This window comes from Oncorhynchus mykiss, chromosome 2 (assembly GCF_013265735.2).
Source record: "Oncorhynchus mykiss isolate Arlee chromosome 2, USDA_OmykA_1.1, whole genome shotgun sequence".
Lineage (NCBI taxonomy): Eukaryota > Metazoa > Chordata > Actinopteri > Salmoniformes > Salmonidae > Oncorhynchus > Oncorhynchus mykiss.
The window spans coordinates 45,057,462-45,174,568 of NC_048566.1; the positions used below are offsets into that span (position 1 = coordinate 45,057,462).

The window sequence follows — 117,107 nt, forward strand, 5'->3', positions numbered from 1 at the left end:
ACCAAGATTGGCAAATTCGACACTAATGTCTGCTCTTCACAGATGAAAGCAGGTTCACACTGAGCACATGTGACAGACGTGACAGAGTCTGGAGACGCCGTGGAGAACGTTCTGCTGCATGCAACATCCTCCAGCATGACCGGTTTGGCGGTGGGTCAGTCATAGTGTGGGGTGGCATTTCTTTGGGGGGCCGCACAGCCCTCCATGTGCTCGCCAGAGGTAGCCTGACTGCCATTAGGTACCGAGATGAGAACCTCAGACCCCTTGTGAGACCATATGCTGGTGCGGTTGGCCCTGGGTTCCTCCTAATGCAAGACAATGCTAGACCTCATGTGGCTGGAGTGTGTCAGCAGTTCCTGCAATAGGAAGGCATTGATGCTATGGACTGGCCCGCCTGTTCCCCAGACCTGAATCCAATTGAGCACATCTGGGACATCATGTCTCACTCCATCCACCAACGCCACGTTGCACCACAGACTGTCCAGGGGTTGGAGGATGCTTTAGTCCAGGTCTGGGAGGAGATCACTCAGGAGACCAACCGCCACCTCATCAGGAGCATGCCCAGGCCTTGTAGGGAGGTCATACAGGCACGTGGAGGCCACACACACACTACTGAGCCTCATTTTGACTTGTTTTAAGGACATTACATCACAAGTTGGATCAGCCTGTAGTGTGGTTTTCCACTTTAATTATGAGTGTGACTCCAAATCCAGACCTCCATGGGTTGATAAATTTGATTTCTGTTGATAATTTTTGTGTGATTTTGTTGTCAGCACATTCAACTATGTAAAGAAAAAAGTATTTCATAAGAATATTTCATTCATTCAGATCTAGGATGTGTTATTTTAGTGTTCCCTTAATTTTTTTGAGCAGTTTTCTTCCATTTCTTCCATTTTGAATTCAGGCTGTAACACAACAATGTGGAATAAGTCAAGAGGTATGAACACTTTCTGTATCTTTTATTAAAGATAAAAAAAAGTTCACAGAAGTAAAATGTCAAGGTAGACCTACCAATTAGTTCGTGTTTTTACTACTGTTTGATTTACTGAAAATCAGTAACAGAATTTCAGAAAAATCTGAAACAGAATTACTGCAATTGAATTGGCTACAATGGGAATTCATAGTAGTCACAAACCACAGTTGGGTCACCTGATGAGTTTGTCCATCTCATAACGGTTTTTCTTTATTTTATCTGTCATCTGGCAGTCAAAGCAAGTGTCTGCCTTTTTCACTTCTCTCTCTCTCTCTACAGTTAATGTCACCTCTCCCGGATCATATTGACAACTACACATGAGCTCCCTCTCTTTCCATTTACTGTAACCGGCATCCTACCCACTGAGCACTGACCAACACTGGACATCCATGGACATTGAAAAGTAGTTGAAATTTGGTCAGTTCGCCCTGAGCTTGATTTCAATGTCTGCAGATGTTGTTTATTGTTACCGTCCGGACTTGATTTGAACGTCCACTGATGTAGATTTTTGGTCGAGTTTGGACTGGCCTTGATTTGTTCCAAATATAGTCCGAACCAAATATGAAGCAATCATAGAAATCAATGTTTCACAAGTTTGGACATTACAGCACAGTACAATACAATACACTACAGTAAAACGAGTTAACTAGAGTATAGTTCCATACTGTACAGTGCAGTACAGCCCTATTCTGTACGTTATTCTGTACTGTACAGTAGAGTTGAATAGAGTAGAGTTCAGTACTGTACAGCAGAGCACACTAAAATTGAGAACAGTATAATGTACTGTAAGGCACTGTACTCTACTTTACTGAACTCTGATGTACTGTACTCTACTGAGCACTACTGTGCCGTACTTTGATGTCCAAACTTGTGAAACATAGACGTCTATGATTGATTCAGCAAAAGTGGTCTTGTTTGGGGGCAGAGCTCATTAAAATAATAGCCGCTATGTAGAATAATATCAACATATGCAAAGGAAGATATTACATATTTGTACCATTGTGCAACTATTCAGGCTATATCGCCATGAATACAATATTATTAATGTCTGTAATTATGCATCTGTATAGTACAGATCAGGGACCCATGACGAAATTTCGTTATTGCTGGGTGTATATCCAATTTAGTTATTGTAATTCCATAATCAAAATGTAAAAAATTAAAGTCAAGGTATAACGTGCTAGCTGACACGCCATTATTTCCGCAGACATCTTTGAATCTTGGACCAGATATTTAACAGTTTTTGGAAAACGTGGGCACATAAAAAATAGATTTTACTGAATTTGTGTTACTAAACAGTTTATGCAGTATTCAGCTAAATTATTAAAATGTAAAATGTCCCTGTGTGTGTGTGTGTGTGTGTGCATATTGACAGACCAAAGTGCTGATCGGGTCAAAATCAATGAAATGTCAATCAGAGCCATGGCATCCACACCTGTGTTTGTGTGAGCAATGCTCATGTGTGACTTTCGTGTGTGACCGCTGTGTGTGTGTCTTAGCAATGTGCATGTTCTGTGTGCAGTTGGGGGCAGGGCGTCATGACAACGCAGGCCTGGAAATGAGGCTAGTTGCCGTGGAAACCACATGCTGAGAGCTTTTCTACAGGATGAGTGAAGGAGCGAGAGAGAGAGAGACATAGACAGAGACAGTAAGATACAGTAGATGGCATTAAGGATTTATATAGCATTTCTTGAGCATTCAACACACTCTTTGTTGCCCTGAAACTCTTGCTAGAGGCTCTGTCCTCTTGTCAGTAGATATTTTCTATTGCTTTGCACGTATAACCAGAGTAGTCTTCACACATGGATGACTCCCTTACAAGCAACAAAGCATTACATAGTAGTCCTGTAGGGGTGTGCCGAGTACTCGGACAAAATGAGTATTGTAATAGATATGGAGAATTTTCTGAATACCGTTATGACACAAGTGTTTTTTGTAATTATCTGTAATCTGAAGAAAAAAAAAGTGTCTTTCAGCTGCCAGCTCACATCTTTATTTCACTCAAACAGTATGAAGCGCTGTGTGTTCTAAACAACTATTGGCTAGTTCTTCTGTCTGTAAAGAAATGGGCGGGGTATCGCTTGAGCCTGCTGCAAAGATTGGTTTAGAACAAGCCGCTCTCCCTCTGCTCTCATAGACAGACACACGCACTCACTGTTTCACTCACAGTCAATCATCTCAGGCCCTTCTCCAAACATTGTGTATGAATCAGAATCCGTGTCTAGTAATTTGCTGTGAATCTAGTTAATTCCTGTTGACTTTGCTGAGACCATTTTGTTGTTTTTGTCTGTCTACTTGCTGTTGTTTAGTTTGGTATAATTATTCCATTGCTGACTACGTCTGTCGTTATGTCATGATCTGAGCCCATGCTTGCTATTATTATTATTATTATTATTTATTCTCGCTCAGGAATGTTTACAAAGCGACAGATCATTTGAAAATAAAATGTAGATAGTTTATTTTGGTTGTACAAATGTTGTTGCGTAAGTATCGGGAGAGAAACGTTTTGCTCCTCTCAAAAGTGAAACAATCAAATTATCCTACTTTCATCTAAATCTGTGTCTGGAGTGAATGCAAGCAGTAGTAGCCAGCCATGCATTAGGCTGTTTTTTAGCCTATTTTGTTGTTAATCGAGTAAATTGTAAAGTAAATTGTGCATTTGCATCTTTCTGGGTCGTTTACCTTTGAACAATGTGTGAAGGAAAATAACGATGAGATGCACTCTGAGGGATAGCTTGAGGTATAGGCTTTACCGGAATATAAAGCGCACTTTCAGGCTTTCTGATCAAGAGGAAATCAGATCACAATGGTGCTTTAAAGAAAGACAATATATATATAGGTCAAATCATGACGTCAGTGATCTTCAGGTCAGAAAGTTGGAGCTCTAGAAAGGTGGCTGAGTTTCCGAATTGTAGGATGAGTTGGATGACCATTCAACTATTTTTCCAAGTCAGAGCTCGTTTTTTTCAGAGTTCACAGTTGTCTTGAACACACTGAAGGCGGAAGGAAGAGATTTCCAAGTTCCCAGATGTTTTAAACAAGGCATGAGTATCAAGTGTGATAAAACAAACTAATGTAGTCTCCTCTGCTGCAGCTGTAGCTGTAGGCAGCCCACTCACCATAGTGTTGGGTTGCCTAGCAACCAGAATAAACAAACACACAGTGCTCATGCCTCTGTCCCATACACACAGACTTGAAGTTCAGTAGTCTAGCTAATTTCAACATGAATAATGAAGAGTGAGAAAGTTACAGAAGAACACATATCATACCCCTAAAGCATGCTAACCTCTCACCATTACAATGACAGGTGAAGTTAGTATTTTGGGGGGGGGGGGGGGTATAATATTTGTGTGTCTGCACTTTAACCTCAGTAATATTATCATTTCAAATCCACGGTGCTGGAGTACAGAACCAAAGCAAACAACAACTTGTGAATGTCCAGATACTTTTGGAACTCACTGTAAATATCCACACACCAAGAATTACTTATGGTAGATTCTTTCAGCAGACAGAGTGTCAATTCAGGTCAGATTGTAGCATATTTTTACTCTTTACAAACCGGAGAACATGCAGAGTTGTTATAATTAGGTTCACCATTAGCTGTTGCAAAACGCAGCAGCTTCTCTTCCTTTGGTTCCACACAAAACACGAAACATGACATAACACAGAACATTAATAGACAAGAACAGCTCAAGGACAGAACTACATATTTTTGTTTTTTAAAGGCACACGTAGCCTACATATCAATACATATAGATAGTTATGCACTGTACAAATAATGCTGCAGCAAAAGGGAGAGCATTTGGAAGGGGAGAGTGTGTGTTGGTAGAAGATGGATAAATAGATGGATTATGGTACGAAAACAATTGTTAATTATCATTAAATTTACACTACTGCTATTGCATAAAATACATCTACTACTTGAAAATAAAAGTTGACTTCCAGAAAAACCTGGAGCCATAAAAACTAGTAGCAAAATACATTGATGTTTTTTGCGGGGTAATGGGCTCTCAGAACAATTCTATGCGGGTTAGTTCGGGTTGCGGAAAAAAATCTGTCCTGATGTCGGGTGTCTGGGTTCTTGGAATTGATATGGCCCGGAGCAGGGCAGGACTCTAACATAGAGCGCATCTGAAATGGCACCACATTCCCTATAAAATAACCACATGTAGTGCACTATACTGGTAACATGGTGACATTTCAGACACAGCCTGTTCGATATCAAACTAAGAGAACTGTCAAGTAGTACATCAAGCTTTAACCAACTTAGAAACAGCACTGCAAATACACCAAATATGTTGTCTTGGATCGGAGTCAATCAGCCAATAAGAGCCCACAGATGCTGGGTGCATCTCAATAGTCTCATCTCAAACATAGGTACATTTCAAAAATCTCACCTCAAACACAGGTTGGGTGCATCTCAATAGTCTCATACCTCACCTCAAAACACAGGTCAGGTGCATTTAGATTGTCTCACCGTACCCAACTTCATCTCAAACACAGGGCGGGTGTAGCTCAATAGACACATCTTTTAGTTATTTATTTTACTTCACATTTATTAAACCAGGTAGGCTAGTTGAGAACAAGTTCTCATTTGCAACTGCGACCTGGCCAAGAAAGCATAGCAGTTCGACACATACAACACAGAGTTACACATGGAATAAACAAAACATACAGTAGAAAAAATACATACATACAGTGAGTGCAAATGAGGTAACAAGGGAGTTAATGCAATAAATAGGCCATGGTGGTATTTGCAAAATAGCAATTAAACACTGTGCAGAAGATGCATGTGCAAGTAGAGATATTGGGGTGCAAAGAGCAAGATAAATAAATAAATAAATAAATAAATACAGTATGGGGATGAGGTAGCTGGATGGGCTGTTTACAGATGGGCTATGTACAGGTGCAGTGATCTGTGAGCCGCTCAGACAACTGGTGCTTAAAGCTAGTGAGGGAGATATGAGTGCTACGAGAGGGTGCTGCTATGGTGACCAGTGAGCTGAGATAACGCGGGGCTTGGTGACGAGTATGAAGCGAGGGCCAGCCAACGAGAGCATAGAGGTCGCAGTGGTGGGTAGTATATGGGGCTTTGGTGACAAAACGGATGGCACAGTGATAGACTGCATCCAATTTGTTGAGTAGAGTGCTGGAGGCTATTTTATAAATTACATTGCCGAAGTCGAGGATCAGTAGGATGGTCAGTTTTACAGGGCATGTTTGGCAGCATAAGTGAAGGATGCTTTTGTTGCGAAATAGGAAGCCAATTCTAGATTTAATTTTGGATTGGAGATGCTTCATGTGAGTCTGGAAGGAGAGTTTACAGTCTAACCAGACACCTAGGTATTTGTAGTTATCCACATATTCTAAGTCAGAGACGTCCAGAGTAGTGATGCTGGACGGGCGGGCAGGTGCGGGCAGTGATCGGTTGAAGAGCAGTTGGAGGCCACGGAAGGAGTGTTGTATGGCATTGAAGCTTGTCTGGAGTCCAAAGAAGGGCCAGAAGTATACAGAATGGTGTCGTCTGCGTAGAGGTGGATCAGATAATCACCAGCAGCAAGAGCGACATCATTGATGTAAACAGGTTGTTTGAAAGGGATAGGTTGGATGCCTAAAGGGATCTGGCCTCTACCTGCCGAGTTGTATAAAGGAGAGATTGAGGGAAAGCCCAAGGAGAGGAGGAATAATGAAATGCATTCCTAATGTTCAGCTATGGTCAGGGGTCAGGTAACAACCAAGCAACTTCTCTCTAAGGTGGGTTGAGGGGTGAGGGAGTGAATGACTGAGTGACTGTGTCTGCATGCGTGCGTGTTGACTCACAGGGCACGGTGCGGAGGTAGAGGTTGTCTCTAATAATTTGCTGGTGGTCGTGGTCCACGGAGCCCTTGGAGAAGCGCAGGTTGAGGTAGTGCCGAAGGTCCTTATCCACCACGCCTCCTACACTCAAAAACACCATAAACAAACAGACAGTTAAAATGCAGTCTAAAACACACACGCGGATGCAGGCCCTCAAGCAAGCAGACGCAGACACACACAGACACACAAAACATGGTACACATCACAGTAATTGTGTGAACTAGTACACTCAGAAAAAAATATTCCAAAGGGGTTATTTGGCTGTCCCCATAGGAGAACCCTTTTTGGTTCCAGGCAGAACCAATTAAGGTTTAAGGTAGAACCCTTTTGGTTCCATGTAGAACCCTCTAAGGAACCAAAAGGGTTATACTTGGAACCGTTTTTAAAAGGCGTATCCTATAGGGACAGCTGAAAAAAACATTTTAGGTTCTAGATAGCATCTTCTTTTCTAATAGTGTAATCACCTTGGGCTCAACATGCTCAGCAGGCTGTGGTGTGTGTGCGTGCGTGTGTACAAAGACAAGCGGGACAAGGACAGAGGCCTATCACGCCACATCTCACTAATGATATAGAGCACAGAGTCCGACAGAGTGTATTGAGTCTCTTTATTTGTCAGTGTATAGCTTAATCCCTACATCTCCACATGACAAACCCTAGTAAGACTTCATAGTGTACACCAGAGTTGCCATTCGTGTTAAATTAAGACCTAGACAACCAGGTGAGGGGAGTTCATAACTAATCAATGACCTTAAAACCTTGTGACTAGGGGGCATTATTTTCATTTTTGGAAAAATAACGTTCCCGTAGTAAACGGAATATTTTGTCAGGACAAGATGCTAGAATATGCATATAATTGACAGCTTAGGATAGAAAACACTCGAAAGTTTCCAAAACTGTAAAAATCTTGTCTGTTAGTATAACAGAACTGATATTGCAGGCGAAAGCCTGAGAAAAATCCAATCCGGAAGTGCCTCATGTTTTGAAAGCGCTGCGTTCCAATGCGCCTCTATTGAGCAGTGAATGGGCTATCAACCAGATTACTTTTTCTCCGTATTCCCCAAGGTGTCTACAGCATTGTGACGTAGTTTTACGCATTTATGTTGAAGAATACCCGTAAGAGGCTACATTGCGCAAGTGGTCACCCGATGCCCCCAGAGTGATTCTCGCGTAAAATAAAGAGGTAGCCATTATTCCAATCGGTCCTACTGAAAAACGAATTGTCCCGGTGGATATATTATCAAATAGATATTTGAAAAACACCTTGAGGGTTGATTATAAACAACGTTTGCCATGTTTTTGTCGATATTATGGAGCTAATTTGGAATATTTTTTGGCGTTTTCGTGACTGCAATTTCCGGGCGATTTCTCAGCCAAACGTGAAGAACAAACGGAGCTATTTCGCCTACAAAAATTATATTTTTGAAAAAAAGGAACATTGGCTATCTAACTGGGAGTCTCGTGAGTGAAAACATCCGAAGCTCATCAAAGGTAAAATATTTAATTTGATTGCTTTTCTGATTTCCGTGACCAAGTTACCTGCTGCTAGCTGGACAAAATGCTATGCTAGGCTTTCGATAAACTTACACAAATGCTTGTCTAGCGTCGGTTTTGAAAATCTGAGATGACAGGGTGATTAACAAAAGGCTAAGCTGTGTCTCAATATATTTCACTTGTGATTTTCATGAATAGGAATATTTTCTAGGAATATTTATGTCCGTTGCGTTATGTTAATTAGCGTCAGTCGATGATTACGCTCCCTCATGCGGGATGGGGAGTCACTAGATTAAGTGATCAATCAAGTCCAATGGAGGAGCGAAAACACTTGTTATGTGGAGACATTTTATTGGGAAAGGGGTGGTGTATGGTGTAAACCAGGGGTGTGAAACTCAATTTCTGGATGGCCATGTGTCTGCGAGTTTTCACTCCTCCCTTCTAGAACAACGAACACTCAGTGGCAAATAAGAACATGGACATTTCATAGATCCAACACACCATAGCACATCTTTTGGACTGAAATGTATAGCTACATCAGCTTTAACGATGGTTTGTTAAGCCTTCATTCACCATCTTCCACGTTCATGTCACCACAACCCCTCGCCTTTTGAGCTCCCGGGAGGCGCAGCGGTCTAAGGCACTGCATCTGTTCCGATAGTTGTACTTCTGTACAAAGTATTATGTTGTCCTTTGTTGTCAACTAGTGGGGAAGTTGGGTACTGTAGTTTTTAATTCGTTAACATCTGTTCAGAGCTAATTCCTATCAGAACAATCCGAGCAACAACAGACAGACTCGTTATGTGTTTCCATCTTGCTAGGCCTTGGTTAAAGATAAGTCTGTAAGTATTTTAAGTTTTTAGGACATACTTTTGCTAATTCAAATTGCGTTTCTAGAATATTGATGGTTTTTTTAAACATTTTTTTCCGATGATGCTAAACTAATTGCGCTAACTATCGCCCATTCACTTAACATTATGTGTTAGCATGCTAGCTAACATTTCGTGACGGAATTTAACTTCTTTCGGTTTTGGAAGTATATAACTATTTTAAGTGTTCAGATACCTCGGACAGAGGTAAAGTATAGTTATTAAGCTATACGAACACTTAGATTGTGTGTATATGTTTAGTGGCACCTTTCCTGTGATGTAAATTGTCATAATTTCTGCATGGTCATGTTGGCAAGCTCAGGATATTTTATTGTTGCTAGCTTGTGATAAAATGCTCTTCTTTATTTGTATCCATTTTCATAAATGTATATAGCTAATTTTCTAATACATTTTCTCCTTTTTGTATCTGTTACAGTTTTACAAACAAAATATCTTCTAAAGATTCTTAACGGCACCAGTGCCTCCCTGATTCTTTATTATATTCTTTATTTATTTATTAAGAGTGGAAGCTGTCTGCCAAACTTTGTAGCTTACACATTGTGAGGGCAGAACAGCATCTCAGTGCTAGAGGTGTCACTACAGACTCTCTGGTTCGAATCCAGGCTGTATCACAACCGGCCATGATTGGGGGTCCCATAGGGCGGCACACAATTGGCCCAGTTTTGGCCAGTGTAGGCCGTCATTGTAAATAATATTTTTTTCTTAATTAACTGACTTGCCTTGTTAAATAAAGGTTAAATAAAAAAATTACACAAACAAATCCTGAACCTTATCTGAAAAGAATCGCACTGGAATGCAATAGCATCTGTTTTACGGGCTTCTGACCAATTCTGTTATTTTTTGTACATAATGTTTCCACAATCTTTCCTATGACCAAAAATAGGTTCTGACCATAAAAAGGCAATTACTAACCTTAATTTGGATGAAGATGTCACGTATACTCCTTCTCCGGCTCTCAAGGTCACCAGGCTGCTCATTATTACACACACCTGTCACCATCGTTAGGCACACCAGCACCTCATCAGACTCACCTGGACTCCATCACCTGCCTGATGACCTTCCCTATATATGTCACTACCTTTGGTCTTTTCCCTAGGCGTTATTGTTTCTGTTCCAGTGTTCATGTATGCACACTACCCATGTTTCTTGTTTTGTTCATTTAGTTATTGAATACACTCCCTGAACTTGCGTCCCGACTCCCAGCATACACATTACAGAAGATTTGTAGTTCAATGAGTCGGCAGCGCAGGGCATACTGCCTCACCCTGGACCAGGCCCGAGACAGCAATATAGAGGCCGAAGTGCGGGCAGCCTGATGAAACTACTGTTGTGAGTAAATAAACCACTTCTACCCTCTATTCTATAGGCGAATGCACAGTCACTGGAGAACAATATGGACGAGCTCCTTTCGCAACTATCCTATCAACGGGACCTGAAGAACTAATCTTTTTCTTGGAAACGTGGCTGAACAAGGACATGGATAAAATTCTAGCTGTTTTTCCTATACATCAGCCGGAGAGAATGTCAGCGTCGGGTAAGCTCAAGGGGGGCGTTGTGTGTCCCTTTGTTAACAGCTGTTGCGCAGTCTATAATATTAAAGAAGTCTTGAGGTTCTGCTCACCTGAGTTAGAATACCTCATAAGGTGTAGAGTCTTCTATATTTTTCACACCACTAACCGGCACTATGGCCACACTCAATGAGTTGTCTACTGTAGGGCCATAAGAAAGCAAGAAAATGGTCATCCAAAGCCATGCTCCTAGAGCTGGTGATTTAACGCAGGAAAAATGTAATCCGTTTTACCTCATTTCTACCAGCATGCCACCTGTGCAACTTTAGGCGAATAAACTCTATATCACCTTAACTCCACACACAGAGACACATACCAATGTCACGGATTTCTTCCATCGAAGGAGAGGAGGACCAAAACGCAGCGTGGTTAGAGTTCATGCTTTTTAAGATGAGAAACTCAACATGAACACAAAAACAACAAACGTGGCAAAACCCGAAACAGACCGATCTGGTGCAGAGAACACAAAGACAGGAAACAATCACCCACAAAGTACCCACAGAATATGGCTGCCTAAATATGGTTCCCAATCAGAGACAACGATAGACAGCTGCCTCTAATTGAGAACCAATCTAGGCAACCATAGACATACAAAATACCTAGAAAGGAGACAGCCCCAATAAACATACAAGACAAAAACACATATCACTCATGTCACACCCTGACCTAACCAAAATAACGAGGAAAACAAAGAATACTAAGGTCAGGGTGTGACAACCAAGCTCTTCCTCCTCCTCCATTTGGTAAATCTGACGATAATTCTGATTCCTGCCGACGAGCAAAAACTCCTACAGGAAGTACCAATGACGCGCTCAATACGGAAGTGGTCCGATGAAGCGGATGCTAAGCTACAGGACTGTTTCGCTAGCACAGACTGGAATATGTAACCGGACTCATCCAGTCACCGGCTTCATTAATAAGTGCATTTGCTACATTGTCCACACAGTTCATCCACACGGAGCTAAAGGCTAGAGCGGCCGCTTTCAAGGAGCGGGACAATAACCCAGAAGCTCATAAAAAAATCCCACTACGCCCTCCAACAAACCATCAAACAGGCAAAGCATCAATACAGGACTATGATTTAAATCCTACTACTCTGCTGCTCATTAGGCTTGCTAACCGATAACAAATGGAAACCCAGCCGCGAGCTTCCCAGTGATGCAAGCATACCAGACAAGCTAAATATCTTCTATGCTCACTTCGAGGCAAACAACACTGAACCATGCGTGAGAGCACTAGCTGTTCCGAATTACTGTGTAATCATGCTCTCCTTAGCCGACGTGAGTAAGACCTTTAACCTCTAGCGACGAGCAATCCCGTATCCGGTAGCGTAATCATAGCCACCAAGCGCAATACCATAACGCAACGTTGAAAAGCATTCAAATAAAATAATTTACCTTTGAAGAACCGGATGATTTCAATGACGAGACTCTCAGTTAGATAGCAAATGTTCATTTTTTCCAAAAAGATTATTTGTGTTGGCGAAATAGCTCCGTTTTGTTCATCACGTTTGGCTAAGAAAAATACCGGAAAATGCAGTCACTACAACGCCAAACTTTTTTCCAAATTAGCTCCATATATATCGACAGAAACATGGCAAATGTTGTTTAGAATCAATCCTCAAGGTGTTTTTCACGTATCTATTCGATAATATATCAGTCGTGACAGTTGGTTTCTTATCAGAAGCGAACGGAAAAATACTGCAGCTGGAGATTACGCAATAATTGCAACGGAGGACACCAAGCGACCACCTGGTAGATGTAGTCTCTTATGGTCAATCTTCCAATGATATGCCTACAAATACGTCACAATGCTGTCGACACCTTGGGGAAGCGACAGAAAGCCTAAGCTCATTCGTGGCCCATTCACAGCCATATAAGGAGTCATTGGCATGAGGCGGTTTAAAAAAATGCGGTACTTCCTGATTTTTATCTGGGTTTCGCCTGTAACATCAGTTCTGTGGCACTCACAGACAATATCTTTGCAGTTTTGGAAACGTCAGTGTTTTCTTTCCAAAGCTGTCAATTATGTGCATAGTCGAGCATCTTTTCGTGACAAAATATCTTGGTTTAAAATGGGAACGTTTTTCATCCAATAATCAAAATAGCGCCCCCTATATCCAAGAAGTTAAAACAGGATCACATTCACAAGATGGATTACCTGGACCTGGGCCAGATGGATTACCTGGACACATACAAGCTGGCAAGAGTGTCTTCACTGACAATTTTCAACCTCTCCCTGACCCAGTCTGTAATACCCAATGGTGGAAAAAGTACCCAATTGTCATACTTGAATAAAAGTAAAGATACCTAAATAGAAAATGACTCAATTAAAAGTGAGTCACCCACTAAAATACTACTTGAGAAAAAGTCCAAATGTATTTGGATTTAAATATACTTAAGTATCAAAAGTGTAAATCATTTCACATTCATTATATTAAGCAAACCAAACAACACTATTTTCTTGTTTTTTTAATTTACGGATAGCCAGGGGCATACTCTAACACTCAGACACAAATTGCAAACAAAGCATTTGTGTTTGGTGTGTCTGCCAGATAAGATGCAGTAGGGATGACCAGGGATGTTCTCTTGACTTGTGTGAATTGGACCATTGTCCTATCCTGCTAAGCATTTGTAACAAGTACTTTTGGGTGTCAGGGAAATGAAGTAAAAAGTATATTATTTTCTTAAGGATAAGTATTGAAGTAAAAGTGGTCAACAATATAAATAGTAAAGTACAGATACCATAAAAACTACTTTAAAGTATTTTTACTTAAATAACGGCTTTACACCACTGGTAATACCTACAGTGGGGAGAACAAGTATTTGATAACCTGCAAAATCGGCAGTGTTTCTTACTTACAAAGCATGTAGAGGTCTGTAATTTTTATCACTTCAACTGTGAGAGACGGAATCTAAAACAAATATCCAGAAAATCACATTGTATGATTTTTAAGTAGATATCTACCTCAATTGCCTCGTACAGTCTGAGGTCCTGAGCGCTCTGGAGCAGGTTTTCATGGAGGATCTCTCTGTACTTTGCTCTGTTCATCTTTCCCTTGATCCTGACTAGCAACATCCCCACAGCATGATGCTGCCACCACCATGCTTCACTGTAGGGATGGCGCTAGGTTTCCTCCAGATGTGACGCTTGGCATTCAGGCCAAAGAGTTCAGTCTTGGTTTCATCAGCCCAGAGCATCTTGTTTCTCATGGTCTGAGTCCATTAGGTGCCTTTTGGCAAACTCCACGTGGGCTGTCCTGTACCGTTTACTGAGGAGTGACTTCCATCTGGCCACTCTAACATAAAGGCCTGATTCATGGACGCTGCAGAAATGGTTGTCCTTCTGGAAGGTTCTCTCATCTTCACAGAGGAACTCTGCAGCTCTTGCAGAGTGAACATCAGGTTCTTGGTCACCTCCCTGACCAAGGCCCTTCTCCCCCCAATTGCTCAACTCTAGGAAGAGTCTTGGTTATTCCACATTTCTTCCATTTAAGAATGATGTAGGCCACTGTGTTCTTGGGGACCTTCAATAATGCCAAATTTGTTGGTACCCTTCCTCAGATCTGTGCCTTTTTTAATTCATTTTAGAATTAGGCTCTAACCTAACAAAGGGGGTCTGAATACTTTCCAAATGCACTGTATATAGCCAAGTTGTTGTTAGTCATTGTGTATCTATTATTACTTGAATTATTATTACTTATCTATAATTTTCTTTCTGTCTGCACTTTTGGGAAGGTCCCATAAGTAAGCATTTCACTGTTAGTCCACACCTGTTGTTTACGAAGCATGTGACGAATAGCATTTTATTTGATTCGGATCTACAAATCAAATACCTATCACTTAACACACAGGATGGCCATACAGTGAGCTCTATGCTTACTGGGAATGATGACTACCTCACTTCCTCACAATGACTTCCTCACAAACAGAGACGACACTGAATCAGTATACAGTAGGACATTCATATCATCTTGTATGTTCAAGCTATTACGCTACACACACTGTATCCAATCCACTGGCACAGGCAATCATGCATACATGACAACAATTATGTTTACTGTCCATCAAGAGGAAATGCTTTTACAGTAGCACACACTACAGTAACACAAACACACACAAAACTGCCTCTAGACAGTGTCAACTGCACTGATCTAAAACAAAGAAACGCACACACAGCCCATAACCCTGTCGGTGACAACTGCACTGATTTGATCTGAAAACACAGAGCTCGTCAATAACACCTTATGTAAAAATGAATGACATCATTTTAACAAAGGTCTGAGGCACTGTGGTGAATCCCACCACAAAAGCAGACAGCTCTGCTGGTTAGAGCACAGCAGGAGAAGAAAGGGTGGAAAAGGAGGAGAGAGGAGGAGAGACAAACAAGTAGAAAATGCTAGCTGATGGGGAAAAGATTATCCTACTGTCGCAGTGTGAAAATAGCATCTGACACAATCAGTGCCGGAATCAATGCTAAACATCCCCCCCCCACCCCCCCACCCACCCACACACACACATGCATGGACACACGCAGATACGCACGCACACAAATGCTCACACACACACACACAGACACATACTGTGCAGGCACCTTATCTGCAGCTGGCCCAGTTGGTAAAAGAGGTGCGCCGTCCTCCACAGGTATACATCCAGAGAGCTCTTTCCTCCCAGCCGTCCTCTAGCCCCGTGCCCAGGCACAGTGCCTCCCTCCCTGGCTTGGCCAGCCTCTAAATCACTCTATCCCTGGTTCTCTACCAATGCTCCAACATACAGCCCCCGCTGCAGCTAATTTACATCCCAGGAACGGTGATGGAAACGGGGAAGGGAGAGAGAGGTGGAGAGATGGAGAGACGATGACCGTCGGGAGACGACAGCGGAAAAAAGGAATCTGCCAGTGGGTAGCCGGGCTCATCCAGATCTGGTTGCTGATTGGTTAGAGGGGTTCTACAGTCCTGTAGCACCCCCTGTTCACTGATGGCAGTTCTACACACATTCTCTTTAGCTGGTTGACCAACCAATGTTACTGACGGGAGATAAACACATCCTATTGCTGCAGGAAAATATGCCAATGAGCACACACACGCACACACACATGGTTGCATGTGCACATACACACACACACACACACACACACACACACACACACACACACACACACACACACACACACACAGATGCATACACATAAACACACAGCCCTAAGCACAGGCCAGGGCAAATATTTATAAGAAATCAGGAATATACAAACACACATACACACACAGTTACCAACGTGTATCTAAACTCTAGTTCATGTATAACATTACCTGTGTTACTAAATATACTGTAAGTTACACTCATACACACACAAACAAGCACACAAATTATTGTCCTGACAGTTTAGGTAATTATTTTCCAATTATAAGGTCAACAAAAATAACCCATACTCAACACTGTACTTGTGCATGTGACATTAAAACTTTAACACTGCACCAAATGCCCTAGTTTCAGATGCCAAATTATCCTTACACCTCTGAAGACTACCCACTGGGCACAGACATCAATTCAACTCCTACTCCACGTTGGTTCAATGTAATTTCATTGTCATGACATGGAAACAATGTTGATTCAACCCAGTGGGTAGGCACCTCCATGCCAGGACTTAAGTGGACTTAAGTGTTTTAATTCTGAACACTCAAAAGTCAGTGTCCTCTCTCTTTCTAAGGAAGTCATCAACACTCAAGGAAACTAAAGATCCTGACAGCCAACATGTTCAGCCTGAGCATGTGTGCCAAATTTCATCACTCTGAGTCAAACAGATCAAGAAATGTAAACATGTGCCTGTTATAGCGCCACCATGTGGTAGATCAAAATGCACTTAGATATGTTGAGTTTTGACAGTGTTTGGTACATGTGTACCAATTTTTGTCACAATACGAATGTCTTTTGATTTGTATGAATTTCTGCGATTTGTATGAATTGAATATTGTTTTTGGGACAATTCTAGAAAATATTGCGTTGAGGGAACTTGGTCCATACATGTCAAGTGTTTGTGCAGATCGGTCAATCGGTGCTAGAGGAGTAGTTCTTTAAGTGATTTGTACACAATTCTAAATGCAGAAAATCCATCATGGAGTACTTTATTGTTTCTCGAGGGAAATTTGTTCCTTGTGAGGAGAGGGACTAGGTCACACGGGTGCGTGATCTTAAAAAGTTTGCATTTTCAATCGCTTATTATAAACGCCACCATGTGGCCAATTGGCATGGTATTGCATTAGAGGATGTGGCCCTTGGCCCTTTACCATGTTGCTAAGATGCACAGTCCTGGGCCTTTGCTTTTCCCCTCCAAAATTTTTGAAAATACTGTATATACACACATAATAAGAACATACAGTATATACTATAAAATGTGGTAGACATGGTAGAGCACCTTATATAAGAAATTATAAATAGTAGCAGTAATTCTGTGTGTGTGTGTGTGTGTGTGTGTGTGTGTGTGTGTGCGCACCTGCATGTGTGGAAGTTGGTGCAAAAAGTCTCTTGAGAAGCAGGTGATTGCCTATGGACGTTCTAGTTAGGACTGCAGTGGACGTTTGCTCCAGTTTTAGTTCTGAAGGAGCGTTTTCTCCCCATAAGTGTGCTTTAACCCTTTTTTCTCTGGTGTGCTGATGCAATCATGTCCTCAAACTCAGGGGAATACCAGGGTGGGGAGGTTATTACAAATTCATTGAGGTCTTCTGGGTCCGTCTCCACATCAGACATCATATGTTCAGTTGCCCCATCAAATTGCTGCCTCTTCAGCAGAGAGCTCTTTTAAGCGACTGACCAAAGCCTGTGAAAATACAGGCGACAATGACTTATTCTGCCCAATAAACAAGTCTTGAACACTGGAATCTCAAAGTTTAAAAAACACACTAAAATCTGTGGAACAAGTCTCAACTATTTAAAACTCAGTACGCCATTTCAAATGTTTGGATTAGTTCACATTTATAACAAACCTGTCTTCTGGCAATGCCGCCTTCGCTTTTTCATGTCCGTCTTTGATGCTCTGTCTGGGGTGTCCGATTTCAGTACAATACCGCTGCGCTTGAGAAGATAGTCAGTCAGTGTGGTGTATTAGCGATTGTTATATGCATCAAAATCCTTGAGAAAATTATAAGAACTAGACTAGAACTATGTTAGTCAGTCTGTCTTTATGGGACTAACTCACCTTCAAAATCTGCCTCAATTTGCGCTCAACCTGACTGACCAGCAGTGGTGTAGTGCAGCCTATTATTGCTGAGACATAACAAAAAAATACATGAAATTTGGGTTATGCATAAAATTCGCACCACTATTTCATGTAACATATTTGAGAAGGCTGGCCCTTCATAGCACTGCCTTCAATAGCATGACAATACTTTTCAGTGGTAATCTCCTTCACATGACTGACAAAGCCTGTGAAATGGAGACAAAGGGTTATCCTGCCTAATAAACAGAAGGTATTCAACACTGAAATCTCAAGTTTATAAATCACAAAAATGAATTATACAGGGCTTGTCATTTCAGAACCGAGTACTGCCTTTACACATATATGGATTGGTTCACATTTATGAACTAACCTGTCTCTGGCATGCCATTTTAGGGTTTTTTTGTTTCCTCTGTTGCTCATTTTGAGGTATTTGATGCTTCTGTTCAATATATTTTTGCTGCCACATCTGAAAAGACAAAGTCACTGGTGTATTAGCAATGAAAGTTAACTAGTTGGTTTTATTAATAGAATCACAGAACTTAAACCATTCACATTTCTAACTATTGCCAGTCTATTGCTTGTTATGTGTTCACTCGTGAGTACCAATCACTTCAGGAATTAATAAAAATGCATCATTGTCATAGCAATATGTGAACAATTCTTGACAGAAGTAACAAGCATCAGAATCTTTGTGGGAATAACTCACCTTTTGTCTCTCTTACTCCAATCTCGATAACTTGATATTCAGCTCATCAACTGCCCGATATGAAAACCGAATAATTTGAATATTAGTAAAGCTAGCTAGCTAATACAAAAAATAACAGCAATTGGAGCTACTGCTAGCGTTGCTATCTAAGGTTAATGTTAGCCCTAGAATCTAGCTACTGTGACAAAGTGAAAATGTAGAGTTTCAATCAACCTTGCTCGCACTGTGCGTAATGTAGTGGTGAAACCATTCACTTCAGAAAAAGGTGTGATATTAATAAAGTTTCCTTATCATTATGAGTTGTCGAATGCATAAACATATTTGCTGCCATTGCAGTTTGGCAATAGGTTGGCAATACAAGAGGTCTTCAGACTTACCATTTTTATATTATTTTCCTTCTGTAATTGACTTAGTATCCCATGTCTAACTCTGTGTTGTTGTTTTTGTCGCACTGCTTTGCTTTATCTTGGCCAGGTCGCAGATGTAAATAAGAACTTGTTCTCAACTGGCCTACATGGTTAAATAAAGGTGAAATAAAAAAATGAATGAATGAACAACTAGTGCTTTTTGAGTTCTTCACCCCTATTTGGAAAGTTATGCCTGCTCTTCAGTCTGAGAAACATTCTGAGAGCAGGTTCATGTCTTCTTCCTCTGTACTTAAAAACTGTTTGAAACTCTACAACACAATATTGTCTTTGGAAAACTGGTTCATAAATCCAAAGTCAATAGCAAATGTAACTATATATATTATTTTTTTTATGTTCCCTTTAATGTATTTAAAGCCTTTTTCAGCAAGTGTTTGCTGGCTTAACTAGCCATGTTAATTACAAACTAACTAGCACCTTCAGTCAGTGCACTGTAATGTCACGCTAGCTATTGCTAGCAGGTCAACCCGGAAGCTTGTAAGGTATCCCGCTATGCCCTCCAACGAACCATCAAACAGGCAGAGCATCAATCCAGGACTGAATGGTACTACACTGGTTCTGACGCTCATCGGATGTGGCAGGGCTTGCAAACTATTACAGACTACAAAGGGAAGCACAGCCGAGAGCTGCCCAGTGACACGAGCCTACCAGAGGAGATAAATAACTTCTATGCTCGCTTCGAGGCAAGTAACACTGAAGTATGCATGAGAGCATCAGCTGTTCCGGATGACAGTATGATCACGCTCTCTGCAGCCGATGTGAGTTAGACCTACAAACAGGTCAACATTCACAAGGCCGCAGGGCCAGACGGATTAACAAGACGTGTACTCCGAGCATGCGCTGACCAACTACCAAGTGTCTTCACATACATTTTCAACCTCTCTCTGTCTGAGTCTGTAATACCAACATGTTTCAAGTAGACCACCATATTCCCAAAGCCAAAGAACACTAAGGTAACCTTCCTACATGACTACCAACCCATAGCTCTGACATATGTCGCCATAAAAGGCTTTGAAAGGCTGGTCACATCAACACCATCATCCCAGAAACCTGAAACCCTTTCAATGTGCATACCACACAGATCCACAGATGATGCAATCTCAATTGCACTTCACACTGGCCATTCAAACATGGACAAAAGGAACACCTATGTGAGAACTCTATTAATTGACTACAGCCCAATGTTCAACACCATAGTGTTGAAACTCATCAATAAGCTAAGGACCCTGGGACGGATTTCCAGACAGGCCGCCCCCAGGTGGTAAGGGTAGGTAACAACATATCCGCCACACTGATCCTCCACACAGGGGCCCCTCAGGGGGCTGAGCACGCACCCCTCCTGTACTCCCTGTTCACTCATGACTGCATGGCCAGGCATGACTCCAACACCATCATTAGGTTTGCTAATGACACAACAGTGGTAAGCCTGATCACCAACAACGATGAAACAGCCTATAGGGAGGAGATCAGAGACCTGACCATGTGGTGCAAGGACAACAACCTCTACCTCAACGTGATCAAGACAAAGGAGATGATTGTGGACTACAGATAAAGGAGGACCAAGCATGCCCCCATTCTCATCGACTGGGCTGTAGTGGAGCAGGTTGAGAGCTTCAAGTTCCTTGGCCTCCACATCACCAACAAACTAACATGGTCAAAGCACACCAAGACAGTCGTGAAGAAAGCACGACAAAACCTATTCCCCCTCATGAGACTGAAAAGATTTGGCATGGGTCCTCAGATCCTGAAAAGGTTTTACAGCTGCACCATTGAGAGCATCCTGACAGAAGTGTAACGAGGCAATAGTCATTCAAGACTTCTTTATTGAATGTTTTTCTTACTACTTTGAAAGTTGTATATAGAAAGGGTTGTACCTGTGCTCTGTATTCATGGATTGATGTCACTTCACATTGAGGACATGTATCATTACTGTTACTCCTATCTAAAATATATCCTGTGTCTTAACTAACCAGTGAACGTGTGGCTGTGACCGTCCTGTCTTTTACTGCAGATGAAAACCAAGTCAACCTGAAGTGTGGGTATTCATGTGCCTTTCTTCTGGGTGGGTATATGAAGTTGGTTACACTAGCTAAACTGCATTTATTTACAAAAATCCCACTTTATTACAGGTAAATGACATTAGTAACTAACTTTGAATGTAAAAATGTGCTGCTTTCTTTTGGTTGTTACAAATTAATATAGCTACATCACTCTAACCAGAAACAAAATATTGTGACCAAAACTAACTACAGATGGTGATGACCTAACATAAAACACCAAGGCCATATATCAAGAAAACTCTATCCATATTTGACCAAACCTGACAGCAATTAGTCACATTCTTACTATATTTAAGTCAGCAAAATCAGTTATTTAAATATCAATGAAAATTTGAAATTCAGTTGCTTGCTGGTTGTTTAACACAACCAGAGCAAAATAGAGTTGAAATCCATGAATGAAGAGATTGAGATAAAACTGTCCAGTTTGAGTGTTTGTTTCAGCTGGTAGCTGCAGCGAACTGAAAAGAGGAGTGATCCAGGGATTTAAGTGCTTTGGGGACCTTTAACCTTTGTGTGGGAGCGTCCCACCTGGCCAAAAGCCAGGGAAAATGCAGAGCGCCAAATTCAAATAAATTACTATAAAATCAAACTTTCATTAAATCACACATGACATGCAAGATAGCAAATTAAAGCTACACATGTTGTGAATCCAGCCAACTTGTCAGATTTCAAAAAGGCTTTTCGGCGAAAGCAAACGATGCTATTATCTGAGGATAGCACCTCCGTAAACAAAGAGAGAAAAGCATATTTCAACCCTGTAGGCGCGACACAAAACGCAGAAATAAAAATATAACTCATGACTTACCTTTGACGCGTTTCTTTTGTTTGCACTCCAATATGTCCCATAAACATCACAAAATGGTCCTTTTGTTCGATTAATTACTTCGATATATATCCAAAATGTCAATTTATTTTGCGCGTTTGATCCAGAAAAACACTGGTTCCAACTCGCGCAATGTGACTACAAAATATCTCAAAAGTTACCTGTAAACTTTGCCAAAACATTTCAAACTACTTTTGTAATAAAACTTTAGGTATTTTTTTAAGGTAAATAATCAATCAAATTGAAGACGGGATGATCTGTTATCATTACAGGAGGAAAACAAACTGTAGCTAGCTTTCTGGTCACGCGCCTCTATCTAACAGTACACTACAAGTGACCCTCGTTCTGAACAGGGCTACTTCTTCATTACACAAAGGAAAAACCTCAACCAATTTCTAAAGACCGGTGATATCCAGTGGAAGCAGTAGGAACTGCAAGAAGGTCCTTTACAAATCTGGATTCCCAATGAAAATAATTGATAAGAGAGTGACCTCAAAAAAAAATCTGAATGGTTTGTCCTCAAGGTTTCGCCTGCTAAATAAGTTATGTTATACTCACACACATGATTCAAACAGTTTTAGAAACTTGAATGTTTTCTATCCAAATATACTAACAATATGCATATCTTATCTTCTGGGGATGAGTAGATGGTAGTTGAATTTGGGCATGCATTTCATCCGGACGTGAAAATACTGCCCCCTGTCACCAACAAGTTAAATCTAGACTTGGCTTCCTCTATTGTAATCGCTCCTCTTTCACCCCAGCTGCCAAACTAACCCTGATTCAGATGACCATCTTACCCATATTAGATTACGGAGACATAATTTATAGATCGACAGGTAAGGGTGCTCTTGAGCGGCAAGATGTTATTTACCATTCTGCCACCAATGCTCCTTATTGGACACATCACTGCACTCCATACTCCTCTATAAACTGGTCATCTCTGTATACCCGTCACAAGACCCACTGGTTGATGCTTATTTATAAAACCCTCTTGGGCCTCACCCCCCTATCTGAGATATCTACAGCAGTTCTCATCCTCCACATACAACATCCGTTCTGCCAGTCACATTCTGTTAAGGGTAGAGAAAGCTTGTTGGACACTAAGAAATCTTTATTGTAGAGCGTTTAACACAAAATTCTGGGAGGGACCAGCTGAGTATAATTCTGTATCATCTGCATATAAATGGGTGAGAGAGCTTCCTACTGCCTGAGCTATGTTGTTGATGTAAATTGAGAAGAGCGTGGGGTCTAGGATCGAACCTTGGGGTAGAGAGTGTCTAAACCATCTGACCCAGATGTTTTTTGGGGGCCAAGTTTAAGGAGCTCCTTTAGCACCTCGGACTCAGTGAACGCCTGCAGGGACAAACTTTATAGCGAGGCAGAGGAAAAAGAGGAAGAGCTTCGAGGCTAGTCGAATTAGAAGGGGCGGGAGATGAGGAAATGTTGGCTGGGCAAGGAGGCATGGCTGAGTCAAATAGGTATCCTGACTTAATGAAGTGGTGCTTAAAGAGCTCAGCCATGTGCTCCTTGACAGTAACAACCACGTCATCAACATTAAGGGATATGGGCAGCTGTGACGAGGAGGGTTTATTCTCCAAGTCTTTAATCGTTTCCCAGAACTTCTTGAGGTTAGACCCAGAGAGAGAACTGCTTCTTTAACTAACTTTGGCCTTCCGGATAGCCTCAGTGCACTTATTTCTCATTTGCCTGAACGAGAGCCAGTCAGCCTGAGGTTTCTTCCTAGGTTCCGGCCTTTCTAGGGAATTTTTCCTAACCACCGTGCTTCTACACCTGCATTGCTTGCTGTTTGGGGTTTTAGAGTCTGGGTTGATGTGACATCAGCTGATGTAAGAAGGGCCAAGCTTTTTGCAAAATGGAATTCTTGAGGTGGAGTAACTCTGCAAGATCACGGTTGAACCAGGGGCTGAACCTGTTTTTAATTTCAAAATGTCTTTATGGGGGTGTGTTTGTTATAGTAGTGGGCAATATCAGTGGGCTTTGTGATGAATGAGCCATCTGATTCAATAAATGAAGGAGCAGAGTTGGCATTTTTTCCCAAAACTTCATTTAAGGTGCCCCAAAGTTTTTACAATTTTTCCTCTATATAATTTATCTTTGTTTCATAGTGTAGTTTCTATTTCTTTTTTACTTAGTTTAGTCATATGATTTCTTAATTTGCAGTACGTTTGCCAATAAGTTGGGCTGACAAACTTAATTGCCATACCTTTTGCCTCATCCCTCTCAACCATACAATTTTTCAATTCCTCATCAATCCAAGGGGATGTAACAGTTTACAGTATTTGTCTTAATGAGTGCGTGCTTATTAGTAACTGGAATAAGTAGTTTCATAAATGTGGTTCTGGTTGGAGGTGGACTCCAATCAAGTTGTTGATCAATGGTAACAGGATGCACCTGAGATCAATTTTGAGTCTCATAGCAAAGGGTCTGAAAATGTATGGAATTAGGTATCTGTTTTTTTTTTATTTTTAATACATTTGCAAAAATGATTAATAACCTGTTTCGTTTTGTCATAATAGGTTATTGTGTGTAGATTGAAGATTTTAAAATTTAATCCATATAAGAATAAGGCTGTAATGTAACAAAATGTGGAAAAAGTCAAGGAGTCTGAATACTTTCCGAAGGCACTCTATATAAACATGTTTACATTTCCATAAAATAATCCACAAACCGTAACTCTTGAACCATTCAAGCTACAGACACCAAACCAACTTTCACAAGTTCAGGCTATATTAACTTCAAACTCTTAAAACAACATTTATCGACTATAACTGTATAAATTACCATTAATTAACATAATACAACTTACAATAACTCTCGAACCTTTCAAGCTAGATACACTATGTCAACTTTAATGTTTTCAGGCTTTCCTAACTTTTTCAACTATAAACAGTCGCCACCATTACTACTTTAACGTATTTCAAAACCAAAGATACTTAATAACAAGCTAGCAAACACACCACAGATGAATAGAGTTTGATTTTAGTTGAATGATTAGAAAATTGTAGGTTATTATTTGTGGAGAGAAATATGATGGTGCATTTAGTGATGACAGCTCTAAAAAATTATTTTGTGGAAGTTGAAGAACTATGAATGCAACGATGTGCGCTGAGATTAGGGAATAAGTACAGGGAGTGAGTGTTTTAATAAAATTAACTGAACATAATACAAAACAAGAAACACTAACAGCACACAGACATGAAACTGAAACAATAACGCCTGGGGAAGGAACCAAAGGGCATGACATATACAGTAATAGGGAAGGTAATCAGGGAAGTGATGGAGTCCAGGTGAGTCTAATGACGGGCAGGTGCGCGTAACAAATTGGTGACAGGTGTGAGCCATAATGAGCAGCCTGGTGACCTAGAGGCCGGAGAGGGAGCACATGTGACAAGAAGAATAGATTTGTATGTAGACCTACTGATAGCTAGCTCTAGTTCCAGCTAAGAAATAAAGTCTTTAGGCAAACAATGATGACTGAAAAGTACTTTTTCTGAAGAAAATGTTTTGTGTTAGCTTGTTTTAAAGTTGTATGGTTTTAAAATACATGATCACTGTTAGTCTAAAGGCGTCAGTACGCTTCAGTTCGACTGTCGGCTTGTAAAAGTTCCTGTGAGCACACCTGTCACCGGAACAAGTGTGCTCATGCTCCCTAAAAAGACGTTAGCTTGAAAAAAAAGAAAGGGGAAAGTGTCAATATTCCTCCTGGCTAGTAGCCATCTAGGGCCAAACAAGGAAGTGACGAAACACCCAAACAAGGAAAACACGTGTGGGAAAAATAAAATAGTGCACACAAAGAGACATTTGATGGGCGAGAAAATTTAATTTGTGCAAATTGCCCGCGACCTACTAGATTTGTTGTAACGAGCAACAGTGGTGGAAAAAGTAACCAAGTATCATTATTTAGTATAGATACCTTTATAGAAAGTTACTGAAGTAAAAGTCTGAAAGTATTTGTTTTTAAACCTCTTGAAACTAGGGGGCTATTTTTATTTTTGGAAAAATAACCACGTTATCGTGACCGCTATTTCCGGTGGATTTCTCAACATAACGTGACAAACAAACGGAGGTATTTTGGGTATGAAAATAATCTTTATGGAACAAAAGGAACATTTTCTGTCTAATTGGGAGTCTCGTCAGTGAAAACATTTGAATATCAAAAGGTAAACGGTTAATTTGATTGCTTTTCTGATTTTCGTGACCAAGCTTCCTGCTTCTAGCTGGACAAAATGCTATGCTAGGCTATCAATAAACTTACACAAATGCTTGTGTTGCTTTGGCTGTAAAGCATAATTTCAAAATCTGAGATGACAGGGTGATTAACAAAAGGCTAAACTGTGTTTCACTACATTTCACTTGTGATTTCATGAATATTTTCTAGTTATATTTTTTGACCGTTGCGCTATGCTAATTAGTGTTGTTGATGACAATTCTCCCGGTTCTGGGATGGGTATTTCCTTAAGTATCAAAGTTAATTTAATTGCTAAAATATATTTAAGTGTCAAATGTAAAATAATTTCAAAGTGGATGGCACTCTGTTCTTGTTTTTAAAATATTTGGATAGGCAGGGGCACACTCCAACACTCAAAATATGCATTTCTGTTCAATGAGTCTGCCAGAACAGAGGCAGCAGGGATGACCACGTCTTCTCTTGATAAGTACGTGAATTTCACAATTTTCCTGTTCTGCTAAGCATTCAAAATGTAAGGAGTACTTTGGGTTGTCAGGGAAAATGTATGGAGTAAAAAGTACAATATTTTCTGAAGTAAAAGTAGTCAAAAATATGAATACTAAAGTAAAGTGCAGATACCCCCCCAAAAAACAACTTAAGTAATACCTGAAAGTGATTTTACATCATTGGTTAACAAATGATTAGATAACCCTTAATAACATAATTCACACTCCACACTGCCCTTTCCAACCTGCACAAAAGGAACACCTACAGTACGTGAGAATTCTGTTCATTGACTACAGCTCAACATTCAACACCATAGTGCCCACAAAGCTTTTCACTAAGCTAAGGACACTGGGATTAAAGACACTATTATCCCAGAAACCCTAGATCCACTCCAATTTGCATACCGCCCCAACAGATCCACAGATGATACAATCTCTATTGCACTCCACACTGCCCTTTCACACCTGGACAAAAGGAACACCTATGTGAGAATACTATTCATTGACTACAGCTCAGTGTTCAACACCATAGTGCCCTCAAAGCTCATCACTACTCTAAGGACCCTGGGACTAAACAACTCCCTCTGCAACTGGATCCTGGACTTCCTGACGGGCTGCCCCCAGGTGGTAAGGGTAGACAACAACATATCTGATTCTCAACACTGGGGCCCCTCAGCCGTGCATGCTTAGTCTCCTCCTGTACTCCCTGTTCACCCACAACTGCGTGGCCAAATATGACTCCAACACCATCATTAAGTTTGCTGACAACACAACAGTGGTAGGCCTGATCACTGACAACTATGAGACTGACCTTCTTATAGGCTGAGAACAGGCAGTGTGGTGCCAGGACAAAAACCTCTACCCCAAGACAAAGGAGCTGATCGTGGACTAAGAAAAGGAGGGCCTACGAGGCCCACATTAACATCGACAGGGCTGTATTGGAACGGGTCGAGAGTTTCAAGTTCCTTGGTGTCCACATCACAAACTAACTATCATGGTCCAAACACACCAAGACAGTTGTGAAGAGGGCACGACAACACCTTTTCCCCCTGAGGAGACTGATAAGATTTGGCATGGGTCCCCAGATCCTCAAAACGTTATACAGCTGCACCATCGAGAGGATCCAGATCGGTTGCATCGCCCCCTGGTGTGGCAAATGCTCGGCCTCTGACCTCAAGACGCTACAGAGTGTGTATGGCCCAGTACATAACTGGGGCCAAGCTTCTTGCCATCCAGGACCAATATACTAAGCGGTGTCAGAGGAAGGCCCAAAAATGGTCAAAGATTCCAGTCATCCAAGTCATAGACTGTTCTCTCTGCTACAGCACGGCAAGCGGTACCGAAGTGCCAAGTCTAGGTCCAAAAGGCTCCTTAACAGCTTCTACCCCAAGCCATAAGACTGCTGAACAATTAATCAAATGGCCACCCGGACTATTTACATGCCGCTACTCACTGTTTATTGTCTATGCATAGTCACTTTACCCCTACCTACATGTACAAATTACCTCGACTAACCTGTACCCCCTATATATAGGGGGTACTGTTAGTTGAGGTAATTTGTACCGGTACCCCCTATATATAGCCCCATTATTATATAATTTTCTTGTTACTTTTGATTTTCTTTATTTAGTAAATATATTTTTTACTCTATTTTTGTTGTATTCGGCTCATGTGACAAATAACATTTGATTTGATAATTACAAACTCTTTATCAACCCTTTACAAATGGAACCTTATTGTAAAGTGTTACCAAAATTGGACACAGGAATGTTCTTGAAACCTTCTCATAAAATGTGTCTAGAACATTAATTTCTTACATTCTGAGAACATGGTAACCATGTTGTGGATATTTGGTGGGGCGTTAACGGAATATTCTCCTTGGAGAATTGATTTATCCTGAAACCTGAACATCTGACCATTCTAGAGGGACATACATTTTCAGGCCTCTCCAGTGAGGGGCAACGAAGGGTTAAAAATTAGTTCAGGAACTTCAGGAAGGGGGAAAATGAGGGTGCCAAGTCAAAGGTCCATCCCATTTTGACAGAATGTATAACCTATACCAGCCATACTCAATTGTGTTACTTGTTATTTTGATAGGTGCATGAATTGAGGAACAAACTGAGGGGAAAGGTGATTCAGCAACACGAGGAAGACAATGGAATTAAATATAAAAAGCTTCTCTTTTGCAAAAATTAGAACCAAAGCATTTTGGATTTTGGCCTTCAGGGTTTTTATAGAAATAAGAAGGAATGAGGCTTTTAAACCTTTTAAAATGGCCCCAGGGTCCAATCAATGAATATTCAAATAATTGGGTTCTTGACCCCTAGTATCAAATGAACACACATAAGACATAGTAATGTCTAGAATTTAAGGAAATGAGCTTTAAAGCTGAAACATTTTCTCTCAGCTCCATCACAAAATCTGTAGAATTGCAGGTAAATGAGCTTTAAAACTGCAACAAAAGGGGTTTGAACAGTGTGGAGTTGCATGGATTGTGAGGTGGGGGTTTGTTACCACGCTGATAAATGACAATACCCATCCATGGACCTTTGCCACCTAGGACATTTGTGTGATCGGACCTTCTGAAATAGTACTTTAGTACCCCTGTCCTATACTACACTGAACAAAAATATAAACTTGGAACAATTTCAAAGATGAGTTACAGTTCATGTAAGGAAATCAGTCAAATTAATTAGGCCCAAATCGATGGATTTCACATGACTGGGAATACAGATATGCATCTGTTGGTCACAGATGTCTAGAAAAAAGGTAAGGGTGTGGACCAGAAAATCAGTCACCACACTTATGCAGTGTGACACATATCCTTCACATAGAGTAGACAGCTTTCTGTCTGCCTGCGGTGCCCATGGAGTGTTCATAGATGCTCAGTCCAAGATGCTAATATATACATATTATTATTAGTATTGGATAGAAAACACTCTGAAGTTTCTAATATTGTTTCAATGATGTCTGTGAGTATAACAGAACTCATATGGCAGGCAAAAACCTGAGAAAAAATCCAAACAGGAAGTGGGAAATCTAAGGTTTGTATTTTTTGAACTCAGCTCCTATCGAATTCAAAGTGGGATAATGGGTTATTTTGCACTTGCCAAGGCTTCCACTAGATGACAACCGCCTTTAGAACGTTGTTTCAGGCTTCTCCTGTGAAGGGGGGCTGGATGGGAGCTGTTTGACTAAGGGGTCTGCCAGCAGCCTCGTTCTCAGTCAGGCGCATTTCACATGAGAGGTATTTCTCATTCCATTGCTTTTCTACAGACAATGGAATTCTCCGGTTGGAACACTATTGAACATTTATGATAAAAACATCCTAAAGATTGATTCTATACTTAGTTTGACAAGTTTCTTCAACCTGTAATATAACTTTTTGAACTTTTTGTCCGACTGGACCTGAACGCGCTTTTGGATTTGTTTACCAAACGCCCAAACAAAAGAAGCTATTTGGACATAAATGGACATAAATGATGGACATTATCAAACAAACCTAACATTTATTGTGGAACTGCGATTCCTGGGAGTGCATTCTGATGAAGATCATCAAAGGTAAATGAATATTTATAATGCTATTTATGACTAATGTTGACTGCGCAACATGGTGGATATTTCTTTTGGCCGCTTTGGGTTCTGAGCGCCGTACTCAGATTATGCTTTTTCCGTAAAGTTGTTTTGAAATCTGACACAGCGGTTGCATTAAGGAGAAGTGTATCTAAAGTTCCATGCATAACACTTGAATTTATCAACATTTATAATGAGTATTTCTGTTAATTCATGTGGCTCTCTGCAATATCACTGCATGTTTTGGAACTACTGAACATAACACGCCAATGTAAAATAAGATTTTGGGATATAAATATGAACTTTACCGAACAACACATACATGTATTGTGTAAAATAAAGTCCTATGAGTGTCATCTGATGAAGATCATCAAAGGTTAGTGATTCATTTTATCTCCATTTGTGCTTTTTGTGTTACTCTCTTTGGCTGGAAAAATGTCTGAGTTTTCTGTGAGTTGGTGGTGACCTAACAATCGTTTGTGGAGCTTTCGCTGTGAAGCATTTTTGAAATCAGACACTGTGGCTGGATTAATGAGAATTTTATCTTTAAAATGATGCCTAATACTTGTATGTTTGAGAAATCTTGTTTTATGAGATTTCTGTTGATTTTGTATTTGGCGCCCTGCAATTTCATTGGCTGTTTGCGAGGGATTCCGCTAGCGGAATGGGGTTCCCGAACGGGTTCCAGTCCTAGACAGGTTAAAGCACCAATTAGACTATAGCTGTGTGTGTGTGTGTGTGTGTGTGTGTGTGTGTGTGTGTGTGTGTGTGTGTGTGTGTGTGTGTGTGTGTGTGTGTGTGTGTGTGTGTGTGTGTGTGTCATTTGAATCAGATGGTTCATTCATCATAAAGCCCACTGATATTGCAAACTACATGAATAACTTTTTCCATTGGCAAGATAAGCAAACTTAGGGATGACATGCCAGTAACAAACGCTGACACTACACATCCAAGTATATCGGACCAATTTATGAAAGACAAGAATTGTACAATAATAATTCCGTAAAGTCAGTGTGGAAGAGGTGAACAAATTATTGTTGTCTATCAACAATGACAAGCCACCAGGGTCTGACAATCTGGATGGAAAATGACTGAAGATTATAGCAGACGATATTGCCACTCCTATTTGCCACATCTTCAATTTAAACCTACTAGAGAGTGTGTGCCCTCAGGCCTGGGGGGAAGCTAAAGTCATTCCGCTACCCAATAACAGTAAAGCCCCCTTTACTGGCTCAAATAGCCGACCAATCAGCCTGTAACCAACCCTTATTTAACTTCTGTAAAAAATGGTGTTTGACAGATACAATGCTATTTCACAGTAAACAAATAGACAACATAATTTCAGCATGCTTATAGGGTAGGACACTCAACAAGCACAGCACTTACACAAATGACTGATTGGCTGAGAGAAATTGATGATAAAATGATTGTGGGGGCTGTCTTGTTAGTCTTCCATGCAGCTTTCGACATTATCGATCATAGTCTGCTGCTGGAAAAATGTATGTGTTATGGCTTTACACCCAATGCTATGATATGGATAAAGAGTTGCTTGTCTAACAGAACACAGAGGCCTCTCAAATATAATCCAGTTTGAATCAGGGATTCCCCAGGGTAGCTGTTTAGACCCCTTGCTTTTTAAAATTTTTACTAACGACATGCTACTGACTTTGAATAAAGCCAGAGTGTCTATGTATGCGGATGACTCAACACTATACACGTCAGCTACTACAGTGACTGAAATGACTGCAATACTCAACAAAGAGCTGCAGTTAGTTTCAGAGTGGGTGGCAAGGAATAAGTTAGCCCTAAATATTTCTAAAACTAAAAGCATTGTATTTGTAACAAAACACTCACTAAACCCTAAACCTAGACTAACTATTGTAATAAATAATGTGGAAATTAAGCAAGTTGAGGTGACTAAACTGCTTAGAGTAACACTATATTGTAAACTGTCATGGTCAAAACATATTGATGCAGTAGTAGCTAAGATGGCGAAGAAGTCTGTCTATAATGAAGCAATGCTCTGCCTTCTTAACAAATCTATCAACAAACATCATTGTTTTTTTTGCTTGGAGAATTGACCGAAGTGAGCTGATTTGAAGACAACGATAAATGACTACCTTACGCACTTACGCGGATGCTTTAGTCCAGGTCTGGGAGGAGATCCCTCAGGAGACCATCCGCCACCTCATCAGGAGCATGCCCAGGCGTTGTAGGGAGGTCATACAGGCACTTGGAGGCCACACACACTACTGAGCCTTATTTGACTTGTTTTAACTTGTTGGGATAGGGGGCAGTATTTTCACTTTGGATGAATTGCATGCCCATAGTGAACTGCCTCCTACTCTGTCCTAGATTGCTAATATATGCATCTTATTATTACTGCCTCATTTTGACTTATTTTAACTTGTTGGGGATAGGGGGCAGTATTTTCACTTTGGATGAATTGCATGCCCATAGTGAACTGCATCCTACTCTGTCCTACTCTGTCCTAGATTGCTAATATATGCATAAAACTGTTTGAATTATGTCTGTGAGTATAACAGAACTCATAGGGCAGGCAATCTTTCGTATTTCTGTTGACTCCAACATGGCGGAGAAATATATTTACGTCTGAGCGCCGTCTCAGATTATTGCATGGTAGGCTTTTTTCATAACGTTTTTACAAAATCTGACACAGCGGTTGCATTAAGAACCAGGGTATCTTTAATTATATGTAGAACATGTATCTTTAGTCAAAGTTTATGATGAGTATTTCTGTTATCTGGCGTAGCTTTCTAGAATTCCTCCGGATATTTTGGAGGCATTTCTGAACATGGCGTCAATGTAAACTGAGATTTGTGGATATAAATATACATATTATCGAACAAAACAGAAATGTATTGTGTAACATGTCATATGAGTGTCATCTTATGAAGATTATCAAAAGGTTAGTGATTCATTTTATCTCTAATTCTGCTTTTGTGACTATCTTTGGCTGGGGGTCGCCATAACAGGTTTTAAGGACATCACATCAAAGTTGGCTCAGCCTGTAGTGTGGTTTTCCACTTTAATTTTGAGTGTGACTCAAAATCCAGACCTCCATGGGTTGATACATTTCCATTGATAATTTTTGTGTGATTTTATTGTCAGCACATTCAACTATGTAAATAAAAAAGTAATTAATAAGAATATTTCATTCATTCAGATCTAGGATGTGTTATTTTAGTGTTCCCTTTATTTTTTGGAGCAGTGTATATCAACCGGGACAATTGGCTTTTCAGTAGGAGCGAGAGGAACAATGGCCGCCTTTGTGTATTACGCACAAATCACTCTGAGCCACCACCTGACCACTGACGCAATGTTGTCGTTCACGCTCATTTTTCAAAATGAAAGCCTGAAACTATGTCTAGTGGCTGTAGACACATTAGGGAAGCCATAGAAAAAGGAATCTGGTTGATATTCTTTTCAATGGGCAATAGGGATGCATAGGAACACAGGGGTTTGCCCACTAGCCTTAAGAGGTTTTAACCTCAAGACTCTCATCTTAGTGTGCCATAGCACACAATAACTGATTAATGTTTGAATGCTCAACACTGGTTGAATATGTCCGGTGTCAGTGAAAGTCGGCAACAAAGCATAATTACAGTTTTGCCAGCAACACTGTTAGTCACTAATGCTCTGGATAACATTAAAACTTCCTGAACAGCTTTGATAGGAGAAGTAAAATGGTCAGAGTGGGGTGTTCTCTCATTATGTGTCTGGAATAGCTCACCAATGTTAGCCAGCTAGGTTGGGTGCTTGACTGTCGTTGTGAAGCCAGAGATTTCAGAACAACCCTACATATTGGCCAGAGCGTCCAGTGTGCGCTCTGAACGTGAAACATTCTGAATTTACAAACGGACAATCTGACAGCACAGTTGCTGTCACCAACACTCTGGATAACATAACAGCCTAACCAGCTCTGCTAGGGCAAGTAATGTTCAGTGAGCTGTTCTCTCTCTCTTAAGAGTTCTGGAAGTATCTGGCAAGTTAGTACAGAACACACAAATCAACCTTTAAAGAGATGGGTGGGGCTAAGGCTTAAGAGGGTGTGAACAATGCTGAATGGGTGTAGACAAGGAAGGGCTCTTCAATAATAGTACCAAAACATTGAAAGACGGTTTTATCAAAAGTGAGTTTATAAGTTGATCAACTTTCAAAGCATAATTACTTTACAATTGTTTCCTCGAATGCAGTGTATGATATACCATTTTGTAGCTCTGACTCTACTTTTATCCAATGTAAAAAACAGAAATTCTAATGTTGCTACATAAGACCAAATCAAGGTGGTGAGTCATATATAACAAAGAGGGGATATTTTGAAACATAGTCGAAGCCAATACCCATGTCCTCTTCTTTTTGAGAGCTTGTTGGTGCCTTTATGTGCTTTAGAAACCGTAGAATCTGCCATTTCTGATCATGTAAAGATATTCATCTGAATTAATATGACCTGGATGAAAAAAAAAAAGTCAATTTTTTTAAAATTATTTTTATTTGACCTCTTTTTCGGCCCAATTTCGTGGTATCCAATTGTTTAGTAGCTACTATCTTGTCTCATCGCTACAACTCCCGTACGGGCTCGGGAGAGACGAAGGTTGAAAGTCATGCGTCCTCCGATACACAACCCAACCAAGCTGCACTGCTTCTTAACACAGCGCGCATCCAACCCGGAAGCCAGCCGCACCAATGTGTCAGAGGAAACACCATGCACCTGGCAACCTTGGTTAGTGTGCACTGCACCAGGCCCGCCACAGGAGTCGCTGGTGCGCGATGAGTCAAGGATATCCCTGCCGGCCAAGCCCTCCCTAACCCGGACGACTCTGTGCCAATTGTGCGTCGCCCCACGGACCTCCTGGTCGCAGCCGGTTGCGACAGAGACTGGGCGCAAACCCAGAGTCTCTGGTGGCACAGCTAGCGCTGCAGTATGGCGCCCTTAACCACTGCGCTACCTGGGAGGCCGCGAAAAAATTATAAATAATATTTTTTTTCCTAACCTCACTCCACTTTGTTAGGGAGCAGGCGTAGAGTGTTAAATTGCGTACATGCATTAGTGCATTCATAGTGGTGGGCTAATCGAAGTGATGGGCGAAGTGACATGCCTCATTTGCAAGGCATGTCACATAGCCCAACAGTATTCATGCACTGTTTTCTTAACCATGGATGGATCCATAAAGAATTACTATGTTCCTGAATATTGGGTGGAAATAAAAGTGCAAGCTTTGTTACCGGCAATACCTTTCAGATGTAAAGAAAAGGCGAGATAGTTGTTTTGGGAACAACAGCTTTGGGTTCTGAGTCATTCGGCAGACAGTATGACACTGATAACTCAATTTTGAGGGGAATAAACATGAACAATTGGAGTCTTCATGACAATGACCCCAACATACATGCACAATCTGCATCTCAGACAGAACACCTACACACAGGGTCATGCAATCACACACACACACACACACAATATCATTAGAAGATGTTGTTTTATCTCAGCCAGATGCTGACGCTTAATAGCATCAACCACGTCATGTGAAGTATGGCGTTTCTACCTGTACCTGATCAACCTTCACACACATGCACAAACAAATACACAGTCTCTCACACACGCACGAACACCTGCTCACAGAGCTTGTTTCTCCACTCACAGCTGTCCCTTAGTGTTAGTCTTAAAAAAACAATATAGGCCAAATTGAAGTGTTGAGTTGTGTGTTTGTTCTACAGTCTTGAAAATATAGGGGGTGACTGGGACAGGCAATGTAGCATCCATAAAGGTTTTTAGGAAAAGTTTAAACTTTCTCTCTCTTTGATCAAGGTTTTATATGGTATATAATTGGTTTCTCTCATTTCATTGTCAGTATCCTTTTTCAGCGTTATATCTGTAACATCCATAACGGTTATGGATGTGATGGATATTGATGAATCATATCTTAGCTTCAGATGCTTTCCCATATCTTGTGTGCTTATTATGTCATGTATTTAAGAATTTACAATTGTTGATATCATGGAATTGATGTGTTCTAGCAAAGATGCAGTCTACTAGCTCAGCTGGCCAGTGCCCAAAATCTAGGGCCCTATAAAATCTGAAAATGTTTTGCCTGATATAACCTTGATATCATTCTGCAAGGTAGGCATAGGCTTCGTTGTAGTCAGCATTTAATTGAGAAGGTTTTAGGAAAGCCTTTCCATCTACCAGAAGATGGATGTCATCACATTAGTCTCATTATTAACGGCTACACAAAGTGGTATTCCTCTGCCGTTGCCTCTTCAGAAAGTTACAAATCACTGATGGATTTTGTACGTCTTATGATAATCTATATTGTTCAATTCCATTTGAATGTCTGGATTCCGTGATTCTATCTGAGTTGTCCGCAACACAGATTTTATAGGGCCCTAAAAATCCTTAGGTTCCATCCCTCGTTATGACCCATAACATCCATGACAGTTGTTTTTCCTCTCTAAAGTAAAAAAGGAAATTATAACATTTTCTAAATTACAGTTGTGTTCAGTCAAGTCTTTCCTACAAAATGTAAATCTATATTTTGACACAAGACTTACAAACCCAGACTTTTGCTAATGTTCAGTCTCCCAAAAAAGCTTGTCCATTTCATGTAACATCCATAATGCTTCTTATTTGCATTATGTCTCCAACATGTCAATATTTACATGTTCTCTTTTTGGGGTATACACTCCCTCGAAGGGGTACTATAGAGACACATCAATGTTAGTCCATTCTGTGAGACATTAAAGTTGTGCTTTTCTGTGCAATTGTAATGTTCATGACGCTGGAATCACCCATACAGTCAATGTGATCTTAAAGGTCAAGATAGTTGTCATGGGAACAACAGCATTGGGGTCATACGACAGACACTTATAGAGTGACAGTGATGACTCCATTAATTGAGAATAAAGATGAACAATTAGTCTTCATAACAAGGACCCCAAAATACATACTCAATCTGCATCTCAGACACTGAAAACAATCACATAGGGTAATACAATCACACATACACATTTGCACACATGCAAGCACACTCAGGCACACCAAATTGTAAAGCCCCTTGTAAAGTGGATTAATGTGCTTAATTTTAAGAAGTTATTTGGCCACTTTAGTTGTGATACAAACCTTATTAAAACATATAGGCCTATGGGCTAGGCTATGTGAGGTGTGTGACTATGATTGGAATAAGTCGTAAAAAATTGGTTGTTTATTATGCTGGGCATCCCTTCACAAGTAATAGGCTAATATTGTCACCAATCAGACAATTTTTGACTTAATATTGTCTTTACAATTGTTTTTATTTAGAATGGACCATTATCACGCACCTGTATCGAAACAGGGGTAGCAGGAAAAAACACATGTCATCTATGCAATTAAATAGCGAATGGAGGACGCTTTTCCCCTTGGTTTATTTTCATGCCAGCCAGGTAGGCTATACTCCTGTTCTAAATGTAAGCAATGTGCTTAATATTAGGAGGGTTGAGAAATAAATAAAGTAGGCCAAGCCAATAGAAAGCTGATCCTCCGCTTTTTATAAGCGGCCATCACTCTGTTTTCTCTCGCAATTGCATAGCCTATGGAAATGTTGTGCAACATGAGCTCATTGGCTCTCATGAAGTGTTCAAACACATTTACATTGATGTCAGAGTGGTTAGAGGGACAATAGAGTGCTGAGTACCAGGCAGTTAGCAAGTTTGGTAGGCGTTTGGTAGGTGCAGCGTACTCAGTACAGTATGACCGTGGATCGTCACTGGAGGAACTGGGCCGTGGATTGTCGCCAAAGGAACCGGACTGTGGATCCTCGCCGGGGACTCCGGACCGTAGGTTGTCGCCGGAGGAACAGGACCGTGGATCGTCGCTGGAGACTCCGGACTGCCGACCGTCGCTGGAGGCTCTGGACTGCAGACCGTCGCAGGAGACCTGGTGCGTGGAGCTGGCACAGGACGTACTGGGCTGGGGAGATGCACAGGAGGCCTGAAGTGTGGAGCTGGCACAGGACGTACCGGGCTGGGGAGAGGCACAGGAGGCCTGGTGCATGGAGCTGGCACAGGACGTACCGGGCTGTGGAGGCGCACTGGAGGTCTGGAGTGTAGAACCGGCACACATTGTATCGGAATAGTAACACGCTCCTCAAAGCGAGTGCAAAGAGCTGGCACAGGACGTGCAGTGCAGGGGAGGCGTACTGGAGACCTGGTGCGTGGGGCCGGCAAAGTCTTCACCAGACGGCTAGCACACTCCTCAGGACGAGTACGGAGAGCTGACTCCGGTGCATTAAACCGAGGACACGCTCCTTAGGGCGAATGTTGTACCTCATGCACCAACACAACAGCTCTCATAACTCTCTCCTCTAATTTCCCCATCAAGTCCTTAACGGTCTCTGATTCACTCCCTTCACTCCCCTCCAAGTTCACCTTCCTCTCCCAGACTGGCTCTGGTTCAACCCTCTGCTCCGCCGACCACCCCGTGTGGACTGGCTCTGGGCCACACCTCAGCTCCGCCGACCAACCCGTGTGCCCCACCCCATTTTTTGAGGATGCCTCTCGGGCTTCCGTCGTGGCCGCGAACCCCGGTGTCGTCGTTGTTGCTCCTTCGCTGCCTCCGCCTGCTTCCATGGCAGGCTTCTGTCTCCTGCCATGATTTCGTCCCACGTCCAGGATGTCCTCCACTCCTGGCTTTCCTCCCATCCCCAGGATCCCTGCTCCTCCTGGGCATGCCGCTTGGTCCGTGGGTGGTGGGATCTTCTGTCACAATCGTCTGAATGAATGGACCAAGGCGCAGCGTACTTAGAGTTCCACATGTTTAATAAATATGCAACTCACCAAAAATTACAGGAGAAAACAAAACGTGACGTTCTGGGCTGCTCACAGGCAGCTACACAAGAACAAGATCCCACAAACAACAGGTGGGAAAAGGCTGCCTATATATGATCTCCAATCAGAGACAACGATAGACATGTGCCTCTGATTGGGAACCATACCAGGCCAACAAAGAAGTAGAAAACATAGATTGCCCACCCTAGTCACACCCTGTGGTGGTAATACGGTTACCACATAGCCCTAATCCAAACTCTCGCTGCTTACAAATAAAAAAACAGCACATCTGACAGGAACACTACTTTTAAGGAGTTTTTTTTTCTGAATGCTTAAACACTAACAGGAATTCTTGAAGCACTCTCTCTGAAACAATTACCCATTAACACAGCCAATGGATTTACCAAGTGTGCCAAACTGAATGCACGTTCTCTGCTTTACACTCAGTTTGTAATTTTATAACACACTTCTAACAAAACTGTAAACATTGGTCTCTATATTGCTACACTGTTTCGCCAATTGCCTTTCCACATTGACACATGTGAAAACACTTTTAGAGAATGAGTTAACTTACAAATCAGTTGGGGCCAATATTGGACAGAGAGTAAGAGGGGTGAGAACTAGAGAAGGACGAGGAGGGGGACGAGGAGTTGAAGAAGTAAGAAGGAAGGAAGAGAAGAGAAGGAAGAGGTGAAGGAAGAGGTGAAGTAGGAAGGGGAGAAGGAGAGGACGGGAAGAGGAAGAGGAACGGGAGTCAGGAACACAATAACTGATGAAATCAGAGTGACTGTGGTTGACCATGTTGTCAACCATGGGGTGAGCATGAGGGAGGCTGGGCAACGGGTTCAACCAAATCTATGCCGCTATACTGTTACAGGTATCATCCGGATATTTCTAAAAGAGAACCGGTAAGTAACTGTAAGTGCTGTAGTCTTACAGGTACAGTAATATGCACTGTACTTTCACAATGATAAGGATCTATCACCAAAACATTCAATGTTTTTAGAGAACTGCAAGAAAGCCAGTATCTGCTGGAAGAGGTCGACTGTTCACCCCAGAGCAGGAGACCCACATTGTAAATATGGTCATTGCAAATAACTGCATCAGACTCAGATAACTGATCACGTAATGGCAGATAACACCATATTCCAAAACGTCAACAGAGTGAGTCTCTCTGCACTGTCTCGTCTACTGAAACGCAATAGAATTAGGATGAAGCAACGGTACAGAGTACCTTTCGAAATAAACTCAGACCGTGTAAAAAAACTGAGATATGAATATGTGCAGATACAGTGAGGGAAAAAAGTATTTGATCCCCTGCTGATTTTGTACATTTGCCCACTGACAAAGATATGATCAGTCTATAATTTTAATGGTAGGTTTATTTGAACAGTGAGGGACAGAATAACAAAAAAAAAAAAACGCATGTCAAAAAATTTAAGTATTTGACCCCTCTGCAAAACATGACTTAGTACTTGGTGGCAAAACCCTTGTTGGCAATCAGAGGTCAGACGTTTCTTGTAGTTGGCCACCAGGTTTGCCCACATCCCAGGATGTGAGTTCCACAACAATCCTGTTTTAATGTGTTATGCTTCTGTATAACAATGAATCACCCAACACACATACAGTGCCTTGCGAAAGTATTCGGCCCCCTTGAACTTTGCGACCTTTTGCCACATTTCAGGCTTCAAACATAAAGATATAAAACTGTATTTTTTTGTGAAGAATCAACAACAAGTGGGACACAATCATGAAGTGGAACGACATTTATTGGATATTTCAAACTTTTTTAACAAATCAAAAACTGAAAAATTGGGCGTGCAAAATTATTCAGCCCCTTTACTTTCAGTGCAGCAAACTCTCTCCAGAAGTTCAGTGAGGATCTCTGAATGATCCAATGTTGACCTAAATGACTAATGATGATAAATACAATCCACCTGTGTGTAATCAAGTCTCCGTATAAATGCACCTGCACTGTGATAGTCTCAGAGGTCCGTTAAAAGCGCAGAGAGCATCATGAAGAACAAGGAACACACCAGGCAGGTCCGAGATACTGTTGTGAAGAAGTTTAAAGCCGGATTTGGATACAAAAAGATTTCCCAAGCTTTAAACATCCCAAGGAGCACTGTGCAAGCGATAATATTGAAATGGAAGGAGCATCAGACCACTGCAAATCTACCAGGACCTGGCCGCCCCTCTAAACTTTCAACTCATACAAGGAGAAGACTGATCAGAGATGCAGCCAAGAGGCCCATGATCACTCTGGATGAACTGCAGAGATCTACAGCTGAGGTGGGAGAATCTGTCCATAGGACAGCAATCAGTCGTATATTGCACAAATCTGGCCTTTATGGAAGAGTGGCAAGAAGAAAGCCATTTCTTAAAGATATCCATAAAAAGTGTTGTTTAAAGTTTGCCACAAGCCACCTGGGAGACACACCAAACATGTGGAAGATGGTGCTCTGGTCAGATGAAACCAAAATTGAACTTTTTGGCAACAATGCAAAACTTTATGTTTGGCGTAAAAGCAACACAGCTGAACACACCATCCCCACTGTCAAACATGGTGGTGGCAGCATCATGGTTTGGGCCTGCTTTTCTTCAGCAGGGACAGGGAAGATGGTTAAAATTGATGGGAAGATTGATGGAGCCAAATACAGGACCATTCTTGAAGAAAACCTGATGAAGTCTGCAAAAGACCTGAGACTGGGACAGAGATTTGTCTTCCAACAAGACAATGATCCAAAACATAAAGCAAAATCTACAATGGAATGGTTCAAAAATAAACATATCCAGGTGTTAGAATGGCCAAGTCAAAGTCCAGACCTGAATCCAATCGAGAATCTGTGGAAAGAACTGAAAACTGCTGTTCACAAATGCTCTCCATCCAACCTCACTGAGCTCGAGCTGTTTTGCAAGGAGGAATGGGAAAAAATGTCAGTCTCTCGATGTGCAAAACTGATAGAGACATACCCCAAGCGATTTACAGCTGTAATCGCAGCAAAAGGTGGCGCTACAAAGTATTAACTTAAGGGGGCTGAATAATTTTGCACGCCCAATTTTTCAGTTTTTAATTTGTTAAAAAAGTTTGAAATATCCAATAAATGTTGTTCCACTTCATGATTGTGTCCCACATGTTGTTGATTCTTCACAAAAAAATACAGTTTTATATCTTTATGTTTGAAGCCTGAAATGTGGCAAAAGGTCGCAAAGTTCAAGGGGGCCGAATACTTTCGCAAGGCACTGTATATATGTGTTGGGTGATTCATTGTTCTTCAAATAGGCTAGTTGTCCTTTTCCTTAAAAAGACAAATATACAGCTTTAATTTGAATCAGTACATTGATTGTAAGGAACAAAACATTTACTGGGAACAAGCCTACTCAAGTTTAAAAACACCACCCAGAGGTTTCCAATTATTTTCAATACAGCTTTTTTCTGCTGTTGCGGTGTCCTTTTATAAACTAAAATATTATATGTCCAAAAAAGAAAAATAAAGAAAAAAAAACATTCATGGAGAAAAATATACATTTTACTATAGGCTACTCACAACCTATTTATGTCCCTGCTTTATTAGGCTATATTCTTTTCAATACAGCTTCATTTGCCTGTTGCTGTGTCTTTTGGCAAACACATCCACAAAATCATCAAGATTTATGGCCCTAGCGCTTCTTGACTCTACACTTGACATCCCCAAATTGCTCAATCACTCATCACTTGTACTGTATTTCATTGTATTTCTCAAGACAGTCTTGATTAACTTTAGCACAGAAAAACTGCTCTCATGTGCTGCAGTGCTCACAGGTAATGCAAGTGCAATTTTGCAAAGTTTAATAAGCAGCTCGTGGAGCACCTCCCTATATTGCTCCAGGAAGACTGTGAGCTCTGTTGAGACTAGGGGCAGTATTTTCATTTTTGGGAAAAAAACGTTCCTGTTTTAAAACGGGATATTTTGTCAGGACAAGATGCTAGAATATGCATATAATTGACAGCTTTGGATAGAAAACACTCGAACGTTTCCAAAACTGTAAAGACATCGTCTGTGAGTATAACAGAACTGATGTTGCAGGCGAAAGCCTGAGAAAAATCCAATCCGGTAGTGCCCCATATTTTGAAAGAGCTGCGTGCCAATGAGTCCCCATTGAGCTGTGAATGTGCTATGAACCAGCTTACGCTTTCTACGTATTCCCCAAGGTGTCTACAGCATTGTGATGTAGTTTTACGCATATATGTTGAAGAATACCCGTAGGGGGCTACATTGCGCAAGGGGTCACATGATGCTCCCGGAGAAAATCTTGCGTAAAGTACAGAGGTAGCCATTATTCCAATCGCTTCTACTGATAAACCAATTGTGGATATATTATCGAATAGATATTTGAAAAACACCTTGAGGATTGATTCTAAACAACGTTTGCCATGTTTCTGTCGATATTATGGGGCTAATTTTGAATATTTTTCGGCTTTGTCGTGACCGCAATTTCCGGTCGATTTCTCAGCCAAACGTGATGAACAAACTGAGTTATTTCGTCTACAAAAATAATATTTTGGGAAAAAATGAACTTTGGCTATCTGGGAGTCTCATGAGTGAAAACATCCGAAGTTCAAAGGTAAACTATTTAATTTGATTGCTTTTCTGATTTTCGTGACAAGGTTGCCTGCTGCTAGCAAGGCATAATGCTATGCTAGGCTATCGATAAACTTACACAAATGCTTGTCTAGCTTTGGCTGTAAAGCATATTTTGAAAATCTGACAGGGTGATTAACAAAAGGCTAAGCTGTGTTCCAATATATTTCACTTGTGATTTTCATAAATAGGAATATTTTCTAGGAAGATTTATGTCCGTTGCGTTATGCCAATTAGTGTCAGATCACGAGATGGGGTGTCACTAGAGGATTTAAACTGGTTGGTGTTTCCAAGGCACTAGTTTGCTTCCTATCAAGAATTTGCTTAAGCTGAGGGATCTCATTTTCTAGATCCTAAGTGCTGCAGTTGTATTGTGGGGCAAATGGAAACACTACATTTTCCTCACAAAATGTGGGACTGCAGGGATTTCAAGGCTTGTAATCCCTTACATTATGACACACTTTTCTTTAGAAAATCTTCTCTTCACGTCAGAGAAAAGCACATCAACAATTGGAATGAATGAACCTGCCTGAAATGACTCCTTATCTGTGTTGATCTGTCTTTGAACTATTAGGGAAATCTAATACACTTCAAGCCTAGAGCTTGGTGTAGCCTGAAGCCCTGGACATCTCTCTATAAATGTTCAATGTGTCAACAAGAGAAGCAACAAGTGGAACAGCCATGCCCAAATTAAGTTGTGGGGACTGTAAAATATCTGACAGATGTTTTATCTCACCAAAAACATTGGTGAATGATACAAGGAGGCTGACACACTTCAGATCTATTTGAGCTAATAGACCTCTTGCCTCCACAGCTCTGTGACCATTTCTCTCTTTAGATATTTCTTTCAGTAGACATATGATGGCTGGCAGTCTGTCCCTCATTGTCTTGCAAGCATTGTACCTACATGCTCATCATGTCTCAGCCTTTGTAACTCTCTCGGGGCCCCCTGAAATATCTCCCTCTGTACCTCTAGCCACCTTTGGTGCACATGTGACCCTGACACAAAGACAGTTTCTGTAAAAGTGAAAAGAAACAATAGGCTTCAGGGATGCATTTCACACGGTCAACTAAATACTAAATTTAAGCAATGTGCATTGCAGTGAACATAAAAAGCTAATGGGGCCTCTGATTTAATGTGTGCTTCCACACCTGTGTTATTTCCACTCATGAAAGAGGCACCATCATATGCTTGCCCTACTAGGTGGTTTCTGTAGGCAAGGCCATACTTCTGCAGCATTTGTACAGTTTTCTGTGTAAGTGCTGCAGCATCCAGGCTCTCTGCTGCTTCAAAGGTGAGGAAACTTTCACATATTGACCCATTGTAATAGTATCTGTTCCTTCTTGCTAATGTTACGGTGAGTGAATGAGGACCCAAAAGCGAATTAACTTAAACAGAGCTTCTTTAATAACCAAACATAGGTAGGCTCAGATAGACCGGCAGATTCCGACAGGACAGGACAAGGTTACAGCAAACATGACGATAGTCTGGTTCAGGCATGAAACACAACAAACAAGAATCCGACAAGGACAGGAACAAAAACAGAGAGAGATATAGGGGACTAATCAGAGGGAAAAGGGGAACAGGTGGGAAAAGGGGTGACGAGGTAGTCAAGAGGAGACAAGGAACAGCTGGGGGAAAGCGGGGGAGAAAAGGTAACCTAATACGACCAGCAGAGGGAGACAGGGTGAAAGGAAAGGACAGAAAGACACAACATGACAATACATGACAGTACCCCCCCACTCACCGAGCGCCTCCTGGCGCACTCAAGGAGGAAACCTGGCGGCAACGGAGGAAATCCTCGATCAGCGCACGGTCCAGCACGTCCCGAGAGGGAACCCAACTCCTCTCCTCAGGACCGTACCCCTCCCAATCAACGAGGTACTGGTGACCACGGCCCCGAGGACGCATGTCCAAAATCCTGCGGACCCTGTAGATGGGTGCGCCCTCGACAAGGATGGGGGGGGGGGGGGGGAGACGAGCGGGGGCGCGAAGAACGGGCTTAATACAGGAGACATGGAAGACCGGGTGGACGCGACGAAGGTATCGCGGAAGAAGAAGTCGAACTGCGACAGGATTAATGACCCGCGAAATACGGAACGGACCAATGAACCGCGGGGTCAACTTGCGAGAAGCCGTCTTAAGGGGAAGGTTCTGAGTGGAGAGCCAAACTCTCTGACCGCGACAATATCTAGGACTCTTAGTTCTACGCTTATTAGCAGCCCTCACAGTCTGCGTCCTATAACGGCAAAGTGCAGACCTGACCCTCTTCCAGGTGCGCTCGCAACGTTGGACAAAAGCCTGAGCGGAGGGGACGCTGGACTCGGCGAACTGAGATGAGAACAGCGGAGGCTGGTACCCGAGGCTACTCTGAAAAGGAGATAGCCCGGTCGCAGACGAAGGAAGCGAGTTGTGGGCGTATTCTGCCCAGGGGAGCTGTTCTGACCAAGACGCAGGGTTGCGAAAAGAAAGACTGCGTAAGATGCGACCAATAGTCTGATTGGCCCGTTCTGCTTGACCGTTAGACTGGGGGTGAAAGCCGGAAGAGAGACTGACGGAAGCCCCAATCAAACGGCAAAACTCCCTCCAAAATTGAGACGTGAATTGCGGACCTCTGTCCGAAACGACGTCTGACGGAAGGCCATGAATTCTGAAAACATTCTCGATGATGATTTGTGCCGTCTCTTTAGCAGAAGGAAGCTTAGCAAGGGGAATGAAATGAGCCGCCTTAGAGAACCTATCGACAACCGTAAGAATAACAGTCTTCCCCGCTGACGAAGGCAGTCCGGTGACAAAATCTAAGGCGATGTGAGACCACGGTCGAGAGGGAATGGGAAGCGGCCTGAGACGGCCGGCAGGAGGGGAGTTACCGGACTTAGTCTGCGCGCAGACCGAACAAGCAGCCACGAAACGACGCGTGTCATGCTCCCGGGTGGGCCACCAAAAACGCTGGCGAATGGAAGCAAGCGTACCCCAACGCCAGGGTGGCCGGCTAACTTGGCAGAGTGAGCCCACTGAAGAACGGCCAGACGAGTAGGAACGGGAACGAAAAGAAGGTTCCTAGGACAAGCGCGCGGCGACGGAGTGTGAGTGAGCGCTTGCTTTACCTGCCTCTCAATTCCCCAGACAGTCAACCCGACAACACGCCCCTCAGGGAGAATCCCCTCGGGGTCAGTGGAGGCTACTGAAGAACTGAAGAGACGAGATAAAGCATCAGGCTTGGTGTTCTTAGAGCCCGGACGATAAGAAATCACGAACTCGAAACGAGCGAAAAACAGCGCCCAACGCGCCTGACGCGCATTAAGTCGTTTGGCAGAACGGATGTACTCAAGGTTCCTATGGTCAGTCCAAACGACAAAAGGAACGGTCGCCCCCTCCAACCACTGTCGCCATTCGCCTAGGGCTAACCGGATGGCGAGCAGTTCACGGTTACCCACATCATAATTACGTTCCGACGGCGACAGGCGATGAGAAAAATACGCGCAAGGGTGGACCTTGTCGTCAGAGAGGGAGCGCTGAGAAAGAATGGCTCCCACGCCCACCTCTGACGCGTCAACCTCGACCACGAACTGTCTAGAGACGTCAGGTGTAACAAGGATAGGAGCGGATGTAAAACGATTCTTGAGGAGATCAAAAGCTCCCTGGGCGGAAACGGACCACTTAAAGCACGTCTTGACAGAAGTAAGGGCTGTGAGAGGAGCTGCCACCTGACCGAAATTACGGATGAAACGACGATAGAAGTTCGCGAAGCCGAGAAAGCGCTGCAGCTCGACGCGTGACTTAGGGACGGGCCAATCAATGACAGCCTGGACCTTAGCGGGATCCATCTTAATGCCTTCAGCGGAAATAACAGAACCGAGAAATGTGACGGAGGAGGCATGAAAAGTGCACTTCTCAGCCTTCACAAAAAGACAATTCTCTAAAAGGCGCTGGAGGACACGTCGAACGTGCTGAACATGAATCTGGAGTGACGGTGAAAAAATCAGGATATCGTCAAGGTAAACGAAAACAAAGATGTTCAGCATGTCTCTCAGGACATCATTGACTAATGCCTGAAAGACAGCTGGAGCGTTAGCGAGGCCGAAAGGAAGAACCCGGTATTCAAAGTGCCCTAACGGAGTGTTAAACGCCGTCTTCCACTCGTCCCCCTCCCTGATGCGCACGAGATGGTAAGCGTTACGAAGGTCCAACTTAGTGAAAAACCTGGCTCCCTGCAGGATCTCGAAGGCTGAGGACATAAGAGGAAGCGGATAACGATTCTTAACTGTTATGTCATTCAGCCCTCGATAATCTATGCAGGGGCGCAGAGACCCGTCCTTCTTCTTGACAAAAAAAAACCCCGCTCCGGCGGGAGAGGAGGAGGGGACTATGGTACCGGCGTCAAGAGCTACAGACAAATAATCCTCGAGAGCCTTACGTTCGGGAGCCGACAGAGAGTATAGTCTACCCCGGGGGGGAGTGGTTCCCGGAAGGAGATCAATACTACAATCATACGACCGGTGTGGAGGAAGAGAGGTGGCCCTGGACCGACTGAACACCGTGCGCAGATCGTGATATTCCTCCGGCACCCCTGTCAAATCACCAGGCTCCTCCTGTGAAGAAGAGACAGAGGAAACAGGAGGGATAGCAGACATTAAACATTTCACATGACAAGAGACGTTCCAGGAGAGGATAGAATTACTAGACCAATTAATGGAAGGATTATGACAAACTAGCCAGGGATGGCCCAAAACAACAGGTGTAAAAGGTGAACGAAAAATCAAAAAAGAAATGGTTTCGCTATGATTACCAGAAACAGTGAGGGTTAAAGGTAGCGTCTCACGCTGAATCCTGGGGAGAGGACTACCATCCAGGGCGAACAAGGCCGTGGACTCCCTTAACTGTCTGAGAGGAATGTCATGTTCCCGAGCCCAGGTCTCGTCCATAAAACAGCCCTCCGCCCCAGAGTCTATTAAGGCACTGCAGGAAGCTGACGAACCGGTCCAGCGTAGATGGACCGACAAGGTAGTGCAGGATCTTGAAGGAGAGACAGGAGTAGTAGCGCTCACCAGTAGACCTCCGCTTACTGATGAGCTCTGGCTTTTACTGGACATGAAGTGACAAAATGACCAGCAGAACCGCAATAGAGACAGAGGCGGTTGGTGATTCTCCGTTCCCTCTCCTTAGTCAAGATGCGGATACCTCCCAGCTGCATAGGCTCAGCTCCCGAGCCGGCAGAGGAAGATGGTAGTGATGCGGAGAGGGGGGCAACGGAGAACGCGAGCTCCTCTCCACGAGCTCGGTAACGAAGATCAACCCGTCGCTCAATGCGAATAGCGAGTTCAATCAAGGAATCCACGCTGGAAGGAACCTCCCGGGAGAGAATCTCATCCTTTACCTCTGCGCGGAGACCCTCCAGAAGACGAGCGAGCAAAGCCGGCTCGTTCCAGCCACTGGAGGCAGCAAGAGTGCAAAACTCAATAGAGTAGTCTGTTATGGATCGATTGCCTTGACATAGGGAAGACAGGGCCCTGGAAGCCTCCTCCCCAAAAACAGATCGATCAAAAACCCGTATCATCTCCTCCTTAAAGTCCTGATACTGGTTAGTACACTCAGCCCTTGCCTCCCAGATTGCCGTGCCCCACTCACGAGCCCGTCCAATAAGGAGAGATATGACGTAGGCGACACGAGCAGTGCTCCTGGAGTAAGTGTTGGGCTGGAGAGAAAACACAATATCACACTGGGTGAGGAACGAGCGGCATTCAGTGGGCTCCCCAGAGTAACACGGCGGGTTATTGATTCTGGGCTCCGGAGATTCGAAAGCCCTGGAAGTGGCCGGTGGATCGAGGCGGAGATGGTGAACCTGTTCTGTGAGGTTGGAGACTTGGGTGGCCAGGGTCTCAACGGTATGTCGAGCAGCAGACAATTCCTGCTCGTGTCTGCCAAGCATCGCTCCCTGGATCTCGACGGCTGAGTGGAGAGGATCCGAAGTCGCTGGGTCCATTCTTGGTCGGATTCTTCTGTTAGGTGCGTGAATGAGGACCCAAAAGCGAATTAACAAACAGAGTTTCTTTAATGATGAACACACGTGGGCTCAGATGGACAGGTAGATTCCGACAGGACAGGACAAGGTTGCAGCAAACACGATGATGGTCTGGTTCAGGCATGAGACACACAAACAAGAATCCGACAAGGACAGGAACAAAAACAGAGAGAGATATAGGGGACTAATCAGAGGGAAAAGGGGAACAGGTGGGAAAAGGGGTGACGAGGTAGTCAAGAGGAGACAAGGAACAGCTGGGGGAAAGCGGGGGAGAAAAGGTAACCTAATACGACCAGCAGAGGGAGACAGGGTGAAAGGAAAGGACAGAAAGACACAACATGACAATACATGACAGCTAATGTCTTTGGTCTCGTTGACCATAGTGCTGAAAGCCTCACTTTGTGCAACTTCACTAATTATTAAGTTGCGGACCATTTCAGCCAGGCAATCAAATACACTGCTCAAAAAAATAAAGGTAACACTAAAATAACACATCCTAGATCTGAATGAATGAAATATTCTTATTAAATACTTTTTTCTTTACATAATTGAATGTGCTGACAACAAAATCACACAAAAATTATCAATGGAAATCAAATTTAACAACCCATGGAGGTTTGGAGTCACACTCATAATTAAAGTGGAAAACCACACTACAGACTGATCCAACCTTTTGATGTAAAGGAATGAATGTATCGTGAGATTTTGAGTGAAAACCTCCTTCCATCAGCAAGAGCATTGAAGATGAAACGTGGCTGGGTCTTTCAGCATGACAATGATCCCAAACACACCACCCGGGCAACGAAGGAGTGGCTTCGTAAGAAGCATTTCAAGGTCCTGGAGTGGCCTAGCCAGTCTCCAGATCTCAACCCCAAAGAAAATCTTTGGAGGGAGTTGAAAGTTCATGTTGCCCAGCAACAGCCCCAAAACACCACTGCTCTAGAGGAGGTCTGCATGGAGGAATGGGCCAAAATACCAGCAACAGTGTGTGAAAACCTTGTGAAGACTTACAGAAAATGTTTGACCTCTGTTATGTACCCGTTGTTGGCAATGACAAAGTATTGAGAAACTTTTGTTATTGACCAAATACTTTTTTTCCACCATAATTTGCAAATAATTCATAAAAAAATGCTACAATGTGATTTTCTGGAGAAAAAAAAATCTCCTTTTGTCTGTCATAGTTGAAGTGTACCTATGATGAAAATTACAGGCCTCTCATCTTTTTAAGTGGGAGAACTTGCACAATTGGTGGCTGACTAAATACTTGTTTTGCCCCACTGTATATACTGTATTCTATACTATTCCATCGTATCTTAGTCTATGCTGCTGTGACATTGCTCAACCATATATATACAGTGCCTTGCGAAAGTATTCGGCCCCCTTGAACTTTGCGACCTTTTGCCACATTTCAGGCTTCAAACATAAAGATATAAAACTGTATTTTTTTGTGAAGAATCAACAACAAGTGGGACACAATCATGAAGTGGAACGACATTTATTGGATATTTCAAACTTTTTTAACAAATCAAAAACTGAAAAATTGGGCATGCAAAATTATTCAGCCCCCTTAAGTTAATACTTTGTAGCGCCACCTTTTGCTGCGATTACAGCTGTAAGTCACTTGGGGTATGTCTCTATCAGTTTTGCACATCGAGAGACTGACATTTTTTCCCATTCCTCCTTGCAAAACAGCTCGAGCTCAGTGAGGTTGGATGGAGAGCATTTGTGAACAGCAGTTTTCAGTTCTTTCCACAGATTCTCGATTGGATTCAGGTCTGGACTTTGACTTGGCCATTCTAACACCTGGATATGTTTATTTTTGAACCATTCCATTGTAGATGTTGCTTTATGTTTTGGATCATTGTCTTGTTGGAAGACAAATCTCCGTCCCAGTCTCAGGTCTTTTGCAGACTCCATCAGGTTTTCTTCCAGAATGGTCCTGTATTTGGCTCCATCCATCTTCCCATCAATTTTAACCATCTTCCCTGTCCCTGCTGAAGAAAAGCAGGCCCAAACCATGATGCTGCCACCACCATGTTTGACAGTGGGGATGGTGTGTTCAGCTGTGTTGCTTTTACGCCAAACATAACGTTTTGCATTGTTGCCAAAAAGCTCCATTTTGGTTTCATCTGACCAGAGCACCTTCTTCCACATGTTTGGTGTGTCTCCCAGGTGGCTTGTGGCAAACTTTAAACGACACTTTTTATGGATATCTTTAAGAAATGGCTTTCTTCTTGCCACTCTTCCATAAAGGCCAGATTTGTGCAATATACGACTGATTGTTGTCCTATGGACAGAGTCTCCCACCTCAGCTGTAGATCTCTGCAGTTCATCCAGAGTGATCATGGGCCTCTTGGCTGCATCTCTGATCAGTCTTCTCCTTGTATGAGCTGAAAGTTTAGAGGGACGGCCAGGTCTTGGTAGATTTGCAGTGGTCTGATACTCCTTCCATTTCGATATTATCGCTTGCACAGTGCTCCTTGGGATGTTTAAAGCTTGGGAAATCTTTTTGTAACCAAATCCGGCTTTAAACTTCTTCACAACAGTATCTCGGACCTGCCTGGTGTTTTCCTTGTTCTTCATGATGCTCTCTGCGCTTTTGACGGACCTCTGAGACTATCACAGTGCAGGTGCATTTATACGGAGACTTGATTACACACAGGTGGATTGTATTTATCATCATTAGTCATTTAGGTCAACATTGGATCATTCAGAGATCCTCACTGAACTTCTGGAGAGAGTTTTCTACACTGAAAGTAAAGGGGCTGAATAATTTTGCACGCCGAATTTTTCAGTTTTTGATTTGTTAAAAAAGTTTGAAATATCCAATAAATGTCGTTCCACTTCATGATTGTGTCCCACTTGTTGTTGATTCTTCAAAAAAAATACAGTTTTATATCTTTATGTTTGAAGCCTAAAATGTGGCAAAAGGTCGCAAAGTTCAAGGGGGCCGAATACTTTCGCAAGGCACTGTATATATACATTCTTAATTCCACTCCTTACTTAGATTTGTGTGTATTGGGTATATGTTGCGGAATTGTTAGATATTACTGCACTGTCGGAGCTAGAAACACAAGCATTTCGCTACACCTGCAATAACATCTACTAAACACGTGTATGGGATCAATACAATTTGATTTGATATGGCAGACTAATCCAAACTCCACTATCGGCATGTTCAGCCCACTCATTATCTCCGCCAATCATGGCTAGCAGGATGGTTGCTCACTTTTTCTGTGGCTAACCAACTAGACTCATAATTTAACAATTCTATTCGCATTGACCGATGGAATACAAGTGCCCCCTAGTTTCAAGAGGAGACTTCTAAAATGTCGAATTTCATGAAATGTGTTTATAAAGGCCACATATTTCCTGAACCCTAGGCAACAAATATGTTTCCCCATGTGTACAACTTCTGCAAGCTCCTCTACTCTACTGCTCTATGACAGTATGCAAAAACAATGATAATGCATGCAATGCATTATTATAAAGGAGATTTTTAATCATGCGTTCTGGTACCTCAGAGCGCCGTGGGTCACCCCCCTCTCGGGCTCACTTTTTTTTCCAGCACTCTATGCCTACATTTGTAAAGTTTTTTTTTCTTCATGTAAGTGTTTAATATATTTTGGGGTCTTGAAGATGCACTCTGTTCGTTTGCCATATTCCATCCTAAGTGTATTTTCTGTTGGTGTAATTAAACATCCAATATTACTATGTCACGGGGGATTTTTTTTTAACCCAGTATACTGTTGAGTGCATTTTTGGAGATATGAGATTTTTGAAAATGTAGTCAATTCTTGAATAGCTTTACTTACTTTGATGAAAAAAAAGGAGTAGTCTTTTGTTGTTGGGAATAGTAATCCCCAAGGGTCCTGTATTTTCTTGGATTTGCCTTTCTTATTGCCAAATGCAAAGCAAAACAGTGGAGGTATTTGATCTCCAAACACAACCCAGCCGATGATGCCTCAAGAGGATTACATGTTGAAATGTTCCTGAACTCAAAGAGATGGCGCAAAGGACCAGAATTCCTGGAGAAACCAGAAGCTCAATGGCCAAAACTCAGAGGAGTTTAGCTCCATCCCTCCGGATGATCCAGAGGTGAGAAAATACCTAATCCTAAACAGTACAAGTGTGGAAGAAAAGAGTCCAACCAGCAAACTGATTGAGTACTATTCAACATGGAACAGCTTGAAGAAAGCAGTTGCTTGGATGCTGAAACTGAAGAAACGTCTTCTACAGTTAAGCCAGAAAAGGAAAATTCTCTCTCAAACTGATCCAAGATCAGATCAGAATCTGACAAACTCACTGAAGGAACAAATTAACAAGTTCAAACTGACGTTTGGAAAAGAAAGTCCGTCGGTGGATGACCTAGATGAAGCAGAAAATGTAATCATTCGATTTGAGCAACGACAGCACTTTAAACAAGAAATTGCACTAGTTGTGAAAGGAAAACAATGTGCCAAGAGAAGCTGCTCAATCTGTAAGCTTGATCCAATTGCTGACAGTGGCATTCTGAGAGTAGGAGGAAGGTTAAGCAAAGCTGCTATGCCTAAAGAAACCTATGATCCTGACCAATGACTCCTACATCTCCAGACTGATCTTACTCCACATCCATGAGCAGGTTGGCCACTCTGGGAGAGGTCACATGCTTTCTAGACTTCGCCAGCGATATTGGATACCCTGTGCCAACTCCTTAGCAAGGAAGATCCTTAATCCTTAAGAGCTGTGTCTTCTGCAGGCGGATGCAAGCTAGAGCTGGAGAACAGAAGATGGCCGACCTTCCACAAGATCGGGTGTCACCTGATTTGCCGCCTTTCACCCATGTGGGCATAGATTACTTCGGCCCCATAGAGGTGAAGCGAGGCCGCGTTCATGTGAAGCGGTATGGTGTGATCTTTACCTGCCTTGTGAGTCGAGCTGTCCATCTAGAAGTTGCTAGTTATCTGGATACTGAGTCCTGCATCAATGCCCTGCGCAGGTTCATCTGTCGAAGGGTCCCAGTAACAAGTATCAGAACAGACAATGGCACCAACTTTGTTGGAACACACAGAGAGCTAGGAGAAGCTCTGAAAGAGCTGGATCACAACAAGATTCAAAATGAATTACTGAAGGAAGGAGTGACATGGTCATTCAATCCTCCCTCTGGAGCCCACCATGGGGGGGTATGGGAGAGGTTGATCCGACTGGTAAAAAAGATCCTCTATTCAGTCTTTAAAGAGCAAATACTGGATGATGAGGCTTTGCAGACAGCCTTGTGTGAAGTTGAGGCGATTATGAACGACAGACCAATCACTACTGTAACAAATTACCCTAATGATCTAGAACCCCTGACTCCGAACCATCTGCTTCATCTGAAAGCTAAGCCAGTCCTGCCACCAGGACTATTCCAGAGAAGCGACCTATACTCCCGAAGGAGATGGAAGCAAGTACAATATATCCCTGACCTCTTCTGGAAGAGATGGATCAGGGAGTATCTTCCACTTATGCAGGAGCGGAACAAGTGGAACAAAACTAAGACAAACTTCAGTCCTGGTGACCTTGTGGTCATCGTCGATGACACCGCCCCAAGGAACTCTTGGCTAATGGGGCGTGTGGTGGAGGCATTGCCAGGGGCCAAAGGTCTTGTCCGGAGCGTCATGGTTAAGACTAAGACCAATATCTTACAGAGGCCTATTAATAAACTCTGTCTGCTCCTTGAGGCGACAGAGTGACACACACACACACACACACACACACACACACAGTGCTCCATCTTTGAATCACGTGCACCTCTGATTCGTTGATGTCGTACTCTTACATTCTTTGATGTCATAGTCATACATTTTTGGAAGTTGAACACCTTTACACTTCAACTCAGACTGAAATCTATGGACTATTTTCCTATATGGCATCTTGTATATTTGTATATAGCTATGAACTGTAATAGTGCTCTGGTATAAAATGTTTTGTGTATTGGCTCTACGTTTGAATATTAAGTAATTGTTGTGCATTCAGTGCAGTCAACAATTAGGGGCCGGTATGTTAGAGCCGATTTAGACATATTTGTATAAAAGACTGAACATATGGAGCTCCATGTATATTTGTGTAAATATATTTAATATATATGATGAAATATTAGGTATGTACCTTTTATGATTTATATTTACCTGATTGAGATATATTCATTTGTTAGTGTAACTCAGTTTTTGGCACCCCCCTCTTGCCCATTCATTGTATTGTGGTAAGTGTGTTAGGATAAAGGCAGGATGTCGGGCCTTCGGGGGAGGGAGTCCTTGCTAGATGCGGGAGCGGTATAGTTTTTTGACCATACAGACCATACATACAGGTCATAATATGTATTTTCCATATCAAGTATTCTATGCTTTAAGTTGACTGGAGAATCATTTATTTGTTAGATATAAGAATAATACAAAAAATGTGATGCACCATATCCCTGGATGTCATTGAATGTTTGGCCGTTTGGAAACCTTGAGTGTGGACTGTATGCACAACCCCGCTTCAGGCTTGGGCAGTGGCTATGGTAAAGAGGAAAGGAAGCCACTACACCTTTATTTAACTAGGCAAGTCAGTTCGGAACAAATTCTTATTTACAATAACGGCCTACACCAGCCAAACCCGGACGACGCTGGGCCAATTGTGCGCTGCCCTATGGGACTCCCAATCACGCCTGTCGTTATACAGCCTGAAATCGAACCAGGGTGTCTGTGGTGACACCTCAAGCTGATGACTGGGATGAATGCAGTAGCAGATTTCAGGATTAGGACAAGACACTCCCTTTTGACTGATGACTGATATAAAGGCATGTACGTGATAGCTCTATCTCGCTTATATGATTATGATGGTCATAATGCTTCTTGACTGTGTCAAATTGTATTTTATTAGTGCAAGTAAAGTGAGACAGGATGGTGTTAATGCTTCATGACAATGTCATAAACTGTGTTTTCTAAAAGTTATTTAAAATATGATGGGGAAAAACATTCATTACAACAAAAACAAAGGATTTAGGAAACAAACTTTCAAACAAAGAAAACTAATTTGAATAAGTATGAGTTTTGACGCTCTTATGTAGGTATATGGGCCAGTGTTATGACCAAATTATCTCAGCTGTTATGACCCTGTCATGACACTGGGTGGTCAAGTAAAGTGTTACCAGAATATTCTCCTAAATGCACCAATGTTAGCATATTTGTCTGTAATGGGGCCAGAGTCTAAGTTAAATTGTTGGGGGCATAGAGGGGGAGGTGCTACCCTTCAAAGACTTGACAGTTTTCCAGAATTAGACGCATTCCCCTTACAGTCAGACAGTGTTTACATAGTACTCAGACTTGGCCTTTCTAATCAGTTTTACACATAGATTCCGGACCTAAGTCTGTTTTTCTGGCCTTGGCCCAAGCAGCATCTCTCGTGTATAACTTCTGATAAATCAGGAGTGAACAAAGCGTTATATCTATTTTTAACCCTCCTTTTTTTTGCGATAGTATTGAAGACATTTATAAAATAGTTTAAAGCTAATTCAGTTTCTGGAATAGCTGAGATATATTCAAGGTCACTAAAATGTTTACAGTTCTTCTTAGTGATGACAAGTTTTAGATTGAACCATTTTCACAACTCTAACACAGGTAACTGGGCAATGGTCACCAATTTCTAGAGAGAAAACACCACTGGCAGCATATTTTTCTGGTGTATTTGTCAGAATAAGATAAATCAGGGTTGATTTCAATGGATCTTTCGGATTTGGCCATGTGGGCTTGGTTATCAGCTGGGTCAAATTTAGCTCAGTACAAATATATTTAAATCTTAATCCAGATTAAGATCGGCCATTATTAATAGTTTAGATCTAGCATACTTAGATAACAAGTCAGACAGTTTTTCAAGAGCACATTGGGAAGCCGATAAATTGCCTGAGTATTAGTACCAAAACCCAGATTAAGAATTAGACATGCAAACTGCTTAAGGACAGAGTTGGAAAAAGGTACAGAAACATTTCAATTATTCTTGGTGAAATTGGCAACACCAACTCTATAAACATTTTACTTATTTAACAGATGCTCTTATCCAGAGCAACTTACAGTAGAGTGCATACATTTTCCCCATACTGGTCCACCATGGGAATCAATCCCACAACCCTGGCGTTGCAAGCACCATATGCTCTACCAAATGAGCCACATGGGACACATCAATATCTTTCACAGTCTTATTTACGAGAATAATCCTTAAGCTTTCCACCAAACATACAGAGAACATGGTTGTCATGTTCTCAGAATATTCTAAATTAATGTTCTAAACACGTTTCATGGGACATTGCAAAAACATTAATGTGTCCCGGACCCCACTGTGGAAAAGAGAGATTATCATGGACACGGTGGTGTTCTCCGTTTTGCTCTACGACCCCCATAAGTGTTGAAGGTAACTGGTACCGGTAAAAAAGGGCTTAAATATGTGTTAAAAATATATATACACATATCTTTTTTTATGTTTTGTATTTTTTTTTTAATATCTCCTAGATTTAGGACAGTCACTTCAAACCCTTGTTTCTTAATTATTATTATTTTTATTGTTCTTTTTGCCGTTTAGGAATGTGTTATTCGATGCGTTTCTATGGGTTTTAATAGTAAAGGCCAAAATCTCTTTGACCGACTGGCTCAAATCAGTCTTATGTAGCAAAATTTGAAATTGTGTTTTTTACATTGGATAAAAGTAGAGACTCAGAGCTACAAAATGGTATGTTTTGGTACTACTATTGGAGAGCCCTCTTTGTCTACACCCATTCAGCATTGTTCACACCCTCTTAAGCTTTAGCCCCACCCATCTCTTCATGGGTTTATCCGAGCGTTCTGTACTAACAGCAGTCAAGCACACAAGCTAACTTGCTAGCGACTTCCAGACACAAATGAGAGAACAGCTCACTGAACATTATTCACCCAAGCAGAGCTGTTATATTATCCAGAGTGTTGGTGACTGCAACTGTGCTGTCAGATTGTCCATTTGTAAATTTAGAGCGTTTTGCTCTCGGACCGTTCAGAGCGCACACTGGACGCTCTGGCCGATGAGTAGGGTTGATCCGAACATTCTGACCTCACAACGGCGGTCATGCACCCAAGCTAACTGGCTAACATTGGCTAGCTTGCTAGGTACTTCCAGACACGTAATGAGAGAACACAACTCTGACCATTTTACTCGCCTTAGCAGAGCTGGTTAGGCTGTTTTTATGTTATCCAGGCCATTGATGACTAACTGTGCTGCTGGCAATAATTTAGTTATGCTTTTTTGCTGATGGTTACTGACACGGCCAGCTAGCTAGCTAGGTAAACAATGGACCATAATCCCAACTAATGATGTTACTACCCTGTATGAATCTGCAGGTATCTAACAAACCTGGTTCAGTGTTAGTTAGCTAACATTAGGCTATAACTAGTGGCTCTGAGATACAAATTATAAGATCATAGCGAGCCAGCCAAATAACGTTAGCTAGTTAATTAACAGTACACTTTAACTTGAAATGAAAAGACTTCATGTCAAAATTAGAAAAGTGTAATATCTGAAAATGTAGCTAGCTAGACTATCTTACCGTTGTCTGAAATCCGAATAGATAGCCAGAGCGAATATACCAGCTAGTACGTCTATCAACAGCTGTTGCAGTGACATGCTATTGAAATGGACAACTGCATAGTGGAGTCTTTTGTAAAGACATGTAGCTAGCTAAACAATTTACCATAATCCCAACTCCTGATGTTAATACCCTGCAGATTCGGTTGCTAACCAACCAGATTCAATGTCAGCTAGCTAACAGTAGGCTATAACTAGTCAAGTAAATGGCTCTGAATAATAAGATCATACATGTAACAGTAGCTAGCGAGCCAGCTAGCTAACGTTAGCTAGCTAACTGTACACTTTAACTTGTCATTAGGTTTATGCAGTTAAATAAATACATTTTGATAAAATGTATTTATTTACAATGGGCTCCTGCAGAACCTTCCGATGTATCTGACAACACTTGTCAAGTGTCAAAATAACAGTACAAGAGCACAAGGATTGGATAGTGCTAAAGGTTCCAATGGTGGCATATTATTTAGGGAGACCTGCTTGTTGTACTCCACAGATGTGGAATGTGATGCAGGGGAGGCTTTAATGCCCTTAGCCCTTCATGGAATGTATAATAAGAGTGGGCAAGGATAGGTGCTTTGTACAAGCTTGGATTGGTGGGGAAGGGTGCGCAAGGATGGGAGGTGAGGGGGAGGTAGGAATGGATAAGCTTGGCTTGAGAGAGAAGAAAGGAAGGATTTATCTATACTACAATGAAATTGTATTTATTTTTGTAACTTGCAAACCTGCTGTAAAATGAATAAATGTTGGTCAAATTAGGAGAGGTTATTGATTCATTATTATTCCTTGTTTGGCATTACAGCTAAGATCCAATGGTGGTTATTGGTGAGAGTGGAGATGGGCTCTATCCGAGGGATTGGGACAGGGTTGTGTGGTGCATCCACTCATCTCACTTCAGTCTTTTAGTGGACCCACTCTCACCAAGTGAGCCCCACCTGCCACTATACTTTAATTTAATTCACAAGTAATTACAAACTGTCCACAATACTTAAACAGTAGTCTTTCTCCAATTTATTTACGAATACATAATCCACAGACTTTAGGTACATTAAGAGAGGAGTTGGAGATGAAATGCCCGAAGAAGGCAGCTTTTCCTTCACTCTGCGGTCCAACTCATCCCAAACCATCTCAATTGGGTTGAGGTCGGATGATTGTGGAAGCCAGGTCCTCTGATGCAGCACTCCATTACTCTCCTTCTTGCTCAAATTGCCCGTACACAGCTTGGAGGTGTGTTGGGTGTACTGTTGTAAAACAAATTATAGTCCCACTGTGTACAAACCAGATGGGATGGCGTATCGCTGCAGAATGCTGTGGTAGCCATGCTGGTTAAGTGTGCCTTGAATTCTAAATACATCACAGTATCACCAGCAAGACACCCCCACACCATCACACATCCTCCTCCATGCTTCACAGTGGGAATTTGTCACATGCGCCGAATACAACTTTACAGTGAAATGCTTACTTACAAGCCCTTAACTGACTTGCCTAGGTAAATAAAGTTAAAATAAAAAAGAATTAAAAATAAAGAATCAAAGCAAAAAAGCAATCAAATTGACCGTTTGCCTTTAATCTTCGGATGTTTTCACTGACGAGACTCCCAGTTAGACAGCAAATGTTCCTTTTGTTCCATAAAGATTATTTTTATACCCAAAATACCTCCGTTTGTTTGTCACGTTATGTTGAGTAATCCACCGGAAATAGCGGTCACGACAATTCAAAATTATATCCATAATATCGACAGAAACATGGCAAATGTTTTTCATAATCAAACCTCGAGGTGTTTTTCAAATATCTATTTGATAATATATCAACCGGAACACTTGCCTTTTCAGTAGGAGTGAGAGGAAAAATGACTACCTCTGTCTTTTACGCAAGAATCACTCAGAGCCCTCAGCTGGCCACTTACGCAATGTAGTCGTTTACGCTCATTCTTCAACATAAAGGCGTGAAACTACGTAAAAAATGCTGTAGGCACCTTAAGGAATACGTAGAAAAGAAATCTGGTTGATATTCAGCCCCTTTACTTTCAGTGCAGCAAACTCTCACCAGAAGTTCAGTGAGGATCTCTGAATGATCCAATGTTGACCTAAATGATTAATGATGATAAATACAATCCACCTGTGTGTAATCAAGTCTCCGTATAAATGCACCTGCACTGTGATAGTCTCAGAGGTCCGTTAAAAGCGCAGAGAGCATCATGAAGAACAAGGAACACACCAGGCAGGTCCGAGATACTGTTGTGAAGAAGTTTAAAGCCGGATTTGGATACAAAAAGATTTCCCAAGCTTTAAACATCCCAAGGAGCACTGTGCAAGCGATAATATTGAAATGGAAGGAGTATCAGACCACTGCAAATCTACCAAGACCTGGCCGTCCCTCTAAACTTTCAGCTCATACAAGGAGAAGACTGATCAGAGATGCAGCCAAGAGGCCCATGATCACTCTGGATGAACTGCAGAGATCTACAGCTGAGGTGGGAGACTCTGTCCATAGGACAACAATCAGTCGTATATTGCACAAATCTGGCCTTTATGGAAGAGTGGCAAGAAGAAAGCCATTTCTTAAAGATATCCATAAAAAGTGTCATTTAAAGTTTGCCACAAACCACCTGGGAGACACACCAAACATGTGGAAGAAGGTGCTCTGGTCAGATGAAACCAAAATGGAACTTTTTGGCAACAATGCAAAACTTTATGTTTGGCGTAAAAGCAACACAGCTGAACACACCATCCCCACTGTCAAACATGGTGGTGGCAGCATCATGGTTTGGGCCTGCTTTTCTTCAGCAGGGACAGGGAAGATGGTTAAAATTGATGGGAAGATGGATGGAGCCAAATTCAGGACCATTCTGGAAGAAAACCTGATGGAGTCTGCAAAAGACCTGAGACTGGGACGGAGATTTGTCTTCCAACAAGACAATGATCCAAAACAGAAAGCAAAATCTACAATGGAATGGTTCAAAAATAAACATATCCAGGTGTAGAATGGCCAAGTCAAAGTCCAGACCTGAATCCAATCGAGAATCTGTGGAAAGAACTGAAAACTGCTGTTCACAAATGCTCTCCATCCAACCTCACTGAGCTCGAGCTGTTTTGCAAGGAGGAATGGGAAAAAATGTCAGTCTCTAGATGTGCAAAACTGATAGAGACATACCCCAAGCGACTTACAGCTGTAATCGCAGCAAAAGGTGGCGCTACAAAGTATTAACTTAAGGGGGCTGAATAATTTTGCACGCCCAATTTTTCAGTTTTTGATTTGTTAAAAAAGTTTGAAATATCCAATAAATGTTGTTCCACTTCATGATTGTGCCCCACTTGTTGTTGATTCTTCACAAAAAAATACAGTTTTATATCTTTATGTTTGAAGCCTGAAATGTGGCAAAAGGTCGCAAAGTTCAAGGGGGCCGAATACTTTCGCAAGGCACTGTACATATTTGTTAGCAACTGCCTTAGAATTCTAGATTCCCATTGAAACCTCATTGAAAAGAGAGTGACCTCAAAAAAAAGGGCTTTGCCTGGCAAATAAGTTCTGTTATACTCAGACATCATTCAAACAGTTGTAGAAACTTCAGAGTATTTTCTATCCAAATATACTAATAATATGCATATCCTAGCTTCTTGGCCTGAGTAGCAGGCAGTTTACTTTTGGCAAACTTTTCATCCGGACGTGCCCCCTAGCCTTAAGAAGATTTAATTTTAGTATTTTCTACATTGTAGCATAATAGTGAAGACATCAAAACTATGAAATAACACATATGGAATCATATTTGAGATTCTTCAAAGTAGCCACCCTTTGACTTGAATAACAGCTATGCACACTCTTGACATTCTCTCCACCAGCTTCATGCAATAGTCCCCTGGAATGCATTTCAACTAACAAGTGTGCCTTGTTAAAAGTTAATTTGTGGAATTGCTAACCTTCATAATGCGTTTAAGCCAATCAGTTGTGTTGTGACAAGGTAGTGGTGGTATACAGAAGATTGTCCTATTTGGTAAAAGACCAAGTCCATATTATGGCAAGAACAGCTAAAATAAGCAAAGAGAAATGACAGTCCATAATACAATGCAGACATGAAGGTCAGTCATTCAAGGAAAATGTCAAGAGCTTTTTAAAGTTTCTTCAAGTGCAGCCACAAAAACCATCAAGCGCTATGATGAAACTGGCTCTCATGAGGACCGCCACATGAAAGGAAGACCCAGAGCTACCTCTGCTGCAAAGAATGAGTTCATTAGAGTTACCATCCTCAGATATTGCAGCCCAAATAAATGCTTCAGAGTTCAAGTAACAGACACAACTCAACATCAGTTGTTGAAAGGAGATTGTGTGAATCAGGCCTTCATGGTCAAATTGCTGCAAAGAAAACAATACTAATGGACACCAATAATAAGAAGAGAACTGCTTGAGACAGGAAACACGAGCAAAGGACATTTGACCAGTGGAAATGTGTCCTTTGGTCTGATGAGTCCAAATTTTAGATTTTAGTTTCCTTTCCTTACACCATGTATTTGAGAGATCCAGAGTAGGTGAACGGATGATCTCTATATGAATGGCGTTATAGGAGACGGCTGCCGTTTTACGGGCTCTTAACCAATTGTGCTATTGTGTGTGTTATTTGTAAATTATTTTGTACATAATGGTTCTGCCACCATCTTTTATGACCAAAAAGAGCTTCTGGATATTAGGACAGCTCGTACTGGACAAACTCGTACTGGATAAACATATTTTTCCTTCACGAGTCGGATGCGAAGGAATTACTTCAGATACCCGACAAGGCCAACATCCCCATCATTCGCAGGAGAAAGAAACTGAGATATTGGGGACGTACTGTAGGTCGGGGTGCCTTGTAAGGATCCAATGGTGAGTAGGTTATCTGCCTCTACCATTAGTCCTATTAGCCAAAGTGAGCTGCCCATTGACTCGAGCCTACCAGGTGAGCTAAATTACTTCTATGCTCGGTTTGAGGCAAGCAACACTGAAACATGCATGGGAGCATCAGCTGTTCTGGACGACTGTGTGATTACGCTCTCTGTAGCCAAAGTGAGTAAGACCTTCAAACAGGTCAACATTCACAAGGCTGCGGGGCCAGGCGGATTACCAGGACGTTTACTCCAAGCATGCCTTGACCATAAATGTATGTGGTTCTGTCCTTGAGCTGTTCTTGTCTATTGTTGTTATGCATTGTCATTCTGTGATATGTGTCATGTTTTGTGTAGACTCCAGGAAGAGTAGCTGCTGATTTTGCAACAGCTAATGAGGATCCAAATAAAATACCAAAATAACTGGCAAATGGCTTCGCTGACATTTTCAACCTGTCCCTGACAGAGACTGTAGTACAAACATGTTTCAAGCAGACCACCATTGTCCCTGTGCCCAAGAAAACTAAGGTAACCTGACAAAATGAATACAGACAGGTAGCACTCACGTCTGTAGCCATGAAGTGCTTCGAAAGGCTGGCCATGGCTCACATCAACACCATCATGCCTGAAACCCTAGACTCACTCCAATTTGCATACCGCCCCAACAGATCCACAGATGATGCAATCTCTATTGCACTTCACACTACCCTTTCCCACCTGGACAAAAGGAACACAAACATGAGGATGCTATTCATTGACTACAGCTCAGCGTTATACACCATAGTGTCCTCAAAGCTTATCACTAAGCAAAGGACCCTGGGACGAAAAACCTCCCTCTGCAACTGGATCCTGGACATCCTGACGGGCCTCCCCCAGGTGGTAAGGAAAGGTAACAACACATCTGCCACGCTGATCCTCAACACAGGGGCCCCTCAGGGATGCGTGCTCAATCACATCCTGTACTCCCTGTTCACCCATGACTGCATGGCAAGGCATGACTCCAACACCATCATTTAGTTTGCCGACAACACAACAGTGGGGTAGGCCTAATCATCAAGAACAATGGTGCCAGGATAACCACCTCTCTCTCAACGTGATCAAGACAAAGGAGAAGATTGTGCACTACAGGAGAAGGAGGACCGAGCACACCAACATTCTCATTGACGGGTCTGTGGTGGAGCAGGTTGAGAGCTTCAAGTTCCTTGGTGTCCATCACCAACAAACAATCATGGTCCAAACACACCAAGACAGTTGTGAAGAGGGCACGACAAAGCCTATTCCCCCTCAGGAGACTGAAAAGATTTGGCATGGGTCCTCAGATCCTAGAAAAAGTTCTACAGCTGCACCATCGAGAGCTGCCTGGTATGCAACTGCTCGGCCTCCGACCTCAAGGCACTACAGATGGCAGTGCGTATGTACATGCCTGCGGCCAAGCTTCCTGCCATCCAGGACTTACATACCAGGCGGTGTCAGAGTAAGGCCCTAAAAATTGTCAAAGACTCCAGCCACCCAAGTCATAGACTGTTCTCTCTGCTACTGCAGAGCAAGCGGTACCGGAGCTCCAAGTCTAGGTCCAAAAGGATTCTTAACAGCGTCTACCCCCTAGCCATAAGACTGAACAGCTATTCAAATGGCTACCCAGACTGCTGCTAATATTCTCTGGTTATTATCTATGCATAGTTACCTTACACTATCTACATGTACATATTACCTCAAGTACCTCGACTAACCTGTGCCCCTGCACATTGACTCTGTACCGGTACCTCCTGTATATAGCCTCGCTACTAGTATTTTACTGTTGCTCTTTAACTTTGTTATTTTTATTGATATTTTTTACTTATCTGTTTTTTACTGAGCACTTATTTTTCTTTAAACTGAATTGTTGGTTAAAATCCTGTCCACTCGCACTGCCAATGTTGCTGCAGCAAGTTCCAGTCTGGGGATTGTCATCTGCTGGAGTGGAGTCACCCTTGATTTCCCCAGTATGAATGCAATGTGAACCTTTTCCATACCGTTTGTGAACCTAAGATAGCTTGCCATGCCATAACCTTATTCACTTGCATCACCGAAGTGATGCAGCTGTGCGGTCTTGACTTGACCAAAGTTCTCAGGCATCATGCACCTGTCTATCTGGAATCTGGAGAGCTGGTCCAGCTCTGAGAGCCATCTCTTCCATGAAATGGAGTGTTCTTCCTTTTCGTCCCATCCACACTTTAGCTTGCAGAGCATTTGAAGAATTTGCATTGCCTTTAATACAAATGGGGCGAGGAAACCTAATGGATCATTAATAGAGCTCACAGTTGAGAGAATACCTCTTCTTGTAAGGGGTCTGTTCTTGACAGTGACTCGGAAGGTAAACGCATCACTTTCAATGTTCCATTGGATTCCAAGTGCTCTTTCAACAGGCAGCTTCTCTCTGTCCAGGTCCAGTTCTTTTATCTGCTTGGCTTTGTGTTCATCAGGGATAGAAACCAGCACAGTGCGGTTGTTGCTGATCCACTTGGTCAATTTGAACCCACCCTGAGAGCACACATCCCTGAGGTTTTTTGTGAGAGCTATGGCTTGTTCTTCTGTGGCCACTGACTTGAGGCAGTCATCAACATAGAAGTTGGACTTGACTGTTTGAATCACCTCTTTATCATACCTCTCACAGTTGTCTTCTGCAGTCTTTCACAGTGCAAAGTTTGCACAACTTGGAGAGGATATAGCATCGAAAAGATGAACCGTCATTCTGTACTCCTCCAATCTTTTGTTAGTATCACCGTCCGGCCACCATAGGAATCGCAGGAAGTCTAAGTAATCTTCATGGACACGTACTTGATGGAACATTCATTCGATGTCCGCCATCATGGCAATGTGCTCTTGCCGAAATCTTAGCAAGACTCCTATAAGCGTGTTTGCCAGGTCAGGGCCTTGAAGGAGTTCACTGTTAAGAGATGTACCTTTATAGGATGATGAACAGTCAAACACCACTCGTATCGTTCCGTTGCGCTTATGGTGAACGCCATGGTGTGGTATGTACCATACCTTGCCTTTCTCTCTGAGGAGCTGTTCTTGTGGTACCTTCTCGGCGTAACCTTTTGTTATCATCTCTTCCATGAAGCCTTTGTACTCTGCAGCGTAACCTTTGTCCTTCTTGAACTTCCTGATAATATTTAGAGCCCGCTGCTTTGCCATGTCACGATTGTTTGTCAGGACTACAGTGCCTTGCGAAAGTATTCGGCCCCCTTGAACTTTGCGACCTTTTGCCACATTTCAGGCTTCAAACATAAAGATATAAAACTGTATTTTTTTGTGAAGAATCAACAACAAGTGGGACACAATCATGAAGTGGAACGACATTTATTGGATATTTCAAACTTTTTTAACAAATCAAAAACTGAAAAATTGGGCGTGCAAAATTATTCAGCCCCCTTAAGTTAATACTTTGTAGCGCCACCTTTTGCTGCGATAACAGCTGTAAGTCGCTTGGGGTATGTCTCTATCAGTTTTGCACATCGAGAGACTGAAATTTTTTCCCATTCCTCCTTGCAAAACAGCTCGAGCTCAGTGAGGTTGGATGGAGAGCATTTGTGAACAGCAGTTTTCAGTTCTTTCCACAGATTCTCGATTGGATTCAGGTCTGGACTTTGACTTGGCCATTCTAACACCTGGATATGTTTATTTTTGAACTTTGTTTTAGATTTTGCTTTCTGTTTTGGATCATTGTCTCAGGTCTTTTGCAGACTCCATCAGGTTTTCTTCCAGAATGGTCCTGTATTTGGCTCCATCCATCTTCCCATCAATTTTAACCATCTTCCCTGTCCCTGCTGAAGAAAAGCAGGCCCAAACCATGATGCTGCCACCACCATGTTTGACAGTGGGGATGGTGTGTTCAGGGTGATGAGCTGTGTTGCTTTTACGCCAAACATAACGTTTTGCATTGTTGCCAAAAAGTTCAATTTTGGTTTCATCTGACCAGAGCACCATCTTCCACATGTTTGGTGTGTCTCCCAGGTGGCTTGTGGCAAACTTTAAACGACACTTTTTATGGATATCTTTAAGAAATGGCTTTCTTCTTGCAACTCTTCCATAAAGGCCAGATTTGTGCAATTTACGACTGATTGTTGTCCTATGGACAGAGTCTCCCACCTCAGCTGTAGATCTCTGCAGTTCATCCAGAGTGATCATGGGCCTCTTGGCTGCATCTCTGATCAGTCTTCTCCTTGTATGAGCTGAAAGTTTAGAGGGACGGCCAGGTCTTGGTAAAATTGCAGTGGTCTGATACTCCTTCCATTTCAATATTATCGCTTGCACAGTGCTCCTTGGGATGTTTAAAGCTTGGGAAATCTTTTTGTATCCAATTCCGGCGTTAAACTTCTACACAACAGTATCTCGGACCTGCCTGGTGTGTTCCTTGTTCTTCATGATGCTCTCTGCGCTTTTAACGGACCTCTGAGACTATCACAGTGCAGGTGTATTTATACGGAGACTTGATTACACACAGGTGGATTGTATTTATCATCATTAGTCATTTAGGTCAACATTGGATCATTCAGAGATCCTCACTGAACTTCTGGAGAGAGTTTGCTGCACTGGAAGTAAAGGGGCTGAATTATTTTGCATGCCCAATTTTTCAGTTTTTGATTTGTTAAAAAAGTTTGAAATATCCAATAAATGTTGTTCCACTTCATGATTGTGTCCCACTTGTTGTTGATTCTTCACCAAAAAATACAGTTGTATATCATTATGTTTGAAGCCTGAAATGTGGCAAAAGGTCGCAAAGTTCAAGGGGGCCGAATACTTTCGCAAGGCACTGTACATATTTTTTTTGCGAAAGGGCAACGGTAGGTAGTAGTGATGGTCTTTGAGGGTTATGGAGCTTGATACGATCTCCATAAACCCCCGATCCTCAGCTGACATCTCACTTTTCTCTTCATACCCTCTCTCAGGGAAGTCATGGTTGTACTGATTTACAAGAAGAACCCCCAGGTCGGCCATTGAGATACGATTGGCCATCACCGTAGGATGCCCAGATTCTTCTGCCATGGTACAATTGTTAAGAGGACCATTCATCACCCATCCAAAGAGGGTTCTCACTGCATCCGTTGCCTTGACTATTTATGATTTGCCAGTGTTCCATTGCCTTTGGAGCATTTACGCCAATCAGGAGTTCGACGTCGGCGTCAATTTCCTTCAACTGAACCTCTTTCAGGTATGGCCAACTTTTGAGATCTTTCTGAGTGGGAATATTCTCCCTTGTCACTGGGATCTTATTTTGGGTGTAGACCTTTGGTAATGCAAGAAATGTGTCACCTTCCACATTGCCAATCTCTAATCCAGATATCTCAAAGTTCTTGGTAGGAGTCTCCTGCCCCATTGTGCGTAGCAGAATTTCAGTCTCACAGCCTTTAGCTTGCAACTGCCTCATCAGTCTCTCCGTACAAAATGTTGCTGAGCTACCAGAATCGAGAAATGCATATTATTAAAAATAAATGCATACTGCATACCAATCTAGATCTATGCGATGATTATCTTATACACATCTAAATTCTTTGTCCTTGAAACGAAGTGTGCTTACTTGGCATTAATTTCACATACATCCTAAACCAGAGCATAAACAAAGCAGACTTGCTTCCATTTGCCATCTTTACTTGAACTGGCACAATCGCAAGTGCACAATCTGTACGGGCCCCGGTATCTTCACCAGCTTCCAGTGAAACAAGAGCACTGCTGACAGTCTCCTCCCGCTTTACTGCTACACCCCTCGTATCTGCCTTCAGAGATCTAAGTCTCTCTCTTCCTTCAATGTGCAGGATAATGGGGTGCTTTCTTTGACATTTCTGACAGGTCATCCTTCTTTTACATTCTTTGATGTCCTCTCATCAAACAGCCAAAACAAAGGCCGTTTGATCTCTGAAACTCAACCTTGGCTTCGTGTGGCTGTGCCTTCACCTGTTGGCAGTCGACCAAGAAATGCTCACCAGCGCAAAATACACACGAGATACTGGGAGCATCAGAAGGGTAGGTGCCTGGTTTCTTGACTTTGAATGTTTGTTCTTTTAGAGGTTTTTCAGGGTCACAATCTGCCACTACAGCTCCTGCAGTAGCACAGCTGCTTCCCCTAATCTTGAATTTGAACTGCTCTTTAAAGTCAGCTTCTGTTTTGGTTTTAAAAAACTTTTTGTTGGTCAGGGGATATTGGATATCTCCGTACAACGGATCCTGCAGTATTTTGGCCTGTTTTTCCATGAACGTCACAAGGTCACTGAACTGGGCCCTCAGGTGGCTTCTCTCTAAAATATCACATGCCGTAGACCTCCATTTTTCCCTTAGTTTGTAGGGAAGTTTTGACATGATCAACTTTATGTTGGAGGGAAGATTAAGCTTGTTCATGTTCTGTAGGTCTTGCATAGCGTTACAGCAACCTCTAAGATAGTGCATAGCCACCCAGTCCCTTTCCATCATCCGGTTTGATGTTTATCCAGTTCCAAGCTTTTTCCATGTAAGCAGTGGTGACTTTGATTTCATTGCCAAAGTGTACCTTTAGCAACCGCTTAGCCTCTGCATAGCCTCTTCTGGCTTCCATATGCAGACAACTACGGACCATATCCTTGGGCTGACCAGAGGTGTACAGTTCCAGGTAATAGAGCCTATCCTGGTGACTGCTTGTCTTATCTTCTATACCATGCTCAAATGCACGCATAAATTGCCTAAAGTTTAGAGGATCACCGTCAAACATAGGTATCTCCCTAACAGGGAATGTGGCCTGTTTATGCTGTAGTACAAGGAGGTCAGCAATTTCATTCTGCCTTTGCATGACAGTAGAGAGGTTATCATGGATCATGGCTGGTATTATGGCTAATACCCGCAGTGTTGATTCTGTGTTGAATGCTAGACCTTGCTGTTGGCTGCTGAAGTGTGTGGTTTATGACCGTTTTCTGAATAGGTTTTGATGGCTTGGGATCGGTTGTTGTAAAACTCTTTGTAGTGGGGTCTTTGGAACTGCACCTAATGCAGCAAACTCAACAGGTGATGGTTCAGGTTCCTTATAGACCTCGGGTTCCTGGTTCTCAAAATAAGAGTTCATTCCATCTTCTTGGCTTAGAAAATAGGCTGCCACAGCATGGGATTGAGAAGTTGACTCAACACTCTCCAGGACCTTCAGTTTGGCATTATATGCTGCTATGTCCATTTCCAGTGGCATTTTTTCCATCCTAACATTCAGTTGAGCTTTCTCCAGTTCCAATGCATGCTTGTCCTGTAATGATGCTTGGCGAGCTGCTCGTTCTGCCTTTGCTTCCACAGTGTCCTCTGCACGCCTAAAAGCTGTCTTAGAATACTTTGTTTTACATTATGTTTTTGACACATTGGAAATACTGTCGTTCGGTTCAATGAGTGTTTGTGGCTCGATTTCAGCTTTTTTTCATATTTCGACCTCTTTCAGGAAATGTTCATAAGTTCTCATTCTTGGTTGATAATAGTTCATGCTCTCCTGTTCGTGTGCCTCCTCTGTGACCAGCTCTAGCACAGAATCATGAGCATTCTTAAAGTCATTGAGAACAGCATGAAATGCTTCAAGACTCTCATCCACAGTTTCAATGTTTCCTCCATCAACAAGAAGGGCTTTTATTTCATTAATTTTGCGTGTACACACTCCAAGTTTGCCTCTCCGGGCTGCATAGAGTGAATTTAGATGTTCCTCTGCCCTCTCCAGTGGAGTCTTTATTTGGGATTTCATCCTCCATCATTCACTTTTAGTTCACTCAATTTACAATGACACAGTTGTTGGTTTTTGATTGTTAAACGTAATGCCCCTTTAGACTTGTAATGCTTTAAAACACAGTCCTCCATTTCAGCATATTGACCCATTTTGAATTGAACATGTGCAAGTTCGGCATTTTAGATGCATTTTAAACATGTCATCCCATTATAAGTTGTCCCTTTAATGAAGTTCAAACACGCAGTATCTTTGGATCCTTAAGTTGCATTCGTTGCGTTGATGCATTGCGTTTCCACGTTAGGCCAAATATTAGCCATACGATTCAAATCAAATCAAGTCACATACACATATTTTATTTGTCACATGCTGATTTTCACATTTATTCTACATTAATCCTTGGGAAACATATATTTAGAAAATGAATACTTTCACCAAATTTCAAAAATGAATTCTCTGGTTTCTCTCAACAAGTTACCGCATTAGGCAAACCATTTACAGACGGCATCCCCAGCCGCGTCCTCAGAGCATGTGCAGACCAGCTGGCTGGTGTGTTTACGGACATATTCAATCAATCCTTATCCCAGTCTGCTGTTCCCACCTGCTTCAAGAGGGCCACCATCGTCCCTGTTCCCAAGAAAGCTAAGGTAACTGAGCTAAGTGACTACCTCCCCATAGCACTCACTTCCGTCATCATGAAGTGCTTTGAGAGATTAGTCAATCACCTCCACCCTACCTGACACCCTAGACCCACTCCAATTTGCTTACCGCCCAAATAGGTCCACAGACGTTGCAATCTCAACCACACTGCACACTGCCCTAACCCATCTGGACAAGAGGAATACCTATGTGAGAATGCTGTTCATCGACTACAGCTCAGCATTTAACACCATAGTACCCTCCAAACTCGTCATCAAGCTCGTGACCCTGGGTCTCAACCCAGCCCTGTGCACTGGGTACTGGACTTCCTGACGGGCCGCTCCCAGGTGGTGAGGGTAGGTAACAACATCTCCATCCCGCTGATCCTCAACACTGGGGCCCCACAAGGGTGCGTTCTGAGCCCTCTCCTGTACTCCCTGTTCACCCACGACTGCGTGGCCATGCACGCCTCCAACTCAATCATCAAGTTTGCGGACGACACTACAGTGGTAGGCTTGATTACCAACAACGACGAGACGGCCTACAGGGAGGAGGTGAGAGCCCTCGGCGTGTGGTGTCAGGAAAATAACCTCACACTCAACGTCAACAAAACTTAGGAGATTATTGTGGACTTCAGGAAACAGCAGAGGGAGCACCCCCCTATCCACATCGATGGGACAGTAGTGGAGAGGGTAAGTTTTAAGTTCCTCGGCGTACACATCACAGACAAACTGAATTGGTGCACCCACACAGACATTATCGTGAAGAAGGCGCAGCAGCGCCTCTTCAACCTCAGGAGGCTGAAGAAATTTGGCTTGTCACCAAAAGCACTCACAAACTTCTACAGATGCACAATCAAGAGCATCCTGTCGGGCTGTATCACCACCTGGTAAGGCAACTGCTCCGCCCACAACCATCAGGCTCTCCAGAGGGTAGTGAGGTCTGCACAACGCATCACCGGGGGCAAACTACCTGCCCTCCAGGACACCTACACCACACGATGTCACAGGAAGGCCATAAAGATCATCAAGGACAACAACCACCCGAGCCACTGCCTGTTCACCCCGCTAACATCCAGAATGCGAGGTCAGTACAGGTGCATCAAAGCAGGGACCGAGAGACTGAAAAACAGCTTCTATCTCAAGGCCATCAGACTGTTAAACAGCCTCCACTAACATTGAGTGGCTGCTGCCAACACACTGACTCAACTCCAGCCACTTTAATAATGGGAATTGATGGAAATTGATGTAAAGTATATCACTAGCCACTTTAAACATTGCTACTTAATATAATGTTTACATACCCTACATTACTCATTTCATATGTATATGTATATACTGTACTCTATATCATCTTTATGTAATACATGTATCACTAGCCACTTTAAACTATGCCACTTTGTTTACATACCCTACATCACTTTGTTTACATACCCTACATCTCATATGTATATACTGTACTCGATACCATCTAGTCCATCTTGCCTATGCCGTTCTGTACCATCACTCATTCATATATCTTTATGTACATATTCTTTATCCCTTTACACTTGTGCGTATAAGGTAGTAGTTTTGGAATTGTTAGGTTCGATTACTCGTTGGTTATTATTGCATTGTCAGAACTAGAAGCACAAGCATTTCACTACACTCGCATTAACATCTGCTAACCATGTGTATGTGTGACAAATAAATTTGATTTGATTTATTACATTGCCTGTTTTATATAATAAAGATAACCTTTCACATTGAACAGCTACAGTGTTGTTCGTTATTTACACCCCTTTATAGCATCGTTCACACCCTCTAAAGCAGGCCTGGCCAAAGGCCGGCCCGGGGCCGTATGCGGCCCGCGACCTGATTCAATACGGCCTGCGTAATCATGCTCAGATCACATAAAGGATTTGCGATAGTAAAGTTTTGAAAAACGTATTTGTTATTCAAATTAAAAGCCCAATGAATACCCGCCTTTGTGTAATGATTTAACTGCCACTGCTTGTGGGACATTTATTTTGAAGGCAAGTATAAATAGCAACTGCACGAGGACAGACAGCTGACACAAACTTTACAGTTACAAATAGTAGCTGGCTAGAAATTGAGCGAAACATGTGTTTTTTAAAGATTTCAAATAACAGGAAAGTAGACAATGAATGTATGGTGTTCCAGCAAGAGTGGACATCGAAAAATGTCTTTATTGAGGTATCAGGGAAAGCTGTGTGCTTAGTGTGCAAAGAGAGCATCGCTGTCTTGAAATACTCTTGTCGGATGTGGCAGGGCATGCAAACTATAACAGATTACAAAGTGAAGCACAGCTGTGAGCTGCCCAGTGACACAAGCCTACCAGACGAGCTAAATAAGTATGCTCGCTTCAAGGCAAGTAACACTGAAACATGCATGAGAGCATTAGCTGTTCCAGATGACTGTGTGATCCCACTCTCCTCAGCCAATGTGAGTAAGACCCTGAAAACAGGTCAACATTCACAAGGCCACAGGGCCAGATGGATTACCAGGATGTGTACTCCGTGCATGCGTGGACCAACTGGCAAGTGTCTTCCCTGACATTTTCAACCTCTGTGCCCAAGAACATCAAGGTAACCTGCTTAAATGACTACCGACCCATAGAACTCACGTCTGCAGCCATGAAATGCTTTGAAAGGCTGGTCATGGCTCACATCAACACCATTATCCCAGAAACCCTAGATCCACTCCAATTTGCATACCGCCCCAACAGATCCACAGATGATGCAATCTCTATTGCACTCCACACTGCCCTTTCACACCTGGACAAAAGGAAGATCTATGTGAGAATGTGATTCATTGACTACAGCTCAGCGTTCAACACCATAGTGCCCTCAAAGCTCATCACTAAGCTAAGGACACTGGGACTAAACACCTCCCTCTGCAACTGGATCCTGGACTTCCAGACAGGCCTTCCCTCAAGTGGTAAGGGTAGGTAACAACACATCCGCCATGCTGCTCCTCAACACGGGGGCCCCTCAAGGGTGCATGCTCAGTCCCCTCCTGTACTCCCTGTTCACTCATGACTTCATGGCCAGGCACGACTCCAACACCGTCATTAAGTTTTCTGATGACACAATAGTGGTAGGCCCGATCACCTACAACGATGAGACAGCCTATAGGGAGGTAAGAGACCTGCCCGTGGGGTGCAAGAACAACAACCGAGAGGTGATCAAGACAAAAGAGATGATTGTGGTGCAGTCAATGAAGAGCACAACCACAGGGAAAAATGTATTGTAGGAGGTTAATAAGTGTGAAACTTTGTAAAGTTATCCAGTGCCACTGTTGGGTGCCCAAAATTGACAGGAAAAAACACTGGCCTTTTGAAAGGGATACAAGATCAAGTAGCTGAGCTGAACCTAGATCAGAAAATTATTTTCCTGCAATGCATTATTCATCAAGAGCTGCTCTGTAAATGTGTTCTGAAAATGAGCCATGTTGTGGATACAGTCATTAAAGTGAAAAACTTCATAAGAGCAAAATCTGTCTCACTGTTCGAAGAGTTGGGCCATGCAGATCTCCCCTACCACACAAACGTGAGATGGCTGAGTTTGGGGAAGGTGCTTAAAAGGGTGTGGGACCTGAAGTCAGAGATGGCTGCGTTATTGCAAATTAAAGGAAAATATGTGGATTTCCCTCAACTGCAAAAAAAATGTTGACTGATTTTGCCTTCACCTTGGATATCATGGCCCTCATAAGTGAACTACAAGGGAAGTGCCTTTTTGCACATCAGATGTACAGCCTTGTCAAAGCCTTGAAGGGAAAATTACTTTTCCTGACCCGCCAAGTAGAAGCCAAAAATCTCACCCACCTTCCGACACTACTAGTCTGTTCCCTATCAGATGACCAGCGGGAGAAGTATACATCACTGCTGCGTGTTTTGAACAGTGAGTTTTCTCATTGTATTGAGGATTTCAAAGTGTTGGAAAATGATATGCTGTTGGTTTCTTCTCCTTTCACCTTCAATGTGGATAACGCTCCCACTGACCTGCAACTTGTTCTTATCGATCTTCAGTCTGATGCAGGGATTGGAGAACTATTCAAAACAATGTCACTGACAAGGTTCTATGCATCTCTTGATGAACAATTTTTTTTCCAAAGATTAGGAGTCATGCTCAGAAGATGTTTGTACTGTTTGGGTCAACCTATGTATGTGAACAGACATTTTCAGTGATGAAATATAACAAGTCAAGGCACAGATAATCTCTCACCTCTCAGCAATCATGTGCATAGCGACGTCAGAAACTATACTTGACTTCACTGCTTTAGTCAATGCCCAGAGACTTCACTCCTCACACTGATTGGGTAGTTTAAATGTGTTGAGGTCTCTCTCGTGTTTTTGTGCATACCCGTTAACAAGAGTTCTGTCCGTGGTGCTGAATGCACAGTGTACTTTTCCCTCCGTGTAGTTCACTGCATGTTTAATAATGAAAATACCTACCAAAAGGAGAACATGGATGTGGTTTATTTCTGTGCATGTTACTGTGCATGTTACAGTAGATATCTGTCAACACAGTCATACACATGATTTATAATCCTGTAATATGATTCTGGCCCGCGATGGCAAAAATATATTCTAATGTGGCTCTCCATGGAAAATAATTACCCAGGCCTGCTCTAAAGCCCAAGACACACCATCTCTTAAATAATTCACATAGGAACAATTGTGAATGTGGCCATGTGCTAAAGCAGTGAGGTAGTGCTTAAAAAAAAAAAAAAGTTTCAACAATAAAATGATTTATTAGTAGTAGCCTACAATTATGAAAAACTTAAAAACACACAAACACACAAAGGCTTAGGTAAAAACAATATCTAAACCTAGGCTTATATCACAAGATCCTTTGAGTAACTTTGGTTCAGGTTATGTTATGGACAAAGGAATCTAGTCTGAGGGCATATTACATGTCCTGCTCCAAAGGTCAGGACAGAAATGTCCATGGCCTTTCATTGCAAACGTATATGTTTGCCTGGTTGTGTCCAGTCCGGGGGATGCCTTCATATCTCTGGGAGGAAGGGCGTCAACATTGCACAGCAGCGGAAACCTGGTTCCATCTGAGTGAAAGCTCCTTGGCCACAACAACACCAGGCTCCAGACAATTAAAGCTGTAAAGGAGGAAAGCAGACAAAATTAGACAAGACATTAAAACTTGCATAACAACAATAATATTGTTTTCTTTTTTGGGAGGAGATATTTTATTGGAAAAGCAGCAGCTACTCTTTCTGGGGTCCACACAAAACAAAACACAGAATGACATAATACAGAACATCAATAGACAAGAACAGCTCAAGGACAGAACTACATACATTTTTTAAAGGCACATGTTGTAGCCTACATATCAATGCATACACAAACTTTCTAGGTCCAATAGGGGAGAGTCGTTGTGCCATGAGGTGTTGCTTTAGCAGTTTTTTAAACCAGGTTTGCTGTTTATTTGAGCAATATGAGATGGAAGGAAGTTCCATGCAATAAGGGCTCTTTATAACACTGTATGCTTTCTTGAATTTGTTCTGGATTTCGGGACTGTGAAAAGATCCCTGGGTGGCATGTCTGGTGGGATACTTGTGTGTGTCAGAGCTGTGTGTAAGTTGACTATGCAAACAATTTCGGATTTCCAACACAATGTTTCTTATAAAAAGAAGTAATGCAGTATGTCTCTCCTCAACTCTTAGCCAAGAGAGACTGGCATGCATAGTATTTATATCAGCTACAATAAAGAGCAGAAGGTGCCACTCTGTTCTGGGTCAGCTGAAGCTTAAACCTGTTAAGGATATGGCAGACATACGCCCCCTTTGGAGAGATTGGGTACCCCTAGTAAACTGGAAAAAAAATCTGTCAAAAATTGCTAATATATGCAAATAAAAATTATTATTGGATAGAAAACACTCTAAAGATTCTAAAACCGTTGGAATTATGTCTGTAAGTATAGCAGAACTCACAGGGCAGGCATTCTTCCAAACTAGTTTTTGTGGCCATGAAAGTTGGAGCAACTTTGACGTCATGGCCCCCACCCTTCCCAACCAGTTATGATTCTGGACACTTTCTATCTCTTCCGCTAGATGTCCTCTTTCATTAGAGCTTTGAATCGTTCAAATCCCGCGAGAATTGACCCTATGGGAGTGAAATTAGTGCGTGCCACGAGAGAATAGGCTGTGCGTATGGGCGCGAATTGGTCCCAGCCATTCCTTTGTTCCAGCACTCAAGAGAAGAGCAGACGATGGCCGATTGAATTGAAGTTTGTTTTGCGTGTCTAAAACATCATAAAGCTTGCTTCTGCACTTAGTTTGACCTGTTTAGTCGACATATAATATGTAATTTTGAAGTTTTGATGCGCAACTTTTCCGGACCAGAGGACGTTTTGGGTGCATTTCAGCTGATGTTATTAGCAGTAGCTAATACAAAGACGCAAGACTTGAAACCAAACGATGTATTGGGTAAGTATGAAGCCTTCCAGAACATTCTGAACGAAGACCATCGAAGGTAAGGGAATATTTATGCTTAAATCTGTGTTTCTGTTGACTCCAACATTACGTGGAAATGTAGCTTGGAACTGAGCGCTGTCTCAGCATATGGAATAGTGTGCGATTTCTGTAACGTTAAAAATAAATCTAACACAGCGGTTGCATAAAGAAGCAGTGTATCTTTCTAACTATATGTAGAACATGTATATTTAGTCAAAGTTTATGATGTCTATTTACGTTATCTTGCCGCGCTACATAGATTTCCTGCGGGCATTTTTGAGTAATTTCTGAAGGTGAACTCACTGTAAATGGACATTTATGGATATAAATGGCATATTATTGAAAAAAAAAATATGTACTGTGTAATATGTCATATTACTGTCATCTGATGAAGATTTTCAAAAGGTTAGTGAGCGATTTATTTTTTAATCCTGCGTTTGTTGATTGCATGTTTTGGCTATTGAAATGAGCTGTGTCTGGTGGTGGTTTTACATATATATGTGCTATGTTTTCGCCGTAAAACATTTTAGAAATCTGACTTGCTGGCTAGATGAACAAGGTGTTTATCTTTCATTTGAGCTATTGGACTTGTTAATGTGTGGAGGTTAAATATTTTTAAGAATATTTTTGCGTTCCATGCGCCACCGTTTCAGCTGAACGTGGGAGGGTTGATTCCCAATTGGGAACCAGTATCGTAGACAGGTTAACTAGCTCTTTCCTTGCTTTTTGGAGTGTGGTGTCAAAAAAGCAGAGCATCTCTTTATTACGGCCAGACCTCTCCCCATCTTTACAACCATTGAATCTATATGTATCGACCATGTTTACAATTTAAGGTAACGCCAAGTAATTTATTCTCCTCAACTTGTTCAACAACCACACCATTCCTTACCAGATTCAGTTGAGGTCTAGAACTTAAGGAATTATTTGTACCAAATACAATGCTCTTAGTTTTAGAGATGTTCAGGACCAGTTTATTACTGGCCACCCATTCCAAAATAGACTGCAAATAGAAAAGAGTAGGGCCTAGAGAGATGCTGGGTTGCGTTTACACAACAATTAATTGAGGGCATTGAAACCAGGTGTGAGGAAAAACAAGACAAAACACATGGAAAATGAAAAGTGGATCGATGATGGCTGGAAGACCAGCGACGCCGAGCGCCACCCGAACAAGGAGAGGATCCGACTTCGGCAGTTGTCGTGACAGCTGCCCTGCGGTACACCACAATTTATATGTTTGACATTAGAGAAGAATCCATTAAAGAAAATATGTTGATTTCTTTTAGATAGATAGCTCTGAATCCACGATATGGCAGAGGTTGAAAAGCCATAACACAAGTTTTTTCAACAACAAGTTAGGTCAATAATTGTTTGTTTTTTTATTTTTTTATTTAACCTTTATTTAACCAGGTAGGCAAGTTGAGAACAAGTTCTCATTTACAATTGCGACCTGGCCAAGATAAAGCAAAGCAGTTCGATACATACAACGACACAGAGTTACACATGGAGTAAAACAAACATACAGTCGATAATACAGTATAAACAAGTCTATGTACAATGTGAGCAAATTAGGTCTATATAAGTCTATATACAATGTGAGCAAGTGAGGTGAGATAAGGGAGGTAAAGGGAAGAAAAGGCCATGGTGGCGAAGTAAATACAATTGTCACGCCCTGGTCTTAGTATTTTGTGTTTTCTTTATTCATTTGGTCAGGCCAGGGTGTGACATGGGTTTTTTATGTGGTGTATTTTGTCTTGGGGTTTTTCGTAGGTATTGGGATTGTGGCTTAGTGGGGTTTTCTAGCATAGTCTATGGCTGTCTGGAGTGGTTCTCAATCAGAGGCAGGTGTTTATCGTTGTCTCTGATTGGGAACCATATTTAGGCAGCCATATTATTTGAGTGTTTCGTGGGTGATTGTTCCTGTCTCTGTGTTAGTTTGCACCAGTATAGGCTCAGTCACTTTGGATTTATTTTTTTCCTTGTTTTGGAAGAGAACGTGAGCCGGGTGCGCCATTCTCCTTGCGGAGATGGTGCAAAATCCATCAACACGGTCGGTCCCTGGGATTGGGCTGGCCAACACGATTCGGTTTGCTTGGAAGGAAAAGGAGTTGGAGCCTTTAGGACGGGAAACTTTTGGAAGGACAATATTGATGGGGATTCTAAAGTTGACGGAGAAGGACGTGTTTTGCTTCCAAGGCAACTCGTTGGAGGGAGCATACGACGTGGCACTACATACAGAGGAGAAACACGATGATATCCTGAGAAGGGCAAGAGCAGTGGGAGGTGAGAGGCCGATGTGCCACTATGAAATAACAAGCCTGGCGAGGAACAACTTTAGGGTTGTAACTGTCAACATTTACAACCCATACATTAAGGACGAAGAGGAGGACCCAAAGGGACATGGTGGCTACCTCCATCCTCCTGCTATGTTCTCCCTGGGGGCTGACAGGGGAACGTTGTTTTATGCACGTCAGCCTCCATTTTGCAGGCGCTGTATGGCCTATGGCCACATCTTCGCCTCGTGCAGTGCAAGAAAGTGCAGATTTTGTGGATCTGGGGAGCACGAGGCGAAGGATTGTGACGAGCCTAAGGCGTGCCACGGGTGTGGCTCGTCAGCACATCTGTGGCGGGGTTGCCCGGCTCGTCAGAGGTTATACGCGTCTGTGGCTGGGGGGGGGGGGGGATGGGGGTAGAAGAGGAGGGAAGGAAGCATGCCTCATGACCAGAGAACAGGTCCAGAGGGGAAGGTCGCAAGGAAGGAGGAGGAGCAAGAAGCGGCGGATGGAAGAGAGAAGGAAACGGAAGGCACGGGAGTAGGAGAACAAGGAAAAGCGGCGGAAGAAGGCAAGTGAGTGGAGGAGCATGAGAGAGAAGAAAGCGAGGGAGGGGTGGTGGAGAAGGAGACGGTGGAAGAGCAAGTGGAGTGGGGGGAAAGTGCCCTGGTGGAAGAGATGAGGGGTATGGTGGAGGAGCTGGCGGGGGGGAGGGTGGTATCTCTCCACTGCCGCCATCACCAAAGAAGAGAATGAAGAGGAGGGTGCGATTGGCCGACAGTGAGAGGGAGGGATGGCCAAGAGGGTGATGGGGGTGGGAGAAACCTCTGGGTTGCTGCTGGTTTCCCCAGGCCCTCAACTTCTGTTGGGTGGGGACACACCTAACAAGACTCAGGACTGGGTGCAGGAGGAGGTGGGGAGTTTTTTGTTTGGGGACTCAGCCTCCCCTATTTTTTTCCAAACCAGCTGCAGCGCTGGGGAGGGGGAGGAGTGTGGGGGTAGACCCAGGGTGCAGGGCACACCAGAGCCTACACTATTCCTGCATCCTGGGTTGGTGAGATGGAGGAAGAGGGGGGGACGTCGGGAGTACGGATGGTGTTATCACCGGTAGATATGGAGCAGGGGAGCATCGGGTGAGTCTCCTGGTTTTTTTTTTCTGTCTGGTTTAGTATTTGAGTGTATTACATGTTTTTATTTTATTCTTTCATGGGGTCTAATTTTACTTTTGTTAGTTTAAATGTAAGGGGTTTAAGGGATTTTGTTAAAGAGGAGGGCGGTAATTTAGTTATTTGGAGGGTGTGGGGTTTGATTTTTGTTTTTTACAGGAGGTTCACCTGAGGGATGGAGGGGATGTTAGTAGGTTTAAGAAGGAGTGGGACAAGGGGGAGTCGGTTTGGGGTATTGGGGGGGTGCACTCATCGGGGGTAGGGATTTTGTGTGGGCATAGGGAGGTAAAAGTGGAGTGTTCTTTTGTGGTGATGCAGGGGAGGGTTATGGGGGTGGATGTCACGATAAGGGATTGTAAATTTAGATTAGTGGTGGTGTATGGGCCACAGGTGGTGGCAGACAGGAGGGAGATGGTGGACTGTCTGGCACCCCTGTGTGTCACAAATAGGAAATTAGTGATAGGGGGAGATTTTAATACAGATTTAGGAATAGGGGGGGGGATAGCAGTGCAGGCGCCATCACTGGGTTAATGGCTTGCCATGATCTGGTTGATGGTGGCCTGCACACTACTCCGAAAATGGCCGGTCCTACATGGCGCAACTCCAGGGGGGTTGCGCGGAGGCTCGACTATATTTTTGAACCCAGGTCTTTGGGTAAGTTGTCTGGGCGACTGTTGCCTGTTTTATTTTCGGATCACGACGGGGTGCTCCTGCAGGTGGGGTCGCCAGTCTGCCTCTTTGGTAGGGGGTACTGGAAGTTAGATCGGGATGTGCTGGAGGAGCAGGCTTTTGTTGACGTTTTTTTTGGTTTCTTTTGGAGGCTTGAAGAGCTCAGGTCCATGTGCGAGGGGGTGTTAGAGTGGTGGGAATTAGTTAAGGTGAGGATTAGGGCTTTTATAATAGGGTATTGCAAGAGGAAAAAAAGGGAGGAGAGGAGGGAGGTGGATCGTATCCAAAGGTTAATTGAACTCGAGTCCGAGGCAGGCAACCTCGGTGGGTCGTTTGACTGGGAGAGATCCGCAACCCTAAAGGCGCATCTCAGGGAGTTGGAGGAGCGAAAGGCTCGAGCTTTCCTGGAGCGTGCGCATAGTGGCTTTCTAGAACACAATGAGACTTGTTCTGCTATGTTCTTTAAGTTGGTTAGGGCCAGACAGAGTAGGAAGGTAATGCATGGCGTTAGGGAAGAAAATGGTAGTATAGTTAGAAAACCAGAGGAAATGGTCAGGGTGACAACTGATCATTTCCAAGGTTTATTTAAAGAAAGGGAAATATATGTAGAGCAGGGAAATGTGTTTTTAGAACACTTGTCCAGGCGGTTGCCGGAGGACATTAGAGAAGTGATGGCCCAGATCTCACTAGAAGAGGTTGAGAGCGCTCTTAGGAGGATGGGAAAAGGGAAGGTGCCTGGGATGGATGGGCTGCCGGCTGAGTTTTATCTCAAGTTTTGGGGTATACTTGGACCAGTGGTCCTCGAAGTCTTGAAGGCCATCCTTGAGACGGGGGTCCCGGGGGGATCAATGGCTGTTGGTGTGCTGTCACTTTTATATAAGAAGGGGGAAGTAACAGACCTTGGCAACTGGCGGCCGTTGACCATGCTGTGTGTAGATTACAAGCCACTTGCAAAGGTTTTAGCAGACCGGTTGCGCACAGCCCTTCCTTACGTCGTCCATGAGGATCAGACGTGCGGGGTAGAGGGCCGCTCTATTAGATGGAACCTACAGTTAATCAGGGACTCCATCGCTTGGGTTGAAGATAGAGGACAGCCTTTAATGGTAGCAGCGCTAGATCAGGCGAAAGCCTTGATCGCGTGAATAGATCATTTTTATTCAGAGTGTTAGGTCGATTAGGATTTGGGGAGAAGTTCATAGGATGGATTCGTACATTATATGTCGGAGCGGGGTGCCGAGTTAGTGTAAATAGTCACTTGGGTGACGTTTTTGACCTCTCGTCTGGGGTCAGGCAGGGGTGCCCACTCTCGGCTCTCCTCTTCGTTCTGTACATGGAGCCTCTGGGGGCTGCCATTAGGGCAGACACAGGGGTGGAAGGCTTGTTGATCCCTGGAAGTGGTGGGCTGCGTGTTAAGATGACGCAGTACACCGACGACACTTCCTTGCTGCTGTGCAAGGACTCGTGCCTGACAAGGTCCCTTGCCATCTTTGGGGATTTCACCCGAGCGTCGGGAGCGGTTCTGAACCATGCAAAGTCTTCCGTCAAGTTTTTCGGAAGATGGCGCGGTAGAACGGATGTGCCCGGGGGGCTATCTCTCTGTGAGGGGGCCCTGAGGATTCTCGGGGTCCATTTTGAGACCTCCGGCTCAGCGACGCTAAACTGGTACATGCGTATCGCAGTGGTACAGAGGAAGCTAGCAATGTGGAAGGCTAGGTATTTGTCTTTTATGGGCAAAGTCCTGGTCCTAAAGGTGGATGTGTTGCCGTCTCTTTTGTATTTGGCGTACATCTACCCATTGCCGGCTTGTCTGAGGAGGCCTCTAGTGAGGCTTGTGTTCCAGTTCATGTGGAGTGGCAGGTACTGGCTTCTCATGAGTCTCTTTAAACGGGGGCTGTGGGAAGCCAGGCAGAACATGGTGAAGACAGGGAGAGATTGGGGGGTGGAAGGGATAGTGAGGAGGGTGGAAGGAGATTTGAGGGGGAGGATGAAGAGGGAGGAGAAGAAGTGGGGGCAGCATGCTGCTCGGGAGAGGTGTAAGGGGGGTTTAGGGCTGGGTGTCATTTAGATTTGTAAAGGGATAGATTAGGGACGGGGAGATAGGGAAAGGTAGTTTGTAGGATGACGGGGAGGGAAGATGCTCCCCTGAGGTTTTGTTTGGGGTTTTTGTTTAATTAAATTAAAATACCATTGTTGGAGTATGAATGAAAATTATGAGTTGTAAAGAATGAATTGTATTGAAGTTAATAAATTATTTTTTATAGGCTGTTAGGTTTTCTCGTCACGTTTATTGTTTTGTTAGTATTTTCATGTATAGTTTCTTAATTAAAGAACCATGAATAATAACCATAATAATAGCTGCGTTTTGGTCCGCCTCTCCTTCAACTCAAGAAAACCGTAACAGAATCACCCACCAACAGGACCAAGCGCCGTGGTGACAGGCAGCGGCAGCAGGAGCAACAAAGTTTGGATTATACGACTTGGGAGGAAATAGACAGGTGGGCGGTCGACCCATGGAGAGTGCCGGAGCCCGCCTGGGATTCGCTGGAGCAGTGCGAAGAGGGTTATAGGAGAATGGAGTTGGAGAGACGAACACAGCGGCGTGGAAGGAAGCCCGAGAGTCAGCCCCAAAAATGTCTTGGGGTGCGGCACAGGGAGAGTGTGGCAGAGTCAGGAGTCAGACCTGAGCCAACTCCCCCTGTTTATCGTGAGGAGCCAAGGAGGAGACCAGAACCAGAGCCGGTGTTGGAGGTGAGCGAAGCAGAGACTGTGAAGGAGTTAATGGGGGAATTGGAGGAGAGAGTTATGAGGGAGTTGCTGTGTTGGTGCATTAGGCATGGAATTCGCCAGACGGAGCGTGTCGGGGATTTGATGGCACCTGGGTCAGTGCTCCATACTCGTCCTGAGGTGCGTGTTAGTCGGCTGGTGAAGATTGTGCCAGCCTCACGCACCAGGCCTCCTGTGCACCTCCCTAGCCTTGCACGTCCTGTGCCAGCCCTGCTCTCAAGCTCTCCAGTACGCCTTCACGGTCCGGTCCATCCTGTGCCACCTCCACACACCAGCCCTCCGATGGCAGCTCCCCGCACCAGGCTTCCTGTGCGTGTCCTCGGCCCAGTACCACCAGTGCCAGCACCACGCACCAGGCCTACAGTGCGCCTCGCCTGTCTAGCGCTGCCAGAGCCTTCCTCCTTTCCAGCGCTGCCGGAGTCTCCCGTTTATCTAGCGCTGCCAGAGCCTTCCTCCTCTACAGCGCTGCCAGAGTCTCCCGCCTGTTCAGCGCAGTTAGAGCCTTCCTCCTCTCCAGCGCTGCCGGAGTCTCCCGCCTGTTTAGCGCTGCTAGAGCCTTCCTCCTCTCCAGCGCTGCCGGAGTCTCCCGCTTATCTAGCGCTGCCAGAGCCTTCCTCCTCTACAGCGCTGCCGGAGTCTCCCGCCTGTTCAGCGCAGTCAGAGCCTTCCTCCTCTCCAGCGCTGCCGGAGTCTCCCGCCTGTTCAGCGCTGCCAGTCTGCAAGGAGCAGCCAGAGCTGCTTGTCTGCAAGGAGCAGCCAGAGCTGCCAGTCTGCAAGGAGCTGCCAGTCTGCAAGGAGCTGCCAGTCTGCAAGGAGCTGCCAGTCTGCAAGGAGCTGCCAGTCTGCAAGAAGCCGCCAGAGCTGCCAGTCTGCAAGAAGCCGCCAGAGCTGCCAGTCTGCAAGAAGCCGCCAGAGCTGCCAGTCTGCGAGAAGCCGCCAGAGCCGCCAGTCAGCATGGAGCAGCCAGAGCCGCCAGTCAGCATGGAGCAGCCAGAGCCGCCAGTCAGCATGGAGCAGCCAGAGCCGCCAGTCAGCATGGAGCAGCCAGAGCCGCCAGTCAGCATGGAGCAGCCAGAGCCGCCAGTCAGCATGGAGCAGCCAGAGCCGCCAGTCAGCATGGAGCAGCCAGAGCCGCCAGTCTGCCAGGATCCGCCAGTCAGCCAGAATCTTCCAGAGCCGCCAGTCAGCCAGGATCCGCCAGTCAGCCAGACTCTTCCAGATCCGCCAGTCAGCCAGGATCTGCCGGAACCGCCAGTCAGCCAGGATCTGCCAGAACCGCCAGCCAGCCAGGATCTGCCAGAGCCAACTACCTGCCTGAGCTTCCTCTCAGTGCTGAGCTACCCCTCAGTCCCGAGCTACCCCTCAGTCCCGAGCTGCCCCTCAGTCCCGAGCTGCCCCTCAGTCCCGAGCTGCCCCTCAGTCCCGAGCTGCCCCTCAGTCCAGTTGGGCCCTTGGTGAGGGCTACTAGGCCAAGGTCAGCGGCGAGGGTCGCCTACTAAGGACGCGAGGAAAATGGACTAAGACTTTGTTGGAGTGGGGTCCACGTCCCGCGCCGGAGCCGCCACCGTGGACAGACGCCCACCCGGACCCTCCCCTATGGGTTCTGTCACGCCCTGGTCTTAGTATTTTGTGTTTTCTTTATTAATTTGGTCAGGCCAGGGTGTGACATGGGTTTTTTATGTGATGTGTTTTGTCTTGGGGTTTTTCGTAGGTATTGGGATTGTGGCTTAGTGGGGTTTTCTAGCATAGTCTATGGCTGTCTGGAGTGGTTCTCAATCAGAGGCAGGTGTTTATCGTTGTCTCTGATTGGGAACCATATTTAGGCAGCCATATTCTTTGAGTGTTTCGTGGGTGATTGTTCCTGTCTCTGTGTTTGTTTTGCACCAGTATAGGCTGTTAGGTTTTCTCGTCACGTTTATTGTTTTGTTAGTATTTTCATGTATAGTTTCTTAATTAAAGAACCATGAATAATAACCACGCTGCGTTTTGGTCCGCCTCTCCTTCAACTCAAGAAAACCGTAACAACAATATAGCAAGTATAACACTGGAATGGTAGATTTGCAGTGGAAGAATGTGCATAGTAGAGATATAAATAATGGGGTGCAAATTATAGATGGGCTATGTTCAGGTGCAGTAATCTGTGAGCTGCTTTGACAGCTGGTGCTTATAGCTAGTGAGGGAGATGTGTTTCCAGTTTCAGAGATTTTTGTAGTTCGTTCCAATCATTGGCAGCAGAGAACTGGAAGGAGAGGCGGCCAAAGGAAGAATTGGTTTTGGGGGTGACCAGAGATATATACCTGCTGGAGTGCGTGCTAAAGGTGGTGGCTGCTATGGTGACCAGCGAGCTGAGATAAGGGGGGACTTTACCTAGCAGGGTCTTGTAGATGACCTGGAGCCAGTGGGTGTGGCAACGAGTATGAAGCGAGGGCCTGCCAACGAGAGCATACAGTTCGCAGTGGTGGGTAGTATATGGGGCTTTGGTGACAAAACGGATGGCACTGTGATAGACTGCATCCAATTGATTGAGTAGGGTATTGGAGGCTATTTTGTAAATGTCATCACGGAAGTCGTGGATCGGTAGGATGATCAGTTTTACGAGGGTATGTTTGGCAGCATGAGTGAAGGATACTTTGTTGCGAAATAGGAAGCAAATTCTAGATTTAACTTTGGATTGGAAATGTTTGATGTGAGTCTGGAAGGAGAGTTTACAGTCTAACCAGACATCTAGGTATTTGTAGTTGTCCACATATTCTAAGTTAGAACCGTCCAGAGTAGTGATGTTGGAAGGGTGGGCAGGTGCAGGCAGCGATCGGTTGAAGAGCATGCATTTAGTTTTACTTGTATTTAAGAGCAATTGGAGGCCACGGAAGGAGAGTTGTTTGGCATTGAAGCTCGTCTGGAGGGTTGTTAACACAGTGTCCAAAGAAGGGCCAGAATTAAACAGAATGGTGTGGTCTGCGTAGAGGTGGATCAGAGACACACCAGCAGCAAGAGCGACATCATTGATGTATACAGAGAAGAGAGTCGGTCCAAGAATTGAACCCTGTGACACCCCCATAGAGATTGCCAGAGGCCCGGACAAAAGGCCCTCTGATTTGACACACTGAACTCTATCAGATAAGTAGTCGGTGAACCAGGCGAGGCAATCATTTGAGAAACCAAGGCCATAAACCAACCATAGATACAGCAACACCTCCCTCATAAGCTTTTCTGTCGCTTCTATAGATGTTAAATCCTTGTATTGCTACTGCTGTATCATCAAATGACTTATCTAAGTGAGTCTCAGAAATGGCTAATATATGAATGTTATCTGATGTTAGCAAGTTGTTGATTTCATTAACCTTTTTTCTAAGGCTACATATACAGTGCCTTGCGAAAGTATTCGGCCCCCTTGAACTTTGCGACCTTTTGCCACATTTCAGGCTTCAAACATAAAGATATAAAACTGTATTTTTTTGTGAATAATCAACAAGTGGGACACAATCATGAAGTGGAACGACATTTATTGGATATTTCAAACTTTTTTAACAAATCAAAAACTGAAAAATTGGGCGTGCAAAATTATTCAGCCCCCTTAAGTTAATACTTTGTAGCGCCACCTTTTGCTGCGATTACAGCTGTAAGTCGCTTGGGGTATGTCTCTATCAGTTTTGCACATCTAGAGACTGAATTTTTTTCCCATTCCTCCTTGCAAAACAGCTTGAGCTCAGTGAGGTTGGATGGAGAGCATTTGTGAACAGCAGTTTTCAGTTCTTTCCACAGATTCTCGATTGGATTCAGGTCTGGACTTTGACTTGGCCGTTCTAACACCTGGATATGTTTATTTTTGAACCATTCCATTGTAGATCTTGCTTTATGTTTTGGATCATTGTCTTGTTGGAAGACAAATCTCCGTCCCAGTCTCAGGTCTTTTGCAGACCCCATCAGGTTTTCTTCCAGAATGGTCCTGTATTTGGCTCCATCCATCTTCCCATCAATTTTAACCATCTTCCCTGTCCCTGCTGAAGAAAAGCAGGCCCAAACCATGATGCTGCCACCACCATGTTTGACAGTGGGGATGGTGTGTTCAGCTGTGTTGCTTTTACACCAAACATAACGTTTTGCATTGTTGCCAAAAAGTTCAATTTTGGTTTCATCTGACCAGAGCACCATCTTCCACATGTTTGGTGTGTCTCCCAGGTGGCTTGTGGCAAACTTTAAACAACACTTTTTATGGATATCTTTAAGAAATGGCTTTCTTCTTGCCACTCTTCCATAAAGGCCAGATTTGTGCAATATACGATTGATTGTTGTCCTGTGGACAGAGTCTCCCACCTCAGCTGTAGATCTCTGCAGTTCATCCAGAGTGATCATGGGCCTCGTGGCTGCATCTCTGATCAGTCTTCTCCTTGTATGAGCTGAAAGTTTAGAGGGACGGCCAGGTCTTGGTAGATTTGCAGTGGTCTGATACTCCTTCCATTTCAATATTATCGCTTGCACAGTGCTCCTTGGGATGTTTAAAGCTTGGGAAATCTTTTTGTATCCAAATCCGGCTTTAAACTTCTTCACAACAGTATCTCGGACCTGCCTGGTGTGTTCCTTGTTCTTCATGATGCTCTCTGCGCTTTTAACGGACCTCTGAGACTATCACAGTGCAGGTGCATTTATACGGAGACTTGATTACACACAGGTGCATTGTATTTATCATCATTAGTCATTTAGGTCAACATTGGATCATTCAGAGATCCTCACTGAACTTCTGGAGAGAGTTTGCTGCACTGAAAGTAAAGGGGCTGAATAATTTTGCACGCCCAATTTTTCAGTTTTTGATTTGTTAAAAAAGTTTGAAATATGCAATAAATGTTGTTCCACTTCATGATTGTGTCCCACTTGTTGTTGATTCTTCACAAAAAAATACAGTTTTATATCTTTATGTTTGAAGCCTGAAATGTGGCAAAAGGTCGCAAAGTTCAAGGGGGCCGAATACTTTCGCAAGGCACTGTATTAATATGGGCTATTTTCAGCCCTTTCCTGGGTAGCTTATCAGAGATAGACATAATACTGAAAAGAGCAAACAAAGCAAGAGAAAAAAATATACATTCAGCAGTCCATTTATCAATTGTTGTGTGTGTGAGTGTGTGTGTGTGTGTGCGTGCGTGCTGCGGGGTTGAAGCTACAAATCCATAGGCTTGGCTCTCTCATCCCTTCAGGCTTCTGGGACAGAGGGTGGACAATGAGCCTGTCATAGCGGATATAAGCAATGTACCCACAGGCTCAGGCAGCTTTTATGGCTGGGATCAGTTCTTTCCTTTTCTGGCGCACAGCTTCAGGATAGTCCTTGTTGAGGACGATATACCTTCCGCTCAAGTTTTTGGCTCTTTCCAGAACAGCTACCTTGTCCTCAAACCTCAAGAATTGACCACTATCGGCCTGGGCCTATCACCTGGGACGGTGGTGGGTTTTACAGTCCTGTGGGCGTGCTCCACCTCAATCTTCCTGTGGTCCATCTTCAATTTCTCAGAGATCATTTCCCTCACTTTGTCCTCAGACTCAGTCCAGGTCACATGTGGAGACTGCAAGTCCGTCCACAAACATGTTGCGCCGCCTTGATTGTCCCCCTGATTTATCTGTCATTGTTGTCATGGATTCACACACAGAACTGTGTCTCTCAATGACTTGCAGATTGCTGTCATATTGCCATTCTGTTTCAACTCATTGAGCTGACCTTGGGAGAACTGCAAACTGTTCTTCAGGTCCTAGACCTCTCTGATCAGGTCGTCCATTTTATTAATTAGTTGAATCCAAGTATTTGGACTAAACACTTGAAGCGATTTTCTTGTTGTCATAAAAACAGCTTGCAAGTCTCTTTTTGTTCGTTTAAAAGATACTTCACGTATGATACAGAGACACCACTGTCCTCAATGGTACTCCCGCCGACGTTGGTCTTTGTCACGGTAGCTAGCAACGTAGGTTACACTATTACTCCTCGCAGTTCCAGACAGGGCAGGTCACAGGAACGATTGAAAACAACAAACAGCAGGGATCTAGACAGCACCAGAGCCAGGATAATCCGCGGTCCCAGCCACAATGGCTAACCGTATTGCGGGCTGAATTCAAGAAAACCCGCTAGCTTGATTTGCATCTAGCTAGCAGCTAGGGTAGCTGCGACGCCAAATAGCTCCTCAGACCCGTCCTTGGCCGGCAGGATCACTGGAAAGACACAAGCAGTCCCAGCAACTGATGCCAAATGCGTCGCGGGATCCAAACTAAGGAGCTAGCTAGCTACCAAGAACATTCCAATACACTTTCAAGTAACAAACGTTAAAAAAAACTAAACTGAGCTCTTCCTCAATCCGCGTTCATCAGGAGGTGATATCCAAAGGGCATTGTAAGGTGATGTAAGGAGTCAGTGCACATTATTGCTTCTCCCCCAAGTCCAAGCAAAAAGCTCATAGTACGAAGACAAAATACCTGAAGTGTTGCTTGTTCACCCTAGATCACCGGTGGCAGAGATCAAGTTTATGCTGAAAGACAAATTCCAGAAAAATAGGTTAAAACTTAATTTGTTTTATAGCTTGTTATTGCCTGTTGACCCCAGCCTAACAATAGCAATGCAGACACAGGATAACTAAATAGATAACATTTTGCTTCATAATTACCAGCTGGCTAGATAAAAATGGTATTCAATCTAGTTAGGCTGCTAGTTGAACATGCAAAACAAAAATCAACCTCGAAATCTATAATCCAATAGCTAGCTAGCTACACTGAATAAAAATGTCAACGTAACATGTAAGGTGTTGGTCCCATGTTTCATAAGCTGAAATAAAAGATCCTAGAAATGTTCCATATGCACGAAAAGCTTATTTCTCTCAAATATTGTGCACACATTTGTTTACATCTCTGTTAGTGAGCATTTCTCTTTTGCCAAGACAATCCATCCACCTGAATGGTGTGGCATATCAAGAAGCTGATTAAACAGCATTGTCATTACGCAGGTACACCTTGTGCTAGGGACAATAAAAGGCCACTTTAAAATTAGCAGTTTTGTCACACCACACAATGCCAGAGATGTCTGAAGTTTTGAGGGAGCATGTAATTAGCATGTTGACTTCAAGAATGACCGCCAGAGCTGTTACCAGATAATTAATTGTTCATTTCTCTACCATAACAACATCCAACATCGTTTCAGACAATTTGGCAGTATGTCCAACCAGCCTCACAACCGCAGACCACATGTATGGCGTTGTGTGGGTGAGAGGTTTGCTTATGTCAACATTGTGACCAGAGTGCCCCATTGTGCCGGTGGGGTTATTGTATGGGCAGGCAAAAGCTACAGACAACAAATACAATTGCATTTTATCGATGGCAATTTGAATGCAAAGAGATACCGTGACGAGATCCTGAGGCCCATTGTTGTGCCATTTATCCAGGCTGTATCACATCCGGCCATGATTGGGAGTCCCATAGGGCGGCGCACAATTGGCCCAGCATGGTCCGGATTTGGCCGGGGTAGGCCGCCATTGTAAATAAGAATTTGTTCTTAACTGACTTGCCTAGAGGTTACATTTAAAAAACAATAAAAAAATGTATCCGCTGCCGTCACCTCATGTTTCAGCATGATAATGCACAGCCCTATGTCGCAAGGATCTGTACACAATTCCTGGAAGTTAAAAATGTCCCAGTTCTTCCAAGGCCTGCATACTCACCAGACATGTCACCCATTGAGAATGATTGGGATGCTCTGGATCTAAGTGTACAACAGCATGTTCCAGTTCCTGCCTACTTCCTGCAAGTTTGCACAGGCATTGAAGAGAAGTGGGACAACATTCCAAAGGCCACTATCGGCCTGATCAACTCTATGCGAAGGAGATGTGTCACGCTGCATGAATCAAATGGATGTCACACCTGACTGGTTTTCTGATCCATGCCCTTACCATTTTTTTAAGGCATCTGTGACCAACAAATGCATATATGTATTCCCAGTCATGTGAAATCCTTAGATTAGGGCTGAATGAATTGATTTAAATTGACTGATTTCCTTATATGAACTGTAACTCAGTATAATCTTTGAAATTGTTTAGCGAACTAGCAAACTTAGCATGTGTCCCTATAATGAAACATGGGGTTTGATTAGCTTGCTAATCGATTAGCATTCGCACCAAAGGGGGTATTTTTGGTAGCTAGCTAGTTAAACATGACAAACTGGCAAACATGAAAAGCTCAGCTTGCTGTCTTGACGTTGCATTGCCCTGCAATGAGCCATCGCTGAACAATGGCTCGTTGTGGGACCAAGCAATCTAAAATGGCACCTGTATGCAACTGTCTAGCTAGCTAACTAAATAGCAAACAGTAGTTAGCAATTAAAAAAAAAAACGTTTTAATACAGTTGAGACAATAATGTATGTACATGATGGCATTTTAACTGTAGACTCTTACCGGTGTATGGATTATGATGATTCACAGCATACTGAAACACTTTCAAAATGATCTTTCCCACTTGGCTTCAACCAGTACATATTGCTTTAGCCACAGAAGACAAAGCTGTGTTGATACCAGCAGCTGTATTCAGGACAACGCTGGTATTGAACGCTGAAGCTGCACTTATGAAAAGATAAGTAAATCCAATGGATCTTTTCAATATCCGCAGCAGCAGGGAGCGGGATGTGTCATTTGACAGAGGAGCCTTAAGTGACAAATAATGGTGGGGAGTCGACTCCAAATTAATAAATTCCTTGACTGCTTGCCCGTCAAATCCCGGTGTTGTCTCTCATTTCTGGGTGTCAAGCTTAGATTCCTCTAGGAATTGACTCCTCGATTTTAAGATTCTGTATTTTTGTAACAGAGGAAACTAGTTGCTGAAGGCTACTTCTGAGAACACAAACTCTCACATCTTTCACAGCAAAGAAAGTGAAAAGGAGAGAGAGGGGAGGGGCACAGCGAGGCATTGTCAGGCATGTCAGCCACCAGGCAGAACATTGCATCGGTAATCAAAAGATGTTTCGGCTGACGCAATGCTGTATCACGCAATTTCTTGGCTTACAATGTCTTGTGCAAGTTCACTAAAGTAGGGGCTATCAATGAGTAGGGTGAGCTTTTCTACATGCAACAGACTGAAGACCAAACACACACTAGTGTTTTTCATAGCGAAGAGAAAGAACAGGCGACCCAGCAAGGTTGAAAGTGGATCGGGGCAGGCAGACAGACAATCGGAACCGTGTGCAACGGCTATATCTTGGTAATCTGCCTTGTAAATTCACCAAAAGTATATTAAATTATATATGCATCAGCTTAATTAGGCCTAAATGTGCAATAAACCATATTGTGCCTATGGCTTATTTAATGAAACCCTGGCTGGAGAGCTACCTCCCTGTAGGTTTTTCGCTCCAACCCCAGTTGTAACTAACCTGATTCAGTTTATCAACCAGTTAATTATTGAATCGGATCGCTAGATTAGGGTTGGAATTAAAAGCTACAGGATGGTAGATCTCCACAAACAAGTTTAGAGAGCCCTGTCCTAGGCAAATATGGTTCAGCAGCTCAAAATCAGCAGGATGTGGGGCATTGTTATTAGGAAGGACGTGTACCATGAATAGCTAAATTTTGATCACACTTCAATTTAAATATTATGGGGACACCTATGCATTTGGCAGCCAAGCACAAGTTATTAGTGTAGCCTATTATCGTCTTAACATGACGTAGAAATATCTTCACGCTTAGGATGTGTATGGGTGTGTGTGCTTATGAATGTGTGTGTGAGGGAGGGTGAATATGAATATGTGTAGGAGGGTGGGAGAGAACGATTGTGTGGATGCATAGGGTAGATGTTGTGTGTGAATGAATTAGAATGGACGAGTAAGTTGATGTATGGATGGTTGTAAGTGTGTCAGAGGAAGGGGGGATGGGAAAAGAAGGGAGGTTGGGACAAGCTTGGCTTTCACTGGAAGGAGAGCGAGCTCAAGAATTTGTTTGAGAATGAATTGTTTGTTGCAGAAAGTTAAGTTTAACAGGCTAGAGTCTACTTCGTTTCATTTTATTTTTTGTTTTGCTTGTATTTACCAACAGCCTGTATAGGTCCGGAGAAATGCATAAGTTATTGTTACTTCTTTTTTTTACTCTGCCTTTAAATTGTTATCTCTGCGACACATAGAGGTTTCCACATTCAGAGGAAAATTGTTGCGTTTTGTGATTTGCATTTACTATGCTTTCTTCCGGGACAATGTGGACCAACCAGACTTCCGATTAAACAATAGTTTACTCACGGAGGACTATAGAGAAGAAGTGGCTACTCTTAGCAAACAGATTAAGAATTTACACAATCTACTGGGGAAAGCACCACCTACCTACTCATTCTCAACACCACAGGCTGGATGCCGTTCCGATGTGTTGAGAGTATCGCTGCCATCTCAACACTCATTGACGGAATGGGAAATGCCTTCCAGGGACACCTCCCCGAAGAAGTCTGGAGCAAGACCTTCGCTTCTGGTGGATTTAGTTGATGATACTTTCGCCATTTCTTCTGCCCAACCATGGAGGCATGTCACCCGCAGTAGATCAGCTGGCGAGAAGTGGCCTATGGCGAGTGGGGTTTCTTTGGCGTGACCCAAATACAGTTGTTGAACAGCTTCGCCCTCCTGGCTTCGGAGGTCCCAGCACCTATCCGGACTACTTCCCAAGGATTTTGATTCTCCTTTGGACTCAGATCACCGGACCTCGAGGGTGTCTGAAGCACTAGCTCCATCAGTGCAAAAACTGTCGAACCTCCTCTGCAATTTCAACAGGCGATAAAATCGGTGGTTCTCCTAAGCTTTATGGATGTCACGACTTCTGCCGAAGTTGGTCCCTCTCATGTTCGGGCGGCGTTCAAAGTCACCGACCTTCTAGCCATCGCTGATCCTCTATTCATTTTCCTTAGTTTTTTTCTTGTCTTCCATCACACCCGGTTCCAATCCCATCAATTACACGTTGTGAATTTAACCCTCTGTTCCCCCTCAAGTCCTTGTCGGTGATTGTTTATTGTAAGTGGTTGTGCACGTCTGTCCTGGTGTGCGTTGGGTTATGTACCCATTATTTGATTGTTCTGTATTCCAGTGTTTTTTTTTGTTATTGACTTCTCTGCTGCCAGTATGCACTGGAGGACAGAATCACCAACCTGTCTATGGTGTCAGCAGGAGCAGGTACCCCGGGTAGGTTGAGGAAAGCATCCGGGAGCACGCAGTAATGCTCCACCATCTTGGCACCGCCATGGACCTCATTGTTCAGACTATGGACCGCTGGGAGAGACAGGGAGTTCTTCCAGCGCCTCCACCAGCACAACCGGGGTCTCCTCTGAGCGCCCCTCTTCCTCCTGGTCCCAGTGGGATTCATCCTTCCCTGCCCCAGGAATACAACGGAAAGGCTGCGAACTGCCAGGGGTTCCTTCTTCAACTGGACTTATACCTGGCCACTGTCCATCCGGCTCCATTAGGCCGTGAGACGGTGTCCGCCCTCGTCTCGTGCCTCACCGGGAAAGCCATGGGATGGGCCAACGCTGTGTGGAGAGAGGGAGATGCGGCGTAGGACCAGTTTGAGGAGTTCACCCGCCATTTCACCCGCCCGAGGGTAGAGTGGCGGGTGAGCACCTCTTCCATCTGAGGCAGGAGACGAGGAGCACCTAGGAGTTCGCCCTGGACCGCTGTAGTCTGTGTGAGGACGTCCATCGGGACTTGGCCTGCAGAGACACCACCCTCACGTGCGACCAGCTGGTGGACTCGTCCATCCGGCTGGACAACCTGCTGGCTACCCGAGGACGTTCTGATCGGGGTCTGGTGGTTCCAACCTCCCGCTCCGATACCCATGGAGCTGGGACGGGCGGTGCACAGGGAGAGTGGAGGGGGTTCCAGCTTGTAAACCATCTGTGGCCGCAGAAGTCCCACTGCCGGTCGGTGCCGGGTTGGTTCCTCTGGGGGACGAGGCAGCAGGCAGGGCTAAGGTGAGCCGGCACTATTCTCACCCAGAGCCCTCTGTTGCAAATATGTTTGTGTATATCACTTTCCCCGAATTTTCCCGGCATTCCCAGCATAAGGCGCTCGTCGATTCAGGAGCGGCAGGGAATTGTATTGATAGAGCGTTAGGCTATAGTTTAGGGAATCCCCATTGTTACCGTGGCTGTGCCTTTCCCCGTTCACGCCTTTCCCCGTTCGACGATTAGGGTCAGGGTTGATTAGGGAGGTCACAGCTCCTTTGGGCATGGTGACGCAGGGGGGTCACAGGGAGAGAATTAGTCTCTTCCTTATGGACTCTCCTGCATTTCCCGTGGTGCTGGGCCTACCCTGGTTAGCTTGTCATAACCCCACTCTTTCTTGGTCACAGATGGCTCTCACGGGGTGGTTGCGAGAGTGCTCAGGTAGGTGCTCAGGTAGGTGTTTAGGGGTTTCCGTTGGTGCTACAGCGGTGGAGAGTCCAGACCAGGTCGCATTCCCCCTGAATATGCCGATTTGGCTCTCACCGTCTCTAAAAAGAAGGCAACTCAATTACCACCTCATCGAAGGGGCGATTGTGCAATAAATCTCCTGGTAGAAGCTGCACTTACCAGGAGTCACGTGTATCTCATCTCACAGGCGGAGACGGCGGCTATGGAAACATATGTCTCAAAATCCCTGCATCAGGGGTACATCCGGTCCTCCACTTCACCCGCCTCCTCAAGTTTCTTTTTTGTGAAGAAGAAGGAGGGAGGTCTGCGCCCGTGTATTGACTATCGGGGTCTGAATCAGAACACTATGAGGTATAGTTACCGCTACCGCTCATAGCCACAGTGATTGAGTCAATGCACGGGGCGCACTTCTTCACCAAACTAGATCTCAGGAGTGCTTACAACCAGGTGTGTATCCGGGAGGAAGACGAGTCGAAGACGGCTTTCAGTACCACCTCAGGGCACTATGAGTACCTCGTCATGCCGTACGGGTTGATGAATGCGCCATCAGTCTTCCAAGCCTTTGTAGACAATATTTTCAGGGACCTGCATGGGCAGGGTAGGGTGGTGTATATTGATGACATTTTGATATACTCCGCTACACGCGCCGAGCATGTGTCCCTGGTGCGCAGGGTGCTTGGTCGCCTGTTGGAGCCTGACCTGTACGTCAAGGCTGAGAAGTGCCTGTTCTTCCAACAGTCCGTGTCCTTCCTAGGGTATTGCATTTCCACTTCAGGGGTGGAGATGGAGACTGACCGCATTTCAGGAGTGCGTAATTGGCCGACTCCCACCACGGTAAAGGATGTGCAGTGGTTCTTAGGGTTTGCCAACTACTACCGGAGGTTTATCCGGGGTTTTGGTCAGGTAGCGGCTCCCAGGTAGCGGCTCCCACCATCACTGGTGAAAGGGGGCCCGGTAACGCTTGCAGTGGTCACCTGAGGTGGACAGAGCCTTAAAACCTCTTGGAACTACCCATGCCTGAGATCCGGGAGAATTGTCATCAACTACACTAATTAGCATAGCGCAACGGTCAAAAAATATTACTAGAAAATATTCATATTCATAAAATCACAAGTGAAATATAGTGAAACACAGCTTAGCCTTTTGTTAATTACACTGTCATCTCAAATTTTGAAATTATGCTTTACAGCCAAAGCAAGACAAGTGTTTGTGTACGTTTATCGATAGCCTAGCATAGCATTATGCCCAGCTAGCAGCAGGAAGCTTGGTCACGAAAATCAGAAAAGCAATCAAATTAACCGGTTACCTTTGATGATCTTCGGATGTTTTCACTGACGAGACTCCCAGTTAGACAGCAAATGTTCCTTTTGTTCCATAAAGATGATTTTTATACCCAAAATTCCTCCGTTTGCTTGTCACGTTATGTTCGGAAATCCACCGGAAATAGCGGTCACGACAACGCCCCCCCAAAAATTCAAGTTATATCCATAATATCGACAGAAACATGCCAACTTAAAAGAAAATCTAACCTCAAGGTGTTTTTCAAATATCTATTCGATAATATATCAACCGGGACAATTGGCTTTTCAGTAGGAGCGAGAGGAAAAATGACTACCTCTGTCTTTTACGTAAGAATCACTCTGAGAGCCCTCAGCTGGCAACTGAGGCAATGTAGTCGTTTACGCTCATTCTTCAAAATAAAGGCCTGAAACTATGTCTAAAGGCTGTAGACACCTTAGGGAAGCCACAGAAAAAGAATATGGTTGTTATCCCTTTCAATGGGCAATAGGGATGCATAGAAAGACAGGGGTTTCAAAATAAGAGTCACTTCCTGATTGGATTTTTCTCAGGATTTCGCCTGCAATATCAGTTCTGTTATACTCACGGACAATATTTTTACAGTTTTGGAAACTTTAGCGTGTTTTCTATCCTAAGCTGTCAATTATATGCATATTCTGGCATCTGGTCCTGGGAAATAGGCGGTTTACTTTGGGAACTTATTTTTCCAAAATTAAAAATAGTGCCGCCTAGTTTCAAGAGGTTAAATCACCTGAGGGCTCTGTTTATCTCGGCTCCCGTGCTGGCCCATCCGGATCCCTCTTTGGCGTTTATAGTGGAGGTGGACGCATCCGAGGCTGGAATAGGAGCTGTGCTCTCTCAGCACTCCGGTACGCCACCGAAGCTCCGCCCCTGTGCCTTCTTCTCGAAGAAGCTCAGCCCGGTGGAGCGAAACTATGATGTGGGGGACCGGGAGCTGTTGGCTGTCGCCAAGGCCTTGAAGGAGTGCAGACATTGGCTTGAGGGGGCTAGACACCCTTTTCTCATCTGGACTGACCACCACAATCTGGTGTTTTCCCTTTCCTATAGACCAGGCTCCCAGAATGTTAAGGCAGACGCATTGTCCCGGCTGTATGACACAGAGGTGCGGCCCATGGATCCCACTCCGCTGGACACGGACATTGACCAGGCGTTACGTGCAGAGCGCGCTTCCGTCCAGACGCTGGGCGTCTTTACGTCCCGTCTGCTGCTCGTGACCGGTTGATCTATTGGGCCCACATGTCACCCACCTCTGGTCATCTTGGAATCGGTCGGACAGTGCTCTGTTTAAGCGGTATGTACCCGTGGCCTACCTTGGCTAAGGACGTGAGGGTTTATTTTTCCTCCTGTCCTTGTCGGTGATTGTTTATTGTAAGTGCTTGTGCACGTCTGTGCTGGTGTGCATCGGGTTATGTACCCATTATTTGATTGTTGTGTTTTTTTTTTAAATGTAACTGCGCCATTTGGAAACACAGTTTTTGCTCTCCTGCGTCTGACTTCTCTGCCGCCAGTACACACCCCTCACAATGGAATTGTTTTAAGTTCAAATTAAAGTTCATACCAATAATAATTTTGCTATTTGATTTTGAATTTTAAAACCCCTTGATGAAAAGTAATGATGAACTGTCATTTCTATTTGCTTATTTGAGCACATAATATGGACTTGGTTTTTTACCAAATAGAGCTATCTTCTATATACCACTCCGGCCTTGTCACAACACAACTGAGTGGCTCAAATACATTAAGAAGGAAAGAAATGCTACAAATTAACTTTTAACAAGGCACACCTGTTAATTGAAATACATTCCAGGTGACTACCACATAAAGCTGGTTGAGAGAATGCCAAGAGTGTGCAAAGCTTTCATCAAGGCAAAGGATATCTACTTTGAAGAATCTAAAATGTTAAATATATTTTTGTTTAACACCTCTATGGTTACTACATGATTCTACATGTGTTATTTCCTAGTTTTGATGTCTTCACTATTATTTGACAACGTGGAAAATTGTAAAAATAAAGAAAAACCCTTGAATGAGTTGGTGTCCAAACTTTTCAAATGGTACTGTATAAAAAAATATTTTTTGAGAAAAATATCCTCAAATACCATTTGCCAACTCCTTGTGTCAGAGAGCACATAAATTAGAGCAGAGCCTACACACACACACACATTCACTACTTTCCCCCATTCAAGTCTTCTCTCTTTCTTCCCCTCATCTCCTTCCTGTTTATGGCTTTATGCCCCTCTTTCTCTCTCTGCCCAACCCCCCCCCCCCCCCCCCCCCCCCCCCCACCCCCCAACACACACTCTCTGACCCATCTATTTCTGCCCCTCTCCCTCTGCAGAAATATAATTCCTGTTTGTGAGTCCTCATCTGAATGGAGAAATGCAGCTGAAGCACAAAATGTGTTTGATGCTGAGCAGAAATGTCGCACTAAGGTATTTTCGGTGAAGGACAATTATAGTTACACGCCCCTGATCAGTATTTTTTTTTCTCCAATAGAGCGTTGACTTTCAACATAAAATACAACCCCTGTCAATACACAACTGGACTCACCTGCTCCCGCTTTCGCCCGTTGTGCTATTTACAAACAAACACGTGACTGGCTCAAATGTTCTGGAGAACTACATAATGTAAAATAATTTGATAGTTGAAATGAAGAACGCAATCTGCTTTATCTCTGTATTGCACATGTTGACTGCAGGTATTTACTTAAAACGTAGCTATAAATATAACATTTTATTGAAAAACTTCAAGAAAATTGTTTCAACGGTATTGAAAAACCACCCCATGACTATTTCCAAATACCCCGGTATACGGTATGTAAGTTAAACTGCCCAAGCCTAGGCAGATGTCTGTCTGAGCCTCTCCTCTGTCATTATGTGGAGGTCAGGCCAAGGACAGAGGTTGACTTCAAAGCAATGCTCAACAGCAACGCTGGATGTACTAGCGGCACACAACATGAGCGCTACACTCCCTCTGGGAGCAAGCCTTTGTGTGTGTGTGTGTGTGTGTGTGTGTTGGTCCTGCCAATGGAGTACTAGAAGCCACATTTATTTATGTCTCACAACCACAGCACCATCCACACAACTACACACACACACAGTTCTGGCATCACCCTCCATTAAGCCTTCAGTCTCATTGAAGTGAGTTATAGAAAGAGCACTCTGCTACTATCTGTGCGTGCATGCGTGTAGCCTCGTACTAGCTGAGCGAGTGGATTCTTTCTAGATGATTTCTCAGTGAGCCTTGAGTGTGTGTCAGACCACCTTCATAACAGGGCTTCACTCTATCTCTATGGCAGGAGGATTACAATGGTACTGCACAGTGGGAGACCAGAGAGGAGGAACAGAGGCTAGGGCTGTGGTAACTGTATTACCGCCACACCACATCATGAGTCATGACCGGAATAAAATTCCATGTGACCGTTGGGTCACGTTAATCTCCTTTAATGCACTCTGGACATGCGTTAGTGGTATATTAAAGCTTATGGATAGCACAGGCCTATATATGAGCCCCCACCCACCCAAAAAACAGTTATGCAGGGGTGGGCAACTCCAGTCCTTGAGAGCCTGATTGGTGTCACTTTTTCTCCATCCCTAGCAAACACAGCTGATTAATAAAATTGCATTCCAATCTGAAGATCATGAAGATCATGATTAAGTGATTATTGGAGTCAGGTGTGTTAGCTGGTACTGGGGAAAAACTATGACACCAAATCAGGCCCTCCAGTCAAGGACTGGAATTGCCCACCCCTGCACGGTTATACAATACATAGCCTATTACGCATGGTAGAAAAACATTTAAAAAAACCTGATTTAAGATCTTTGGTACATAATTGGTCTAGCCTATATAGCAAAATTGAACAAATTCTAGTAATCACCTCTGAGTGTTGACTATTATTATGCATACCGGATGGACTGGTTACCTTATTCTATGCTCCAAACTTCATATCCACGAGTCTGGGAGAGAATGTATAGGCCTAGGCGATGCTTCATTGATGGTTCATTGACTGTGCAGGGTGGGCGTCTAACAGAGTAAGCCTACAATTATAGGGAATTTGGTTTTGAATTGCCTATATTTTCATAATTAATAGGCTGATACATTACCTTTAGCTTCAGAGTATGTCACCCCTGTGCATTTCCATCTCCTCCCCTATTTCCTTAATTCCTTCCGCGAGCACGCACAGGGGCTGTCAACATTTTAATTAAATATGTTTTGTTGTGGAAACATGTTACCATCAATGTTTCCAAACAGAGTTCACTTGGTTTCCCAAATGAAGTGCTGGGTAGCTGCAGAAACAGGGTTGGAAAGGCCATGGCATACAGAGTTCGGGCAGAATATCACCTGGAGCAAGAGGCTGCATGTTCCTCAAACAATGGTTGATGTGTGGAGTGAAATATCTGGAGTAGCCTACCGGGGATGAGTGAAAATGTAACTGTCAGGAAAGTTGCCGCCATTTGGAAAAGCCTATGGCATGGCGCATAGCCAGATAGCAACGTCATGACAATGTTGTCGTTAATGTGATGACATTCTATTTATCGAATAATAACTATGTTCATTATTACGCGACTAAATTAATCATGTAACAACTAACTCAGTAACACTTATTTTCCACCATAATTTGCAAATAAATTCATTAAAAATCCTACAATGTGATTTTCTGGATTGTGTGTACCTATGATGAAAATTACAGGCCTCTCTCATATTTTTAAGTGGGAGAACTTGCACAATTGGTGGCTGACTAAATACTTTTTTGCCCCACTGTGCACATTATGAAAACTCTTCAAGTTACAATGTTTTTGTTATAACGTCTTTATCTAACTTTATGACATCACAAAATCGACATTTATTTTCATATTCCATCTATCATTGCTACCACCATTTTGGCTGATAAAATATAATGTCCCAAAGTCAATTTATTTGATGTTTTGTAGTTTTGGGCTGTAATCTCTTCCTTGGGCACACAGACATTCCAGTCTCTCACACTAGAGACCAGGGCTGCTGTCTTATAATTTATGATGGGCGTGAGGTCATAACCCCCACCCCTCCCCCATCAATCCCTCTATTCCTCTCCCCTTCTGTGGGAGGGAGAGATACCTCTAGAACTGTGATCCACTGTAACCTGATCCTCACAGGCCGGTCATGACAACATACAGTAGGCCAATTCATATTCTGTGTTTCTGAAATACATTTTCTCCATATCATAATGCTTCTTTAAACCTGCCTAAAATAAATAATGGATTTATTGTGATTGTGTATATTAAATTGATTTATTAGACATCTTGAAATGTAGATGTTCTAAAGGCGCTCATCAATGGCTTGTATGTGCGGAGACCTGGAGATGCTAAACATGTTATGCATCTCACATCCATGAAGGGTTCTGTGTCCTCCTCTATGCCACAACAAATTAATTCAGCCAGTGGCCACATTACGCAAAAATTGTCATAATTGATGCATGTAATCACCATTTTATGATTACATGCATTTTTAAATTAACTTCTAAGCCTATTTACAGTTATATTGGGCTGGATGCTGATTGGGTCAATTTGCTGAATGATCCAAGAAATGATAGTCAAAACTTCTATTTGGGCTAATTCTTGAATCGTTGGTAAATGTACAACTTTTCTCTTTCTTATCTGAGAAAAATATTTTGAATGTAAACCAATCAGGTTTTACACATAAGCACCACACCATTACAGTAACCACTTAGTTGTTAATGAGCTTATTGATGAGCTTTAGCCACTAAAATGAGATGTGATTGACCGGCTCGATCGGTCTCATGTAGCAAAATTTTAAATGGTTTATTTTACATTAGATGAAAGTAAAGACTCAGAGCTAGAAAATGGTATATCATACACTACAGTTGAGGAACAGTGGGAAAGTAATTTTGCTCTGAAAGTTGATACACTTGTAACCTCACTTTTGAGAATTTTTTTTGTCTACAACCATTCAGCATTGTTCACACCCTCTTAAGCTTTAAGGATTCACATGTGAGGCCATGAACTAAACAACCAAAGATATCAAGACTAAACACTGGTTTATACTACAGGTGTGTTCGTAAATTTAATCTGGAGTGCCAGAGCGTGCTCTATGCATTCATAAACTGAGAATGTTGTCAGATTGTCCATTCGTAAATTCAGAGCCTTTCACTCGAAGCGTTCAGAGCATACACTGGGTGCTCTGGCCGAGGAGTAGCATTCTGGCCTTAACAACAGCAGTCAAGCACCCAAGCTAACTGGCTAACGTTGGCTAGCTTGCTAGCTACTTCCAGACACAAATGAGAGAACAGCTCACTGACCATTTTACACACGCTAGCAGAGCTGGTTAGGCTATGTTATTTTATCCAGAGCATTGGTGACTGCAACTGTGCTGCTGGCAACAATTTAGAGAGTGCTCTGAAATCGGAGTAGATAGCCAGAGTGAATTTACCAGCTACGTCTATCGACAGTTGTAGCAGTGACATAATAAACATTCTATTGAAATAGTTACTTGCACAGTGAAGTCTTTTGTTCAGACATTTAGCTAGCTAGGTAAACAATACACCATAATCACAACTCATAACATTACTACCCTGCATGTATCTGCAGGTAGCTAACCAACCAGGTTCAATGTTAGCTAGCTGTCTCTGAGATATGAATAATATTACTACATACACGTAACATTAGCTAGCTAGCTAACAGTACACTTTAACTTGAAATGAAAATGACTTTCTGCCAAAAATTGGAACGTGTAATATCTGAAAATGGACGCTTCTCCCTCCCTGTCACGGATGCCATGGTTGCCCTTAGTTTGAAGATGTAATCCAGAGACAGGTGTTTTATACAACAGCCTTCTGTGTGTTCTCTTTTCGACTCCGTCTGCATATTCACAATCAAATGGCAGAATTTTCTCCATCTTAGCCTGATATAATTCCACTGATATCAAAATGCGGTCCACCAGAAAGTGGAGAGCAACACTTATGCAGTTTTACTACTTCATATCTTTCAAAAAAGCCACGTTAGAAAGGATTACCTACACATACTGCTCATGTTATAAACAGCAGCCTGCCTGATGGCAGACCAATCCAAACCATCTCTCGGCATGTCCAGCCCACTCATTATCTCAATCAATCTAGGCTAGCAGAAAGGTTGCTCACTTTGTCCTTGGATAAACCAGCTGGGCACCTAATTTAACAATTGTATTCATGTTTACAGACAGCATACAAGTTTGTTATTAAGGCACATGAAAGTTCACATGTTCCAGAAGGCATTTATGCCAAAAAACGCATAGACTTTTTTAAATAAATAAAAATAGGTTTACGTTTAAATGGCTCTGCTGTCAAGAAGTGACACACGACATATGCCTACTTTCCCGAAAGGAGTGATAATTCCATTTTTAGCTCAATTTATAAAAACCTGTTTTTGCTTTGTCATTATGGGGTATTGTGTGTAGACTGATGAAGGAATAAAACAATTGAATCTATTTTTGAATAACGCTGTAACCTAACAAAAAATGGAAAAAGTCAAGGGGTCTGGATGCTTTTTGAAGGCACTGTATATGCTATTGCCCCGACTGTTGATCTGGCTGTGTTAAAACTACAGTCAGATTTTATCGCTGTGCAGGGCTGTAGGCATAGTGTTACCATGCTCTATGTGCCAGGATTTCGAGCCTTGGGACAAGGTTACTAGCTACATTAATTTATTCACAGTGTGAGTGAGTAGTGAGTCTCAGCCTAGTCTGACTCGACATGCCACCGCCAGGTAAAAGAAAGGGACCAGGTATCCGCATTGTCTTTGGGCATCAACCTAAAAGAAAAGTTAGCAGCATGACCATCCCCCCTCGGAATTTCTGTCCCACTGAGCTGGAACTTCTGTCTCACTGAGCAGTGCACACTGTGAACTCAGTGGAAGACAGAAGTTCAGAGGGGGATGGAAACTGTTTGGTCATGTCATTTACAATCTTGAAAGATTCATGTGGCGTAGCAGTCTAAGTTACTGCATCTCAGTGCTAGAGGCGTCACTACAGACCTTAATTTGATTCCAGGCTGTATGGGTCTTAACTGACTTGCCTGGTTAAATAAAAAATGTAGTCCTAGTTAAATGTGATTGCTGAACTCACAGTAAATGTGTCCTGTAAAGTAAACTTCATTGTTCACTGTCTCTGTCTGGGTCACTGTATATATCCATGTCTGCTGTGATCGGGAGCAAGTGACAGTGAAGAGAATGATGTCAGTGCAAGCAGGGGCAGCAGCAGTGTTGATCTACAGGTGACTGAGATTATTTATCCCCTAAAGTGAAAATAAACTGTCACAAAACTGTGTGGTCCCTGTGAAGGTATATCTTGAAAATATTCACTTACCTTTGATGATCTTCATCAGAATGCACTCCCATGAATCCCAGTTCCACAATAAATGTTAGTTTTGTTCGATAAAGTCCATAATTTATGTCCAAATACCTCCTTTTTGATCGTGCATTTAGTACAATAATCCAAATGCGCAGGCACTAGGTCCAGACAAAGTCAAAAAAGTTATACTACAGTTTGTAGAAACATGTCAAACGATGTATATAATCAATCTTTAGGATGTTTTTATCATAAATCTTCAATAATGTTTCAACCAGAGAATTCCTTTGTCTTTAGGTATGAAAGGGAACAAAGCTAACTCTCACGGGCGCGCGCCTGACTGAGCACATGGCCTTCTGACAGACCCATGACTCAATCAGCTCTCATTCTCTCCCACTTCACAGTTGAAGCCGGAAACAAGGTTCGAAAGACTGTCGACATCTAGTGGAAGCCTTCGGAAGTGCAATATGACCCCACAGACACTGTATATTGGATAGGCTAGAACTTGAAAACCTACAACCCTCAGATTTCCCACTTCCTGGTTGGATTTTTTCTCAGGTTTTTGCCTGCCATGTGAGTTCTGTTATACTCACAGACATCAATCAAACAGTTTTAGAAGCTTCGGAGTGTTTTCTTTCCAATTCTACTACTAATATGCATATCCTAGCATCTGGGCCTGAGTAGCAGGCAGTTTACTCTGGGCACACTTTTCATCCGGACGTGAAAATGCTGCCCCCTCTTCCAAATAAGTTAATTATCTAAAAAAAAAAACACAAAACTGTGGTCCCTGTCAATGTGTATATTTTACTGATGTTGAAGATGGAAACAAATAATGTCTGCCTCCGTCAAATTCAACCAGCCAAGTTTAGTGCAGTCTCTGTCAGCCATCTTCAGAGTCCAGCTACTGTCTGCCTCCTAGAGATATCCAGTCTCTGTCAGCCACCCCCAGAGCCCAGCCACTGCCTGCCTTCTTCCAAGTTTAGTCCAGTCCAGGCTCTGTCAGCCATCTTCAGAGTCCAGCTGTCTGTCTTCTAGAAAACTCCAGTCCAGTCTCTGTCAGCTGCATTCAGAGCCCAGAAAATGTCTGCCGCCATCAAAGTCCAGAACAGTAAACCACATTCAGAGCCCAGCCACTGTCTGCCTCCTAGAAAGGTTAAGTCCAGGCTCTGTCAGACACCTTCAGACTACATCAACCCTCAAGCTTCAGTAATAGTACATTAAATATTACTCCTGGACTTATTTACAGCTTCAATGGAGACACTCCTCTGGCACACACACACTAATGTTCTAATTTCATATTAAGGCAATGTACAGTGTTTTACGATGTGCAAATTGTTAAAGTACAAAAAGCATGTATATACAATGGTCTCGCTCTCTCCTTAGTTAAACTCAGACCACCCTGAACCCTAAGTGAAATATCTTGAAGCCACTTTAACTATTGTCTTAAATGACATCAGTTTGTTAGACTGAATATCAAAACTCTAAATAAACTGGAAGGTATATTTTAGCTCAGCCCCTCAAGTGTATGTTTTCCACCTGCAATCTATGTAAACTACAAAACTTGATACTCAAATGTATGATAATTTTAGTCAATTATATCCTATATACATATTCATGTCCATCATTATACTCAGTCTTCATCTTTTCTGTCTTCTTAATATTTGCCTTGAAATACTTTCATTGACGGTGACTTATCCTTCCACTTATAGTGTTTTTATACCATAAAGTCATGTCAAACTGTAGAATTGCAGGAACTATTTTATATGTAAATATTTTTGTGCATCATTATAATAAAACGGAGTCTTCATCTATGTCTTCTTAATATGAATAGATATGCATCTGTATCATTATAATACAACTCAGTCTTCATATTTTGTCTTCTTAATATTTGCCTAGAAATGCCTTCATTAATGATGGTGACAACATATCCTTCCACTTATAATGTGTTTTCAAATATCCCTCCATATGCCACTCAAAATACCCCTCCCCAATATCTACACCACGATTTCATCCTTGCAGTTTTGAGTGACATAGTTTACAATAGCCCCACCCATTGATGACATAGAGATAGGTTATTTCTGATGAGCAGACAGACATAAAATAGGCTACAACCAGACAGGCAGGTCCTTATATATTGAAGGTGGCGGCGGCACACTCACGGCACACTCACACTCGTTCAATGTTTAGCTTTTGCGCCTTTAGCCCACTGTCTGGCATACCTCACCTTGTTTGACACACTTGAAGCGGACCGGGTCTTTGCAGTGTTTGATGATGGCCAGAACATCTCGGGTGGTGAGCCCAGCCACCGCTGTGTTGTTGACCTCCAGCAGCAACTCACTCTGAGCCAGCTTTCCGCTCTGGACAGCCGCTTTGCCTTGTTTCACCTCGCCGAAGTAGGGGAACTGCCCAATCTCCGCGCCCCCCTTCAGCTCGAAGCCAAATTCCCCTTCTTTGCTCCTGATGACAACCGCTTCGTGGACTTTGTTGGTCCAGTGATTTTTCTTCTTCAGGCTATTGGACATCATTGAGCTAGTATTATCAATCCGGGGTGCCTATCCGATAGTCTATGTCTCATCCCTGCCTGTGTGTGTCATGCAGGTCTCGGCTCTCACCAGCTCAGAGCGCCACCGGTAGCTCCATCACCAACACATGCCAGGCATAGTATCCGTCTAGCATGCAGCGTATTAGGGTAGAGGTCTGCAGTACAGTTGGGTGGAGAACTACGCTGTCACACACACACAGGCAAGACACAGGAGATAGGCTACTAGTGGGTGACCCGGATGTGAAGTCTGGAGGAGGGGAGATTAATGCTTCCAATTCAGGTTCGTAGAGGAGGGATGGAAAGTAAAAATGAAAGGATGCGGTAGTCTGCACCACCAGATCGCTCAGAGCGCATAGACCAGCTGAGACTGATCACACACAAATTTAAAGCGAAAGCATCACTTATAAATGGCATCAAATTGTTTATTTTGTTTGCAGTAGTAGTTGTAGTAGTGTATGTGAACAGCAGAGATACACTCCCTTCTACTTAACTAAACACAGACCATTAAGTCTCTGTGCCTGTGTGTCTGAGTGTGTATGTATTCTGCCTATTGGAGGCAAGTCAGACAACTGACATTCAATGCTTGTTTTGCTCTTAGACTACTGCAATAGCATAATAATACATGGAAAAAGCTTGCAGTGTTTAGTCAAGTAGAAGGGAGTGTATCTCTGCTGTTCACATACACTACTACAACTACTACTGCCTTTATACTACTACTACTAGTGCTGCTACAACAACAACAGCAACAACAGCTGCTGCTGCTATACTACTGCTACTTATACTAGCCTACTACAACTACTACAACCATAGTAATAAACCCACGGGGCACAGACGTCAATTCAACGTCTATTCCACATTGGTTCAAAGTCATTTAAATGACATGGAAACCATGTGTGCCCAGTGGGAATGCTCTCTTATAATACTTATAGTAAATGTACTTGTAATAGGATATTTTAAGATTTCTGTAATAGCACTGTTACTGTAATAATATTTTTAAGGAAGTGTTAATGTCTGGTATGGGCGTAGACAAACACACACAATACTCAACAATGAATTCAATATGAATAAAGTCAATGCAGCTACACATTATGGCATCTTTACAGTTCAGTTTTCTCAATGGTCACAATGTAAACTAAATTGTTCATGATGTGGCCCACTGTCGCTTATAAATCAATCATCAAAACACTGTCATTATGTCAAAATCAGATCTCAGTAGTCCAGCCTTTCTTAAAGTTTGGGTTGAGACCCAAAGTGTGTGGCAGACATGTTAACGGTGGGTCGGGATATGTCAGAGGTTCTCAACCAACTTACTGTTCAGAGTTAGAATAGAAGAATACATGGGGTGCAAACTTGAAATTTGGTTGTGTATCAGCAGTTTTCCTCTTGTTATGTGAGTGACTGACAGGCACTCAACTAACCATATCAGCGAACAAGTTTGTCTAGCCAGCTATATAAACTTGTTATAATCATGGCCGAATACCGACCGGGCACGTGCCCAGGGGCCCTGTTTCCAGGGTGCCCCCATTGATTTGTTAGTCACTTTCACTCTTATAGAAGTATCATATTAACATGGCATAAATCATGGTAAAATGTGTAGAATTGTAGTAAATTTGCTTTAAAACTGCAAGTTTTTCTCTCCACCCCATGGATTGATATGTAATGCAACTGTTTTTATCTCAATTTCAAATAATTTCCAGGTAACGGTTAAGTACCTTACAGTGATTGTTCTCAAAAAAACTGCTAGGACTGTCTGTGTCACGCCCTGACCATAGAGAGCCCTTGGTTCTCTATGGTGTTTAGGTCAGAGCGTGACTAGGGGCGTGTTCTAGTCATTTTGTTTCTATGTTTTGGGATTGAGTATGGTTCCCAATTAGAGGCAACTGATTATCGTTGTCTCTAATTGTGGATCATACTTAAGGGTTCCTTGTTCTCACCTGTTTTGTGGGATATTATTTTGTGTTTTTGCACCACATAGCCACGTTTCGTTGTTCGTTTTGCTTAAGTTTCACTTTATATTAAAGATGTGGAACTCTACGTATGTTGCGCCTTGGTCCAGTTCTTATGACAACCGTGACAGTCTGTGAGTGGTCTGAGTTGGGAAGGGAAAACTAGCTGCTATTGACAGAGGTTTGGAACTATCTTTCTTATTGGTCTATTAACAGATGTAATGCCTGGTGATGTCACCAGGCAGGTCAAATTCCATCCCACCAAAATAGTTTGGAATTTCATGTGATGTTTTCAAACACTCTTACACTAAAAGGGCATTATCCTCATTCACAAGTTCACAGTATTATTCCAGCATTATACCTCATAGTGTGGAAATATTTGACGGACCGGCTCCTATGCAGCATTTTGTTTTACATTGGATAAGAGATTCAGAGCTAGAAAATGGTATACCAGACATTGCGTTTGAGGAACAATGGGAAAGTAATTCTGCTTTGAAAGTTGATAAACTTGTAACCCCACTTTTTTTGGAACACCTTTGAATGTTTTGATACTGAAAGCTCTTTGTCTACACCCATTCAGCCTAATTCACACCCTCTTAAGCCTTAGCCCTACCTATCTCTTTAAGGATTAACGTGAGGCCATATGCTAAATAGAGTGAGTAAGGTAGTGTAGTAAACAACCAAAGATTTCAAGACTAAATGTGGGAAAGTAGTAGCAAAAATGCACTTTATCTAGTCCTTGATCGACACTACCGTTCAAAAGTTTGGGGTCACTTAGAAATGTCCTTGTTTTTCAAAGAAAAGCTAATTTTGTCCATTAAAATAACATCAAGTTGATCAGAAATACAGTGTAGACATTGTTAATGTTGTAAATTACTATTGTAGCTGGAAACAACAGATTTGTTATATCTATATCTACATAGGCATACAGAGGCCCATTATCAGCAACCATTACTCTTGTGTTCCAATCAATCATCACTCTTGTGTTAGCTAATCCAGGTCTTCTTAATATTTGCCTAGAAATGCCTTCATTAATGATGGTGACAACATATCCTTCCACTTATAATGTGTTTTCAAATATCCCTCCATATGCCACTCAAAATACCCCTCCCCAATATCTACACCACGATTTCATCCTTGCAGTTTTGAGTGACATAGTTTACAATAGCCCCACCCATTGATGACATAGAGATAGGTTATTTCTGATGAGCAGACAGACATAAAATAGGCTACAACCAGACAGGCAGGTCCTTATATATTGAAGGTGGCGGCGGCACACTCACGGCACACTCACACTCGTTCAATGTTTAGCTTTTGCGCCTTTAGCCCACTGTCTGGCATACCTCACCTTGTTTGACACACTTGAAGCGGACCGGGTCTTTGCAGTGTTTGATGATGGCCAGAACATCTCGGGTGGTGAGCCCAGCCACCGCTGTGTTGTTGACCTCCAGCAGCAACTCACTCTGAGCCAGCTTTCCGCTCTGGACAGCCGCTTTGCCTTGTTTCACCTCGCCGAAGTAGGGGAACTGCCCAATCTCCGCGCCCCCCTTCAGCTCGAAGCCAAATTCCCCTTCTTTGCTCCTGATGACAACCGCTTCGTGGACTTTGTTGGTCCAGTGATTTTTCTTCTTCAGGCTATTGGACATCATTGAGCTAGTATTATCAATCCGGGGTGCCTATCCGATAGTCTATGTCTCATCCCTGCCTGTGTGTGTCATGCAGGTCTCGGCTCTCACCAGCTCAGAGCGCCACCGGTAGCTCCATCACCAACACATGCCAGGCATAGTATCCGTCTAGCATGCAGCGTATTAGGGTAGAGGTCTGCAGTACAGTTGGGTGGAGAACTACGCTGTCACACACACACAGGCAAGACACAGGAGATAGGCTACTAGTGGGTGACCCGGATGTGAAGTCTGGAGGAGGGGAGATTAATGCTTCCAATTCAGGTTCGTAGAGGAGGGATGGAAAGTAAAAATGAAAGGATGCGGTAGTCTGCACCACCAGATCGCTCAGAGCGCATAGACCAGCTGAGACTGATCACACACAAATTTAAAGCGAAAGCATCACTTATAAATGGCATCAAATTGTTTATTTTGTTTGCCCCCCACTGCAAGCTTTTTCCATGTATTATTATGCTATTGCAGTAGTCTAAGAGCAAAACAAGCATTGAATGTCAGTTGTCTGACTTGCCTCCAATAGGCAGAATACATACACACTCAGACACACAGGCACAGAGACTTAATGGTCTGTGTTTAGTTAAGTAGAAGGGAGTGTATCTCTGCTGTTCACATACACTACTACAACTACTACTGCCTTTATACTACTACTAGTGCTGCTACAACAACAACAGCAACAACAGCTGCTGCTGCTATACTACTGCTACTTATACTAGCCTACTACAACTACTACAACCATAGTAATAAACCCACGGGGCACAGACGTCAATTCAACGTCTATTCCACATTGGTTCAAAGTCATTTAAATGACATGGAAACCATGTGTGCCCAGTGGGAATGCTCTCTTATAATACTTATAGTAAATGTACTTGTAATAGGATATTTTAAGATTTCTGTAATAGCACTGTTACTGTAATAATATTTTTAAGGAAGTGTTAATGTCTGGTATGGGCGTAGACAAACACACACAATACTCAACAATGAATTCAATATGAATAAAGTCAATGCAGCTACACATTATGGCATCTTTACAGTTCAGTTTTCTCAATGGTCACAATGTAAACTAAATTGTTCATGATGTGGCCCACTGTCGCTTATAAATCAATCATCAAAACACTGTCATTATGTCAAAATCAGATCTCAGTAGTCCAGCCTTTCTTAAAGTTTGGGTTGAGACCCAAAGTGTGTGGCAGACATGTTAACGGTGGGTCGGGATATGTCAGAGGTTCTCAACCAACTTACTGTTCAGAGTTAGAATAGAAGAATACATGGGGTGCAAACTTGAAATTTGGTTGTGTATCAGCAGTTTTCCTCTTGTTATGTGAGTGACTGACAGGCACTCAACTAACCATATCAGCGAACAAGTTTGTCTAGCCAGCTATATAAACTTGTTATAATCATGGCCGAATACCGACCGGGCACGTGCCCAGGGGCCCTGTTTCCAGGGTGCCCCCATTGATTTGTTAGTCACTTTCACTCTTATAGAAGTATCATATTAACATGGCATAAATCATGGTAAAATGTGTAGAATTGTAGTAAATTTGCTTTAAAACTGCAAGTTTTTCTCTCCACCCCATGGATTGATATGTAATGCAACTGTTTTTATCTCAATTTCAAATAATTTCCAGGTAACGGTTAAGTACCTTACTGTGATTGTTCTCAAAAAATACTGCTAGGACTGTCTGTGTCACGCCCTGACCATAGAGAGCCCTTGGTTCTCTATGGTGTTTAGGTCAGAGCGTGACTAGGGGCGTGTTCTAGTCATTTTGTTTCTATGTTTTGGGATTGAGTATGGTTCCCAATTAGAGGCAACTGATTATCGTTGTCTCTAATTGTGGATCATACTTAAGGGTTCCTTGTTCTCACCTGTTTTGTGGGATATTATTTTGTGTTTTTGCACCACATAGCCACGTTTCGTTGTTCGTTTTGCTTAAGTTTCACTTTATATTAAAGATGTGGAACTCTACGTATGTTGCGCCTTGGTCCAGTTCTTATGACAACCGTGACAGTCTGTGAGTGGTCTGAGTTGGGAAGGGAAAACTAGCTGCTATTGACAGAGGTTTGGAACTATCTTTCTTATTGGTCTATTAACAGATGTAATGCCTGGTGATGTCACCAGGCAGGTCAAATTCCATCCCACCAAAATAGTTTGGAATTTCATGTGATGTTTTCAAACACTCTTACACTAAAAGGGCATTATCCTCATTCACAAGTTCACAGTATTATTCCAGCATTATACCTCATAGTGTGGAAATATTTGACGGACCGGCTCCTATGCAGCATTTTGTTTTACATTGGATAAGAGATTCAGAGCTAGAAAATGGTATACCAGACATTGCGTTTGAGGAACAATGGGAAAGTAATTCTGCTTTGAAAGTTGATAAACTTGTAACCCCACTTTTTTTGGAACACCTTTGAATGTTTTGATACTGAAAGCTCTTTGTCTACACCCATTCAGCCTAATTCACACCCTCTTAAGCCTTAGCCCTACCTATCTCTTTAAGGATTAACGTGAGGCCATATGCTAAATAGAGTGAGTAAGGTAGTGTAGTAAACAACCAAAGATTTCAAGACTAAATGTGGGAAAGTAGTAGCAAAAATGCACTTTATCTAGTCCTTGATCGACACTACCGTTCAAAAGTTTGGGGTCACTTAGAAATGTCCTTGTTTTTCAAAGAAAAGCTAATTTTGTCCATTAAAATAACATCAAGTTGATCAGAAATACAGTGTAGACATTGTTAATGTTGTAAATTACTATTGTAGCTGGAAACAACAGATTTTTTATATCTATATCTACATAGGCATACAGAGGCCCATTATCAGCAACCATTACTCTTGTGTTCCAATCAATCATCACTCTTGTGTTAGCTAATCCAGGTTTATAATTTTAAAATCATTTGATCATTAAGAAAACCCTTTTACAATTGTTAGCACAGCTGAAAACTGGTGTTCTGATTAAAGAAGCTATAAAACTGGCCTTCTTTAGACTAGTTGAGTATCTGGAGCATCAGAATTTG

General features: G+C 43.0%; 3 protein-coding genes and 1 pseudogene across 10 annotated transcripts in view; all 4 read right to left on the reverse strand.

Annotated features, from left to right (window-relative positions):
* LOC110501618 (membrane-associated guanylate kinase, WW and PDZ domain-containing protein 2) overlaps window positions 1-15,679 on the reverse strand; it is a 315,743-nt gene extending 300,064 nt beyond the window's left edge. For 3 of the 7 annotated variants that reach the window (XM_036949632.1, XM_036949625.1, XM_036949622.1), the window contains exons 1-2: window positions 15,372-15,679; window positions 6,794-6,910 (exon numbers count right to left, since the gene is read on the reverse strand). The gene's annotated coding sequence lies outside the window, so the exon portion shown is untranslated. The remainder of the gene's footprint in view (window positions 1-6,793; window positions 6,911-15,371) is intronic. The other 4 variants (XM_036949610.1, XM_036949600.1, XM_036949615.1 and 1 more) reach the window with 2 other exon arrangements.
* Window positions 15,680-66,251: 50,572 nt separating this feature from the next.
* On the reverse strand, window positions 66,252-67,383 carry LOC110501628 (annotated as a pseudogene).
* Window positions 67,384-77,014: 9,631 nt separating this feature from the next.
* LOC110490531 (membrane-associated guanylate kinase, WW and PDZ domain-containing protein 2) lies at window positions 77,015-110,799 on the reverse strand. 2 transcript variants are annotated; one of them, XM_036949646.1, is made up of 3 exons: window positions 110,151-110,797; window positions 92,353-92,405; window positions 77,015-77,657 (listed from the first exon to the last, which is right to left on the reverse strand). In XM_036949646.1, exons 1-2 carry the CDS (start codon window positions 110,449-110,451, stop codon window positions 92,401-92,403), a joined length of 306 nt encoding a protein of 101 aa, XP_036805541.1. In that variant the 5' UTR covers window positions 110,452-110,797; the 3' UTR covers window positions 77,015-77,657; window positions 92,353-92,400. The 2 variants fall into 2 exon arrangements, with proteins under 2 accessions (XP_036805541.1, XP_036805535.1); XM_036949640.1 differs by lacking the exon at window positions 92,353-92,405 and having other exon boundaries at window positions 110,151-110,799.
* A 2,937-nt stretch (window positions 110,800-113,736) lies between these two features.
* Window positions 113,737-114,395, reverse strand: LOC118936755 (membrane-associated guanylate kinase, WW and PDZ domain-containing protein 2-like). The gene has a single exon (XM_036933947.1). The coding sequence runs from the start codon at window positions 114,061-114,063 to the stop codon at window positions 113,737-113,739; it is 327 nt and encodes a 108-aa protein (XP_036789842.1). The 5' UTR covers window positions 114,064-114,395.
* Between the last annotated feature and the right edge of the window lie 2,712 nt (window positions 114,396-117,107).

What these genes read in the sequence shown, in the direction of transcription:
- LOC118936755 (XM_036933947.1), bottom strand. Translation starts at nt 114,063, where the DNA reads ATGATGTCCAATAGCCTGAAGAAGAAAAATCACTGGACCAACAAAGTC.
- LOC110490531 (XM_036949640.1), bottom strand. Translation starts at nt 110,451, where the DNA reads ATGATGTCCAATAGCCTGAAGAAGAAAAATCACTGGACCAACAAAGTC. An exon ending in CTTCAAGTGTGTCAAACAAG is followed by an intron (nt 77,658 to 110,150) that starts GTGAGGTATGCC and finishes CCTCCTTTACAG; the next exon opens with CTTTAATTGTCTGGAGCCTG.